The sequence below is a fragment of the Leucopleurus acutus genome (assembly GCF_964270905.1).
Source record: "Leucopleurus acutus genome assembly, chromosome: 10".
Classification (NCBI taxonomy): Eukaryota; Metazoa; Chordata; class Mammalia; order Artiodactyla; family Delphinidae; genus Leucopleurus; species Leucopleurus acutus.
Genome location: NC_139153.1, coordinates 52,813,311 through 52,957,489, shown reverse-complemented (window position 1 = coordinate 52,957,489; position 144,179 = coordinate 52,813,311). Strand labels below are relative to the sequence as shown.

At 40.4% G+C, this 144,179-nt stretch overlaps 2 protein-coding genes across 2 annotated transcripts; both read right to left on the bottom strand.

The window, feature by feature from the left end:
• Positions 1 to 18,032: 18,032 nt before the first annotated feature.
• CMTM6 (CKLF like MARVEL transmembrane domain containing 6) lies at positions 18,033 to 70,159 on the bottom strand. Its single transcript, XM_082848712.1, has 4 exons — positions 69,931 to 70,159; positions 43,697 to 43,873; positions 23,532 to 23,630; positions 18,033 to 20,993 (listed from the first exon to the last, which is right to left on the bottom strand). Exons 1-4 carry the CDS (start codon positions 70,066 to 70,068, stop codon positions 20,862 to 20,864), a joined length of 546 nt encoding a protein of 181 aa, XP_082704838.1. The 5' UTR covers positions 70,069 to 70,159; the 3' UTR covers positions 18,033 to 20,861.
• A 21,727-nt stretch (positions 70,160 to 91,886) lies between these two features.
• On the bottom strand, positions 91,887 to 136,977 carry DYNC1LI1 (dynein cytoplasmic 1 light intermediate chain 1; the record flags this gene model as incomplete). The annotated part of the gene is made up of 13 exons (XM_082848711.1): positions 91,887 to 92,789; positions 94,628 to 94,783; positions 95,719 to 95,839; positions 96,502 to 96,546; positions 96,672 to 96,731; positions 98,453 to 98,564; positions 99,152 to 99,287; positions 101,802 to 101,895; positions 104,183 to 104,352; positions 113,189 to 113,419; positions 114,157 to 114,273; positions 136,565 to 136,638; positions 136,832 to 136,977. The coding sequence occupies 13 exons, from the start codon at positions 136,975 to 136,977 to the stop codon at positions 92,677 to 92,679; spliced, it is 1,575 nt and encodes a 524-aa protein (XP_082704837.1). The 3' UTR covers positions 91,887 to 92,676.
• Positions 136,978 to 144,179: the final 7,202 nt, after the last annotated feature.

Here is a 144,179-nt window from a genome sequence, read left to right as displayed (position 1 = left end):
TTTAATTTCTTTCATCAGTGTCTTATAATTTTCTGCATACAGGTCTTTTGTCTCCTTAGGTAGGTTTATTCCTAGATATTTTATTCTTGTTGCAATGGTAAATGGGAGTGTTTTCTTGATTTCACTTTCAGATTTTTCATCATTAGTGTATAGGAATGCCAGAGATTTCTGTGCATTAATTTTGTATCCTGCTACTTTACCAAATTCATTGATTAGCTCTCATAGTTTTCTGGTAGCATCTTTAGGATTCTCTATGTATAGTATCATGTCATCTGCAAACAGTGACAGCTTTACTTCTTCTTTTCTGATTTGGATTCCTTTTATTTCCTTTTCTTCTCTGATTGCTGTGGCTAAAACTTCCAAAAGTACATTGAATAAGAGTGGTGAGAGTGGGCAACCTTGTCTTGTTCCTGATCTTAGTAGAAATGCTTTCGGTTTTTCACCATTGAGGACGATGTTGGTTGTGGGTTTGTAATACATGGCCTTTATTATGTTGAGGAAAGTTCCCTCTATGCTTACTTTCTGCAGGGTTTTTATCATAAATGGGTGTTGAATTTTGTCGAAAGCTTTCTCTGCATCTATTGAGATGATCATATGTTTTTTCTCCTTCAATTTGTTAATATGGTGTATAATGTTGATTGATTTGCGTATATTGAAGAATCCTTGCATTCCTGGAATAAACCCCACTTGATCATGGTGTATGATCCTTTTAATGTGCTGTTGGATTCTGTTTGCTAGTATTTTGTTGAGGATTTTTGCATCTATGTTCATCAGTGATATTGGCCTATAGTTTTCTTTCTTTGTGACATCCTTGTGGATGTCCTTTGTGACATCCTTGTGGTCATCCTTGTCTGACCTTGGTATCAAGGTCATGGTGGCCTTGTAGAATGTGTTTGGAAGTGTTCCTCCCTCTGCTATATTTTGGAAGAGTTTGAGAAGGATAGGTGTTAGCTCTTCTCTAAATGTTTGATAGAATTCCCCTGTGAAGCCATCTGGTACTGGGCTTTTGTTTGTTGGAAGATTTTTAATCACAGTTTCAATTTCAGTGCTTGTGATTGGTCTGTTCATATTTTCTATTTCTTCCTGATTCAGTCTTGGCAGGTTGTGCATTTCTAAGAATTTGTCCATTTCTTCCAGGTTGTCCATTTTATTGGCATAGAGTTGCTTGTAGTAATCTCTCATGATCCTTTGTATTTCTCCAGTCTCAGTTATTACTTCTCCTTTTTCATTTCTAATTCTATTGATTTGAGTCTTCTCCCTTTTTTTCTTGATGAGTCTGGCTAATGCTTTATCTATTTTGTTTATCTTCTCAAAGAACCAGCTTTTAGTTTTATTGATCTTTGCTATCGTTTCCTTCATTTCTTTTTCATTTATTTCTGATCTGATTTTTAGGATTTCTTTCCTTCTGCTAACTTTGGGGTTTTTTTTGTTCTTCTTTCTCTAATTGCTTTAGGTTCAAGGTTAGCTTGTTTATTCGAGATGTTTCCTGTTTCTTAAGGTAGGATTGTATTGCTATAAACTTCCCTCTTAGAACTGCTTTTGCTACATCCTATAGGTTTTGGGTCATCGTGTCTCCATTTTCATTTGTTTCTAGGTATTTTTTTATTTCCTCTTTGATTTCTTCAGTGATCTACTTCGTTATTAAATAGTGTATTGTTTAGCCTCCATGTGTTTGTATTTTTTACAGATATTTTCCTGTAATTGATATCTAGTCTCATGGCGTTGTGGTTGGAAAAGATACTTGATACAATTTCAGTTTTCTTAAATTTACCGAGGCTTGCTTTGTGACCCAAGATATGATCTATCCTGGAGAATGTTCCATGAGCACTTGAGAAAAATGTGTATTCTGTTGTTTTTGGATGGAATGTCCTAGAAATATCAATTAAGTTCATCTTGTTTAATGTATCATTTAAAGGTTGTGTTTCCTTATTTATTTTCATTTTGGATGATCTGTCCATTGGTGAAAGTGGGGTGTTAAATTCCCCTAATATAGAAAGTGTTACTGTCGATTTCCCCTTTTATGGCTGTTAGTATTTGCCTTATGTATTGAGGTGCTCCTATGTTGGGTGCATAAATATTTACAATTATTATATCTTCTTCTTGGATCGATCCCTTGATCATTATGTAGTGTCCTTCTTTGTCTCTTCTAATAGTCTTTATTTTAAAGTCTATTTTGTCTGATATGAGAATTGCTACTCCAGCTTTCTTTTGGTTTCCCTCTGCATGGAATATCTTTTTCCATCCCCTTACTTTTAGTCTGTATGTGTCTCTAGGTCTGAAGTGGGTCTCTTGTAGACAGCATATATATGGGTCTTGTTTTTGTATCCATTCAGCCAATCTGTGTCTTTCGGTGGGAGCATTTAGTCCATTTACAGTTAAGGTAATTATCGATATGTATGTTCCTATTCCCATTTTCTTAATTGTTTGGGGTTTGTTATTGTAGGTCTTTTCCTTCTCTTGTGTTTCTTGCCTGGAGTAGTTCCTTTAGCATTTGTTGTAAAGCTGGTTTGGTGGTGCTGACCCCTGTCAGCTTTTGTTGTCTGTAAAGCTTTTAATTTCTCCATCAAATCTGAATGAGATCCTTGCTGGGTAGAGTAATTTTGGTTGCAGGTTTTTCTCCTTCATCACTTTCAATATGTTCTGCCAGTCCCTTCTGGCTTGCAGAGTTTCAGCTGAAAGATCAGGTGTTATCCTTATGGGGATTCCCTTGTGTGTTATTTGTTGTTTTTCCCTTGGTGCTTTTAATATGTTTTCTTTGTATTTAATTTTTGACAGTTTGATTAATATGTGTTTTGACATGTTTCTCCTTGAATTTATCCTGTATGGAACTCTCTGTGCTTCCTGGACTTGAGTAACCATATCTTTTCCCATATTAGGGAAGTTTTCAAGTATAATCTCTTCAAATATTTTCTCAGTCCCTTTCTTTTTCTCTTCTTCTTCTGGAACCCCTATAATTCGAATGTTGGTGCATTTAATGTTGTCCCAGAGGTCTCTGAGACTGTCCTCAGTTCTTTTCATTCTTTATTCTGCTCTGCAGTAGTAATTTCCACTATTTTATCTTCTAGGTCACTTATCCGTTCTTCTGCCTCAGTTATTCTGCTATTGATCCCATCTAGAGTATTTTTCATTTCATTTATTGTGTTGTTCATCATTGTTTGTTTCATCTTTAGTTCTTCTAGGTCCTTGTTAAATGTTTCTTGCATTTTGTCTCTTCTATTTCCAAGATTTTGGATCATCTTTACTATCATTATTCTGAATTGTTTTTCAGGTAGACTGCCTATTTCATTTTCATTTGTTAGGTCTGGTGGGTTTTTATCTTGCTCCTTCATCTGCTGTGTGCTTTTCTGTCTTCCCTTTTTGCTTATCTTACTGTGTTTGAGGTCTCCTTTTTGCAGGTTGCAGGTTCGTAGTTCCCATTGTTTTTGGTGTCTGTCCCCAGTGCCTAAGGTTGGTTCAGTGGGTTGTGTAGTCTTCCTGATGGAGGGTACTAGTGCCTGTGTTCTGGTGGACGAGGCTGGATCTTGTCTTTCTGGTGGGCAGGTCCACGTCTGGTGGTGTTTTTTGGTGTGTCTGTGGACTTATTGTGATTTTAGGCAGCCTCTCTGCTAATGGGTGGGGTTGTGTTCCTGTCTTGCTAGTTGTTTGGCATAGGGTGTCCAGCACTCTAGCTTGCTGGTCGTTGAGTGAAGCTGGGTGCTGGTGTTGAGATGGAGATCTCTGGGAGATTTTCACCGTTTGATATTACATGGAGCTGGGAGGTCTCTTGTGGACCAGTGTCCTGAAGTTGGCTCTCCCACCTCAGAGACACAGCACTGACTCCTGGCTACAGCACCAAGAGCCTTTCATCCACATGGCTCAGAATAAAAGGGAGAAAAAGTAGAAAGAAAGAATTAGTAGAAGTAGAAAGAAAGAAGGGAGGGAGAGAGGGAGGAAGGAAGGAAGCAGGGAGGGAAGGAAGGAAAAAAAGAAAGAAGATAAAATAAAATAATATATAATAAAGTTTTAAAATAAAAAATAATTATTAAGAAAAAAACGGATAGAACCCTAGGACAAATGGTGGAAGCAAAGCTATACAGACAAAATCTCACACAGAAGCATACACATACACACTCACGAAAAGAGGAAAAGGGGAAAAATAATAATTCTTGCTCTCAAAGTCCCCCTCCTCAATTTGGGATGATTCGCTGTCTATTCAGGTATTCCACAGATGCAGGGTACATCAAGTTGATTGTGGAGCTTTAATCCACTGCTTCTGAGGCTGCTGGGAGAGATTTCCCTTTCTCTTCTTTGTTACCACAGCTCCCAGGGGCTCAGCTTTGCATTTGGCCCCACCTCTGCGTGTAGGTCGCCGGAGGGCGTCTGTTCTTCTGTCAGACAGGACCGGGTTAAAGGAGCCACTGATTCGGGGGCTCTGGCTCACTCAGGCCAGGGGGAGGGAGCGGCATGGAGTGCGGGGCGCACCTGCGGCGGCAGAGGCTGGCGTGTTGTTGCAGCAGCCTGAGGTGCGCCGTGCGTTCTCCTGGGGAAGTTGTTCCTGGATCCTGGGACCCTGGCAGTGGCGGGCTGCACAGGCTCCCCAGAAGGGTGGTGTGGATAGTGACCTATGCTCGCACACAGGCTTCTTGGTGGCGGCAGCAGCAGCTTTAGCGTCTCATACACGTCTCTGGGGTCCGCGCTTTTAGCCGTGGCTCGCACCCGTCTCTGGAGCTCTTTTTAGCAGCGCTCTTAATCCCCTCTCCTCGCGCACCAGGAAACAAAGAGGGAAGAAAAAGTCTCTGGCCTCTTCGGCAGGTCCAGACTTTTCCCCAGACGCCCTCCCGGCTAGCCGTGGTATACTAACCCCTTGCAGGTGTGTTCATGCCGCCAACCCCAGTCCTCTCCCTGCGCTCTGACGGAAGCCCGAGCCTCAGCTCCCAGCACTGCCCGCCCCGGCGGGTGAGCAGACAAGCCTCTTGGGCTGGTGAGTGCCAGTCAGCACCGATCCTCTGTGCGGGAATCTCTCCGCTTTGCCCTCCGCACCCCTGTTGCTGTGCTCTCCTTCGCGGCCCCGAAGCTCTCCCCCTCCGCCACCCGCAGTCTCCGCCGGCGAAGAGGCTTCCTAGTGTGTGGAAACGTTTCTTCCTTCACAGCTCCCTCCCACAGGTGCAGGTCCTGTCCCTATTCTTTTGTCTCTGTTTATTCTTTTTTCTTTTGCCCTACCCAGGTACGTGGGGACTTTCTTGCCTTTTGGGAGGTCTGAGGTCTTCTGCCAGCGTTCAGTAGGTGTTCTGTAGGAGTTGTTCCACGTGTAGATTTATTTCTGGTGTATCTGTGGGGAGGAAGGTGATCTCCCCGTCTTACTCTTCCGCCATGTTCCCAATCCCCCCTGTTTTTGTGTTTGAGTGAGTTTTAGTTCTGAGTTTAAGTGATAAACATAGTTTGAAATGTTTTATTGAAATATAATAAATACAGCTAGAATGATTGATGAAATAGTAATGAATCATGCTGATGTCTCTAGTTGTAGCGTATCATTAAGGGGAGGTTTAAACTCCCGTCTTTAACTTAAAAGTTTCATGCAGTTTAGCTTCTTAATGAATTTATGATATTGTTGTAGGTTAATTTCTTGAAATACTTTAGTGGAAGTAATTCGAAGATGATAGGTATGAAGGTATGATTTGCTTCACAGATTCCTGAGCACTGTCTGGCTGTGTTGATATAAGGGTTGTTTGGTTTCAGCATCCTGGAGTAGCATCCCTTTTTAGGCCCAATGAAGGGCCAGCTCATGAGTGTAAAACCTCTTTAGAAGAGGTTAATGTTCGCATTGTCACTTCTATGCGTAGAATTACTCGGTTATCTCCTTCTAACAATCGCAGTTCTCCTGGCTTTAGGTCTGAGGCAGGGATTACAGAGGAGTTGGAATTTAAAGCTTCATAATCTGTGTGGTCGTAACTCCAGTCTCATTGGTGCCCTAGAGTTTTTACAGTCAGAGAAGGATGATTGATGTAAAGAAGTCATAAGGATGCGAAGGCAATTAAGATTGTGACGATGGCTGTTAAATTGTTCAGATTGTTTTGACTTCTTGTGCATCTCTTGTGTTTGTATGTGTTAGTTTAGTCGTTAGTATGAGTGAAATAATATAAAGAACCAAAGAGCCAATGAAAATATGATGATTTGGGACTTCCGTGGTGGTCCAGTGGCTAAGACTCAGCACTCCCAATGCTGACGGCCGGGGTTCGATCCCTGGTCAGGGAACTAGATCCCACATGCTACAACCAAGAAGACCGCATGCTGCAACTAATGTCCCGAATGCCGCAAGTAACATCCCGCATGCAACAACTAAGACTCGGTGCAGCCTATGTAAATAAGTAAATTAAAAAAAAAGATGATTCATGTGTGATCATGGAAATGTAGGAAGCTCTTCTATCATGGGTGATGTTGCATCTTGAAAGCCTAGTTGAAAAGGATATGCCATGGAGAGGGATAGGGCTTTCACCTATAATTTAACTTGGACAAAGTTATGTACTTTTTACCAATATCTCATTTATTGAGAAAGACATAATGGTTATGGTATTGGCTTGAAACAGTATAAGAGGGTTTGGTTCCTTCCTTTCCTAGTTTTCTTTTCTTTTCTTTTCTTTCTGGGTGCATTGGGTCTTAGTTGCAGCACACGCGATCTTTGAGGCATGTGAGATCTTTTCATTATGGTGTGCGGTATGCTCAGGTATCTCTCTAGTTGTGGCATGTCGGTTTTCTCTTCTCTAGTTGTGGTGCGCAGGCTCCAGAGCGCATGGGCTCTGTAGTCTGCGGCACACAGGCTCTCTCGTTGAGGCTCGCGAGCTAAATAGCTGTGGCTTAGTTGCCCCAGGGCATGTGGGATCTTAGTTCCCCAACCAGGGATTGAACCCGCGTCCCCTGCACTGGAAGGTGGATTCTTTATCACTGGACCACCAGGGGAGTCCCCTAGTTACTTTATTTATTTATTTGGCCGTGCCATACATCATGTGGGATTTTAGTTTCCCAACCAGGGATCGAACCCGCACCCCCTGCATCGGAAGGGCAGAGTCTTGACCACTGGACTGCCAGGGAAGTCCTTTTCCTACTTATTTTAGACTGACATAAGTGGGTTCTTCAAATGTGTGATATGGTGGAGGGCATCCATGTAATCACTCTAAGTTTGCAGTGGTTACATCTACTGTTGAGACCGCTCTTTGTGATGCAAGTGCTTCTCAGATGATGAAAAGTATTAGTATGACTGCTGTACCTGAAATGCAGGAACCTATTGATGAAATGGTATTTCACGTTGTCTATGTGTCAGGGTAGTCAGTACATCATTGTGGTATTCCAGATAAACCGAGGAAATGTTGTGGGCAGAATGTTATATTTATGCCTACAAATATAAGTACACAATGGATTTTTGCTCCTGCTGAATTGAGTGTATAAGCTGAGAATAGTGGGAATCAGCTGCACAAAGCCTCCTATGGTGGTGAAGACCGCTCCTAATGCACAGTGGAGAAGTGCAACTCCATAGTGTGTTCCAAAAAGGACAGTATCTAGGGATGAGTTGGCTCTAACAATTCCTGTTAAACCACCTGTAAAAGGAAAAGAAATCCTAGGGCTCATAATATAGTGGGGGATCATTTGATGTTACCTCCGTGAAGAGTGGCTAATCAGCTAAATTCTTTTACTCCTGTGGGAATAGCGATAATTGAAGTAGCTGATGTAAAGTATGATCGTGTATCAGCATCTGTACCTACTGGTATAGATGGGCTCATGACCTAAAAGGTCAACAAACATATTAAAAGATGCTCAAGCTCGGGCTTCCCTGGTGGCACAGTGGTTGAGAGTCCGCCTGCCGATGCAGGGGCCACGGGTTCATGCCCCGGTCCAGGAAGATCCCACATGCCGCGGAGCGGCTGGGCCCATGAGCCATGGCCGCTGAGCCTGCGCATCCGGAGCCTGTGCTCCGCAACAGGAGAGACCACAACAGTGAGAGGCCCGCGTACCCCCCCCCACCAAAAAAAAGATGCTCAAGCTCAAATGTACATGTATTTGACTGTGTTAGGGCCTCAGATGCCATAGCTGAGGTGAAGCATCCCCCAAATTTAAAAAATAATGGGGGGACTTCCCTGGTGGTCCAGTGGTTAGGACTCAGCACTTTCACTTTCGTGCCACAGGTTCAGTCCCTGGTCAGCGAACTAAAATCCCACAAGCTGCAAGGTGTGGCCAAAAAAAACTAAAGTGGGAGGGATCCTACTAGTGTGTAGAATAAGAAATAAAGTCCTGCATCAGTCGTTCTGTTGGACTATATAATCGGGTAATGATAATAAGTGTTGCAACTAGTGTTGCTTCAAATAAAATGTAAACTAGGATTCGTTCTATGGCAGTTATTTTTTTTTCTTCTGGGAAACATTTTATATTATTAATTTTCATTGCAGTATAGTTGCTTTACAATGTTGTGTTAGTTTCTACTGTACAGCAAAGTGAATCCGCTATAGGTATACATATATCCCCTCTTTTTTGGATTTCCTTCCCATTTAGGTCACCACAGAGCATTGAGTAGAGAGAGTTCCCTGTGCTATACAGTACATTCTCATTAGTTATCTATTTTATACATAGTATCAGTAGTATATATATGTCAATCCCAATCTCCCAATTCATCCCACCCCTCCTTCCCCCTTGGTATCCATGTTTGTTCTCTACATCTGTGTCTCTATTTCTGCTTTGCAAATAAGACCATCTATACCATTTTTCTAGATTCCACATATATGCATTAATATATATTTGTTTTTCTCTCTCTGACTTACTTCATTCTGTATGACAGTCTATAGGTACATCCACATCTCTACAAATGACCCAATTTCATTCCTTTTTACACTTGAGTAATATTCCATTGTATATATGTACCACACCGTCTTTATCCATTCCTCTGCTGATGGACATTTAGGTTGCTTCCATGTCCTGGCTATTGTAAATAGTGCTGCAGTGAACATCGGGTGCATGTGTCTTTTTGAATTGTTTTTCTCTGGTTATATGCCCAGTAGTGGTATTGGTGGGTCATATGGTAGTTCTGTTTTTAGTTTTTTAAGGAACCTCCATAGTGGCTGTATCAATTTACATTCCCACCAACAGTGCAAAAGGGTTCCCTTTTCTCCACACCTTCTCCAGCATTTATTGCCTGTAGATTTTTTGATGGTGGCCATTTGACCGGTGTGAGGTGATATCTTATAGTTTTGATTTGCATTTCTCTAATAATTAGTGATGTTGAGCATCTTTTCATGTGTTTGTTGGCTATCTGTATGTCTTCTTTGAAGAAATACCTATTTAGGTCTTCCACCCATTTTTTGATTGGATTGTTTGTTTTTTTGATATTGAGCTGCATGAGCTGTTTGTATATATTTGGAGATTAGTCCTTTGTCAGTTGCTTCGTTTGCAAATGTTTTCTCCCATTCTGAGGGTTGTCTTTTCATCTTGTTTATGGTTTCCTTTGCTCTGCAGAAGCTTTTAAGTTTAATTAGGTACCATTTGTTTATTTTTGTTTTTATTTTCATTATTCTAGGAGGTGGGTCAAAAAAGATCTTGCTGTGATTTATGTCAAAGAGTGTTCTATGTTTTCCTCTAAGAGTATTACAGTGTCTGGTCTTATATTTAGGTCGTTAATCCATTTTGAGTTTATTTCTGTGTATGGTGTTAGGGAGTGTTCTAATTTCATTCTTTTACATGTAGCTGTCCAGTTTTCCCAGCACCACTTATTGAAGAGGCTGTCTTTTCTCCATTGTATATTCTTGTCACCTTCGTCATAGATTGGGTGACCATAGGTGTGTGGGTTTATCTCTGGGCTTTCTATCCTGTTCCATTGATCTATGTTTCTGTGCCAGTACCATACTGTCTTGATTACTGTAGCTTTGTAGTATAGTCTGAAGTTGGGCAGCCTTATTCCTCTAGCTCTGTTTTTCTTTCTCAAGATTGCTTTGGCTATTCAGGGTCTTTTGTGTTTCCATATATGGTAGTCAATGTTAAGATTAGAAATATTTGTCATTTTACTAGTATGGTGATGTACAGTTTTTTCTGGGTTAGGGATTCTTTGGACAGGTGGAATTGGCTGGCTAGAAGTATGAGTGGCAAAAGTTGTGTTGGTAAAGCTAATGGTGGTGCTGATAGGGAGTCAGAGAAAAAAACTAGTGAAGAGTTGAGGCTATAATCATTAAATTGGCTGAGTAGGCTTATTCAACTAATCAGAAAGCTATGGGCTATAGGGTTACTTCCTATTCTATTATTCTTTGATAATCCTGTTAGTGGTATTAATATAATTGTAAGGATAATGATTTTTGACATTGGAGAGGTTAAGATTTTGTACCTCGTCAGTGCCATGTATGTGTGATACTATTACTAATAGGGATAGTCCAAGTGCAGCTTTGTAAGCTGCAAATACTAGTAGCACAATGGGTATTCTGCTAGAGTGAAATGTGTTTAGAATTATTAGGGTTGCAAATAATTATTAGGTTGCTATAATGAATAGTGATAATATATTCCTTCTTGGCATAGTATCTAGTGAGGATATTAGGTAATATTGGTACATTAGTAATCCTACAAGAGATACTGAACATGCTATAATAATATATATATTAAAGGCACTTGATAATTATGAACTTAATCATAATCTAATGAGTTTAAGTCCTTTATTGTAGCTTAAACTAATGATCATTTTCAGTTCATTCTAGTGCTTTTTGGGTTCATTCATAGGCCAGCCTTGTTGCTAGTAGTAAGGTTAGAAACAGCTATAATGAGCATTGTTTTTTAGGTTGTTTAGAAGCTCAGGGTAAAGGTAAAAGGAGAGCAATCTCTAAGTCGAAGAGAAGAAATGTCAGAGCCACTAAGAAAACCTTTCTGGAACAGGGTAAGCGTGCCGACCAAATGGGGTCAAATCCACGTTCGTAGAGACTTGTTTTTTCTGTGTAAATATTTAATGGAAGGAGTCAGAATGTGATACATACAAGCAGTGAGGATACTGCTCTATTTGTGATTAATATCAGTATAAGATTTATTATTTTTCAGATTATACCAACAGTAATTGATTGAAAGTCAATTAACGATTTAATACTAAAGAAGAAGATCCTCATCAATAAATAGATACGCCAAGGAATAGTCATACTATGTCTACAAAATGTCAATATCAGGCTGCAAAGTCCAAGTGGTGACTGGATGTAAAGTGAAATTTTAATTGGTGTAAGAAGCAGACGATTAGGAAAGTAGAATCAATCATTCCATGTCGGCCGTGGAATCCTGTAGCCATGAAGAAAGTTGATCCATATACCCCATCTAAATTGTAAAAGACGTTTCGTACTATTCTGAGGCTTGTAGAAGTGTGAAGTAAACACGCAACGCAATTGTCATAGAAAGGGCTTGGGGCGTATGTGTTTGGTTTCCTTCTATGAGGTTGTGGCAGGCTCAGGTGATGGGTACCCCGGAGGCTAATAGGACTGAGGTGTTGAGAAGTGGTCCTTCTAGTGGGTTTAGAGGGCAGATGCCTGGGATGGTCAGCATCCGCCTAGTTCAGGGGTGGGGTGAGGCTCAAGTGATGGAAGGCTCAGAAAAAGCTGGTAAGAAAGAGGGCTTCTGAAATCATGAAAAGAATGAGTTCATATTGAAGTCCTTCTGGAACAATTGGTACAGGATGGCCTTGGAAGGTGCTTTCTTGGACGATGTCTTGTCATCACTGTTATATTGAGTATTAGTAAGCCTGGTGCTAATAATAGTACTGAATTAAACTGAAATCCTATGACAAGGCCGGATGTTATTAGGAGGGCTGGAAGAGCTCCTGTAAGGGGTCAGGGACTAGGATTTACTCTGACATGCAGGGGTTTCGTGGGTCTTTGTGTGTTGTCATATACGTAGAGACTTACTAGTAGGGTGAATACTTAAGTGTGAATTAGGGGGACAGCGAATTCGAAGATTGTGAGTAGGATAAGAATAATGACTGTCAGGACTTCCCTGGTGGTCCAATGGTTAAGAATCCTCCTTTCAATTCAGGGGACGCAGGTTTGATCCCTGGTCAGGGAACTAAGATCTGACATGCCGAGGGGCGACTAAACCTGCGAGCTCTAGAGCCTGCATGCCACAACTAAGACCCGATGCAGCCAAATAAATATTAAAAAAAAAAAAAAAAAAGAATAATGACTGTCATAAGGGCTGTGGTGGTACTAATATGTAGTAGTGCTAGAGTTGCCCCTCCGATTCAATGAATTAATCAGTGACCTGCTCTAATACTGGCTGTTAATCGAATGGCTAAGGCTATTGGTTGACTAGTCTCATAGTTTCAATGATGACTAGCACAGGGATAAGAGACACTGGGGTCCTTGTGGTAGAAAATAGGCCAAGGATGCTTTTATTTTGTGGGAAAAACCAGTCATTGCAGTTCCTGCTCATAGAGGGATTGCTAGACCTGAATGCATTGAGAGTTGTGTGGTGGGTATACATGAAGGTGGTAGGGTCTTAGTAAATTTGTTGACCCAGTAAATAGAATGAGTGATTGAAGTATTCGTATTCAGGTCTGTCCTCTGTGATTATGAATGGCCATTATTTGTTTTGATGTGCATTGGACTCATCACTGTTGAGTAAAAATGATACGGTTGTGGATTCGTGGGCTAGGAGTGGGGAATACAATGCTTGGGACTAGAGCAATGAAGATAGCAATAGGAAGTCCTGTTATTGTTGGGGTAATGAAAGAGGCCAATAAATTTTCATTCATTTTGTTTCTCAAAGGGTGGATTGTTTTTGCATTTGAGTTTTAATTCTGGGTTTAAGTGATAAACGTAGTTTGAAATTTTTCATTGGACTATAATAAGTAGGGCTAGAATGATTGATGAAATAGTAATGAATCTTGTTTATGTCTCTGGTTGTGGCATATCATTAAGGGGAGATTTAAACTCCCATTTTCTTTTTTTTTTTTTAATTTTTGGCTGCATTGGGTCTTCGTTGCTGTGCGTGGGCTTTTCTCTGGTTGTGGCAAGTGGGGCCTACTCTTTGCTGTGGTGCGCGGGCTTCTCATTGCGGTGGCTTCTCTTGTTGCAGAGCGTGGGTTCTAGACATGTGGGCTTCAGTAGTTCTGGCACGCAGGCTCAGTAGTTGTGGCTCGCAGGCTCTAGAGCACAGGCTCAGTAGTTGTGGCGCACGGGCTTAGTGGGAACATATAGTATTTCTCTGTGTCAGACTTATTTCACTTAGCACAATGCCCTCATGGTCCATGCTGTCACAAAAGGCAGGATCTCCTTCTTTTTATGGTTGAATTATATAAATATTCCACATTTTCTTTATCCATTTGTCTTTTAATGGATACTTAGGTTGTTTCCATATCTATCTATTGTGAATAATGCTGCAATGAACATGAGTTGCAGATATCTCTTCAAGACAGTGGTTTCATTTCCTTTGGAGTTATACTCAGAAATGGAATTGTTGGATAATATTATATATTAGTTCTACTTTTAATTTTTTGAGGAAACTCCATACTATTTTCCATAATGGTTGTACCAGTTCACATTCCCATCAACAGTGCACAAGGATTCCCTTTTCTCCACATCTTTACCAACTCTTGTTATCACTTGTCTTTTTGATAGCCATTCTAACCGGTGTGACCCATAGTGGCTCTTTAATGAATAATTTGACCGCGTCCACAATAGGCTGTAATCGGCCATATGGTCCAATGATGTTTGGTCCTTTTCAAAGTTGTATATAACCTAGTACTTTTTGTTCAATTAATATAAGGAATGCTACGGCTAGAAGAATTGCAATGAGTATTAAGATATTAATTATAAACATTGTGTTAGGGAGAGGAGTGGAACCTCTGATTATAAAGGTTTAAGTTTTATGAAGTTACCGGGCTCTGTCACCCTAACAAACCCTTTTCTTGAGTAATTAGGAATTATTATATCATTAATTTTTTTTTTTTTTTTTTTTTTTGGGCTGTGCCACACGGCATGTGGGATCTTAGTTCCCTAACCAGGGATCAAACCCACGCCCCCTGCATTGGAAGCACAGTGTTAACCACTGGACCACCAGGGAAGTCCCTATATCATTAATTATTTTAAGGCATTTTTATAAAGTAGGCTTTATTTCTCTTGCCCTTTCAAACTGGGAAAAATATAGAGTAGATAGAAACCGACCTGGATGGCTCCTGTCTGAACTGGGATCAAGTAGGACTTTAATCGTTGAACAAACAAATCTTTAATAGCGGTTACACAATTGCGGTGTCCTGATCCAACATCGAGGTTGTAAACCCTGTTGTCGATATGAACTCTAGAATAGGGTTGTGCTGTTAGCCCTAGGGTTACTTGTTCTATTGATCAATTTTTTTGGATCAATAAATGATAAATTATTTTGACTAGCAGGTCTAGATTTTAATCACTCGGAGGTTGTTTTGTTCTCTGAGGTCACCCGGACCAAAACTGTTAACCCACATCAAATTTTTGTTGTCCCTTAATCGTTTATATTTTGGGTTAATTAATTAAAGCTCCATAGGGTCGTCTCATCTTATTTTGTCATTGCCACCTCTTCACGGGAAGGTCAATTTCACTGATCGAAAGTAAGTGACAATAAAACCCTCGTGTGGTCATTCATACAAGTCCTCATTTAGAGAACAAATGGTGATGTTACCTTTGCATGGTCAGGATACCTCGGTCGTTTAACAGATGTCACTGGGCAGGCAGTGCCTCTAATACTTCTTATGCTAGAGGTGATGTTTTTGGTAAATAGGTGGGGTTTGTGTTTGCAGAGTTCCTTTTACTTTTTTAAAATCTTCCTTAGGTGCATAACTGTATAAAGGTTAACGGTGTATTTGATAAATAGTTTATCGTTGGTTTTGTTTATTTACTGTTAATTATCAGCATAGCATTGGTCACTGATGTAAGCTTATGCAAGGAGAAATATTTCTTGTTACTCATTAACATTACTGCTTCTATTAGTAAGTCCAGTATTAAACTAGGAGTTAATTCGTTGTTGGTATTAAGATAATTATTTTGTTGGTAATTCCATGGCAGTCCAGTGGTTAGGACTCTGCGCTTCCACTGCAAGGGGGCACGGGTTCAATCCCTGGTCGGGGAACTAAGATCCTGCAAGCCACATGGTGTGGCCAAAAAACAAAACAAAAAAAAAAAGAGAGAAGATAATTATATTGTTGAGCTTGAATGCCTTCTTAATTGGTGGCTGCTTTTAAGCCAACTATGGTATTGTTTATATTTACTCTCTAGATAAGGTTGTATCCTGTTTCTAAAAAGCTGTACCTTTTTAGATGAACATTTAGAAATACATTAAAATTTATAGTTTTTTTGGTAATTTTTAAACTTGAACTAAGTTTCTGGACAACCAGCTATCACCAGGCTCATTAGGCTTATCACCTCTACTTATGAATCTTCTCACTGTTTTGCCACATAGGTGAGTTTATTCTGGTAAACTGTTCGTAAGTAGCTCGTCTGGCTTTGGGATATTTAACTTAAATTCTCTTTGTTAAATATTTACTAGTTAGATCACTATGCAAAAGGTAAAAGGGATAAACTTTGCTTTTTATTACTTTTAATATTTCTTTCATCATTACCTTATGGTACTTTATAATGTCAAAAAATTTGGGGGGACTTCCCTGGTGCTGCAGTGGTTAAGAATCTGCCTGCCAATGCAGGGGACATGGGTTTGAGCCCTGGTCCGGGAAGATTCCACATGCCGCAGAGCAACTAAGGCCGTGCACCACAACTACTGAGCCTGTGCTCTAGAGCCCACAAGCCACAACTGCTGAGCCTGCGTGCCACAACTACTGAAACCTGAGTGCCTCGAGCCCGTGCTCTGCAATGAGAAGTCACCGCAATGAGAAGCCTGCACACCACAACGAAGAGTAGCCCCTGCTCACCGCAACTAGAGAAAGCCTGCGCACAGTAACAAAGACCCAATGCAGCCAAAAATAATTAATAAAATTTAAAAAATACTACTGACTAAAAAAAGCAAACTATACCACGCTGTACATTGTTTATGGATACATCTATATACATGTCAGACAAGAAAAACAGGAAAGATATCCACCAAATTCAAGACAGTGTTTACCTTTGGAAAAGGAAAGAGAATAAGATTAGAGGTGGTGGTACTTTAAAAGTATAACTTCATTTTCTCTTTAAACAAGGGCCCTTAAAGCAAATACAGCAAAATGTTATGATCCACTAAAGCTGGGTGGTATCTACAACAAGCATTATCCTCTGTACTTCCAGTGCTTGACATATTTCAAAAATTTTTAAAGTAGCTAAATGCAAAGATATCAGGGAAAGAACAATACTTCCCACTTTTGTTAAACCAATTTTCTATGGTAGACGTTATTTGCAGAATTATAATTTAGTGTAAGAAATAAAACAAGTTTTTCTATTTTAAATTGTTTTGGGGTAGTCAGGCCTACAGAAATTTTTTGCTTTTAATTTTAACTGAAGTACAGTTGACTTACAATGTTGTAGGAATTTCTTAAACTGGAAATTTTATTTCTCCTAGCTAGGTCACAATCCTTTACATGCTTATGACAGACACTGTTGATCCCTAACCCATGACGCTTTCTCTTGCTAACAGAACCAATTTTGTTCAGGTATCAGAAGGCTATAGGCTTCAAAGGATATTCACAACCTAAGGGGAGGAATCTTGATTACATTAAGCCAATCACAGAAATTCTAGTCTCCATGTTAAAAATTGATTTGGAAACAGGCATTTAATATCTCCTAGTAAGATAAGTAGGTGAAGTCACCAAGGGGCTTCTGTGAAAAAGGAACACCTTGAAAGGACATGGAAGAATCAACAACCTCTTCCGGCCTTTGGACATTGTTGTACAAGCAGATGATGCCTGGAGATGTTGCCACCATCTTGCGAAACCATGAAGGGTCAATCCAGAAGACAAAAACTCTCACAGCAGAAGGTGGATGGGCAAGGACCTCCCTGGTGGCCCAGGGGAAAGACTCCGTGCTGCCAATGCAGGGGGCCTGGGTTTGATCCCCAGTCGGGGAACTAGATCCCACATGCATGCCACAACTATGACCCAGCATGGCCAAAATAAATAATAAATTAAAAAAAAAAAAAAAAGGTGGATGGGCAGAAAAACATGGAAAGAGCCTGGGTCCCTGGTGAGCCACTGAATTTACCAGTTGTGGAACTGCCCTACCCAGACTTCTAGTGAAATAAATTTTCCTTACTGTTTAAGAACCACTTACTTAATTAGGTTTCTGCTCCTTGCAGTTGACTGCACATTGATAAAATCACACTCTTTATCAAAACGAAACACAAAACTCTGAAGAATGTACAAATTCCAGTGAGTTCTTGACGACTATAAAGACCTTGTTATTCTGTATGTCTGGAGGCAGGAATTTTGCAAACTACACAAATAGTTGTAGCTTTACCAGAACCACCACCTCAGTTTTGCTTCACACTTTCCCAATCATTGAACAGCTTGAGAGAGAATGTACCTATTTTGTTTTTAGGATTGTTGGCCACACTGAGAAATGTGATCGAGTCCAAATTTGCTTCTTTGGGAGTATTTAAAGCCATATTTAGTCCATAACATTCCTTTGTAACTTTTTTTTTTTTTTTTTTTTTTTTTGCGGTACGTCGGCCTCTCACTGTTGTGGCCTCTCCCGTTGCGGAGTACAGGCTCCAGACGCACAGGCTCAGCGGCCATGGCTCACGGGCCCAGCTGCTCCGCGGCATGTGGGATCTTCCCAGACCGGGGCACGAACCCGTGTCCCCTGCATCGGCAGGTGGACTCTCAACCACGTGGCGCCACCAGGTAAGCCCATTTCTTTGTAACTCTTCACACAGGGCTCCCTAAAAACGTTGTTTCAATGTGTATTCCAACTTTCCAAGAAGAGGGACAGCCCATGGGTAGGAGTTGGACGTTGTTTCTTTTCTACCCATGCCCCACGCCCAAGCAGATCCAAAGTCCAGTATTCTTACCAAGGTTGTAGAGGCAACTCCTAGAACTCTGGAGAAAGCTTTCATTTAAACACCATGTTTTTATAATAATTAAACAACTGCAAAGGTGTGAACAATAAAGTGGGTTTATTTAAAAAGAAGACTACAAAATTTGACACAGAGAGATATAAAAGACTCAGGATTTAAAATTATTAAATACAAAAATGATTGGCTATAAACAATGTAAAAAATACATTTCCCAGTCCCCAAACAGAAGTATAGCAATTATAAAATTTTTGTACTGTATGTGCATTTATTTCCCTTATCATTTTTAAGAACCATTCTTTCTAAACAGTCTATTTGTGTAAATATAAATTTACCATAAATGTTAATAAAAAATTATTTTACATTTGAATTTACTGAGTGTGCCCTTTTCTGTAAGTAACAGTATCTTTGGTTTCAAGTTCACCTTGAAATTTTTATTTACCACAAAGACCTTTTTACTCCTAACTCCTTCTACAATAGAAGACGTAGGCTAATCAGTCATGGGTCCTGTAAAAAACAATGTGAAGAAAGGTTCTAGAGTGACCCAAAATACCAGTGAAGATATTACCTTTTGGTGGCCAGCTAAGAGGTCCATTCTGCGCCAATGAAACAAATGGAAGTGAAACCTCAGAACAAGCAGAGCTTAAGTTCCACGCCAACATGCTGTGGATGTGAGGCCAGCAGAGGACATTCCATCAAACTCAACTGAGCCCAGTGCATGACTGGGGACCCTGAGGTAGCCCAGATGGTCTGCTCTGAATCCTAGCTGGGTGCAGATGATACTTAAAAGGACAACGGTATAGCTGGATGTGAAATTTGAGAACCTGCCTATCATAAGCTGCTTATCTTTGAACCCAAGACCCAGGCTATTTCTCCTCTCTCAGACAGCACACCTAGTAAAAACAGCATCCAAGATTGGTTTCATTATCTCCCAAGCAGGTAGTGGTGACATCACCACTAGCACTAGCATCCAAGCTCTGATACAAATGGATAAGGTTCTAAGTCAGTAAGAGCAGAAGCTGTGTCCGGCCATCTGCGTCTGAAAACCATCTACAACACACAATTGGCAGATGAGAAATTTAAAAAGGATGAGGTCATTAAACTGTCTCACTGGAAACATGAGTCCACTCTTTCAGACAGAAAACCGACTAGCCCAGGAGACTTTCACCAAAGTACTGAAGGATCTGATGCATGGGCTCATTGCCTGAGCCCTACAGTCTTGAGTCAAAAAAATCTACCAGGAGGACAAGAAAGGTCTAGTCTGTGAACCACTTGGTCAGAAAGGTCCCGTTTAAAAAAAAAAAAAAAAAAAAGGACCCACTTTAAGAAAGGTCTTGCTCAAAGTGCCCTGGCTGGCTGGCTCTAAGACAGACTGCCAGCAACAGACAGTTCTTCCAAATTATCAGAACTGGGTATGAAGTGTCTTCTGAGAATGGTTTGACTACTCCCTTACACCATCAGCAGTATTAAACTGGGCAGGAATCTCTGGATATTCACTTTCTTAAGAAGGTCTCCTGGGCTTCCCTGGTGGCACAGTGGTTGAGAGTCCGCCTGCCGGTGCAGGGGACACGGGTTCGTGCCCCGGTCTGGGAGGATCCCACATGCCATGGAGTGGCTGGACCCGTGAGCCATGGCCGCTGAGCCTGCGCGTCCGGAGCCTGTGCTCTGCAGCGGGAGAGGCCACAACAGTGAGAGGCCCGTGTACCGCAAAAAAAAAAAAAAAAAGAAAAGGTCTCCTTTGAAGAGAAACCAGAGCAATGCCTATGTGGGAACAAGAACCCTAAAGATCCTGCTCTATACTCTATGCAATTAAAAGGGCCCAAGATTCCGGAGAATCTGCCATCAAGGAAGCCAGAGCCAGAGGCCCAGCTATGCCTGATGAAGTAGTACATGGACCATTCTTATAAGGAGACAGAAGAGGGAGGCTCTCAAATCAAAAATCAAAGATTGGGGTTTTAAAAGAATATTGGCTCCAAAGAAAACACTGAACAGAACCTGCAGAGCTGTATTAACTTCAGTAGAAATAATCATATGGCAAAAGGGAGCAAACCATTTTCTGTCTTCTAGTATGAACTCATCTCTTCAGGCATCTGGAAGTGGTTGAGGCCTACTTTTATAACTACTTTCACTGCATTGTGCAAAAGTGTATCTTATCTTTCTTTGGTCCTTAGTCATGATAGCAGTTTCTTCCATTTTTCTATCTTTCTATATAAAGATCTTTTTTTACAAGATATTGACAAGCAAAGTACAGTACGAACATGGGGTTACTGATGCTATTGCTTTTGTAACATGTAAAATATCAACATCTCCCATACATTTTCTATTAGGCTATAAAAGGTCTCAGAAAGAGTCAATTATTATTATCCTAAAATGTTACAGTATAATTTTAAGTCTGAGTGAGATACAGTAAAGACTGGGTTTTACATTTTAAGGAAAAAAACCTAGACCAACATTTAAAATATTGATCTCTTAAATATACATTAAATTTTATCAAGTCATCAAAAAGCAAAGTTATAGTTAAGCAAGTTAATTTAAAAATGAAACCATTTCTAAATGGATAAACTTAATCATGCTGTTTATACAGCTATAAAGCATAATTTGAAAGCTAAGCCTAGTAACAATGACAGAATAATTTATCATCAGTTGAGCTATGTGATTTAAACAAACAATTGCCCTCACCTCCAAACAAAACAAAACTTCATCTGACAGAAGTTTCAACTGTTACCAAAAAATATACATATATTTTTTAAAACAAAAAGCCCTCTGGCCCAATTTGTGGTGACTGACACACAGTCCAATCAATACTGATCAAACTGCCTTTCTGCCTTGCGCTCCAAAAGAAGTGGTTTAATAATGACAGACTCTACAAGAGCTTCTGCCAGGGCTCAGGCACCACGCAGTGGCGACGTAACACCTGTTCCCTAGAGTCCCTGAGCATTAAGTGGTTCATTAACAGTAGCCTCAGGTTTTCTTGGCTGGGGCTCCTTACGTTTTTCATAGACCATAAGGAAAAAGTCAGACAGGAACACAAAACTTGCTAGAAATCCAAACACCTGAGGAGGGAAAAGGGGCAAAGATTATATGAGGAATGCTGCAATATACTCTCACATTTCCTACTTGGCTCTGATCGTGTTTTATACAAGCAAGACAATTCATCAATTTATCTTATACACATCATTCTTAACATCAGTGGTTAAAAATCTTTTAAGATCAAAAAATGGAAAGAAGTTACAAAAAAAGGATTCCAGAATAATGGCCATTAGTCAAGGTCACAATATATTAATGTCCTGTCTTGTGTGTGTGTGTGTGTATGTGTGAGGTGCCAATCTATGAAGCTAAGGTTAATAGATGAAAAACAAAATCCTATAACATGATACAAAACACTGGATTGTTAGCAATGGTTTAGACTGACAGATGAGAAGAGCAGGCAGCCACGCCTAGGTAAAAATGGAAAAGGTTATTTGTATCAAAACAGAAATTCTATTTTGAAGATACTTTTAGGTTAAATGGTTCAATTACCTAAAAAATATTTTCCAGCTCACTGTCACACTGTAATGACACAGCAACATGACGCCACTACCTACTACCTCTTCCTTAAATCACTTCCTCATTATACTCTTCTAACACCTAATCAAACATTCTGAGAATTCTGTCAAGAGACAGAAGCCCATGGTGCAAATTTAGCTTCTTCACTAGAAAAACCCTTAAGGAAGGGGGCCAAAGAAGTGCTCTGTAAAAAGAGAAAATCGATGTAGGTTACGGCTAAAGTCCCAATTCTAAGGCTCCAGCTCCATGAAGTTTAACATTTTGTTGTCATCTGCTGCAGTCTCTTGCCCTTCACACCCCATCCCTCCATTCTGCCTCATTTCACTGTAAAGCAAACGGAGCTCCCTATTCATTAATTCACCTGGATGTCCCCAACACATCCAACCAAAATGTAATTATCAATTCCACCCCTCGAAACCCAAGTCCCTTCTCCACTCTGGAGTCTGTATTTTGGCTTGATGGCATCTGTCCCCTTATTTGACTGGCAAATTTATTTGACACTTTAAAGGCAGATCAGATGTCATCTTGTCTACGAAGACATCTCTGACCACCTTAGAAAGCTCTGGTCCGTACAGGACCCTCTATGCATATAACCCAAATGATCTTCTAGCTCTTCTGCTCACATCACAATTTTTAAAAAAATGGACTCCCTCACCCATTTCAGTCTGTATAACTTTCATAATTTAAATAGTTGCAAAAGGTTAATTTCCAGCAGATTATAAATACTGAGCTTTTAAACCACCAGTCACTCTTAAATATATCTAATGAAATCTGAATACTGTAACATTCTGACATACCACCTAATTAAAACACATAAATAAGCTTCTTTTTAATAGCTGGTAATTTTAGGACATGCTTTCTTTCCCCCCACGAACTCAACATTTCCTCAACTTTATTTTACTTTCTCCACAGGATTTTACAGCAATACATTTTTATACTAGAAAGTATTTTACTGATTCACCCTATCATACTCTTCTGCAACAAAAATATGATTACAAACAAATTAAGCATAAGGCTTTTTTTCTCTTCAACTGGTTCATGTATCCATGACTAAATATTACTTATTGCTAGAATGCATCAAGGTTCGGCATTAATTTTATTGTTTTGTTTTTATACATGTAAGTACTAAGAAACCGTGTTCACATAAATAGGTAGATACGTTATAGCCATCTAATTCTCTGAACTCCTTTTGAGTTGTTCTATCATAAAAAGCAGTTTTAATGATCTATTAGCCGACAGTTCAATTAATTACAACTTCAATTTTCTTATGAACAAAGCATTAATTGGAAATCAGCTGACTAGTAAGAGGACTTGTTAACCAGTTGTTAGTTGTTCATGTTCACAGCACTGGCACCAATTAAGTCCATGATCCTTGATTTGCAATTCTGAAGTCCAAAAAGCAACAAAAACTCGAAGTTTCATGATTTACTTGGCTGAAAATTGACACAAGGTAAAACTCTTTACAGTCTTTATCTATCTCTTTAACTGTGAATATTCAGATGCTTCAGAAAAATTAATATGTTGGATTACAAGGTGCTGCCCAGGCCCTCTGAAGGTGTGTAATACAGTATATGCACAGTATTACCTTTCTAAAGTGCAGAATATTCTGAATTCTAAAAAACATTTGGTCCCTCAAGGATTTCAGATAAAAACATTTACTTATCTATCTCTTATACTAGGCTGAACTTTGGGGTCATTTCTCCTGTCTATTCTCTACACCTAAAACAGCATGTGATATGTAGGTGTGTTTCTGTTGAACCAAAAAGGGGAGAAATATAAGATAATCAAGTCAATTTTACCACTTCCATTAGCAATAAAGTTCATATGTGGCTTCAATGGATTTTTGTTAACAAAACTCAAATTCTAAAGACAGGTTCTAGGTTTTTAAGGCTATCATATTTATTTGCTTTTAGGCCTCTAATCAAATTACACTAAAAAATAAGTTAAAAGACAAACCACTCTCCCTTATTGTATAACCTGTCAAGTACTTTCCAAATTCCATATTTCTAAGCAAATAAAAATAAGCGAAGATAAAAGGTACTTACAATTGCAGCAAGTTCAGCCGGGGTACTGTCATGTGTCAAAGCGAATAAGATGGATGCCACCAAAAACACCAATCCTGTTCCCACAGTAATATAAAAATCCTATACATACACATAAAACATAAGGAATACAGCATGGTTAGGGTAGCTGAAAAAAAATGTTTTAATTTTTAACTTTTAAAAAACTTCAGTGACTTTTTTTCTTGACTCAAACTTACATACTTCAACTTCTAACTTTTCAATAAGCCTGGTATTTGATAAATACCCTGTAAAGGAACACTATGCACACTCTGGACAGGGCATATTCAGAGAGTACATCACAAGATAATGTTTTAATAAAAATAGTTCTCCATTATTACTTATTTGTGGAATCTAAAAAGTAAACAAATGAGTAACAAAGACCCACAGACACAGAGAATAAACTAGTGGTGACCAGTGGGGAAAGGGAAAGGGGAGGGGCAAGATAGGGGAAGGGGATTAAGAAGTACCAACTATCATGTATAAAATAAATAAGCAACAAGGATATATTGTACAGCACAGGAAAATCTAGCCGTTATTTGCTAATGAACTTTAAATGGAGTATAATCTATAAAAATATTGAATTGCTACGTTGTTCACCTGAAACTAATACAATATTGTAAAATCAATTATATTCTACTACAAATAAATAAAAATGAAATAAAATAGAAACAGTTCCCCAAAGGTCATGCATGTGTGTGCTTATCTTTTTCTCTAGGATGTATTAATTTTTAAAAAATATTCATTTATTTATTTAGCTGCGCTGGGTCTTAGTTGCAGCACGTGGGGACTTCGTTGCTGCGTGCAGGATCTTTAGTTGTGGCATGTGGGATCTAGTTCCCTGACCAGGGATCGAACCCAGGTCCCCTGCATTGGGAACACGGAGTCTTAGCCACTGGACCACCAGGGAAGTCCCCTTTCTAGGACATATTAAGATCAAAGCCAAAGGATTTATTAAATCCCACATTACTTCCAGCAAAGAACAGCATTTTTCTTCCCTTTCAACATAATCCATGCTAGGATGGCCTCTCTGAGAGTACTTCAGTGCTTTTAAAGCACTTTGGAAAAGAGAGACTCAAAAGGATCACCCATCATTAACTAAAGACACTTAGGCTTTCTTGGAATAGCATGTTGTTTTTCAATTGTGCCAAGTGGGTAATCAAACATGAGCTTGTATGATGAGATTATCTACTACATAAAAGCATCCACATCTCATCATAGTGCAGCTTACAGCAATGGAATTCTTCATCGTTTCCAAGTGTTCTCTCAGGCATCAACTCATGAGGCTCGCTCTCAAATGCCAAGTGAAAACAGAGCTTGACATATACATACTTGATTCAGAGGAGAAACGGGAAAAATGATAGCCACTCCAAAGTGTTTTAAGTTTGATATTTTTTGAGTTTTCTTAAATGCAATCTCCACTAAACCTACTATCAGTAAAACTACCCAAAACAGAATTAACTATTTTGTTAGTTCACTTAACACTTACAAGAAATTTCAGAGATTTCCTCTTTGCTTCTAAAAGAGGTGTTTTTCTGCAGCACTTTCTCTTTTTTTCTATTCCTTTGAAATGAATATTATTTAAATCTCTTACATACAAATATAAAACTCTATTTACTAATATTTGGAGTACACTCAAGGAGGTATTAAAACAAGACAATCATTTTGAGACAGAACAATGTAGTATTCAATAAACATGGGTTCTAGAGCGAGACTACCTGAGTTCACATTCCAGTAATATTACTTCTTAGCTACATGATTGAATTAGTTACCTAATGTCTGTGTGCCTTTGTTTCTTCATCTGCAAAATGAGAGTAGTAACAATATCGTATTCATAGGTGATTCTATAGATTAGAGTTAATCCATGGAAAGTGCTCAGATCAGTGCCAGAAACACAATAAATGTTCCATAAACATTGGCTATTGTTATTCTTGATACAATGGGACCCGCAAGAGCATGGGATAGAAAAGATTCTCTTTCCAAAAAGATTACTGTTCCTCCCTAGACACTACCACCACCACACACTCAAAACATTTTCTCTAAAACAGAAAACTCCTTACATAAAGATTTTTTTAATTTAAGTATATTAATAAGCAGACAGTAAAAGTAATTTTTAAAACATTCAAACAAACATGACTTCCTTACGATGTTAGGTGAAAAGTAGAACATACATACTCTACAATTACAACTATGTTTAAAACTTTCTATAAGACCCAAAAGGCATACAGTAAAATATTTACAAAAGCTATTTTAGGATGAAATGACTAATTTTTCTTTTTTTCCCCAGTATTTTTTTGTTTTTGTTTTTTTTGCGGTATGCGGGCCTCTCACTGTTGTGGCCTCTCGCGTTGCGGAGCACAGGCTCCGGACGCGCAGGCTCAGCAGGCCATGGCTCACGGGCCAAGCCGCTCAGTGGCATGTGGGATCTTCCCAGACTGGGGCACGAACCCGTGTCCCCTGCATCAGCAGGCGGACTCTCAACCACTGTGCCACCAGGGAAGCCCTCCTCAGTATTTTAATATTAGTATTTACTCTAAAATAACTTTTTAAATGCTCAAGTTTGATGTAATAAGTGCTTTACATTTTGCTTAGTTTGACCATTATACTAAACTGGAAAATATTATATTGTTTCTTGTCAAAAAGATCAATGTTCTTAAACACTACAGATGCAGCACTAAAAAACTATAAACATTTCTAAAAATATTTTTATGGACAGTAGTGCTATTTGCTGTTGAGATAAGAAATGAAAAAAATATTTTCAATATTTAATGTTTAAAATATAAATTTACACATTCAAGCTACAAATCAACCAGCTCAGATGCTAGTGAATTTTTCCCTTGTTCAAATCTTATCACATACTAATCTGTAAAAAGGACTTTTCAAAGATTAAAAATATAATTAACAAAAATTCTAAGATATTCTCTGCATCCTCTTCTTAATACGTATTTCATAAAACAAATGGGTTCTGTTGTCATTGCTATACAAAGACTCTTGTGGTGACGATATTTGCCACGATAGCATCTAAAGTTACTAGGGCAGTGGTTCTAGCAGCATTCTGCCTAGGCCACATGATAGACTGCAGAGTGTGAGAACTTTCCTGGGTTCAAATCTGTTTATTTTCACCCTCACTGTGTAACTTTGGACAAGTTACTTAACCACTCTCAACCTAAGTTTCTTCAACAGAAAAATGGAGCACTGAGGTGTGAAGATTCTAAATCACAGCACATAAAGTGCCTGGCACACAGTAAACACTGACAGCAGCTATTATCGGGTAAGATAACAGGAACTGTCATATATTGGCCATACCAAGAACTGCACGTATGTGTTCATCAAAGGCTTAATGGATTTGATTCAGACTCTACCTGTTTTTCAAAGTTATTTTTTTAGCTGTTTGGTATCAACTTTTTGTTTTTTAATTTTTCAAACTTAAAAGAATCATTATATATATATGTATTTTTTATTAAAGTACAGTTGATTTACAATATTGTGTTAGCTTCAGGTGTACAGCAAAGTGATTCAGTTATATTTTTTCAGATTATATTCATTATAGGTTATTACAAGATATTGAATATTGTTCCCTGTGCTACACAGTAATTCCTTTTTGCTTATCTATTTTATGTATAGTAGTTTGTATCTGTTAATCCCACAACCCTAATTTGTCCCCTCCTCCCTTCCCTCTCCACTTTGGTAACCATAAGTTTGTTTTCTATGTCTGTTAAGTCTGTTTCTGTTTTGTATACAGATTCTTTTTTAAGATTCCACATATAAGTGATATCATATAGTATTTGTCTTTCTCTGACTTACTTCACTAAGTTTAATATTCTCTAGGTCCAGTAACTAACATATTACTGCAAATGGCAATATTTCATGCTTAAAGAATTAAAAGAAGGGAATAGGAGCTCCAGTCAAGACAGCAGAGTAGAAGGATGTGGAACTCACATCCTCCCACAAATACACCAAAAATACCCCTACAAATGGAACAGTTCCCACAGAACACCTACTGAACACCAGCAGAAGACCTCAAACACCTGAAAGGACAGGAAAAATCTCCATGTGACCAGGTAGGACGAAAGGGAAAAAAAAAAGGGAAAGCAGGACGGGATCTGCGGCCATGGGAGGGAGCTGGAAAAAGGAAAGGTTCCCACACCGTGGGATACCCCCTCACTGGTAGGGAGATCAACCAGGACAGAAAGGGAGCTTCAGAGGCACAGAGGAGAGTGCAACAACCGGTCTGTGGCAGGCAGAACAAACAGAGACCTGCACAGACAGCCGTGCCACCGCCCTGCGCATCCCAGCCTGAGATGCACATCTGCTGGTAGGGGAAGGGGCTGGGTACTGAAACTCAGGGTTTAGAGGACAGAACAGGGAGAGGGCTGCTGTTGGCTGTGTGGAAACAGCCTGAAGGGGCTGGAATGTGGTGTGGTCGCAACTGGGGATGTTTGCGGAAGAAGCCCAGGCCCGTCACAGAAGTGAAGCGCCATCGTTAAGTGGCGTATGAGGAGGCAATGGAGGCCGCCATAGCAGCCTCTTTCTCACGTGCCAGCCCCCACCTTGGCAGGCTCCAGGCGAGCGCACCCCAGCCACCGCCTTGGGGGCTCCTGCCTTGACAGGCTCCGGCGAACCAGCCGCTGCCTCGGCGGGCTCCGGGAGCAAACGCCAGTGGGTTGCCCACACACAGAGGCAGAGCTGAAACCACAGCTGGACCCCAGCGGCCACGAGACTTAGGAGGTAGGGCTGAAATCTCTCCCTGCAGCTGTGCAAGCCGCAGACTTACACCTCCACTGCCAGCCGTGTAAGTTCAGCACCTGCAGGACATCCGAGGGACAACGGGTCCTCCCATGGCTTGGACAGATCTGGCCTTAGCAGCTGTGGGCTTTGTGGGCACATGCATGTGGGGACTGGGCTGGGCCAGGGTCTGAGCTGCCTCTATAGCCCCCATAGCGGGTCCAGGTGCACAACTACTATAGTCCTGGAACCTGACTTCAGTGGATCTGCATTGGTGGCCTTGTGAAAACAAGGCCAGGGGGACACCAGGGCTGACTGATGGCATTCCCAAGGTTGAGACAGGGGCAAGGGCAGTGCCAGCAGCAGTGTACTTTGTGAGCCTGCACAACGGGTGACAGGTGAGCACACTCATGTGAACAGATCTAGCAGAGAAATAGTCAGTGGCTCCTCTCCCAATGGGAGCACGCCAATCCCACCTACCTTGCACCATCACTCAGAAATGCATCTGGGGGCTTCTACTCCAACAGCTAGGGAACAAACCCAGCCTCTGATAGAGCAGTGAAAACCACAGAGCAAGGAGGAGGCCGCACTCAATATCCAGTGCAGGTTCTGGTCACCACAACACCAGTCACACCTCCTAGCAAGGGGATAATAACAGCTAGCATACACCGAGGAAAGAGGTGGCAGGCATCCAAGCTAAAAACAGCCCTCACACCAAAGCATATCAAACCCACAAAGGCTACACAGGAACACCCCCACATAAAAACAGCCCTCCAAACCACAGTAGATAATTGTTTGTCCTCAACTCATAAAGAGAAATATAAGTAAAATGAAAAAGCAGAGGAACCATTCCCAATTAAAAGATCAAGAGAATTCCCCTGAAAGAACAAACAACAAATCAGACCTCTTCAGTCTAATAGACATCAAGTTCAAAAAGGAGATAATGAAAACACTGAAGAAGTTAAGGAGTATTGATAGAAATGCAGATTACTATAAAAAGGAACCAAGAAAAATTAGAGAACTCATTCACTGAAAGTTGAGCTAAAGGCAATGAATAGTAGAACGAATAATGCAGAAGAACAAGTGACCTGGAAGATAGAATAATGGAAATCACCCAATCAGAACAGCAGACAGAAAGGCAAATGAAAAAACAAAATGAAAGCAACATAAGAGACCTGTGGGATAATACAAAGCATACCAATCTATGCATAACTGGGATCCTAGAAGGAGAAGAAAGAGAAAAGGGAATTGAAGATGTGATGGCTGAAAACTTCCCAAACCTAAAGAAGATAGCAGATATCCCGGTACAGGAAGCACAGAGAGTCCAGAACAAGATAAACCCAAACAGACCTACACCAAGACATATATCTCTACAGAAATGTTGCAGGCCAGGGACTTCCCTGGTGGTCCAATGGTAAAGAATCTGCCTTCCAATGCAGGAGACACAGGTTCGATCCCTGGTCGGGGAACTAAGATCCCACATGCTGTGGGGCAACTAAGCCTATGCACCACAACTACTGAGCCCATGCACCTCAACTAGAGAGAGAAAACTCGCACACCACAACTAGAGAGAAGCCCATGCACTGCAACGAAGAGCCCACACGCTACAACAAAAGAAGATCCTGCATGCCGCAATGAACATCCCACACGCCACAACGAAGACCCAATGTAGCCTCCCCCGCCCCCCCCCAAAAAAGGTGCCTATGGAAAAAAAACAAAGAAATGTTGCAGGCCAGAAGGAAGTGGCAAGATACATTCAAAGTCCTGAGAGGGAAAAATCTGCAACCTAGGATACTCTACCCAGCAAGATTATCATTTAGAATAGAAGGAGAGATAAAGAATTTCTCAGACAAGCAAAAACTAAAAGAATACAGCAATACCAAACCCATCCTAAGGGAAATATTGAAAGGTCTTCTCTAAATAGAAAAGAAAAATCTATAGAAAAGAGAAAATCCTAATCAGAAAGTAAATCACTTAAGTAAGCTCATATACAGATTTAAAAAAAGACAATCAAAAATTTCTGTGGAAGTGATGATAACCACAATGAACAGCAAAAGGAAGAACATGAAGATGTAAAAGAAGACATCAAAATCATCAAATGTGGGGGAGGAGAGTAAGAAAATGTAATTTCCTAGAATGTGTTCGAACCCATATGATTATCAGTCTAAAGCAAGTGGGAAGGGTTAATATACTTGAAAAACAGGGCAACCACAAATCAAAAACACACAATAGGTTCACAAACACCAAAAAGAAGAGAACATAAGCATAATACCAAAGAAAGTCTTCAAACCACAAAAGGAAAAACAAAAAGGGACAAAGAAGATATATAAAATCAATGGGAAAACAAGGTTTAAAATGGCAATAAATACATATCTATCAATAATTACTTTAAATGTCAATGGACTAAATGCTCCAATCAAAAGACACAGAGTGGCAGACTGGATGAAACGAGCCTACATACACTATGCTACCTACAAGAGACCAACTTTAGGGACTTCCCTGGTGGTGCAGTGGTTAAGAATCCACCTGCCAATGCAGGGGACCCGGGTTCAAGCCCTGGTCCAGGAAGAACCCAGATGCTGCGAAGCAACTAAGCCTGTGTGCCACAACTACTGAGCCTACACTCTAGAGCCTGCAAGCCACAACTACTGAGCCTGTGTGCTACAACAACTGAAGCCCACGTACCTAGAGCCTGTGCTCCGCAACCAAAGAAGCCACTGCAATGAGAAGCCCACGCACCGCAACAAAGAGTAGCCCCTGCTTGCCGCAACTAGAGAAAGCCCATGCACAGCAACGAAGACCTAACACAGCCCCAAAAAATAAATAAATAATTAAAAAAACAAAAAAGACCCACTTTAGGACAAAGGCCACATATAGATTTAGAGTGAGGAGTTGGAAAAAGATGTTTCATGCAAACAAAAATGACAAGTGGGGGTCGCAATACTCCTATCAGACAAAATAGACTTTAAAACAAAGGCTATAAAGAAAGATAAAGAACACTATATAATAACAGGATCAACACAAGGAGAGGATATTACACTTGTCAACATGTATGTACCCAATATAGGAGCACCCAAATACATAAAACAAACACACACATAAAGGGAGAAACTGACAGGAGTACAGTAATAGTAGATTTTAACACCCCACTCACATCAATGGACAGATCTTCTACACAGAAAATCAATAAGGCAACAGAGATCCTAAGTGATACAACAGAACAGACTTAGTTGATATTTTCAGGACATTACACCCCCAAAAAGCAGAATACATATTCTTTTCAAGCGCACATGGAACGTTCTCTAGGATTGACCACATACTAGGGCACAAAACAAGCCTCAACAAATTTAAGGGTATAGGAATTATTTCAAGCATCATTTCTGACCACAACAGCATGAAACCAGAAATCAACAACAGAAAAAGAAACAAGAAAAAAACCAATTACATGGAGACTAAACAACGTGCTCCTAAAATAACCAATGGGTCAATGGTGAAATCAAAGAAGAAATTAAAAAATACCTCGAGGCAAATGACAATGAAAACACAACCATACAAAATCTATGGGGAAATTCCCTGGTGGTCCAGTGATTAGGACTCCATGCTCTCACTGCTGAGGGTCCGGGTTCAATCCCTGATCAGGGAAGTAAGATCCCACAAGTCATGTAGCGCAGCCAAAAGAGATAAACAAAATCTATGGGATGCAACAAAAGCAGTTCTTAGAAGGAAGTTCATAGTGACACAGGCCTTCTTTAGGAAACAAGAAAAATCTCAAGTAACTTAACCCACCACCTAAAATAATCAGAAAAAGAAGAACAAACAAATCCTAAAGTCAGCAGAAGAAAGGAGATAATAATGATCAGAGAGGAAATAAATAAAATAGAGATTTAAAAAATAGGAAAAAAAATCAATAAAACCAAGAGTTGGTTCTTTAAAAGGGTAAACAGAATTGATAAGCCTCTGGCCAGGTGCACCAAGAAGAAAAGAGACAAGACCCAAATAAGCAAAATAAGAAATGAAAGGGGAAAAATCACAACTGATACTGCAGAAATACAAAAAAAAACGTAAGAGAATACTATGAACAATTATATGCCAACATATTTGACAATCTAGAAGAAATGGACAACTTTCTAGAAACATACAGCCCACCAAAATTGAATCAAGAAGGAATAATTTGAACAGACCAATCACCAGAAGTGAAACAGAATCTATAGTAAAAAAAAAAAAAAAAAAAAAACCAAAAAAACTCCCTAGAGGGACTTCCCTGGCTGTCCAGTGGTTAAGACTCCATGCTTCCAATGCAAGGGGCAAGAGCTTGATCCCTGGTCAGGGAACTAAGATCCCATATGCTGCATGGTGTGATCAAAAAAAAGAAACCAAAACTCCCTACAAACAGAAGTCCAGGACCAGATGACTTCACAGGCAAATTCTACCAAACATACAAAGAAGAACTTCTACCAATTCTTCTCAAACTCTTCCAAAAGACTGAAGACGAGGGAACACTCGCAAAGACATTCTATGAAGACACCATCACTCTGATACCAAAATCAAACAAAGATACCACCAAGAAAGAAAATTACAGGCCAATATCTTTGATAAATATAGAGGCAAAAATTATCAACAAAATATTAGCAAACTGAATCCAACAACACATAAAAAAGATCATACACCATGACCAAGTGGGATTCATCCCAAGTTCACAAGGATGGTTCAACATATGCATATCAATGTAATACACATTAACAAAAGTCAAAAACCACATGGTCGGGCTTCCCTGGAGGCGCAGTGGTTAAGAATCCGCCTGCCAACGCAGGGGACACGGGTTCGAGCCCTGGTCCGGGAAGATCCCACATGCCACAGGGCAACTAAGCCCATGTGACACAACTACTGGGCCTGTGCGCTAGAGCCCGTGAGCCACAACTACTGAGCCCTCATGCTACAACTACTGAAGCCCATGCTCCTAGAGCCTGTGCTCCACAACAAGAGAAGCCACCACAATGAGAAGCCCGTGCACCACAACTAAGAGTAGCCTCCACTCACTGCAACTAGAGAAAGCCCGCGTGCAGTAGGCTTTATAATATAGCCAAAGATAAATAAAATAAATCAATTAAAAAAAAGAGAAAAAATAACATGATCATCTCAATAGATGAGAAAAAGCATTTGACAAAATTCAACATCCATTCATGATAAAAACTCTTACCAAAGTGGATATACAGGAACATATCTCATCATAATGAAAGCTGTTTATGACAAACCCACAGCCAATATAATACCCAACAGTGAAAAGCTGAAAGTCTTCCTGCTAACATCTGGAATAAGGATGCCCATTCTCACCACTTCTATTCAACACGGTATTGGGAAGTCCTAGCCACAGCAATCAGACAAGAAAAATAAATAAAAGGTATCCAAATTGGAAGGAAAGAGATAAAATTTTCACTATATGTAGATGACATGATACTAAACATAGAAAACCCTAAGGACTCCACACAAAAACTACTAGATCTAATACATGAATTCAGCAAAGTAGGCAGGATACAAGATTAGTATTTAGAAAACAGTTGCGTTTCTTTACACTAACAATGAAATATCAGACAGGGAATGTAAAAAAACAATACCTTTTAAAATAGCACCACTACCAACAACAACAACAAAAAACCTCTAGGAATAAACCTGACTAAGGAAGTGACACACTTACATGCTGAGAACTATAAAACATTAATAAAGGAAATTAAAGAGGATTCAAGGAAATGGAAAGATATCCCATGCTCTTGGATTGGGAGAATACTGTTAAAATGGCCATGCTACCCAAAGCAATCTACAGATTTAATGCAATCGCTATAAAATTATCCATGACATTTTTCACAGAACTAGGACAAATAATCCTAAAATTTACATGGAACCATAAAAGACCCAGAATTGCCAAAGCAATCCTTAGGAAAAAGAACAAAGCAGGAGGTATAATCCCCCTAGATGTCAGACAATACTACAAAGCTACAATAATCAAAACAGCATGGTTGGGCTTCCCTGGTGGTGCAGTGGTTAAGAGTCCGCCTGCCAATGCAGGGGACACAGGTTCAAGCCCTGGTCTGGGAAGATCCCACATGCCACGGAGCAACTAAGCCTGTGGGCCACAACTACTGAGCCTGTGCTCTAGAGCCCACGAGCCACAACTACTGAGTCCATGTGCCACAACTACTGAAGCCCACGTGCCTAGAGCCCGTGCTCCACAACAAGAGAAGCCACCACAATGAAGAGTAGCTCCCGCTTGCAGCAACCAGAGAAAGCCTGCGCGCAGCAGTTAAGACCCAACAAGAGCCATAAATAAATAAATAAATAATTTTTTTAAAAAATTAAAAAAACAGCATGGTTTTGGCCCCAAAACATGTGGATCAATGGAACAGAGTGGAGAGCCCAGAAATAAACCCAAACACCTATGGACAATTAATCTTCAACAAAGGAGGCAAGAATATACAATGGGGAAAAGACACTCTCTTTAGCAAGTGGTATTGGAAAAGTTGGACAGCCACATGCAAATCAATGAAGTTAGAACACACCATCACACCATACACAAAAATAAATCCAAAATGGCTTAAAGACTTAAATATGAGACATGACACCATAAAACTCCTTGAACATAGACAAAACATTCTCTGACATAAGTTGTACCAATCATACCAGTCACCCAAGGCAATAGAAATAAAAGCAAAAATAAACATATGGGACCTAATCAAACTTATAAGCTTTTGTAAAGCAAAGGAAACCATAAACAAAACGAAAAGACTATACCTATGGACTGGGAGAAAATATCTGCAAATGATGAGACTGACAAGGGCTTAATTTCCAAAATATACAAACAACTCAATAACAAAAAAAGCCCAATTAAAAAATGGTCAGAAGACCTAAATAGACATTTCTGCAAAGAAGATATACAGATGGCCAATAGGCACAAGAAAACATGCTCATCATCGCTAATTATTAGAGAAACGCAAATCGAAACTACAATGAGGTACACCACCTCACAATGGTCAAAATAGCCATCATTAAAAAGTCTACAAATAATAAATGTTGGAGTAGGTGTGAAAAAAAGGGAACCCTCTTACACTGCTGGTGGGAATGTAAATTGGTATAGCCACTATGCAAAACAGTATGGAGGCTCCTCAAAAAACTAAAAATAGAGTCACCATATGATCCAGCAATTCCACTCCTGGGAATATACCCAGACAAAACTGTAATTCAAAAATATACATGCACCCCAGTATTCACAGCAGCACTATTTCCAAAAGCCAAGACATGGAAACTACCTAAATGTCCATCAACAAATGACTGGATAAAGAAAATGTGGTGTATATATATGTGTGTGTGTGTGTGTGTGTGTGTGTGTGTGTGTGTGTGTGTGTGTGTATACACACACACACACAAATACATACACACAATGGAATATTACTCAGCCATAAAAAATGAAATCACACCATTTGCAGCAACATAGTATGATGACCTCTAGGTCCATCTAAGTGAAGTAGGTTAGACAGAGAAAGACAAATACCATATGATATCACTTATATGTGGAATCTAAAATACAACACAAATGAACTTATTTACTAAACAAACAGACTCGTGGACTTAGAGAACAGACTTGTGGTTGCCAAAGGGGAGGGAGGGTGGGAAAGGGAAGGATTGACAGTTTGGGATTAGCGGATGCAAACTAGTATATACAGGATGGATAAACAGCAAGGCCCTACTGTGTAGCACAGGGAACCATACTCAATATCTGTGATAAACCATAGTGAAAAAGGATATATATATGTATAACTGAATCACTTTGCTGTACAGCAGAAATTAACACAACACTGTAAATTAACTATATTTCAATAAAATTTTTTAAATGCAAAAAAATAAATAAGTGAAAGAAGGCAATAGATTCTTATGGTACAAAACTTAAGAGGTACAAAAGAGTATACAGAGAAAAGTAAATCTTAGGTGTATGATCAATATAGGACCCAACGCTTGGTTCTCATTAATTTAAAACAATAAAATCTTACTGCTTTGCATTTATCCAGTTCTCTCTCTATTTTTGTTGCACTGGGTCTTTGTTGCTGCACACGGGCTTTCTCTAGTTGCAGCAAGCAGGGGCTACTCTTCACTGTGGTGCAGAGGCTTCTCATTGCAGTGGCTTCTCTTGTTGTGGAGGATGGGCTCTAGGCGTGCGGGCTTCGTAGTTGTGGCTCATGGGCTCTAGAGCACAGAGCTGAGTAGTTGTGGCACGCGGGCTTAGCTGCTTCGTGGCATGTGGGAATCTTGCCAGACCAGGGATTGAACCCGTGTCCCCTACACTGGTAGGCGGATTGTTTTTTTTTTATATTTTTTTAACATCTTTATTGGAGTATAATTGCTTTACAATGGTGTGTTAGTCTCTGCTTTATAACAAAGTGAATCAGCTATACATATAAATATATCCCCATATCTCCTTCCTGTTGCATCTCCCTCCCACCCTCCCTATCCCACCCCTATAGGTGGTCACAAAGCACCAAGCTGATCTCTCTGTGCTATGAGGCTGCTTCCCACTAGCTATGTATTTTGGTAGTATATATAAGTCCATGCCTCTCTCTCACTTCGTCCCAGCTTACCCTTCCCCCTCCCCATGTCCTCAAGTCCATTCTCTACATCTGCGTCTTTATTCCTTTCCTACCCCTAGGTTCTTCATGACCATCTTTTTTTCTTTAGATTCCATACACATGTGTTAGCATACGGTATTTGTTTTTCTCTTTCTGACTGACTTCACTCTGTATGACACATGCTAGGTCCATCCACCTCACTACAAATAACTCAATTTCATTTCTTTTTATGGCTGAGTAATATTCCATTGTATGTATGTGTCACATCTTCTTTATCCATTCATCTGTTGATGGACACTTAGGTTGCTTCCATGTCCTGGCTATTGTAAATAGAGCTGCATTGAACATTGTGGTACATGACTCTTTTTGAATTATGGTTTTCTCAGGGTATATGCCCAGTAGTGGGATTTGCTGGGTCGTATGGTAGTTCAATTTTTAGTTTTTTAAGGAACCCCCATACTGTTCTCCATAGTGGCTGTATCAATTTATATTCCCACCAACAGTGCAAGGGGGTTCCCTTTTCTCCACACCCTCTCCAGGATTTACTGCTTGTAGATTTTTTTGATGATGGCCATTCAGACTAGTGTGAGGTGAAACCTCATTGTAGTTTTGATTTGCATTTCTCTAATGGTTAGTGATGTTCAGCATACTTTCATGTGTTTGTTGGCAATCTGTATATCTTCTTAGGAGAAATGTCTATTTAGGTCTTCTGCCCATTTTTGGATTGGGTTGTTTTCTTGATATTGAGCTGCATGAACTGCTTGTAAATTTTGGAGATTAATTCTTTGTCAGTTGCTACATTTGCAAGTATTTTCTCCCATTCTGAGGGCTGTCTTTTCATCTTGTTTATGGTTTCCTTTGCCGTGCAAAAGCTTTGAAGTTTCATTAGGTCCCATTTGTTTATTTTTGTTTTTATTTCCATTTCTCTAGGAGGTGGGTCAAAAACGATCTTGCCGTGATTTATGTCAAGGAGTGTTTTTTCTATGTTTTCCTCTAGGAGTTTTATAGTTTCCAGTCTTACATTTAGGTCTCTAATCCATTTTGAGTTTATTTTTGTGTATGGTGTTAGGGAGTGTTCTAATTTCATTCTTTTAAATGTAGCTGTCCAGTTTTCCCAGCAGCACTTACTGAAGAGGCTGTCTTTTCTCCACTGTATAGTCTTGCCTCCTTTATCAAAAATAAGGTGACCATATGTGCATGGGTTTATCTCTGGGCTTTCTATCCTGTTCCATTGATCTGTATTTCTGTTTTTGTGTCAGTACCATACTGTCTTGATTACTGTAGCCTTATAGTATAGCCTGAAGGCAGGGAGCCTGATTCCTCTACCTCCATTTTTCTTTCTGAAGATTGCTTTGGCTACTCAGGGTCTCTTGTGTTGCCATACAAATTGTGAAATTTTCTGTTCTACTTCTGTGAAAAATGCCATTGGTAGTTTGATAGGGATTCCACTGAATCTGTAGATTGCTTGGGGTAGTATAGTCATTTCCACAAAGTTGATTCCTCCAATCCAAGAACACGGTATATCTCTCCATCTGTTTGTATCACCTTTAATTTCTTTCATCAGTGTCTTATAGTTTTCTGCATTACAGGTCTTTTGTCTCCTTAGGTAGGTTTATTCCTAGGTATTTTATTCTTTTTGTTGCAATGGTAAATGGGAGTGTTTCCTTAATTTCTCCTTCTGATCTTTCGTTCTTAGTGTATAGGAATGCAAGAGATTTCTGTGCATTAATTTTGTATCCTGCTAATTTACCAAATTCATTGATTAGCTCTAGCAGTTTTCTGGTAGATACTTTAGGATTCTCTATGGATAGCATCACGTCATCTGCAAAGAGTGACAGCTTTACTTCTTTTCCGATTTGAATTCCTTTTATTTCTTTTTCTTCTCTGACTGCCGTGGCTAAAACTTCCAAAACTATGTTGAATAATAGTGGTGAGGGGCTTCCCTGGTCGCGCAGTGGTTAAGAATCTGCCTGCCAATGCAGGGGACACAGGTTCGAGCCCTGGTCCAGGAAGATCCCACATGCCGTGGAGCTACTAAGCCTGTGAGCCCGTGCGCCACAACTAGTGAGCCTGCGCTCTAGAGCCTGTGAGCCACAACTACTGAGCCCGCGAGCCACAACTACTAAAACCCGCATGCCTAAAGCCCATGCTCTGCAACAAGAGAAGCCACCGCAATGAGAAGCCCGCGCACCGCAACGAAGAGTAGACCCCACTTGCCGCAATTAGAGAAAGCCCGCGTGCAAGAACAAAGACCTAATTCAGCCACAAATAAATAAATAAATTTTAAAAAATAAATAAATAAATAATAGTGGTGAGAGTGCACAACCTTGTCTTGTTCCTGATCTTAGTGGAAATGGTTTCAGTTGTTCACCGTTGAGAATGATGCTGGCTGTGGCTGTCATATATGGCCTTTATTATGTAGAGGTAAGTTCCCTCTATGCCTACTTCTGGAGGGTTTTTATCATAAATGGGGGTTGAATTTTGTCAAAAGCTTTTTCTGCATCTATTGAGATGATAATATGATGGCTCTCCTTTAATTTGGTAACATGGTGTATCACATTGATTGGTTTGCGTATATTGAAGAATCCTCGCGTTCCCACTTGATCATGGTGTATGATCCTTTCAATGTGCTGTTGGATTCTGTTTCCTAGTATTTTGTTGAGTTTTGCATCTACGTTAATCAGTGATATTGGCCTGTAGTTTTCTTTCTTTGTGACATCTTTGTCTGGTTTTGGTATCAGGGTGATGGTGGCCTCGTAGAATAAGTTTGGGAGTGTTCCCCCCTCTGCTATATTTTGGAAGAGTGTGAGAAGGCTAGGTGTTAGCTCTTCTCTAAATGTTTGATAGAATTCGCCTGTGAAGCCATCTGGTCCTGGGCTTTTGTTTGTTGGAAGATTTTTAATCACAGTTTCAATTTCAGTGCTTGTGACTGGTCTGTTTGTATTTTCTATTTTTTCCAGGTTCAGTCTCAGAAGGTTGTGCTTTTCTAAGAATTTGTCCATTTCTTCCAGGTTGTCTGTATTGGCATATAGTTGCTTGTAGTAATCTCTCATGGACCTTTGTGTTTCTGCAGTGTCAGTTGTTACTTCTTTTTCATTTCTAATTCTATTGATTTGAGTCTTCTCCCTTTTTTTCTTGATAAGTCTGGCTAATGGTTCATCAATTTTGTTTATCTTCTCAAAGAACCAGCTTTTAGTTTTATTGATCTTTGCTATCATTTCCTTCATTTCTTTTTCGTTTATTTCTGATCTGTTCTTTATGATTTCTTTCTTTCTGCTACTTTGGGGCTCTTTTGTTCTTCTTTCTCTAATTGCTTTAGGTGTAAGGTTAGGTTGTTTGAGATGTTTCTTGTTTCTTGAGGTAGGATTGTATTGCTATAAAGTTCCCTCTTAGAACTGCTTTTGTTGCATCCCATAGGTTTTGGGGCGTCGTGTTTTCATTGTCATTTGTTTCTAGGTATTTTTTGATTTCCTCTTTGATTTCTTCAGTGATATCTGGGTTATTAAGTAGTGTACTGTTTAGCCTCCACGTGCTTGTATTTTTAACAGAGTTTTTCCTGTAATTGATATCTAATATAGCATTGTGGTCGGAAAAGATACTTGATATGATTTCAATTTTCTTAAATTTATCGAGGCTTGACTGGTGACCCAAGATATGATCTATCCTGGAAAATGTTCCATGAGCACTTGAGAGAAATGTGTATTCTGTTGTTTTTGGATGGAATGTCCTATAAATGTCAATAAAGTCCATCTTGTTTAATGTATCATTTAAAGCTTGTGTTTCCTTATTTATTTTCATTTTGGATGATCTGTCCGTTGGTGAAAGTGGGGTGTTAAAGTCCCCTACTATGATTGTATTACTGTCGATTTCCCCTTTTATGGCTGTTAGCATTTGCCTTATGTTTTGAGGTGCTCCTATGTTGGGTGCATAAATATTTACAATTGTTATATCTTCTTCTTGGATTGATCCCTTGGTGTCCTTCTTTGTCTCCTATAATAGTCTTTATTTTAAAGTCTATTTCGTCTGATATGAGAATTGCTACTCCATCTTTCTTTTGATTTCCATTTGCATGATGTATCTTTTTCCATCCCCTCACTTTCAGTCTGTATGTGTCCCAAGGTCTGAAGTGGGTCTCTTGTAGACAGCATATAGATGGGTCTTGTTTATGTATGAATTCAGCCAGTGTATGTCTTTTCATGGGAGCATTTAATCCTTTACATTTAAGGTAGTTATCAATATGTATGTTCCTATTACCATTTTCTTAATTGTTTAGGGTTTGTTATTGTAGGTCTTTTCCTTCTCTTGTGTTTCCTGCCTAGAGACGTTCCTTTAGAATTTGTTGTAAAGCTGGTTTGGTAGTGCTGAATTCTCTTAGCTTTCGCTTCTCTGTAAAGGTTTTAATTTCTCTGTCTAATCTGAGTGAGATCCTTGCTGGGTAGACTAATCTTGGTTGTAGGTTTTTCCCTTTCATCACTTTAAATATGTCCTGCCATTCCCTTCTGGCTTGCAGAGTTTCTGCCGAAAGATCAGCTGTTAACCTTATGGGGATTCCCTTGTATGTTATTTTTCCCTCGCTGCTTTTAGTATTTTTTCTGTGTATTTAATTTTTGATAGTTTGATTAATATGTGTCTTGGTGTGTTTCTCATTGGATTTATCCTGTATGGGAATCTCTACGCTTCCTGGACTTTATTAACTATTTCCTTTCCCATATTAGGGAAGTTTTCAACTATAATCTCTTCACATATTTTCTCAGTCCCTTTCTTTTTCTCTTCTTCTTCTGGGACCCCTATAATTCCAATGTTGGTGTGTTTACTGTTATCTCGTAGGTCTCTAAGACTGTCCTCAATTCTTTTCATTCTTTTTTCTTTATTCTGCTCTGCAGTAGTTATTTCCAATAATTTATCTTCCAGGTCACTTATCCGTTCTTCTGTCTCAGTCATTCTACTATGGGATTCCTTCTAGAGAAGTTTTAATTTCATTTTTTGTGTTGTTCATCATTGTTTCTTTGCTCTTTAGTTCTACTAGGTCCTTGTTAAACGTTTCTTATATTTTCTCCATTCTAGTTCCAAGATTTGGGATCATCTTCACTATCATTACTCTGAATTCTTTTTCAGGTAGACTGCCTATTTCCTCTTCAATTGTTTGGTCTGCTGGGTTTTTACCTTGCTCCTTCATCTGCTGTGTGTTTCTCTGCTTATCATTTTGCCTAACTTACTGTGTTTGGGGTCTCCTTTTCACAGGCTGCAGGATCCTAGTTCCCGTTGTTTTTGGTGTCTGCCTCCAGTGGCTAAGGTTGGTTCAGTGGGTTGTGTAGGCCTCCTGGTGGAGGGGACTAGTGCCTGTGTTCTGGTGGATGAGGCTGGATCTTGTCTTTCTGGTGGGCAGGACCGCGTCCGGTGGTGTGTTTGGGGGTGTCTGTGACCTTAGTATGATTTTAGGCAGCCTCTCTGCTAATGGGTGGGGTTGTGTTCCTGTCTTCCTAGTTGTTTGACATAGGGTGTCCAGCACTGTAGGTTGCTGGTTGTTGAATGGAGCTGGGTCTTAGCGTTGAGATGGAGATATCTGTGAGAGTTTTCGCCGTTTGATATTACGTGGAGCTGGGAGGTCTCTGGTGGACCAGTGTCCTGAAGTTGGCTCTCCCACCTCAGAGGAACAGGCCTGACACCCGGCCTGAGCACCAAGATCCTGTCAGCCATAGGGCTCCATCTGTTATTTCTCTCTTTTTTCTGTTTTTTTCCTCAAGAAAAAACCCTCTTCCTCCTGTTTTCTGTTTATCTCCTGTCTTCTTTGTACATTTTTTCTTGATTGATCTCCCTTTCACTTTCACCCTGTAGCTCTCTCTGGGCTTCTATTTCTACAGCAACAATGGGACTCTGGATGGTGTGGGCCACTTTTTTTGCCAATTGGCCGAGGAGAAGTGTTTGTAGGCGGATTGTTAACCACTGTGCCACCAGGAAAGTCCCTCTCTTTTTTTAATAGTTAAAATTTACCTTAATTTTGATCTCTTCCCTCAAAACTGTGAATTCTTTCATAAAGCAACCCTGATAGTTACAATTCCTCATAAACCACTCCTGATAACTTGAATGCTATTGAAGAAGTAAACTGCTCAATTCTTTCTTTCTTAAATGCAGTAACTATATAAATTATCTCATCTATTATCTCAAAAATCCATATTATACTCAAATAAAAAGAGGGTCAGCAGACTAAGTCTTTAGAAAGTTATACATCTCTAATTTTGTGAGTATAAAATTCTCACATAGACTTTTATTAAAAGGGAAATTTTTGCACAATGAATTTAACAAATACCTTCTAAATTCACTTATAGAGAACTTTCTTTCATAAAATAAAATCAAAACAAAATAGGTAGAATTACATGCTCTTTTGTTTAGAGGCTTTAGAAATATCAATATATCACATTAGTTCATTACTCCATCTCTTACGTCCGGCATAACACCTGGCCTACAACAGGCACACAGTGAATAACTGTAGAACCAGTGAGTGACAGTCTGAAATGTGAGAAATCAAAAGTGACAAAATCCTAGTTTTTACAAAATACCTCATGTGAATTAGATTAAACCACCAATAACTGTAAATTATCAGCAGTGTCTGTCACTCTCATTCTAATTTCACCTTCCCCCTCTACCATACCATCTGGCAGGGAAAAACTGAGTTGCTTAGAGGCAGAGCTGGAACAATGGATAGAGTCTTTTCCTGTTACTGAGTTATGAAAGCATTACTACTGTGAACAATACAACTACACAAGATCCAAAAATATATAAATTCTTCTTATAGGGATTATATTTTTTCATGCTTACCGATGACTTGACTTTTGCGGGATCAACTTTGTCATAAACTGGAGTGCAGTACACAATCAGCATAAGGAGACTCAGCAGAAAGGCACTGCAGCTTACAAATTCGAAAAAGTAAAGGCCTCCACACAAAGTACATTGTGACACAACTTCCTCACAGATAAAGGCCAACAGAGACAGCACCTACAAAAGAAACAAAACATTTTGCTTAAGTGTTTTTCAGGGAAACCTACAGTATTCAGAAAACACCACCTGTTCACTCAAATATTTATCAAGTGGAGACTCGGCAAACAAGATTACTGAATGAACCTGATCTACACATAATTTACACTCCAGTTGCCTTGAAGGGAATATAGGTACACAGATAATTAACTACCTACTGTGTGCTAAATGCTAGAATACGAGAAATCCGGGGTGTTGTTATAAAAGCACACAGAAAAAGCACTCAATCTGGAGGTTGGGAAAGGCTTCCTGAAGGAAAGCTGAGACCAGAAGGACAGTAGAGTCAGTTGTGGGGTGAAAGATAGGGGAAAAAGTTCCAGGCAGAGAAGCAGTGCACAGAAAGACCTAGAAGTGAGAGAGCTCGGTACCTTCCCACGCCAACCACACACAGATATCCCACAAGCCCCACTCAACTGTGAAAGTGAGTTGAGTCAACATGGCTAACATGTCAGAGGGGAGGGGATGGCAGCACTGAAATCATGAAATGAGACCAGAGAGGTAATAAGCAGAGGCCAGATCTAAATGCCTCCTTTTACTAGTTTAAGGAATCTGGATTTTAAGCGTTTTTAAAGCAAAGAGGTAGGGACTTCCCTGGTGGCGCAGTGGTTAAGAATCCGCCTGCCAATGCAAGAGACATGGGTTTGAGCCCTGGTCTGGGAAGATCCCACATGCCATGGAGCAACTAAGCCTGAGCGCCACAACTACTGAGCCTGTGCTCTGGAGCCCGCGAGCCACAACGAGTGTGCCCACGTGCCACAAGTACTGACGCCCGCGCGCCTAGAGCCCGTGCTCTGCAACAAAGAGAAGTCACTGCAATGAGAAGCCCGCGCACTGCAACGAAGAGTAGCCCCCGCTCGTCGCAACTAGAGAAAGCCTGCATGCAGCAATGAAGACCCAATGCAGCCAAAAATAAATTTTAAAATAATAGTAAATAAATAAGTGTATAAAGCAAAGGAGTAACATGATCAGGTTTATGCTTTTAGTAGTTCTTTATAGCTACAATATAAAGAAGGGACGGGGAGGAGAGCCAGGGTGGGGCTGGAGACGGGGAGGGGGAGACAGTGGGGGAGGGCAAAACTGGGGCTGGACATCCAGTTGGGGAAGCTGATGTCAGAAATCAGAGGAAAGACAGTGAGCAGGGTAGTAGTAACGGACAAGAGTGAAATCACTGGAAGATGCAGTAGAAGCCCTCATCAGACAGGATGAATACAAATGGAATAGGAAAGAAGTTAATACATATATGCTTAAACCATTTTATTTTCATTTAAAACAAAAAGGCACATTTATTTATTCAGTCTTTTGAAGTGGGCCTTTTCTTTGAGAATGCACCTGACTGGAATTCCTCATCATGTTTTCTGCATTAATCACTTCCATCATTTATGACTACCACTTCCAGACTGATGTTATTTGAAGTGGAGCAAGATCTGGGACACCTGAGAAGCAGCGCACAGAATCCTTCTAGAGTCGGACTAGTTTTACTAGCCTTTCACAGTTGCCTTGCTCTTACTTAATTCCCCTGCAAGTATTTTAGTAGCTTTTTTCGTCTTTCCAAAGCATTCAATTTATTTTCATAGAAACAATTCCTTTTCACATTCAATTTTAGTCTTGCAGTTATTTAACTGGCCATAAAAAGTATAATTTTGGGGAGTTCCCTGGTGGTCCAGTGGCTAAGACTGCACTCCCAATGCAGGGGGCCGGGGTTCAATCCCTAGTCAGGGAACTAGATCCCCCATACTGCAACTAAGAGTTTGCATGCTGCAATGAAGATCTCGTACGTGGCAGTGAAGATCCCACGTGCCACAACTACGACGTGGCGCAGCTAAATAATAATTTTTTTAAGTATAATTTTTATGCATTTGTATTTAATGGAGAACAGTTATCTCTGGCTAATTTGGCAACTCAATTAAATGCAGGTGGTTTTAACAGCGGTCCCACTGTTGTGTGATGTGGTATTAACACACTGGTGCCTCACTGAAGAAAGAAGAGTTTTTCTTCTTCTTTTTAAGAGGCAAGGGTGCTGGGAAGAGAATAAATTCCAGAAGAGTTAGGTGGAGCTGGCTAGGAGGCAAAAGGATATATGGGTCTGGAGCTCAGGGGACAGGTCTGAGGTGGAGACTAAGATGTGGGAGATTACCCAGAATGAGGAAAGTCGGCCCTCTGCAGAACTGTGAGGAACCCCAAGATTTAAGGGATGAGCAGAGGGGGAGACAACAGCAAAGGACAATTAGGAGCAGCAGTCCAAGGGGTAGTCGATCAAGAAAAAAGTATTTCTACTCAGAGCAAGTAATCAAGAGTGCTGAATGCTACTCACAGTACTGAAACGCTTACATGAGACTGAGCTACAGGGTTGCTGGTGACATCAACAGGACCATTTCAGTGTGCTCAGGGAGGCAACCTAGATTACTATACTGTACACTGGAAGTGAGGGCTGGACAAGGCAGTGCAATAGAGACAGCCCAGTCACCCAGTGCAGCTTTGAGTGGCCAGATAAAGGGTAGTAGTGGATGAGGTCAAAGGGAAAGGAATTTCAAGACAGGAGAGAACTGAGCATGTTTAAATGCTTAGACAGAAACCTGTAAGATGTCTAAAGACAGAGAAAGAAAAGAGGATCTCTAAAGGCAAGATTCAGGGCTCAAGGTGTGAGGCTAACTCTTCTCTAGAAATAGGAAGGAAGAGAGAGAAGAGATTCACTTGTGCAGTTTGTGTGGGTTTTGTAGAAGCTAAGGGAATTTCCTTCTGGGTATTAAACCATCAAAATGACTGATGACCCAAGTCAAAGCCTTTTGGGAAATGCCGTCTCACACAAGTCAGGCCAGCAGGAGCCACCAGATATATTAATGGCAATAAAACTGCTACCAAAATCAACACATACGTTAAGTAGGCAATCAAAATTTTATCCTACGAAACACTTTCATCAAATCAGAGGTCAATAGTACAGCCACTCTGGAAAACAGTTTAGCAGTTTCTTTAAAAACTAAGCATGCAACTGCCATATGACCCAGCAACTGCATTCCTACATTCTGTATATGACCAAGAGAAATGAAAACTTATGTTCCTGCAAAAACTGATACATGAAAGTTCATAACATTTTACTCATCAGAGACCCAAACTCTAAACACTACAGATGTCCTTCAATGGTTATACAAACTGTGGTAATCCATACCATGGAATACTACTTAGCAATAAAAAGGAACAAACTTGGTATATGCAACAATCTGGATGAGTCTCCAGAGAACTATGCAAAGTGAAAAAAATCCAATCTCCAAAGGTTACATACTGCATGACTCCATTTATGTAATAACAAAGCTTATAGAGATAGAGAACTAATTAGTGGTGGCCACGGGAGAGGGGAGAGGTGTGGCTATAAAGGGGTGGCACGAGGGAACCACATGGTGATGGAACAGTTTTGTTTTTTCTTTTTTAATTTTTATTCATTTATTTATTTATTTTTTGGCTGCAATGGGTCTTCGTTGCCGTGTGTGGGTTTTCTCTAGTGGTGGCGAGCAGGGGTTACTCTTCACTGCGGTGTGCAGGCTTCTCGTTGCGGTGGCTTCTTTTGTTGCGAAGCATGGGCTCTAGGTGCGCGGGCTCACTAGCTGTGGTGCACGGGCTTAGTTGCTCCGCGGCATGTGGGATCTTCCCGGACCAGGAATTGAACCCATGTCCCCTGCACTGGCAGGTGGATTCTTAACCACTGCGCCACCAGGGAAGTCTGATGGAAAAGTTCTGATTCTTGATTGCAGCAGTGATTAAGGAAGCTACACTTGATAAAAGAGCATAGAGGTACACACACACACACACACACACACACACACACACACACACACACACACGAATGCAAAGGACCTCCCTTTACATTTTGTTCTTGCAAGTTCCTGTGATTCTATAATTATTTCAAAATAAAAAGTTAAAAAAGTCAAATCCAAATTGGCATCTAAACCTCTAAGGGATTTCCCCCTTCCTGTTGGCAATACAAAATTCATATATTCCCACAACTGAAAAGAATGCATGTAAGGACGAAAATAGGTCCTATTGCTGTGATTTCCTGTAAGTTAATGAGGCATAAAATGGTCCAGAATATCCCAAACAACTTCCTCACATCAGACAGATGTTAGGCGAGGCGTTCCCAGTCACCGCACCACAGGATAAAGCGACACACCAAGCCAAGTCCCAAAAGGTCATTGTGTAAAAGTACTTCTTCACCTGTAATTATAATTACAAGAGGAGTTTTTATAAGTCTACAGTATAATAAGATACCAAATGTCTTAATATTCCATTTGCTTTATTCTTGACTCTATGTTAAATCTTGTCCAAGTTTTAGGAGTTTCTCTATGAGACATTTGCAAAATACACCTGAGGTGTATGAAAGTCAATTAACTATGAGAAGATATGAGCCTAAAACTCTAATAGGGGTGTGAGAATAGTTGATCTTGAACCATTCTTCTCTACAATAATGAGATTATGAGGAACACTCATCAGTGCAGGCTATAAGACAATAAAATCTTATCTGTAGTAGAGACACAGACTGCTTATCTACTCTCCCTAAGAAAAGGGCAGGATCCAGCTGGGCCAGAAGCAATCAGTGACAAGTCATTACAAGACCTATTCCAAACTTATTAAAGGAGTCATTCTTACTGACCTTAAGCCCTAAAGCAGTATCAAGAGGAGGGTTCTGCATGGACATCTTAGAGAATGAAGGGGTAGTAGATCAAGTTTGGAATTTACTAGTTCCTATTCCCAGATAAAGGCCATGAAATTAACACGAAAAGCTATATTCAGTATGAAAATTTCTCTTGACTCCCCATCTCTGATGCTACTAACCTTCCTTTAAAATCTCCCACAGCACTGTACAGTCTCTAATACCAAATAAAGGGATCATTTCACAATATATACAAATATCACATTATTATGTTGTACATCTGAAACTGTTACATGTCAATTATACCTCAATTTAAAAAATAAGTTAGAGGGAGACCTTCAAGATGGCAGAGGAGTAAGATGTGGAGATCACCATCCTCCCCACAAATACATCAGAAATACATCTACATGTGGAACAACTCCTACAGAACACCTACTGAACGCTGGCAGAAGACCTCAGACCTCCCAAAAGGGTGCGCGAGGAGAGGGGATTCAGAGCACTGCCTAAAGGAGCTCCAGAGATGGGCGTGAGCCATGGCTATCAGCACGGACACCAGAGACGGGCATGAAACGTTAAGGCTGCTGCTGCAGCCACCAAAAAGCCTGTGTGCAAGCACAGGTCACTCTCCACACCTCCCCTCCCGGGAGCCTGTGCAGCCCGCCACTGCCGGGGTCCTGTGATTCAGGGACAACCTCCCTGGGAGAACACACGTGCAACTCAGGGACTGTTGCAATGTCACGCCAGCCTCTTGCTGCTGCAGGCTCACCCCACATTCCACACCCCTCCTTCCCCCCGGCCTAAGATAGCCAAAGCCCCCTAATCAGCTGCTACTTTAACCCCATCTCATCTTGGTAGGGAACAGACGCCCTCAGGCGACCTACACGCAGAGGTGGGGCCAAATCTAAAGCTGAACCCCAGGAGCTGTGCGAACAGAGAAGAGAAAGGGAAACCTCTCCCAGCAGCCTCATGAGCAGCGGATTAAATCTCCACAATCAACTTAATGTACGCTACATCTCTGGAATACCTGAATAGACAACAAATCATCCCAAAATTGAGGCGGTGGACTTTGGGAGCAACTGTAGACTTGAGGTTTGCTTTCTGCATCGGATTTATTTCTGGTTTTATGTTTATCTTAGTTTAGTGTTTAGAGTTTGTTATCATTGGTAGATTTGTTTATTGATTTGGTAGCTCTCTTCCTCCTTTTTTTTTGAGATATATTTTTTTCCTTTTTCTCTTTTTGAGAGTGTGTACGTGTATGCTTCTTTGTGTGATTCTGTCTGAATAGCTTTGCTTTTACCATTTGTCCTACGGATCTGCCAGTCCGTTTTTTGTTTTTGTTTTTTTTTAGTATAGTTTTTAGCACTTGTTATCATTGGTGGATTTGTTTTTTTGGTCTGGTTGCTCTCTTCTTTTTTTTTTTTTTTGTTTTTTTACTACTTTTTAACTTTTTAAATAATTTATTTATTATTATTTTTTTGCAGTATGCGGGCCTCTCACTGTTGTGGCCTCTCCCGTTGCAGAGCACAGGCTCCAGACGCACAGGCTTCAGCGGCCATGGCGCACGGGCCAGCCAGTACGCGGCATGTGGGATCTTCCCGGACAGGGGCACGATCCCATGTCCCCTGCATCGGCAGGCGGACTCTCAACCACTGCGCCACCAGGGAAGCACAATCATTATTTTTAATTTTAGTAACTTTATTTTATTTATTTTTTCTTTCTTCCTTTCTTTTTTTCCTCCCTTTTCTTCTGATCCATGTGGCTGACAGGGTCTTGGTGCTCCGGTCAGGTGTCAGGCCAGTACCTGTGAGGTGGGACAGCCAAGTTCAGGACACTGGTCCACCAGAGACCTCCCGGCTCCATGTAATATCAAACGGCGAAAGCTCTCCCAGAGATCTCCATCTCAACGCTAAGACCCAGCTCCACTCAACAACCAGCAACCTACAGTGCTGGACACCCTATGCCAAACAACTAGCAAGACAGGAACACAACCCCACCCATTAGCAGAGAGGCTGCCTAAAATCATAATAAGGTCACAGACACCCCCAAACACACCACCAGACACGGTCCTGCCCACCAGAAAGACAAGATCCAGCCTCATCCACCAGAACACAGGCACTAGTCCCCTCCACAAGGAAGCCTACACAACCCACTGAACCAACCTTAGCCACTGGAGGCAGACACCAAAAACAACGGGAACTAGGATCCTGCAGCCTGCAAAAAGGAGACCCCATACACAGTAAGATAAGCAAAATGAGAAGACAGAGAAACACACAGCAGATGAAGGAGCAAGGTAAAAACCCAGCAGACCAAACAATTGAAGAGGAAATAGGCAGTCTACCTGAAAAAGAATTCAGAGTAATGATAGTGAAGATGATCCCAAATCTTGGAACTAGAATGGAGAAAATATAAGAAACGTTTAACAAAGACCTAGAACAACTAAAGAGCAAACAAACAATGATGAACAACACAATAAATGAAATTTAAAAGTCTCTAGAAGGAATCCACAGCAGAAAAACTGAGGCAGAGAAACGGAGAAGTGACCTGGAAGACAAAATATTGGAAATAACTACTGCAGAGCAGAATAAAGAAAAAAGAATTGAGGACAGTCTTAGAGACCTCTGGGACAACAGTAAATGCACCAACACTGGAATTACAGGGGTCCCAGAAGAAGAAGAGAAAAAGAAAGGGACTGAGAAAGTATTTGAAGAGATTATAGTTGAAAACTTCCCTAACATGGGAAAGGAAAAGTTAATTCAAGTCCAGGAAGTGCAGAGAGTCCCATACAGTATAAATCCAAAGAGAAACACGCCAAGCCACATATTAATCAAACTATCAAAAATTAAATATAAAGAAAAAACATTAAAAGCACAAGGGAAAAACAACAAATAACATACAAGGGAACCCCGTAACGTTAACAGCTGATCTTTCAGCAGAAACTCTGCAAACCAGAAGAGAGTGGCAGGACATACTTAAAGTGATGAAAGGGAAAAACCTACAACCAAGATTAGTCTACCCAGCAAGGATCTCACTCAGATTAGACAGAGAAATTAAAACCTTTACAGAAAAGCAAAAGCTAAGAGAATTCAGCACTACCAAACCAGCTTTACAACAAATGCTAAAAAAACTTTTCTAGGCAGGAAACACAAGGAAAAGACCTACAATAACAAACCCCAAACAATTAGGAAAATGGTAATAGGAAAATACATATCGATAATTACCTTAAATGTAAATGGATTAAATGCTCCCACCAAAAGACACAGACTGGCTGAATGGATACAAAAACAAGACCCACCAACATGCTGTCTACAAGAGATCCACTTCAGATGTAGGGACACATTCAGACTGAAAGTGAGGGGATGGAAAAAGATACATCATGCTAATGGAAATCAAAAGAAAGCTGGAGTAGCAATTCTCATATCAGACAAAATAGACTTTAAAATAAAGACGATTACAGGAGACAAAAAACGACACTACATAATGATCAAGGGATCAATCCAAGAAAAAGATACAACAATTTTAAATATTTATGCACCCAACAGATGAGCACCTCAATACATAAGGCAAATGCTAACAGCCATAAAAGGGGAAATAGACAGTAACACAATCATAGTAGGGGACTTTAACACCCCACTTTCACCAATGGACAGATCATCCAAAATAAAAATAAATAAGAAAACACAAACTTTAAATGATACATTAAACAAGATGGACTTAATTCATATTTATAGGACATTCCATCCAAAAACAACAGAATACACTTTCTTCCCAAGTGCTCATGGAACATTCTCCAGGATAGATCATATCTTGGGTCACAAATCAAGCCTCAGTAAATTTAAGAAAATTGAAATCGTATCAAGTATCTTTTCCAACCACAATGCTATGAGACTAGATATCAATTACAGGAAAAACTCTAAAAAAAAAAAAAAACACATGGAGGCTAAACAATACACTACCTAATAACCAAGCTATCACTGAAGAAATCAAAGAGGAAATCAAAAAATACCTAGAAACAAATGACAATGAAAACACAATGACCCAAAACCTATGGGATGCAGTAAAAGTAGTTCTAAGAGGGAGTTTACAGCAATACAATCCTACCTCAAGAAACAAGAAATATCTCAAGCAACCAAAAGTTACACCTAAAGCAATTAAAGAAAGAAGAACAAAAAAGCCCAAAATTAGCAGAAAGAAAGAAATCATAAAGATCAGATAAGAAATAAATGAAAAAGAAATGAAGGAAACAATAGCAAAGATCAACAAAACTAAAAGCTGGTTCTTAGAGAAGATAAACAAAATTGATAAACCATTAGCCAGACTCATCAAGAAAAAAGGGAGAAGACCCAAATCAATAGAATTAGAAATGAAAAAGGATAAGCAACAATTGACACTGCAGAAATACAAAGGATCATGAGAGATTACTATAAGCAACTATATGCCAATAAAACGGACAACCTGGAAGAAATGGACAAATTCTTAGAAAAGCACAACCTTCCGAGACTGAACCAGGAAGAAACAGAATATATAAACAGACCAGTCACAAGCACTGAAATTGAAACTGTGATTAAAAATCTTCCAACAAACAAAAGCCCAGGACCAGATGGCTTCACAGGTGAATTCTATCAAACATTTAGAGAAGAGCTAACACCTAGCCTTCTCAAACTCTTCCAAAATATAGCAGAGGGAGGAACACTCCCAAACTCATTCTATGAGGCCACCATCACCCTGACATCAAAACGAGACAAAGACGTCACAAAGAAAACTACAGGCCAGGGACGTCCCTGGTGGCGCAGTGGTTAAGAATCCGCTTGCCAATGCGGCTGACACGGGTTTGAGCCCTGGACTGGGAAGATCCCACATGCCACAGAGCAACTAAGCCCATGCACCACAACTACTGAGCCTGTGCTCTAGAGCCTGTAAGCCACAACTCTTGAGCCCACGAGCCACTACTGAGCTCACATGCTACAACTACTGAAGCCCACGAGCCTAGAGCCCGTGCTCTGCAATAAGAGAATCCACCACAATGAGAAGCCTGAGCACCACAAGGAAGAGTAGCCCCTGCTTCCCATGACTAGAGAAAGCCCACAGGCAGCAACAAAAACCCAATGCGGCCAAAAAAAAAAAAAGAAAAGTACAGGCCAACATCACTGATGAAAACAAAGGCAAAAATCCTCAACAAAATACTAGGAAACAGAACCCAACAGCACATTAAAAAGATCATACACCATGATCAAGTGGGGTTTATCCCAGGAATGCAAGGATTCTTCAATATACGCAAATCAATCAATGTGAAAAACCATATTAACAAACTGAAGGAGAAACACCATATAATAATCTCAACAGATGCAGAAAAAGCTTGTAACATTATTCAACCCCCATTTATGATAAAAACACTACAGAAAGTAGGCATAGAGGGAACTTACCTCAACATAATAAAGGCCATATATGACAAAACTACAGCCAACATCATTCTGAATGGTGAACAACTGAAACCATTTCCACTAAGATCAGCAACAAGACAAGGTTGCCCACTCTCACCACTATTATTCAACATAGTTTTGGAGGTTTCAGCCACGGCAGTCAGAGAAGAAAAAGAAATATAAGGAATCCAAATCGGAACAGAAATAAAGCTGTCACTGTTTGCAGATGACATGATACTACACACAAAGACTCCAAAAGATGCTACCAGAAAACTACTAGAGCTAATCAATGAATTTGGTAAAGTTGCAGGATACAAAATTAATGCACAGAAATCTCTTGCATCCCTATACACTAAGAATGAAAGATCAGAAAGAGAAATTAAGGAAACAACAAAAAGAAAAAAATACCTAGGAATAAACCTACCTAAGGAGACAAAAGACCTGTATGCAGAAAACTGTAAGACACTGATGAAAGAAATTAAAGGTGATACAAACAGATGGAGAGATATAACATGTTCTTGGATTGGAGGAATCAACATTGTGAAAATGACTATACTACCCCAAGCAATCTACAGATTCAGTGGAATCCCTATCAAACTACCAATGGCATTTTTCACAGAAGTAGAACAGAAAATTTCACAATTTGTATGGAAACACAAAAGACCCTGAGTAGCCAAAGCAATCTTCAGAAAGAAAAATGGAGGTAGAGGAATCAGGCTCCCTGCCTTCAGAATATACTACAAGGCTACAGTAATCAACAGTATGGTACTGACACAAAAACAGAAATACAGATCAATGGAACAGGATAGAAAGCCCAGAGATAAACCCACGCACATATGGTCACCTTATTTTGATAAAGGAGGCAAGACTATACAGTGGAGAAAAGACATCCTCTTCAGTAAGTGGTGCTGGGAAAACTGGACAGCTACATGTAAAAAATGAAATTAGAACACTCCCTAACACCATTTACAAAAATAAACTCAAAAAGGATTAAAGACCTAAATGCAAGACTGGAAACTATAAAACTCCTAGAGGAAAACACAGAAAGGACACTCCCTGACATAAATCACAGCAAGATTGTTTTTGACCCACCTCCTAGAGAAATGGAAATAAAAATAAAAATAAACAAATGGGGGCTTTGCTGGTGGCGTAGTGGCTGAGGGTACGCCTGCCGATGCAGGGGACACGGGTTCGTGCCCCAGTCCGGGAAGATCCCACATGCCGCAGAGCAGCTAGGCCTGTGAGCCATGGCCGCTGAGCCTGCGTGTCCAGAGCCTCTGCTCCGCAACGGGAGAGGCCCGCGTACCGCAAAAAACAAACAAACAAAAAACAAATGGGACGTAATGAAACTTCAAAGCTCCTGCACAGCAAAGGAAACCATAAACAAGATGAAAAGACAACCTTCAGAATGGGAGAAAATACTTGCAAATGAAGCAACTGACAAAGGATTAATCTCCAAAATTAACAAGCAGCTCATGCAGATCAATATCAAAAAAACAAACAACCCAAGAATGGGCAGAAGACCTAAATAAACATTTCTCCAAAGAAGATACACAGACAGCCAAGAAACACATGAAAGCATGTTCAACATCACTAATCATTAGAGAAATGCAAATCAAAACTACAATGAGTCACACCAGTTAGAACGGCTATCTTCAAAAAATTTACAAACAAATGCTGGAGAGGGTGTGGAGAAAAGGGAACCCTCTTGCACTGTTGATGGGAATGTAAATTGATGCAGCCACTATGGAGAACAGTATGGAGGTTCCTTAAAAAACTAAAAATAGAAATAACATATGACCCAGCAATCCCACTATTGGGCATATACCCTAAGAAAACCGTAATTCAAAAAGAGTCATGGGGATGAGGGGAAGATGGTGGAAGAGTAAGACGCGGAGATGACCTTCCTCCCCACAGGTACACCAGAAATACATCTACACGTGGAACAACTCCTACAGAACACCTACTGAACGCTGGCAGAAGACCTCAGACGCCCAAAAGGCAAGAAAGTCCCCACGTACCTGGGTAGGGCAAAAGAAAAAAGAATAAACAGAGACAAAAGGAAAGGGATGGGCCCTGCACCAGTGGGAGGGAGCTGTGAAAGAGGAAAGGTTTCCACCCACTAGGAAGCCCCTTCACGGGCAGAGACTGCGAGTGGCGGACGGGGAAAGCTTCGGGGCCGCGAAGGAGAGCACAGCAACAGGGGTGCAGAGGGCAAAGCAGAGAGATTCCCGCACAGAGGATCAGTGCCAACCGGCACTTACCAGCCCGAGAGGATTGTCTGCTCACATGCAGGGGCGGGCGGCGCTGGGAGCTGAGGCTCGGGCTTCGGTCGGAGCGCAGGGAGAGGACTGGGGTTGGTGGCGTGAACACACCTGCAAGGGGTTAGTACACCACGGCTAGCCGGGAGGGCGTTTGGGGAAAAGTCTGGACCTGCCGAAGAGGCAAGAGACTTTCTCTTCCCTCTTTGTTTCCTGGTGTGCGAGGAGAGGGGATTAAGAGCGCTGCTTAAAGGAGCTCCAGAGACGGGCGTGAGCCGCGGCTAAAAGCATGGACCCAAGAGATGGGCATGAGATGCTAAGGCTGCTGCTGCCGCCACCAAGAAGCCTGTGTGTGAGCACAGGTCACTATCCACACCCCCCTTCCGGGGAGCCTGCGCAGCCCACCACTGCCAGGGTCCCAGGATCCAGGGACAACTTCCCCGGGAGAGCGCACGGAGTGCCTCAGGCTAGTGCAATGTCACACTGGCCTCTGCAGCCGCAGGCTCGATCCGCACTCCGTGCCCCTCCCTCCCCACGACCTGAGTGAGCCAGAGTCCCCGACGTGGCTGCTCCTTTAACCCCGTCCTCTCTGAGCAAAGAACAGACGCCCTCCAGGGACCTACACACAGACGCGGGGCGAAATTCAAAGCTGAGCCCCGGGAGATGTGAGAACAAAGAAGAGAAAGGGAAATCTCTCCCAGCAGCCTCAGAAGCAGCGGATTAAAGCTCCACAATCAACTTGATGTACCCTGCATCTGTGGAATACATGAATAGACAATGAATCATCCCAAATTAAGGAGGTGGACTTTGAGAGCAAGATTTATGATTTTTTCCCCTTTTCCTCTTTTTGTGAGTGTGTATGTGTATGCTTCTGTGTGAGATTTTGTCTGTAGAGCTTTGCTTTCACCATTTGTCCTAGGGTTCTATCCGTCTTGTTTTTTTTTTTTTTTTAAATTTTTTTCTTAATAATTATTTTATCTTACTTTACCTTCTTTCTTTCTTTCTTTGTTTCCTTCCCTCCTTCCATCCTCCCTCCCTCCCTCCCTCCCTTTCTTCCTTCCTTCCTTTCTTTCTTTTTCTACTTTTTCTCCCTTTTATTCTGCACTGTGTGGATGAAAGGCTCTTGGTGCTGCAGCCAGGAGTCAGTGCTGTGCCTCTGAGGTGGGAGAGCCAACTTCAGGACACTGGTCCACAAGAGACCTCCCAGCTCCACATAATACCAAACAGCGAAAATCTCCCAGAGATCTCCATCTCAACACCAGCACCCAGCTTCACTCAACGACCAGCAAGCTACAGTGCTGGACACCCTATGCCAAACAACTAGCAAGACAGGAACACAACCCCACCCATTAGCAGAGAGGCTGCCTAAAATCATAATAAGGTCACAGACACCCCAAAACACACCACCAGACGTGGACCTGCCCAACAGAAAGACAAGATCCAGCCTCATCCACCAGAACCAGGCACTAGTCCCCTCCACCAAGAAGCCTACACAACCCACTGAACCACCTTCAGACACTGGGGACAGACACCAAAAACAGCGGGAACTACAAACCTGCAGCCTGCAAAAAGGAGACCCCATACACAGTAAGATAAGCAAAAGGAGAAGACAGAAAAACACACAGCAGATGAAGGAGCAAGATAAAAACCCACCAGACCTAACAGATGAAGAGGAAATAGGCAGTCCACCTGAAAAAGAATTCAGAATAATGATAGTAAAGATGATCCAAAATCTTGGAAATAGACAAAATGCAAGAAACATTTAACAAGGACCGAGAAGAACTAAAGATGAAACAAGCAATGATGAACAACACAATAAATGAAATTAAAAATACTCTAGATGGGATCAATAGCAGAATAACTGAGGCAGAAGAACGGATAAGTGACCTGGAAGATAAAATAGTGGAAATAACTACTGCAGAGCAGAATAAAGAAAAAAGAATGAAAAGAACTGAGGACAGTCTCAGAGACCTTGGGGACAACATTAAACGCACCAACATTCGAATTATAGCGGTTCCAGAAGACGAAGAGAAAAAGAAAGGGACTGAGAAAATATTTGAAGAGATTATAGTTGAAAACTTCCCTAATATGGGGAAGGAAATAGTTAATCAAGTCCAGGAAGCACAGAGAGTCCCATACAGGATAAATCCAAGGAGAAATACGCCAAGACACATATTAATCAAACTATCAAAAATTAAAAACACAGAAAACATATTAAAAGCCACAAGGGAAAAACAACAAATAACACAAGGGAATCCCCATAAGGTTAACAGCTGATCTTTCAGCAGAAACTCTGCAAGCCAGAAGGAACTAGCAGGACATATTTATAGTGATGAAGGAGAAAAACCTGCAACCAAGATTACTCTACCCAGCAAGGATCTCATTCAGATTTGATCGAGAAATTAAAACCTTTACAGACAAGCAAAAGCTGAGAGAGTTCAGCACCACCAAACCAGCTCTACAACAACTGCTAAAGGAACTTCTCTAGGCAAGAAACACAAGAGAAGGAAAAGACCTACAATAACAAACCCAAAACAATTAAGGAAATGGGAGTAGGAACATACATATCGATAATTACCTTAACTGTAAACGGACTAAATGCTCCCACCGAAAGAGACAGACTGGCTGAATGGATACAAAAACAAGACCCATATATATGCTGTCTACAAGAGACCCACTTCAGACCTAGAGACACATACAGACTGAAAGTGAGGGGATGGAAAAAGATATTCCATGCAAACGGAAACCAAAAGAAAGCTGAAGTAGCAATTCTCATATCAGACAAAACAGACTTTAAAATAAGGACTATTACAAGAGACAAAGAAGGACACTACATAATTATCAAGGGATCGATCCAAGAAGAAGATATAACAATTGTAAATATTTATGCACCCAACATAGGAGCACCTCAATACATAAGGCAAATACTAACAGCCATAAAAGGGGATATCAACAGTAACACATTCATAGTAGGGGACTTCAACACCCCACTTTCACCAATGGACAGATCATCCAAAATGAAAATAAATAAGGAAACACAAGCTTTAAATGATACATTAAACAAGATGGACTTAATTGATATTTATAGAACATTCCATCCAAAAACAACAGAATACACATTTTTCTCAAGTGCTCATGGAACATTCTCCAGGATAGATCATCTCTTGGGTCACAAATCAAGCCTTGGTAAATTTAAAAAAATCGAAATTGTATCAAGTATCTTTTCTGACCACAATGCTATGAGACTAGATATCAATTACAGGAAAAGATCTGTAAAAATACAAACATATGGAGGCTAAACAATACACTACTTAATAAAGAAGTGATCACTGAAGAAATCAAAGAGGAAATTAAAAAATACCTAGAAACAAATGACAATGGAGACACGACGACCCAAAATCTATGGATGCAGCAAAAGCAGTTCTAAGAGGGAACTTTATAGCAATACAATCCTACCTTAAGAAACAGGAAGCATCTTGAATAAACAACCTAACCTTGCACCTAAAGCAATTAGAGAAAGAAGAACAAAAAACCCCCAAAATCCTAGGAGAAGGAAAGAAATCATAAAAATCAGATCAGAAATAAATGAAAAAGAAATGAAGGAAACGATAGCAAAGATCAATAACACTAAAAGCTGGTTCTTTGAGAAGATAAACAAAATAGATAAAACATTAGCCAGACTCATCAAGAAAAAAAGGGAGAAGACTCAAATCAATAGAATTAGAAATGAAAAAGGAGAAATAACAACTGACACTGCAGAAATACCAAAGATCATGAGAGATTACTACAAGCAACTCTATGCCAATAAAATGGACAACCTGGAAGAAATGGACAAATTCTTAGAAATGCACAACCTGCCAAGACTGAATCAGGAAGAAACAGAAATATGAACAGACCAATTACAAGCACTGAAATTGAAACTGTGATTAAAAACTTTCCAACAGGACTTCCCTGGTGGCGCAGTGGTTGGGAGTCCGCCTGCCGATGCAGGGGACACAGGTTCGTGCCCCGGTCCAGGAGGATCCCACATGCCACGAAGCGGCTGGGCCCATGAGACATGGCTGCTGGGCCTGCGTGTCCGGAGCCTGTGCTCCCCAATGGGAGAGGCCGCAACAGTGAGAGGCCCGTGTACCACAAAAAAAAAAAAAAAAAAAAAAAATTCTTCCAACAAACAAAAGCCCAGTACCAGATGGTTTCACAGGGGAATTCTATCAAACATTTAGAGAAGAGCTAACACCTAGCCTTCTCAAATTCTTCCAAAATATAGCAGAGGGAGGAACACTCCCAAACTCATTCTACGAGGCCACAATCACCCTGATACCAAAACCAGACAAGGATGTCACAAAGAAAGAAAAATACAGGCCAATATCACTGATGAACACAGATGCAATAATCCTCAACAAAATACTAGCAAACAGAATCCAACAGCACATTAAACGGATCATACACCATGATCAAGTGGGGTTTATTCCAGGAATGCAAGGATTCTTCAATATACGCAAATCAATCAACGTGATACACCATATTAACAAAGTGAAGGAGAAAAACCACATGATCATCTCAATAGATGCAGAGAAAGCTTTCGACAAAATTCAACACCCATTTATGATAAAAACCCTGCAGAAAGTAGGCATAGAGGAAACTTTCCTCAACATAATCAAGGCCATATATGACAAACCCACAGCCAACATCGTCCTCAGTGAAAAACTGAAAGCATTTGCACTAAGATCAGGAACAAGACAAGGTTGCCCACACTCACCACTCCTATTCAACATAGTTTTGGAAGTTTTAGCCACAAAAATCAGAAGAAGAGGAAATAAAGGGAATCCAAATCGGAAAAGAAGAAGTAAAGCTGTCACTGTTTGCAGATGACATGATACTATACATAGCAAATCCTAAAGATGCTACCAGAAAACTGCTAGAGCTAATCGATGAATTTGGTAAAGTAGCAGGATACAAAATTAATGCACAGAAATCTCTGGCATTACCTATACACTAATGATGAAAAATCTGAAAGTGAAATCAAGAAAACACTCCCATTTACCATTGCAACAAAAAGAATAAAATATTTAGGGATAAACCTACCTAAGGAGACAAAAGACCTGTATGCAGAAAATTATAAGCCACTGATGAAAGAAATTAAAGATGATACAAATAGATGGAGAGATATACCATGTTCTTGGATGGGAAGAATCAACATTGTGAAAATGACTCTACTACCAAAAGCAATCTACAGATTCAATGCAATCCCTATCAAACTACCACTGGCATTTTTCACAGAACTAGAACAACAAAAAATTTCACAATTTGTATGGAAACACAAAAGACCCTGAGTAGCAAAGCAATCTTGAGAAAGAAAAACGGAGCTGGAGGAATCAGGCTCCCTGACTTCAGATTATACTACAAAGCTACAGTAATCAAGACAGTATGGTACTGGCACAAAAACAGAAAGATAGATCAATGGAACAGGATAGAAAGCCCAGAGATAAACCCACGCACATATGGTCACCTTATCTTTGATAAAGGAGGCAGGAATGTACAGTGGAGAAAAGACAGCCGCTTCAATAAGTGGTGCTGGGAAAACTGGACAGGTACATGTAAAAGTATGAAATTAGATCACTCCCTAACACCATACACAAAAATAAGCTCAAAATGGATTAAAGACCTAAATGTAAGGCCAGAAACTATCAAACTCTTAGAGGAAAACATAGGCAGGACACTCTATGACATAAATCACAGCAAGATCCTTTTTGACCCACCTCCTAGAGAAATGGAAATAAAAACAAAGATAAACAAATGGGACCTAATGAAACTTCAAAGCTTTTGCACAGCAAAGGAAACCATAAACAAGACCAAAAGACAACCCTCAGAATGGGAGAAAATATTTGCAAATGAAGTAACTGACAAAGAATTAATCTCCAAAATTTATAAGCAGCTCATGCAGCTTAATAACAAAAAAACAAACAACCCAATCCAAAAATGGGCAGAAGACCTAAATAGACATTTCTCCAAAGAAGATATACAGACTACCAACAAACACATGAAAGAATGCTCAACATCACTAATCATTAGAGAAATGCAAATCAAAACTACAATGAGGTTATCACCTCACACCAGTCAGAATGGCCATCATCAAAAAATCTACAAATAATAAATGCTGGAGAGGGTGTGGAGAAAAGGGAACCCTTTTGCACTGTTGGTGGGAATGTAAAGTGATACAGCCACTGTGGAGAACAGTATGGAGGTTCCTTAAAATACTAAAAAAAAAATAGAACTACCATATGACTCAGCAATCCCACTACTGGGCATATACCCTGAGAAAACCATAATTCAAAAAGAGTCATGTACCAAAATGTTCACTGCAGCTCTATTTACAATAGCCCAGAGATGGAAACAACCTAAGTGTCCATCATCAGATGAATGGATAAAGAAGATGTGGCACATATATACAATGGAATATCACTCAGCCATAAAAAGAAACTAAATTGAGCTATTTGTAATGAGGTGGATAGACCTAGAGTCTGTCATACAGAGTGAAGTAAGTCAGAAAGAGAAAGACAAATACCGTATGCTAACACATACATATGGAATTTAAGAAAAAAAAATGTCATGAAGAATCTAGGGGTAAGACAGGAATAAAGACACAGACCTACTAGAGAATGGACTTGAGGATATGGGGAGGGGGAAGGGTAAGCTGTGACAAAGCGAGAGAGTGGCATGGACATATATACACTACCAAAGGTAAAATAGATAGCTAGTGGGAAGCAGCCACATAGCACAGGGAGATCAGCTCGGCGCTTTGTGACCACCTAGAGGGGTGGGATAGGGAGGGTGGAGGGAGGGAGACGCCAGAGGGAAGAGATATGGGATCATATGTATATGTATAACTGATTCACTTTGTTATAAAGCAGAAACTAACACACCATTGTAAAGCAATTATACTCCAATAAACATGTAAAAAAGAGTCATGTACCACAATGTTCACTGCAGCTCTATTTACAATAGCCAGGACATGGAAGCAATGTAAGTGTCCACTGACAGATGAATGGATAAAGAAGATGTGACACATATATACAGTGGAATATTACTCAGCCATAAAAAGAAATGAAATTGAGTTATTTGTAGTGAGGTGGATGGACCTAGATCTGTCATACAGATTGAAGTAAGTCAGAAAGATAAAAACAAATACCATATGCTAACACATGTATGTGGAATTAAAAAAAAAAAAAGTTTCTGAAGAACCTAGGGCCAGCACAGGAATAAAGACGCACAGATAGAGAATGGACTTGAGGACACAGGGAGGGGGAAGGGTAAGCTGGGACGAAGTGAGAGAGTGACGTGGACTTATATATACTACCGAACGTAAAATAGATAGCTAGTGGGAAGCAGCCTCATAGCACAGGGAGATCAGCTCGGTGCTTTGTGACCACCTATAGGGGTGGGATAGGGAGGGTGGGAGGGAGACGCGAGAGGGAGGAGATATGGGGATATATGTATATGTATAGCCGATTCACTTTGTTATGCAGCACAAACTAACACACCACTGTAAAGCAATTATACTCCAATAGGGCTTCCCTGGTGGCGCAATGGCTAAGAATCTGCCTGCCAACGCAGCAGACACGGGTTCGAGCCCTGGTCGGGAAGATCCCACATGCCGTGGGAGCAACTAAGCCCATGCGCCACAACTACTGAGCCTGCGCTCTGGAGCCCATGAGCCACAACTACTGAAGCCCACGCTCCTAGAGCCTGTGCTCCGCAACAAGAGAAGCCACCGCAATGAGAAGCCCGCATGCCGCAACTGGAGAAAAGCCCTCACGCAGCGATGAAAACCCAACATAGCCATAAATAAATAAATAAATAAAAATTAAAAAAAAAATTATACTCCAATAAAGATGCTGGAAAAAAAAAAGTTAAAAAAATACAGTGTATTGAGTATTATGTATCCAACATTGTAATATATATAGGAACATGTAATAACAGAGCAACAAGATCAATGTATAAGAAAACAATAATTTTATATCTCATAATTGAGCATTTGTTATACAGAAATTCAGGAAATATCAGGAAAATGTTCAGATCCACCTGCACTAATAATAGCTGGAGAAGGATGAGTGGGAAAGCAAGACTCAAATCAGGGCCAAGAGACACACAGGATCAGGATAGGCAGAGGGCATTCCAGGTGCAGCACAAAAGGAACAGATTCATGCCAGCAAGGATTTGCACAGTAGCCCAAAAGGGATAATAAGGCAACCAACCTAACTGGATGGGAAATGATGAGGAAAATGGTTAAGGAGTTGAGTGACAGTGATGATCGTGTCAGGGAGTATGGACTTCTAGATGCAGGCACTGCCTGTCTGGTTTAGTTGGTTAGCAGACAGGAGGAGTGGAGGTCCGGATGAGGCCTGAAGGAACATCAACAGTTCAAGGGGAGGAGAGAACAGGGCAACTTGCACCAGACAAGCAAGTCACAGGAAGTTTAACACTTCTTTCCTAAACTCCTTAAGAAGCAAGGACTTCCGGGACTTCCCTGGTGGCGCAGTGGTTAAGAATCCACCTGCCAATGCAGGGAACATGGATTCGATCCCTGGTCCGGGAAGATCCCACATGCCACGGAGCAACTAAGCCCGTGTGCCACAACTACTGAGCTGCGCACCTAGAGCCCGTGCTCCACAATGAGAAGCCCGCGCACCACAACGAAGAGTAGCCCCCGCTCGCCGCAACTAGAGAAAATCCGTATGCAGCAACAAAGACCCAATGCAGCCATAAATAAACAAACAAATAAATTCAAAAAATTTTAAAAGCAAGGACTTCACTGGTGGTCCAACGGTTGGGACTCCGCGTTTCCGATGTAGGGGGCTGCACGGTGCAGCCAAAAAAAAGAAAGGAAGTAAACACACTCCTCCAAATTGTAAATCTAACAATGATGCTGCGGAGTGTGTGAGTGGTGTGAGGGCTGAAATGTGGCTTATTTTATTAATCATATATATGTAAGTAATCGTATATATTTATGTTTATATTTGTAAGCAGACACTTTTTTGTATTAAAAAAGAAAAAAGATGTGAAAGTTAAGGGAAGAAGTTTGAGAAATGTGTGGTCACCAGCATTAAATACCAAAGTGGTTAAAGATTGGAAAAGAGATAAAGTCACTGAATTGCATAAGGAAATAATGGTGAATGCAACCCATAAATTTAGAGGCTCACTGATTACTTTCTGGCAAACAGTTTTGCTCTCAATGGCATGAAGGCATGTACTAAAGATTGCTTACTGGATATTAGGCTAAGTATCTAACAACAGTATGTACACCCAATGCGGCTCCTTCTAATGACGAAATTTTACCCAAACATAATTAAGGGAATTATCAAGCTCTTAGAGTTGGGAGAGCCCTTGGAGAGCACAGTCTCCCAGCCTCATGCTTACAGTTGATGGACTTAATCTCTGACAGACTAAATCCCAAATCAGCCAGGCACAGACAAGAACCCGGGTCTCCTAACTCCTACTCTGTACTTGTTTCCCCCCATAAAGCACTGTTTGTTAAGTTCATTTTACGACTATGTATGTTTGTGTAGGTTTTCCCTGTAAGTTGGGTTTTTGAAGTTACAACCATAGTTTTGTGCATTTCCCCTTTTGCTGGTAAATCATACATTAAAACCAATGTGCTAGGGTCAACACATTTGGGAAGTCTTAGTGACTAAAGATGGTCTTACACTTCTGGTGACTTAAATATTCAGATAATGACTACCCTGTGTCTCCATTTCAGTTTCACTACCTTTTCTGAAACTTCAGTCTTCCCTAAAATTAACAGTCATCATACTACATACTAATTCTCCATCATTTAGCAGTCTACCACCAAAAAACTTCCCATGAAAAGAACTTTTTAACATTTGCTATTGATTATAAGGCTCCATCTACACAATTATATTAGTCTGTGAATTTCTGAATTTGCTATTAAAAACCTTGTAGTGATACATGAGGTTCAAGAACAAATCAGTCAGCCTGAAATCAGGTAAGCCTCCCTTGCCTTTGGCAAACATTTATTCTCCCAAACGTTCGAAGATATAATTTGCTGACATTACAGATCTTCTTCAAGGTAAAAACAGAGCATTTCAATTTAGTACCTAACAGTTTTCACATTTAAATCATGAAAAGAGCACCAACATAATACAAACTGTTTCTAAGTGATCTGTTTCTTGGCACTTACAAAGTAACAATATTTATAATATAATAAATTTAAATGACTGGTGAATTCTAAATCAAACTGCTTGCCTGAAGAGCCATTATGGGGACTTCCCTGGTGTCGCAGTGGTTAAGAATCCACCTGCCAATGCAGGGGACGTGGGTTCAATCCCTGGTCCAGGAATACCCCACATGCCACCAAGCAACTAAGCCCGTGCACTGCAACTACTGAGCCTGCGCTCTACAGCCCACGAGCCACAGCTACTGAGCCCACGTGCCACAAATACCGACGACCGCGCACTCTAGGGCCCACCTGCCGCAACTACTAAGCCAGCATGCCCCAACCACTGAAGCCCGCGTGCCTAGAGCCTGCCCACCGCAATGAGAAGCCCTGGCTCGCCGCAACTAGAGAAAGCTCGTGCTCAGCAACGAAGACCCAACACAGCCAAAAAAAAAAAGAAGTCATTATAATCATAGTACTATGCAACCTTCAGGACATTCAATTGGTACCATAAACACAATGCTGGCTTGTGGCAGAGAGAATATCACACATACTTAGATGACTGCACCAGTTTACTAGCAAGGAATTAGGTTGCCAAAGGTCAGTTCTTCCCTTAAAACAAAAACAAACTCCCTCAAAAATAACAATAACAAAAACGTCACAAAATAAAATATGGGCATAAGGACCAGTCTAAGGGTACAATAAATAAAGTAACTGCATCAATTTAGACCTGCAATGACTCCTTATGGTAAATTCTCAGCTGAGTCTCTATTTTTTCTTCAGCTCTGTAAGGGTGCATGGACAAGCCTTTGAAAAAATTAAGGTCACATCTGAATGGTAGACAGAGCCATGTAACTCCCAGAGTATGTTAACTCAAGAACTGGTTATTCTCTTTTCTCTCTAACCTCCCCTTCTGTTTGCAGGCTCCGTTCTCTGTCTACCCTTTGGTGTTCAGCTCTGTACCAGCAAGCACATCCCACAGAGCCTCAGAGATTTCTAAAAATCTTAAGAGTGGAAAGAACCTCAGAGGAAATCCAATGCAACTTCCTAGGACTCTAAGAATTTCCTAAGTACACAGTGTTTTTTAAGTTTTAGAATAAGATTCATTTCCCTTTTGGGGTCTTTGAGAATCTGATAAGATTTATGGGTCTAGAATAATGTACCCAAACACAGAAATGCACTATATTTTGAATAAAATGTCATAGGGCTTGCAGGTCTCTTATTAAAGTACCTCCTCTTTTTTTTTTTTTTTCGGTACGCGGGCCTCTCACTGCTGTGGCCTCTCCCGTTGCGGAGCACAGGCTCCGGACGCGCAGGCTCAGCGGCCATGGCTCACGGGCCCAGCCGCTCTGTGGCATGTGGGATCTTCCCGGACCGGGGCACGAACCCGTGTCCCCCGCATCGGCAGGCAGACTCTCAACCACTGCACCACCAGGGAAGCCCAAAGTACCTCCTCTTTTGATTATGGGTTTCTCCACTATGGTTGTTTCCTTCTTGGAGCTTTCCAATTCTATTTAATTAAAAAATAAGTTATCTAAAGTAAAACAACTTAAAGGCAGAGTTTGAGTTAAGGCAAAGAAGACTTTGCCTGTTGCCCCTGGCTGGATGACAGTTTTCATTTATTCTATATATAACTTCCTTGGGACTTTCTGGGTAACTCCTATAATATACTGTTGTGAAGAGGCAAGACATTAAAACAGACAAAGCAGGAACAAAAAGAACACCATCAAAATGAAAGGCAATAATGAAATTTTTTTTTTATCTATATTAAAGAAAGTGTTCTTGTAACATTACAAGTTCCCCATAAACAGAGGGAATTCCCTGGCGGTCCAGTGGTTAGGACTCCGAGCTTTCACTGCAGAGGGCACAGGTTTGATCCTGAGTCAGGAAACTAAGATCCCGCAAGCTGTGCAGTGGCAGTTTTTATTCTCTCACTCTTTCTCCTACGGATGATGGAGAACAAGCAGGAATAGTCTAACAACCCTCGAAAGGCAAACTCATCTTCCTCTCCTCTCTACATCCAAGTAAAAAGTCTATCCAAACTTCTGGCTGTATTCTATTCTGAAGATATGGAACTACAGTTTACTAAACTATAAACAAGGTAATGGGAAATTTTACTTTAGATTTGCCAGTTCTGATTAGAAAGGAAACATAAAGGCAACTAAAAGCAGATTTAATGGGCAACAGACCAGAATTGATGATGTCTTTTGAGCAGCAAGAGTGCTTCAGATGAATATTAACCCTTTTCTGTTCTAAAGAGTTCTATTTATGTAGAAACATTTTAGCTCTAAGGCAGAGAAACATAGCTGATATCTAAAAGTCAAGTGAGAGCTGACAAGAGGAAGAGCAGAAGGAAGCCCTTCTGGGTAGAAGGAACCGCCCATGCAAAGGAACAATGGCAGGAGGGAGCTGATGACACCTGGTAAGAACAGAAAGGTTGCTAGTATGGAATTAAAAGGAGACAGAGCCAGACCCTTGGGTTCCACAGGCCACAGTGTCACTTGCTTCCAAATGACTCCCCAATTATTCTCAGAAGTGATCTTTTTGGTGGCTAAAAAGTACTGTTTGTTTTCTGACTACTATTTTTCTATCCAATAAAAGCAGGTCATCTGAGTTCTAAGAATATAAGTTCCGGTTACCTGATTTCTAAGAACTTAAGATTTTTCCAAGGAAACTAACTGGCTATTTTCACTTGGTTGGTTCAAAAAACCAACCCAACCCATAAACACTCTATAAACAGTCTGAGTTTTCCTCTTGCAGAAAATGTTACCCATCATTGGTTAAAACAAAACATAGGAACTTAATATGTGTGTAATCTGAATTAAAATTTAAATCTCAAAGATGTTTTGATATTTTCAGTAGTAGGTTTAAGGTCCTTAACCAATGCCCAAAGTAAACTGAAACTCAGCGACATTGAAAAAGAATGCCCTCGCTCTGCTACCTACACATAACACACACAAAAAGCTGTCCTTTTGACTTCGTATTTGGTACACACATATTGCTCATTCAGAAGTAATTCTTTTCCAGTCAATATAAAACTTTTGGGAGACAATTTATTGGACACACACATCTCTATGCCTCGTGTAGTATCGGAAGACTTTGTCCAACAAATTAAACTGCCCCCTTGGGCTCGCACCAGGAAACCCGCAAGAACCAGAGAAAGATAAACAAAAAGCGTTTCATAGTCTAAATACAGGCACTTTGGGAGATAATGCAGAGTTACAGCTGGGAGAAGAGCCGAAGTCCTACAGAGGAGGAGAGAAAGTCTACGCAGCTGACTTGGGTCTCTGACGCATTTCCTGCGCCCGCCAAACACGCTCGGTGGTCCTAGGTAGCCGTCGGGGACCCAGCGGGGGAGGGAGCCGGGATGAGGGGGCGCCGGCAGGAAGGGGGAGCCCCGAGGGGAACGGACCCTCCCCAGGCGGAGAGGGAAGGAACTGGAGATGTGGAAACGGCCGCTTCTTAACTGCCAGCTGAGAGCCGCTCGACTGTCTCCTCTCGCCCGGGAGCCCCGGCCGCGGACTCACCAGCTGAAGGAGTTTGATGATTAGCCGGGTCCCCTTGAGCCGGCGCAGGTTGAAGTAGGCGACGAGGCCGCTCCGGGCGCCTCTGGCGGGCCCCGGGTGTGCCTCGGTGGTGGATCTGTAGACCGCTCCGTTCTCCATCGCCCACGGTCCGGGAACGCAAGGCCGCAACTAGCGTCGCAGACTTCGCCGACTCCGCTACCAGGACCTTCACTTCCTGGGCCTCCGCCCCACTTCCGGCCGACTCCGCCCCTGCCCCGCCTCCTCCAGAGCCCCGCCCCCTGCCGCGAGGCCTTACCTCTTTTCTAACTTGTAAAGATCTGCGGAGAGACCCAAGGAAAGGGAACAGCAGGTGCAAATGTCCTGAGGATCCAATGAGCTCGGGTCCTTATGAAACGGCTGGTGTGGCTATCTTAAATAAGGGAGAAAGAGAGGCGGTGAAGTTGGAGATGTAGGCAGAGGCCAGATAATGTAGGGGCCTTGCAGAGCAAGGGAAAAAATTGGATTTCATTTTAAGTGCTATGGGTTTTCTTGAAGGACTTTCAGGATTTCTCCCTCCTGCTTCTCTCTGAATTCCTTCTAGGCTTAACTATCAAAATTGTTTCATTTACTTGTCTCTTTTTTGTTCACCAGCTGCTACAGCCCTATATGTTAATTTTGTGTGAACTTAAAGATACTCATCAAGGAAGGTAATTATATTTTAGCAACCGAAGTTGATCAAGTTACATGCTAGGCACACATATTTTCTCCACAACAATATAATGTAGGTACTGTAATTACTTTCATTTTACAGATGAGAAAACTGAGGCTGGAACCCAGTCCTCCCAGGTACAAAAGCCCCTCCATGTCCCCCAGTTCTTGTTTTTAATAAAAGGCTTTAGTCTTCCTAGGCCTTCCCTGAGTTCCCAAGAGCAGATTCAAGCAATTACTAATTATGGAAGTGAGGAATGCAGAAACAAAAGAAAAGCAGTCAAGAAATGACAGCTCAGGGATTAAACAGAGTCCTAGTTCTTCCTCAGGGGATATATACACATAATCTGACCACAGATCTTTGAGTTGTTCTGCAGGAACTAAGACCCCCATGCTGGTGGAGGATAGTGACTACATGCTGACCACAAGCACATAGACCCCAGACTGGTTGGAACCAGAAGGTTGGTGATTAATATTCCTGAAACAGAGCTTCCCTGGTGGCGCAGTGGTTGAGAGTCCGCCTGCCGATGCAGGGGACACGGGTTCGTGCTCCGGTCCAGGAAGATCCCACATGCCGCAGAGCGGCTGGGCCCATGAGCCTGCGTGTCCGGAGCCTGTGCTCCGTAGCGGGAGAGGCCACAACAGTGAGAGGCCCATATACCACAAAAAAAATATATTCCTGAAACACCACCCTGTTACCTCAACACCAACCAATCAGAAGAAAGTCATGCCCTCTGCAACTCTCACCCCAAATGTTGCCTTTAAGACCCTCCCCTGAAAACCATCAAGGAGCTCGGGTCTTTTGAGCATGAGCTGTCCATTCTCCTTGCTGGGCCCTCCGATAAATGCAGTACTTTCCTTTACTACAACCCAGTGTCAGTAAACTGGCTTTGCTGCATGCTGGGCAAGAGGACCCAAGTTCGGTTCAGAAACAAGACCAAGAGGCTGAGTATCACATCCGAGGTCGAACACCCAGGGACAAGTAGAATGTAGGCCTAGGCAGCATGACTCATGGCCTTGCTGCTAACCACTAAGCCAGCAACCTCAGCCTGTAACCCATCTCTCCATTAGGGCCTTGAAACAGTGTTAAAGGGAGGGGTTACTGCTGCCCTCTGCTTCCACATTTATCTTCTGTTCTCCACAGCCCCAAACCTCCCTTTCTTCTCGCAGTAACAAAACAAAAGCTCCCATTCAAATGAATAGAGACAAACAGAAACTACTCTGCTGCAGGGGATGAGGGTGGCAGGCAGGGAGATAATCTACAGTCAGCCCAAACTATCCTTCTGTCTTTGATTAAACACATTCTTAACCTCTTGCTGAGGTCAAGCAGCCACCAATCCTGGCCAATAAAGCCACTGTGCTTTCACAAGGGCTACAAGAATTCATTGCCTTGTTATTCTTCAAGTCAGCATCATCCCAAATTAGATACTACCTGTGTCTGAAATTTACTTTGAAATTCATGAAAAAGAAAAAAAGATGAGTTGATGAATAGAGAGATGGATGAAAGGAGAGATTTGTGATAAAGCAACTGTGATAACATGTTAATGGTGTAGTACATAGGTGTCCACTGCACAATTATTTCAACTTCTGTGTTTGGATATTTTCAAAATAAAATATTAAGGAAAAGTTACAAAGAAGGACACTTAGAGAGAGGAGAAAAAATGGACGACTCTCAACGCTCTTGGTTTGTTTACGGTGCACTTGGGAAAGTCTAAAAAGGTTCTCTGCTTCTCTTTGAACTTAGAAGAGGATAGAATGTAGCCTGTGATTCGCAAACTTCAGGGTGCCGAAGAATCATCTGCGAAGTTAAAAATAAAGCTCCTTGGGGCTTCCCTGGTGGCACAGTGGTTGAGAGTCCGCCTGCCGATGCAGGGGACACGGGTTCGTGCCCCGGTCCGGGAAGATCCCACATGCCGCGGAGCGGCTGGGCCCGTGAGCCATGGCCGCTGAGCCTGTGCGTCCGGAGCCTGTGCTCCACAACGGGAGAGGCCACAACAGTGAGAGGCCCGCGTACCACAAAAAAAATAAAAAATAAAATAAAATAAAGCTCCTTGGAGATCCAGCCCCAAAGTGTCTGGATTTGGGTGGGTCTTGGGAATATAATTTTGTAAGAAGCTCTCCAGATACTACCGGTGAGAAATCCATCCAAATGTGGAGGAACACTGTTTCATAACACGATGGGAATGAAAGCTATTAGGTAGGAGACAGCAGATGTGCCATAACCTCCTTTGCTCTGATTGATTTGGGGGTGCCTAGCATTTGGACACTAATACCCTGCCAGTTTAAAAAAATGTGCATTGCTTATTGTTTCTTAATAAATTAAAAGACCAACTGAAGATTTTAGGTCTTCATGAACAAATACTTGTACAGTTGGCCCTCTGTATCCATGGGTTCTGCATCTGCAGACTCAACCAACCACAGATAGAAAATACTTTTTTAAAATTCCATAAAGTTCCATAAAGCAAAACTTGAATTTACTGTATGTCAGCAACTACTTACATAGCATTTACATTGTATTAGGTATTATAAATTATCTAGAAATGATTTAAAATGTATGGGAGGATGTGCATATGTTATATACAAATACATGTTTTTATATAAAGGACTAGAGCATCTGAGGATCTTGGTATCCAGGGAGGGTCCTGGAACCAGTCCCCCCGCTGGACACCATAGGATGACTGTACTAGGGAGTCTTTTGGATGTGGAAACGGCAGCCACATAGAAAACTTTCACTTCATTAATGAATAAAGAACACTGGATAGTTAAATGCTGGGACTTGCTGCATTGAAATGAGAAATCTTATTTATAGAGAAAAGATACACTAAATAGAAGAAAGGAAGATTCATTTACATTTTGGAGAGTATTCAGTTTTCTCCTTTAATATAGTTAATATTTTTTAAATGAAGGAAAGAAAACATTCACAAAAAGAGATAGTTTGGGAAAATATAATTTGAGGAGATTTTCAACATTAAAAAAATAATTTGGTGCTACCTTTTCAGTTGAAATTTTAAGTTTCCAGCAGCTCCTACTGAAAAAACTTCATGGCTCTCTTATCTATGTTAGCACAGTTAGGCAGTAATGTGGATACAAATTTGGACCACAGACACTGTCCTACAAAGAGGCCACAGAAGGCTTCCCTGGTGGCGCAGTGGTTGAGAGTCTGCCTGTTGATGTAGGGGACACGGGTTCATGCCCCGGTCCGGGAAGATCCACATGCCATGGAGCGGCTGGGCCCGTGAGCCATGGCCGCTGAGCCTGCGCGTCCGGAGCCTGTGCTCCGCAACGGGAGAGGCCACACAGTGAGAGGCCCGCGAATCGCAAAAAAAAAACAACAAAGAGGCCACAGAAACAAGAAACATACATAACAGACCAGGTCACAAAACAAAGTGTATGTGCCATAAAAGAGATACAAAGTAAATGTTTTGGGAACTCAGAGTAGAGGGAAATGACTTTCAGCTAAAAGGATCTGCGTGGTAGAGCTTCAAGCTGGGGGTTAAAGAATACTGAGCTTTGGACATGCAGAAAGAGGACAGAGGGCACTGCAGGCAGAGGGGCAACGGGATGGAAAGCAAAGAGACTGCACATAGAACAGAGGTTGGAAGGACAAAGGGTTGTCAAGGAGGATAAACTGAGGGTCAGATTTTGGAGGGCCTTAGAAATCAGGCTGAGGAACTAGGGCTTTCCTTTACTCTTGAACAATGAGGAACCACCGAAGTAAGGAAGTGAAATGACCAGAGCTCTTGCTTGAGGATATTTTTCTAGCAGCCTTGTGTAGACTGGGCTGGTTACAAACAGTCATGTAGGGGCTGTTGTAGAAGTTCTGGAAGTAGGAAGGAGAGGCTCAAATTCAGACAGTGGTCATGGAAAGAGAGCAGAAGGGGTGGCTTGAAAAGACCCTGTGGGAGGGAAAACCAGAGCGATTTGGCGATTGATGTGTTTGAAGAAAAAGGGAGGAATTGGAACAGGTGCTAAAATTTCAAGCCATATAACAAAGATTGACAGAGACAAGGAACATGGGAGGAATTAACTCTTGTCAGGATCAAAGTATAAACTTCAAAAAGTGAAAAACATGACGGTCCTCCAAGTATGTCAGCATGCTTCAAAGAATTATTTAACTTACTAGCAATCAAAAGAATGCAAAATGGTTCAGAGAATTATATGAAAGATCGTGGTATGTGTGTATATGTCTGTGAGTGTGTCTATGTATGAAAAAAAGCTGGAATAAGATTACTAGGTTAGATCCGAAACTGGCTAATGTTTAGCCATTAGCTAAATGGCTAATTTGTAATAATCACAAATTATTGCCTTTGTGATTAACTCTAGCAGAGAAATCATTTTCAAATCTATCAGAAAAGAGTGAAGTAAGTCAGACAAAGACAAACATCATATCATTTATAGGTAGAATCTAAAAATGGACACAAATGAACTAATTTATAAAACAGAAACAGACTCACAGACAGAAAACAAACTTATGGTTGCCAAAGGCGAAAGGTGGGGGGGAGGGATAAATTAGGAGATTGGGATTAACATAGACACACTAATATATATAAAATAATTAACAGGGATAACTGGATACTGGATAACACAAGGAACTCTACTCAACGCTCTGTAATAACCTATATGGGAAAAGAATCCGAAAAATAATAGATATATGTCTATGTATAACTGAATCAAGTCGCTGAGACTTGAGACTTACACAACACTGTAAATCAACAATACCCCAATATAAAATAAAAATTAAATTTAAATTAAAAAGAAAAAAAAAGAAACACCTACTGTATTCCCCTCAGGCCTTGGCGACCCAAGCTGGTGTCCCATCCCTGGAGCCTGAGTAGGCTTGGGTCTCAAGGCTGGACTACCCTGGGATTCAGGGAGTTAGAAAGGATGTACCATCAAATAAGCCCCCCTTGGCCCTCTAGTGCCTGGTCCCCTCTGGGTGGGACCACAATCTCCAGATTCAGGCGGGCCCTCTTACAGCTAAACCAAGCCCAGTGCACGCAAAGAAGGGTGGACCCTCTGGGCTGGAAGAGTTTTGAAAACTCACCTGGTCTCTACGTCTCCTGGTGGTGGGGTTCTCACCTCCAGCCTCCTTCCTTAGAATCGCCCCACCTCCAGACGAAAGCACCCTCAGTGTAGCGGTTTTCTAGGGGTTGGGGTTTGTCTGGGGAAAGGTGAAAAGTAAAGGGTAAGAAGTAATGAGACACAAGTCCTTGGGCCTTTGTTCTGGCACATTCCACTCTAACTGACAACCCAGGAACACCACTTTCGCTAAGGCTCTGGTTGCCTGAGTAAACAGACCTGGGCATGAAGAAATTCTGCCACCTTGTGGCTATTTCCCACAACAACAACTTTAAAACCTCGACTTACGGGCACTTCCATCTTCACAAGGCCTGAGGGGCTGTATATGACACCTGCCCTCAAGAAATGTCCTGGGGTAGGTCATCAAAAAACAATTCAAGGGACATCCCTTGTGGTCCAGTGGCTAAGACTCCAAGCTCCCAATGCAGGGGACCTGAGTTCGGGCCGTGGTCAGTGAACTAGACCCTACATGCCACAACTAAGAGTTCGCATGCCGTAACTAAAAGATTCTGCATCCTGAAACTAAAAAAAAAATCTCACATACTGCAACTAAAGATCCCGCACCGGCAACAAAGATCCCACGTGCCGCAACTAAGACCCGGCACAGCCAAATAAATAAATAAATAAAAAATAAATAAAATAAATAAATAAATAATAAATAAATAAATTAATTAATTAAAAAAAAGAAAAAAAAATTCAAAACCGGGCACTTTCAAGAGGTAAATTTTACTCACACTGTTTAAAAAGAGAAAACCACACAAAAAGATGCTCAACATCGCTAATTAGAGAAACGCAAATCAAAAATACAACGAGGTATCACCTCGCACCAGTCAGAATGGCCAACCATCAAAAAGTCTACAAACGATAAGTGCAGGAGAGGGCGTGGAGAAAAGGGAACCCTCCTATACCGTTTGGTGGGAATGTAAATTGGTAATGGCCACTATGGAGGACCCTATGGAGGTTCCTTAAAAAACTGAAAATAGAGCTACCACATAATCCAGCAATCCCACTCCTGGGCATATATCAGGATAAACCATAATTCAAAAAGACACATGCACCCCAATGTTCACTGCAGCACTAGTTACAATAGCCAAGACATGGAAGCAACCACAATGTCCATCAACAGATGAATGGATAAAGAAGATGTGGTACATATACACAATGGAATATTACTCAGCCATAAAAAGGAATTAAATAATGCCATTTCCAGCAACACAGATGGACCTAGAGATGATCATACTAAGGGAAGTAAGTCAGACAGAGAAAGACAAATATAATGGTATCACTTATAGGTGGAATCTAAAAACTGATACAAATGAACTAATTTACAAAACAGAAAGAGACTCACAGACTTAGAAAACAAACTTATGGGTGCCAAAGGAGAAAGGTAGGGGTGGAGAGATAAATTAGCAATTGGGATTAACATAGACACACTAATATATATAAAATAGATCAGGGGTCCCCAAGCCCCGGGCCACGGACCCGTGCTGGTCCCGGCCTGTTAGGAACTGGGTCACACAGCAGGAGGTGAGTGGTGGGCAAAAGAGTGAAGCTTCATCTGCCGCTCCCCATCACTCACATTACCACCTGAACCATACCCCCGCGCCCGCCCCGTGGGTCACTGGCGGCAGGGGGGAGGTCAGTGGAAAAATTGTCTTCCATGAACCTGGTCCCTAGTGCCAAAAAGGTTGGGGACCACTGAAATAGGTAATCAACAAGGGCTTACTGGATAGCACAGGGAACTCAACACTGTAATAACCTATATGGGGAAAAGAATCTGAAAAAAATTGATATACGTCTCACTGATCAAGTTGCTGTATACCTGAAACTAACACAATGTAAATCAACTATACCTCAATGTTTAAAATTAAAATAAATAAAGACAAAAAATTATTTGTAGCTTATATATCTTCTATAATTAACACCTAACGTTATAGGCTCTGGGCCCAATTCAATAATAAATAGTAAGTAAAATTATCTTTCCCTAGATCACTGATGACCCTTCAGAGGGTGTGGGGGACAATGCTGTAGTTTAGGGGTTTGTAAACCTTTTTCTGTAAAGGGCCAGATGGTAAATGTCTTAGGCCATGAGGGCAATGCAGTCCCTGTCGTAAGTACTCAATTCTGTTGTTGTAGAGTGAAAGCAGCCATAAATGATACATAAATAAATGCTATATTGCAAACATATCCCCATAAAACTTTATAAAAACAGGCACTGGGCCGGATTGGCCCACAAGCCACAGTCTGACAATCCCACTCTAGTTCAGTAGTTCTTACCTCAGATTCTCAGCAGAATCACCAGGAATGCCTGTTGAATCACAGATTTCTAGGGCTCCACCCCGACAGTTTCTGACTCAGGAGATCTTGAGTGGAACTTGGGTGTTTGTATTTATATCAAGTTCCAACGTGCTGCTGCTGCTGCTAGTCCAGGGCCACCTTTTGAAAAGCACTGCTCTAGTCTGATATATGGCATCGAAAGGGCACTTGGTAATCCTTCGGCCTTATTTTCAGGTTTTGGATCTTTTGTCTAAACAAAGCCAAGGTGAAGAACTCAGACTAGGACACACCAAGGTTTCCGTGCCAGAAGTAAGTTCAAGTGGAGTTCTTAGTACCTAGTTTCAAATATGGATCTGGAGGAGATAAAACATTTGGGAAACTCATCAAACTGACAGAACTGTACAAATGTTCGAGGAAAGGGAGTTCCCTGGTGGCCTAATGGTTAGGATTCCGGGCTCTCATTGCCATGGCCTGGGTTCAATCCCTGGTCAGGGAACTGAGATCCCCCAAGCTGCACGGCCAGAAAAAAAAAAAAGAAAAAAAAATTCAAGGGAAGAACCTACAGAGAGAAGAAGGATTTAGGCTAGGACTTTGGCAGGAGTGCGAGAGAAGGTGAACAGGAGTCACAGAAATAAAGGCATGTTTAGAGAGCAGGAGAACACAGAAGTAGTGTCACAGAGGCAAAGAAAAAGGTCTCAAGTTTTCCTCGTCAACGTTTCCAAACACTTCAGTGTTTGGTGCTGTGTTGTGCCAAGTAAGCAAAGAAAAGTTTGGATCAGAAATCTCCTAGGGATGATAGTTTATCAACAAGATTAGAGGATAAGCAAGTAACTTCGTCAATCTCCACATTTTATGTATACCAGCAGAGGGCTGCAATGGCAAAGGAATGCTAGTGATGCCTTTCGTTCTAGGCTTTCTGCACTCCTGTGTGCGGAGTTAATTCCTCAGAGGTATTTGGGGGAAAAGACTCTAGATAACTTAGCCTCCTTCCTTAATATCAGTTGGGTATTTTAGTTCAGGACAGTCTGATTGCTTGGGTGGGAGATGTGATGGAGCAAGGTGGAATCTTTTGACTGCTTTGGGAAAAGAGGGTGGGGTCCAGTTTGGGATTTAGATTACAGGGTGTCTCTGTCATTAGAAGGCCACTCTTAACACAGGGTGCCTCACACTGAGCGTCATTAAAGATTCCAGAAAACAATCTGTTTTCCCTTCATCATCGATTAAGTATTAGTGTTTGAAAATGTGAAGCATAAACAAAAGTTCCATAAGTAAAAACATACAAAAAGGTACACTTAGGTGTTCAGTCTATCTGTTCTGTCTCATTTTGCTCAATCACCCTCTGCAGGTAACATTTTGTTTGCTTCTGGTTATCTCCCCTGTGTTTCTTTAGTGGAAAGAGACATACACTGTCCTGAAGTTCCTGCATGTCAGTTCATAGAAATCAGCTTCGTTTTTTGGTTTTGTTTTTTTTTGAATAATTACATTGAGTGGCCATACCTCAGTTTATTCACCCATTTCCTATGAATAGGCATTTAGCTTGTTTCCAATATTTTGCAATTACAAATAATGTCACAATGAATAACTGTGTGAATATTATTTTTGTATTGTCAGATATGTATCTTTGGGGTAAATACCTAGGTAGGTGAGTATTAAGTTTGTGTAGTTGTGTTAAATACTGTGAATTGCCCTTGCGAGAGGTTACACTGTTTTGCACTCCCAGGAATAGTGAACACAGCTGTTTCTCCAACATCTCCACATCTCCTACAAAGTGTAGAATCAAGCTTTGAATTTTCTTCGTTCAGATGGGGAGAAATAGTATTTTGGTGTAATTTTAATTTGCACTTCTCCCTGAGGAAAACTGAACATACTTACATATGTTCAAGGGCTATTTTTATGTTTTACTTGTCTGTTCATGTTTTTTGCCTATTTATATTCTATAAGGATTTTAGTTCCCCCACCTCTATTTTAAGAGTTCTTCAAATATTATGTATATCAGCTCTTTATCTGTGATACAACTACTATCTCTCAAACTTTTTGCTTGTCTTTTGGCTCTGCTTATGGTGCTTTTTGCCATCATGCTTTTTTTTCCCCAATTATTTTTAGGTAGGTGAATATAAAATTTTTCTTTCATTGCATGTGCATTGAGTTAAAGTTAGAAAGCCTTTCCCCACTCAGACACAAAACAATTTTATGTCTTCGTTTAGTAATTCTATGGTTTCATATTTTATATTTAGGTCTGATACATTTGGAGTTGATTCCTGTGACTGATGTCAGGTATGGATCTAATTTTATCTTTACAAATAGTTATCAGTTGGTATAATCCCATTTTATACATATATGTATAAATATATACACACATGTATAAATATATATATGTGTATATATATAACTTTTCTTATAGAAACAAGCATACAAGGCAGTAGGTGTTTCAGAAGTGGTCTAATTACACTAATATATTTAGAGCAGATAGCTAAACATACTTGAATAATCATGGGACTAGTATTTAAGGAATTTATGTAAATTAAAACTCCTTCCTGGCGGCTATGAAAATTTTATCTGTGCAACGATTCAGTTTAGAAAGGACCCCACAGCCTCAATTTCATTTACCACGTTTGTAACTCTACACCTAAGCAGGTTGTCCTTGACACCACACAGACGATGGAACTAAGGCTATGGAACAATAAATGACTTACAGAGTCAAGGGATTAATAAATGGAGTAATCCAGCTCTTCTGCCTCTTTCCACGGTCTTCCATAGCATCCTGGCACCGCAGTTCTTGCATATGAAGTTAAAGAGCAGCAAAAGCTTTGGGAGTACAGCAAAAGATGTGGCCATCCCCAGCAATTCCACTCCTGGGTGCATACCCGAAAAAAATAAAAACACTAATTCGGAAAGATACATGCACCCAAATGTTCATAGCAGCATTATTTACAATTGCCAGATATGGAAGCAACCTAAGAATCCATCAACAGATGAATGGATAAAGAAGATGTGGTACATATATACAATGGACTACTACTCAGCCATTAAAAAGAACGAAATTTTGACCTTTGCAGCAATGTGGATGGACTTGGAGGGCATTATGTTAAGTGAAATAAGTCAGACAGAGAAAGACAAATACTAGGGGATTAACCAGGGGGAATTCAAGGAGAGTGGACCAGGGCAGCACACAGACACAGGGAGACAGGCACACAAGGTGCAGGTGGCTGCTCCAGGCTCAGATATGATATCATTTATATGTGGAATCTAAAAACTACAACAAACTAGTGAATATAACCAAAAATGAGGCAGACTCATAAATATAGAGAACTAATGGTTACAGGGGTTGGGGAGTGGGAGGCACAAACTTCTGGGTGTAAGATAAGCTCAAGAATACACTGTACAACATGGGGAATAGAGCCAATATTTTGTAATCACTGTTAATGGAAAGTAACCTTTAAAAATTGTATAAAATTTGGTTATCACCTTTTTTTTTTTTTTTTTTTTTTGCGGTATGAGGGCCTCTCACTATTGTGGCCTCTCTCACTGCAGAGCACAGGCTCCGGACGTGCAGGCTCAGTGGCCATGGTTCACGGGCCCAGCCACTCCGCGACATGTGGGATCCTCCCGGACCGGGGCACGAACCCATGTCCCCTGCATCGGCAGGCGGACTCTCAACCACTGCGCCACCAGGGAAGCCCTCACCTGTCATTTTAATAGTATTTCCCATCTGAGTAGAACTTGAAAAGACCACAGTGCACATGCACAAAACACAGAATAATAGGAGACTAACCCAGGTAACTATTGGCAAAGTTGTAGCATTAAAGACAGAACACACTTTAATAGAAAATGTTTAGAAGAGTCACATCCTACAGGACGTCAACCAAAATTTCTGAACCAAAGCCTTGTTTTAAATTCTAAGGCAACACAGGACAAAATCAAATGACTGACTTTGGCTACTGGGTTATAATGGCAGTTCTGAGTGTGCTCAGAGGACCCCTAGAGGTCTTGAGAACTTTTCTGGGATTCCATAAAGTCAAAACTATTCTCATACAACTACTAAGAGGTCATCTGCCTTTTTCACTGTGTGAACATTTATTTGAACCGCAGGTGGAGTAAAACTGCTAGCACTCTAGCACAAGGTAAGGCAGTGGCACCACACTGAACTTGTAGTCAGCGTATTCTTCACCACTCTACCACTCGGTGGGAAAATATAAAGCCAAGTTCACTTAAGAATTCCCTTGATGAAGTAAAAATTAATTTCACTAAGTCGCAACCATTTAGCACCAGTTCTTCTAAAATTCTGTGTGAGGAAATGGAAGGACACGTGTACCACTTCTGCTGCTTACAGAAGTGTTTTTGTGCTATTGAGTGGTAAGCTGAACTGGCCACTTCTTCCACCAGGCTTACTTGAAAGAACTACTTGCAGCCCAACTGGTTTTTCAGATGTATTTGGCAGACATTTTCTCAGAAATAAGCGAAGTGAGCCTGTCAGTACAAGGAATAAAACTGACAGTATCTGTTACACTGATAAAAGTTGAACTTTCAAAAAATCAGAATCTTGGAAAATTTGTATCCATCACTCAGCCTGACAGTTTCCCACCACTTAATCTTTTCTAATGAGATCTGATAATAACTAAAAATAGGGTTATTTATAATATTTATATATTGGGGAGACATTTTATAATGGGACATGTCAATATTTGGAAGAACCCTGTAGTTCAGTGAACTGATACTTTCTAAACCCAGTGAATAATGTTACAAAATCACATAGGGGTAAAAATCCACTCAAAGGGCAAGAAAGACCAATGGATTCCACACTGCAATTAACCTTTAAAAAACTAACACTTGTCAAGCTTTAGTATCAGAAAAGGAAATTCACAATTATCTGGAAAAGCTATTAAAATACTCCTACTTTTTTCCACCTATGTATTTGTGAGGCTGGATTTTCTTCCTGGAATTCAAATAGCACATCAGATCAGACGGAATACAGCAGATGAGAGAACCCAGTTGTCTTCCATTAAGCCAGGCATCAGAGCTTGTAAAAATGTAAAACAACAGTACCCTTCTACATACTTTTAGTTTTGTAAAGTTGTTTTCTATAAAAAGTTACTTTAACATGTAATGGAATTACTATTTTTATTTATAAATGAATATTTTAAAATTTTCAGCTTTATTATATGGCAAATACAGATAAGTGACCACATTAACAATAATTCTTTGGGGTTCTTAATAAGTACAAATATAAAGGAGTCTTGGGAATTCCCTGGTGGTCCAGTGGTTAGGACTCAGCACTTTCACTGCTGAGGTCCCAGGTTCAATCCCTGGTTGGGGAACTAAGACCCCCCCAAGCCTCACGCAGGGGGTGGGGGAAGGAGTCTTGTGACCAAAAGTTTTAAGAATCACCCATATTTGAATTTTAGAAAAAAATCTTAACCCAACATAAGACAGAAAAGAATTGTCACCAACTAATTCTAAACAGATTTTGGTGATACAATGAGATCAAGGTACTACTCTGCCCCAAACGTGTGTGTCTGTATATATTACTCTCCTCCCTCCCTCTCTCTCTCTATATATATAGTCATATTTTGAGAAATTGGAAGCATCATTATTTTATGATTATTTCTCAAAGTATAACTCTATCCATATATTCTCTAATTATCTGATTGAGAAATACCTTTTAAAAATCCTTGAATTTGGGCTTCCCTGGTGGCGCAGTGGTTGAGAGTCCGCCTGCCGATGCAGGGGACGCGGGTTCGTGCCCCGGTCCAGGAGGATCCCACATGCCACGGAGCGGCTGGGCCCGTGAGCCATGGCCGCTGAGCCTGCGCGCCCAGAGCCTGTGCTCCGCAACAGGAGAGGCCACAGCAGTGAGAGGCCCGCGTAGCACTAAAATAAATAAATAAATCCTTGAATTTCATATACCTCTTCACATTAATTACTTCATGTATTTTTATTGTATGTATGGACTACAATTTTTCCTATAAGTCTCTGAAGTGATCATGATCACAGGATAACTCTTACACATATAGTGAGAATTCCCTGATATCATTGTCTACAATCCTATTTCAGCATGGGGAACCACTATTTGATAAAGACATTAATAAGGTGCTACATGAAAGAGGAATTCCCGTATTCTGGCATTTTACCAGTTTAAAAAGCAAGTACTTTCTCTAAAACGAAAGCCCACATACGAAAACTGTAACAGATATTACCATTTGGGCTACTGTTAAGTTCCACAACAGGCCTTATAAATTGATATCTGATAGTTTTAAAGAAGCAAAACTAACAAGTATTACACCAATCTTACACAAACTGTTTGTTTGTTTTAATATTTATTTATTTATTTGGCTGAGCCGGGTGTTAGCTGTGGCATGTGGGATCTAGTTCCGTGACCAGGGATCGAACCAGTGCATTAGGAGAGCAGAGTCTTTGCCACTGGACCACCAGGGAAGTCCCACAAACTCTTTACAAAGAGGTAATACTTTCCAACTTGATTTATGATTTCAACATAATCTTGATATCAAACACTGACAAAACCATGAAAATTACAGGACAATTTTTCTCAGGAGCATGATGTAAAATCCTAATAAAATATTAGCAAACCAAATCCAGCAATATAATAAAATACATCAAGATCAAGTTAATTTCAGGGATACAAAGTTGGCTTAATATTTCTAAAAGGTAATGTAACTGATACCATTAACAGAAAAATTATCTAATAAAAAAAATTTTATAAAATTCAACACCCATTCATAAAACTTATGATATAAAGTAACTAGGAAAGAAGAGAACTTTCTTTCTGATAGAGTATCTACAAAAAGCATGCAGCAAATATACTCAATAGTGAAATTTAAAGCTTTCATTCTGAGATGGGGAACAAGATAAAGATGCTTCCTCTCTTCGGTTCTATAGAATCCTATACTGGAGCATAGGAGTCACAAAGCAAGGTAACACTAGAAAACACTAAAACTCGTTATTTGCAGATGACATAATTATCTGTAGAAAAGTATAAAATAAATTACAGATGGTGCACCTTTCAATAGCTCAGCTGGGAGAGCAGAGGACTGTAGACAGGACACATGTAAAATAAACTACGGATGAACATTAACAAATGAATCTGAGTAAGGTTGCTGGATAAGATCAATATGAAAAAAGTGTACTTCTACATACTAGCAACAAAGAAAATAACATTTTAAAAGGATGCCATTTAAAACAGCATCAAAAAGGGAGTTCCCTGGTGGTCCAGTGGTTAGAACCCTGAGCTTTCACTGCTGAGAGCCCGGGTTTAATCCCTGGTCAGGGAACCAAGATCCCGGAAGCTGCACGGCGTGGCAAAAAAAATAAATAATAATATAGCCTAAAAAAATTAGCTGGAAAAAAATCTACCAAAAGAAGGTGCAAGATGATACACTGAAAAATACAAACACTGCGAGGAGAGACTGAAGGCCTATCTAAATGGAAGGATATTCCTGTGCATAGCTTGGAAGATACTGTAAATATGATAATTATCCCCAAATTGATCCATAAATTCAATCTCAATCAAAAGGCCACTTCTGGGCTTTCCTGGTGGCACAGTGGTTGAGAGCCCGCCTGCCAATGCAGGGGACATGGGTTCGTGCCCTGGTCCGGGAAGATCCCATATGCCGCGGGGCGGCTGGGCCCCGTGAGCCATGGCCGCTGAGCCTGCACGTCCGGAGCCTGTGCTCCGCAACGGGAGAGGCCACAACAGGGAGAGGCCCGCAAACCGCAAAAAAAAAAAAAAAAAAGGCCACTTCTTTAGTGTGGCAACTGACCACTTGCTTCTAAAGTTTATATGGAAATGCAAAGGGTCAAGAATAGCAAAAACAATCTTAAGGAAAAACAATAGGGGAGGGCTTAGGCTGCCAGATAAAGGCTTTTTTTTTTTAACTACAGAAATTGAGACTGTAGTACTGGTACAGGGTAGAGAAACTGGCAAATAGAAAAGAAAAAAAAGTCCAGAAACAGATGCATGCATAAATGGACAAATTATGACCCAGGTGACACTGCAGTTCAGAAGGATGATACCCCCCCACCAGAGTGGTAATGAATTAATTGAACACCACACTAAAAAAAAAAACAAAAACCTTTATCCCCTATTTCATACCATGCACAGAAATCAATCCCAGATGAATTGATGAATTGTAGAAAAGTAAAACAATAAAGCTTCTAGGAAAAAAAAAAACGTAGACTATCTTCATGACCTTGAGGGCAAGCAAAGACTTCTTCAAACAGGTTAAAAAAAAAAATCAATAACCATAAAGAAAAGCTAGCAAATGGAACATTAAAATCAATTTCTATTCATCAAAAGATAGCAATGAGAGTGAAAAGGCCCAACCACAGAATGAGAGAAGATATTTGCAATACGTATCTGACAAGGACTAGTATTCTGAATACGTAAAGAATGAGATAGTAAGAAAAAGTCAAATATCTCCCTATTTTTCTGAGGGGGATAAAAAAAAGAAGACTCTTAAGATTCTTAAACAGGTACTTTATAAAAGAGGATATCCAAATGGCCAATAAACATGAAACATGCTTAATTGCATTAGTTATTAAGGAAATACAATTAAAACCACAATGAGATCCTATTGTATAAATAAAAAACCTGCCAGAATGATAGACAATAGCAAGTGTATGCAAAGATGCAGGGCAACTGGAACACATATACTACTGGTAGTAATGCGAATTCCTTTAAAAAAATTGATATGTAATTCACCCTTTTGAAGCGATGTCAAGTTTTTAGTATATTCACAAGACTGTGCACTGTATAATTCCAGAACATTTTCATCACCCTCAAAAGAAACCCTATACCTATTAGCAGTCACTCCTCATTGCCCTCTCCTCTTGCAACCACTAATTTATGTCTCAACGCATTTGCCTATTCTGGACATTCCATATAAATGGAATCATACATTCTGACTTTTTGAATGGCTTCTTTCACTTAACATGCTTTCAAAGTACATCCATGTTGTAGCATGTAACAAAACTTCACTCTTTTTTCTTTTTTGACCACGCTGTGTGGCTTGCAGGATTCTAGTTCCCTCGGCAGTGAAGCACAGAGTCCTAACCACTAGACCACCAGGGAACTCCCATTCCTTTTTATAGCTGAAAAAATACTCCATTGTATGGATATGTCACATTCTGTTTACCCATTTGTCTGCTGATGGATGTTTTGTTTCCACCTTTTAGCTATTATACATAATGCTGCTATAAACATTTGTATACAAGTTTCTGTGAGGACATACGTTCTCATTTCTGTTGGGTATATATCCAGGAGTGGAAATGCTAGGTCATGTGGTAACTATATGTTTAACCATACTGTTTTCCAAAGTGGTTGCACCATTTTACATTCCCACCAGCAATGTACAGGAGTTCTAATTTCTTCACATCTTCACCAACACTTATTTTTTATTTCAGCTGTGAAGTGGTATCTCATTGTGGCTTTGACTTGCATTTCACCAATTACTAATGATATCAAGCAACTTCTCATGTGCTTGTCATTCATATCTCTCCTCTGAATTAGTATCTATTCAAATACTTTGTCCATTTCAACACTGGGCTGTCTTCCTATTGTTTTAAGAGTTTTTATATATTCTGAATACTATACTCTTATCAGATATAAAATTTGCAAATATTTTCTCCCAGGAATGGGACCTCTTATAACTTTGGAAAAACTTTTGCTAAACATTTAACACCTGCTAATGCTGAATATACACATAGCCTTTGAATCCAGCAATCCATGTCTACATATACCCCAACAGAGAGGAGAACATGTTTTCCACAAGACACATTCAAGACTGTTCATAACAACACAATTAGTAACAGCAATTGGAAAACTGAAACCACCCAAACATCTTGTGGTAGGTTGACTATTGGCCCCCCAAGGATGTCCACATCCTAATCCCTGGAACCTGTGAATGCTACCTTATTTGGCAAAGGGACTCTGCAGGTGTGATTAGGATTTTGAGAGGGGGAAATTAGACTTTGGGATTCTGGTCCACCAAGTAAGGAGTTTGGAAGTCATCTCTCCATCCTAACAAGTAAAAAGCTGAACTGAAAAATCAACAATTCTTAGATCTGTCAGAGGAGTGAGGTCACAGGGCCAACTGCAGTCCTTCATATTGGAGAGGCAGGCAGGTGGACACAGAGAACCACAACTTACTGAAGCAGAAACTTCCAAGCAGAAACCTCTAAGGGAGACAGTGCTGGGGTAAGAAAGCTGGAACTGTAACTGACAAATTGCTGGAGGCTCAGAGTATACAAGTCTGAGTTAAAAACCTCCAGTTAGAAGGGGATCCCCACTGCTTTGTGAGTTTTACCTCCTGGAGCCCTACCAGGGTCTCAAAGGGAAAATCAGAAAAAAATCCCCTGGTGCTTCCAGTAGGGGAAGGAAGAAAGTAACCATCTTGAAATAAGTCAGAGTATTCTGTTCTTAACAAGGCCTGACCTCAAGAGAAGCCATTTTATCAGAGCCTCCTTAATTGGGGTTTATCAGAGCCTAAACAACCTGGTAGAAGGGAAATACCAGCTCCAGCTCCCTCTAGCCATCCTGTCTCACCTATGGTGTGTAAGGGGGCAGGGGGGATGGAGAAGCACTTATGAAGTTCACAGCCCAGGGACACAGGTTCACTGAGACCTAATTACAGGACTACAGAATGCCTCCCCTCCCCAACACCTCACCACCACAGTGCTAAAAGGTCTATTCACTGGAGTTCCTTTTACCTAGTACGTCATGTCCAGCTATCAACAGAAAGTTACAAGGCATAAGTAAAAGGCAAAAAAACACAGTTTGAAGGACAGAGCAAGCATCAGATTCAGACATGGCAGAGATGTTGGAATTATCAGACCATGAATTTAAAACAACTCTGATTAATATGTTAAGGGCTTTAACAGAAAAAGTAGACACACCAAAACAGATGGCTAATGTAAGCAGAGAGATGGAAATTCTAAGAAATAATTCTTTTTTTTTTTTTTTTGCGGTACGCGGGCCTCTCACTGTTGTGGCCTCTCCCGTTGCGGAGCACAGGCTCTGGACGCGCAGGCTCAGCGGCCATGGCTCACGGGCCCAGCCGCTCCGCGGCATGTGGGATCCTCCCAGACCGGGGCACGAACCCGCGTCCCCTGCATCGGCAGGCGGACTCTCCACCACTGCGCCACCAGGGAAACCCGGAATAATTCTTTCTTAAAGGTAGAGATTAAAAAAAAAACTAACAAATGATGAATGCTTTCCATGGGCTCATTAGTTGATTAGACATGGCTAAGGAAAGCATCTCTGAGCTGGAGGACCTGTCAACAGAAACTTCCAAAACTAAGAAGCAAAGAGAAAAAAGACTGGGGAAGAAAAAGAGGGAACAGAATACCCAACAACTGTGAGACAACTACAAAAGTTGTAACATATACATGAAAATGCCTGAGAGAAGACAGAAAATGACAGAAAAAGTATGTGAAGCAATAATGACCGAGAATTTCCCCCAAGTCAATGTCAGATACTAAACCACAGATCCAGAAGTTCAGAGAACACTAAGGAGGATAACCACCTCCCCAAAAAAACTACACCTAGGCATATCATATTCAAACTGCATAAAATCAAAGACTTAAAAAATCTTAAAAGAAGCCAAAGGGAAAAAACACCTATGGAGGAGCAAAGGTTAAGAATAACATCCAATTTCTTTACAGAAACCATGCAAGCAAGACGAGTGACGTGCTGAGGGAGCTTATACTGGATTACTTACGTGGGCCAAAGTTTAATCCCATGGATCCTGATATGCGGGAAGCAGCAGGGTCAGAGTGAGAAGCAATGTGATGGAAGCAGAGAGTAGAAGATGCTATGCTGTTGGCTTTGAAGATGGAGAGGGGGCCAGGAACCAAGGAATTCAGGCAGCCCCTAGAAGCTGGAAAGGAAGGAAACAGATGCTCCCTGGAGCCTCCAAAAGAAACCAGCCCTGCTGACAGTTTAATTTAACCTAGTACAGCTGATTTTGGACTTCTGACCTCAAGAATGGTATGATAATAAAACTGTATTAAGCTACTAAAATTTGGTAAATTGTTACAGCAGCAATAGGAAACTAATATACACCCATCAATAGCATACTGCAAAAATTACAGTGTATTTGCACAATGAAATACTATGGTGCAATGAGAATGGGTAACTACTGCTATAGGCAACAAAATGGAGGAACCACAGAATACTAAGAAGCCTGACACAAAAGAATACAAATGTTAAGATTCCATTTATATAAAGCTTAAAAATAAGTAAAACTTATCTACAGCTTTGGAAGAAAGGGCAGTAGTTACTTGGTGGGTGGGAGGACTGACAAGGGGCACAAGGGAAGCGCCTGGGGTGCAAATAACGCCGTCTTTCTTGATCCTGATGCTGGTTATATGTGGTCACTTTGTGATATTTCAAACCATACACCTGTAACTTGTACACTTTTCTGTACTGTATACTTCAATAAAAAGTGCTAAAAAAACAAACAAAAAAGATTAAGTAGTTTAAAAACAAATTTCCTTGCAAAAATAGGGACAGGGCTTCCCTGGTGGCACAGTGGTTGAGAGTCCACCTGCTGATGCAGGGGACACGGGTTCGTGCCCCGGTCCGGGAAGATCCCACATGCCGCGGAGCGCCTAGGCCCGTGAGCCATGGCCGCTCAGCCTGTGCGTCCGGAGCCTGTGTTCTGCAACGGGAGAGGCCACAACAGTGAGAGGCCCTCATACTGCAAAAAAAAAAAAAAAAAAAATAGGGACAAAAATAGGTTTAAACACAGTAAACACAACATTTTTGATTAGTTAAAACTGAATCCCATATAAAGTGAACAATTACAATTACTTCAGGTAACAATGTAATTCTGAGGATTTTCTAGTACATCTCCAATGTCACACAGAAAAAAACATGAGTTGGTCTAGACATGCAAACACAGGAGACATACCAAAGTATACCATAATGCACAGTCTGCAATGCTCTTCATTAGTTTCACTTACTTCATCAAGTACTACTAGTTTAGAAAAACTGGTCTTTACAACACCAGGACTGCAGAACCCCTTCCGGGCTGAAGATTTTATCAATGGCATTTTTCATCTCATATTTTATTAAACAAAATGTTTTTGCAAATTAATTTTTCCATGCCCACAAACATCCTAAGTTTTTCCCACGCTGAAACAAATTGTAACCCTCTCATATATTTTTAGTATTTACATTCAACCATTAGGAGCCAAATGCTATTATAAAACCAAAGAGATTTTAAAGTTCTAATGAAAGAATTATGTTTGATAGTAGAGGTACTGTCCTCAAATATTTTGTTGAAAAAAATCATCTTTGGAATATATATTTTAAAGTTATAACAAAGACCAATGCAAATGGTAGTAACCATTGTCCCCCAATTATCTGAAATTACACAATAGGTCAAATGTACATGTGTTCTTTAGTTGAACTTCAGTAGGAAAATCAAACTGTTCTCATGAAGGTTCCAAAACAAGGACTGAAATCTGAGTATTGAAAAGGTGGAACTATTACCAGGTGATCTCACCTGTAAGGGAGTAGCTATGTTTCAGTGCACTTGCCAAACTTTTAAAACAGCTTGTGTCCATTAAATAATGATATAAGGCTCTATTTTTACTACTAGGAATGCTGATGTAAGATTCTGTAGTTCAAGACATGTTTATGGGGAAGATGTACTGATCAAGGTAAATTCCTTTGACAAGGCAGTGAATCTCATGTACTCATCTCTTAGAAAGAAGATCAGAAAGCTTAATAATCCTATTAAGCCAAACACTTTAAAATACTAACAAATCTTATTCATTATATGATAAATACAAATTTAAATATGAGAATGCAACAAGTTATTTGAACCTGAATGCAGAGAATAAATACTTTATTAACTGATTATAGTTGAAAGTCACAAACAAAAAAGGGGTATATTAAGGCAGAGCCATATATATATATATCAATATATATATAGATATATAGATATATATATATATGTAGATATATATATATATAGACAAATCCAAAGACTGTTACCTCTTTACATTTTAACAACCTCTGCATTTTTCTTTTACACATTTAGGCAGTGTGCTTTCTTTTCTTCTCAGTTAAAGAAACAAATCTTGACCAATATCTAAATCATATTTTGATGACAACTTACAGGATCATGGATTGAGACAATGACTAGTGTATGAAATGCTATCTGATCATTTTCTCAGCATATTCCATGTGTGGTGGTATATTTACGTTGGTGTGGAAAATCTGACAACTGATCTTCTTTTCCAGCAAAACTAACACATAATTTTTTTAAATGATTTTTTAATAGTCTTAACTAAAATAAGCTTGGACTTCCTTCCAAGTAAGTCGAATGCCCAAAGCATATTATTTTCTGCCCTTCTCAAACCCTCCTATATGTTTTAAGTAGCCTTTAGAATATGATCACATGGCTGTATTTCAGATCTATAAATTTGAGTTTTTCAAAATCCAAAATTACTTCCTTACGCAAAGTGGCAATGCAAATAGCAATCCTACATAGTGTAGGATAATTTTTCTTCTGTATACTTCCCTTTTATAAAATGGGCAACCACATACACAAAAAAGACATGAATTTATTAGTCCATCTGAAAAAGCACTCCAGCTCCCTAATTCCACTTTTGAAGGAGAAGGCAGAGGCAAGTTTACATTATCCCAGAAAACTGAATAAATGGCTTTATTTGGTATCTTCAAGAAGCTTCTCCTTCCGTAGGAGATGCGGGTGTTGCAGGAGAAGCTGTAACTGGTTTTCGTGCAATTCTGTCTAGTTCCGCGTGAACATCTGATAGGACAGGCTTCTGGCCTATTTAAAGGAAAAGAAACCAAGATTTAGACATAAGTCAAAATATCCTTAACACCAATGTGTCTTCATTTAACAATTGCCAACAGTTTCATTAACTTTATCTAAAACACAGTTATATAAACATCCTTAATTTAAAAATAAATTCCCTTTTTTTTTTTCTTTTTTGGCCTCACCACGCAACATGCAGGATCCTAGTTCCCTGACTAGGGAGCGAACCTGCACCCCCTGCAGTGGAAGCACAGTCTTAACCACTGGACCGCCAGGGAAGCCCCTAAATTCCCTCATTTTAAATTGTGGGGTCTGTTATCAAATAGAAGTAAAACTAGCACCTTCCATTTAATCTCATAAAGGTATACTTTTTTAAAGGCATAGAATAAGAACAGTAAAAGAGAAAAATAGCAACAAAATTTCGGAATTTGGAAAGATGAGTGAGTGGTAATTAAATCAGCAGTACTGAGAAAGGCAATCTTCAATACTGAGAGTGTGAGAAGCCAGAAAATAATTCAATTTATACCCAGAAACCTGTAAAATGTTCAAAAATGGTAGCTGCAGGTACTTGTGAAAAAGGTGGCAAGAAGGTGTGATTAAAAAAGGAGAATGGGTTAAAAAGTCTGCTTGAAGAGCAATTATAAAAACAACAAAAGGAAAAGACTTCATCAAAATTCAAAACTTTTGTGCTTCATAGGACACTCAAGAAAGTGAAGGGATAACCAACACAGGGGGAGAAAACATTTGCAAATTCTATATCTGATAAGGGTCTAGTAAAGAGAATATATAAAAAACACTTAGAACTCAACAATAAGAGAAATAACCCGATTTTAAAATGGGCAAAGGATTTGAATAGACATTTCACCAAAGAAGATATACAAATGGTTATTAAACACATGAAAAGATTCTCAACATAATTAACTATCAGGGAAATGCAAATCAAAACCACAATGAGATACAACTTCACAGCCAAAATGATGGCTCTAACCAAAAAGATGGACAAGTGGTGATCATTTTATAATGTATAAAAATATCAAATCACTATGTTGTACACCAGAAACTAATATATTGTAAATCAATTATATTTCAATTAAAACACACACACACACACACACACACACACACACACACACAGAGAGACATTTTTGACTTGGTTAAGCAAAACCAAAAAAAACAAAACAACTAAAACACAAAGATGAACAATAACAACTGTTGGAAGGGATGGAGAAAAACTGGGGCCCTCATAAACTGCTGGTAGGAATGTAGAATGGTATAGCATTTTGGAAAACACTTTGGCGGTTCTTTAAAAATTTAAACATAGAGTTACCACATGACCCAGCAATTCCACTCCTAGATATATACCCAGGAGAAATGAAAGCATATGTCCATCAACTGATAAATGGATAAATAAAGTATGTATGCATATCTATACAATGGAATTTTTTCAGCAGTAAAAAAAACAAAATATTGATACATATGCTACAACATGGATGAACCTCGGAAACATTATTTTAAAGAAGGCATATACTATATGACTCCATTTATATGAAATCTCCAGATAGGCAAATACAAAGAGACAGAAAACATTGTTTGTTGCCTAGGAGGACTTCAGGGGAGGGAAGAATAACTGCTAATAGGCTGGACGTTAGGCAAGGATAACTGCTAATAGGTTGGATGTTTCTTTTTAGTGAGAAGAAAATGTTCTAAAATTAGATTATGGTAATGGTTTACGTATGTCTGTAAATATACTAAAACTTTGAATTGTACACTTTAAATGAGCAAAGTTCATGGTATGTAAATTATATCTCAATAAAGCTGTTTTAAAAAAAAAAAGCTCCAGTTAACTATACCTGACTTTTTGGCAGATGGTGGTAAACCACTGCTTCCACCTCCAGCCCCACCTCCAGGGCTACCACCACCAACACCAGGGCCTCCTGGGGAACCAGTCTTTTTACTCAGCAAACTATTGAAGAAATTTGCCAGGACACCTTCACTTGTAGCTCCAGCTACAAAAAAAAAAGGTTAAGATAAAAAACTTGTACTCAAAGCATTCAACTTTTCTATAAATTATTATTGTAGAATTATACACAGAAAATGTTCCAAATTCAAGTTTAATCTTTTGAGGCTGGGTAACTTCTCTAACCTACTCATATATAAAACAAAATATGAGTGTTAAGAGCGTAAGATAATTATTAAAAAATTAGAGAGTTATTTTTAAAAGGCAAAAGGCATTTAAAACAGATTGTTAGATGCAAATATATCTCTCTTTTGAAAGGCGTTCTTCAAAAATATAACTGTTGAGAAATATTTGCTTCAAGTATTACAAAAAGTTACCCAATGCTATATGAAAACCAGTAGGAGTTCTAAGATATTAATGGGCAAAGGATAGCAATAAACAATTCACAGAAGAAAAATACAAACAGAAAGGAAATACTAGGGGGGAAAGCTCTTATTAGTTAGTACTTAGAGAATGCTGATTAGGTTGTGGGCAAACTGCAACACTCAGTGTTGATGACATGTAAATTGAAAAATCCATTTGAGAAACATCACCAAAAGGCATAAAAAGGTACAAACTCTCACCTACTAATCCCACTTACGGCAATTATTCCTATAGAAATAACTATAATATAGTTTTTTCCTTTATGTTAACTGCAGATAACCCATTATAGGAAAAACATGAATTTCTTCAATGACCTACCATAGCAGAATGATTAAATATAACACAAAGCTTTCATAAAGCTCACAGCAGAGATGATATGTTAAGACTACACCGTAAAATGGTTCACAGTCTGATTAACTATGAGATTGTATTGACAGACACAAAGATTAGAAGCTATTGAATAAAAATGAAAATAGCTAAAGCAAAATGTGGAATGACTCTAGGTAGATTTCTATTGTTAAATGTATTGTGTTGCTTTCTCTAAGAAAGAGAGAAATGTACCTTTCATGTTTGGATCAATTTTTTTTGACCCAGCAGGGATCGGTGACACACTGGCAACATTGGACGACACAGATCTATTTGGTGTTCGAGGGGAGCCTCCTGGGACTCTTGGCGAGGCATCCTAAGTAAAAATAGGAAAGCCATAATTACAGAACCCTGAAACTTTCAACTTCACAGAAATTATCACAAAAAGAAACTACTTTGCAACTGTCCCCCATATCTTCTACTGGTCCCTTTACGCTGCAAGCCCTGGGCAGAAGTGTTTAGCAATTGTGCCCTCATTATTAGAATACCAGAGACCCACTGCATTTTAGAATACTAACTTTCCCTTCAACGGGAAAAGAAGAACATATTGAATATGAGGTGTGGTTATGAGTATAAGCTTGGGAGTCAGATCTGGACTCCAATCTGGACTTGCATCCCATCCCACCAGCTGTAAAACCTCAGGCAAGCCATGATGTCCTCCAAAGCCTCCATTTCCCCACCAGCAAAATGGGGGACCTGCCTCATCTGGCTGTTGTGAGGATTTATAAAATAGCACATATAAATGGTTTCGCACAGTAACTCATGTGGGACAAATGTTGCAAAATAGATATTTATGATTTCAATATTCTAAAAGGGAGTGAAGTTTTATCTTTTAAAATCTCACAAATTCCAGGAGAATCCTTAATTCAAGTTTATATCAAAGCATACCCATTTGAGACAGGTATATAATTAAGAAAAAAAGAACTAAAACAATATGCACTGCATTTTAATAATTTTGTCAAAATCTGTAATACTGACCACAGGCCTTCCAGCTGCAGTTGGTGGTTGCTTTGCTAAAAGGGACTGAAAACACACAAAAACTCTAGGTTAGATATTCAGGCATGTATTGCTGTATTTTTAAAGAAAATATGTACAAGAATAGTTTAACCATTAATCATACTAAGTCTGTTTCTGATGTAATTTCATACCTGTAGCTTCATAAGAAACACTTGGTCATCTTCTGCCACAATTTCCTTCTCATGCACAAACTGAAATGAGCAACGCATAAATGAGCAAGTCTCATATATTATGTTAATGTCACTCACAACTTACTCTCTAGATTAGAATAATTTTTTTAAAAAACACCAAGAATATGAACATTACCTAAACCATATTTACATGGGTGAGCTGCCCTCCCCAAGGCCCTACAGCAGAGTTGTCCGATACCTATCTGCAATAATATAAATATCCTATATCTGTGCTGTGCAATACGTTAGCCTGTAGCTACTGAGCAGCTGAAATGTGGCTACTGTAACTGAGAAACTGAATTTTTAATTTTATTTAGTTTTACTTAATTTATATTTAAAAGCTGTATGTGACTAGTAGCTACTGTATTAGGCAGCACAACCTGAGAGCCACAGGCATATCAGTCATGCTTATAAAATCTGCTAAGCAACAGTTAGGTGTTTTAAAAGGGCCAATAATATCCCAGCTGAGTAAAAATCAACTTGTCCCTGGTTTCCCTGAAATAAAAACATAATGCCTCTTCTACCGGCTGAATAATAAGAAAAAAAAAGGAGTTGCAAATGTCTCCTGCTCCTCCTATTTCTGTACAAGGCACGCCACAGTCTATTTTCCACCCAGTAGCCAGAGCGATCCTTTGAAAGGTTAGGTCAGATTATATCACTCCTGTGCTCAAACTCGCCCCCCCACCCCCATCACTTTCCATCCCACTCAGCATGAAATCCAAAGTCCTGACTGCGGCCTAATGATGAGGCCTTTCTCTCCTACGACTCTGGCCCTCTGGGGCTCTTTTCCAGCCTCTCTGGCCCCCTCACACACTCCTGCCTCAGGGCATGTGCACTTCCTGCTCCCTGTGCCTTCAACATTCTCCCATCTCATCAGAGACATGCCCTCATCATTTCTAAAACTGCAGCCCTCCCCACCTCGGGCCTCTCATTCACCCTTCCCTCACTCGGCTTCATTTCCATAGCACTGATCACCACTTGAGAGGTGGCACATATACTGATTCACTACTGCATCACCCTCCTATTCAGCACCTAGTGCCTAAACAGCAGCTCAATAAATATTTGCAAAATGAATAAAAGACAACTTAGAGCACAATTTTGCTGGTAAAAGAGAAAATGGGAAAAATTGGGTTTTTTTTTTGATGTGTGCATTTCTTTTAACAGACATCCAAACCAAGTAACACACGAACTGATTTTTCATTTTGACATTACTTTTCTTATTTCTAACTACTTAATGTAAATATTTGGGTTCTTGTTAAATCAAAATTACTTTTTCCCGAAACACGTTCAAATTAGCCAGTGAGAAGTACTACATGCAAACACTCATTTTTATACAACTTTTCATAAGCATCTATACTATCTAACCATAAAACACCATATACTGCTTAGCAAAATCAAGATATATAAAAGAAGAATACCTTCTGAAACGAGATTTAATAGTTATAAGAATGACATGTAACAGTAAAGACTAAAATTAAATCTAGGAACCTGGCAGCCCCTGGACAGCTGTGGGCTAGTATGAATAACTAATGACCATGAACATGCAAGATCTGCCTAGACAGACAGAAGCCAATACAATTATTCTAACAAGGTATTCTCGGCTTTTGGTTGAGCTCTAGGTTGTAAAGTACACAACTTGATAGAAAAGGACCCCCTTACCTTTCTACCTACAATCTTAAAATTATGGACTTCCCTCTCAGTTTAAAAGCCTAAATATTAAGACTATATACTAAAACTGTTACCTTTCGGACAGGTGGTTTAGTTATGATGTCTTCAAAATTATCTTCTGCTTTTAACATTTGAAAATTTTCATGTAATATTCCTATCTTCTTATCATTATCCCACCCTGCTGGACTAGAAAGAAATGCACATGACAAATTCTCAAGCGTTTATATAGTCATTCTTTCATTCAATCCATGATCATATTAAGGGGAATATTTTTATGAAGTTAAATTTGACAAATTATGGAAAATTAATCAGTTTTATTATAATACTCAAGTTTACTAATTTCTACTTAAAATTATTATCAATCTTCCTGATTTTAAAACTGTCATTACAGGTTTCTTGGGGAGAAGGTGGTAATTATTTCTACCTCCCAATTTATTCAGATAACTTTTCAAAGCATGTCTAGATTATACATTGGGTCCTTTATGTATCATAACCAATTAGTGAGTAGATACATTGATATATGCACCCAATAGATAGTTTAGTTATAATAGCAAGCCTTTCAAAAGTGTTCAGGCCAGCAGTAAAACTAAAAGGCAAAGATAAATAAATCAAGGCAGGTTATAAATAAAACAATCTAGGAACAGATTCTCACCTACTCATCATGGAAAAGTCTACTGGTCTCACTTCAAATGAAAATGAGATGATGATGATGATACACCATCGAACTGGAGCAACAACACATGATAAAACAATACATTTAAGAGTATACTTACATAAATACTGCATCTTTTTCCACAACAATAGCAGGAATCTTATAGGGAAATCCATAGAGTTTCTGAACAATGTATTTATATACTAAATCTATATTTTTGTTTTCTTTTACTGAAGTGTAAATAAGTGCTGCACCATCTGAATGAACACCGTTAAAGAAATTTTTGGACAAACTCCATCAACAGGTACCATAAAATTTTGTGTTCTCAGCTTAGCATTTATACATATTGGTTTCAAAAATAATTTCCAAAGGTATAATTACATGGTAGTCAAGACTTGCAAAACTATAAAATACTTATATACAGGCTAAGATGCAAATAAAACTATCTCTACATAATTGATTTAACTTAGGAGGGCAAAAATCTCATTAGCCAAGAAAGTAAAGGTAAATTTAATAACTGACACCACTACTACCTCTACATTTAAAGCATATGAAGAGGCAATGTATTTTTGTCTTTAACCTTCCTAAGCTTCATGAAGGAGGGATATTATTTATCAAAAACTGTTTTGCCTTTTCAACAAAAGTGGTTTGCACTAGTGTCTCTTATAGTTTTTACTAGTCCAGGAATTAGGACTTTGGGGAGAAAGCTCAGGAGATCCACTGAACAGATAAGATGAACCATCAAGAACCATCAGGAAGCTTTCAGGAACAATCCAAGGCAAAAGTAGACTTCATGACCAAAATGCTAGCACTAGCCATTGGGTCTCAAGAGAGATGGTGACTCAGGCCAAGAGGAAATGATGAGAATAGTCTAACTTCTGAATTAGGATACTCGTATTTTCTAGGACACAAACCAAGGCTTATGAACCTTAAACTGGTATTGGCTAAATACTACTTGTCGTAATACTTAATTTGGTAGAAACAAACATCATAATCTTAAGTAAATGCTTAATTGTGTGAACTTTTCATGAATGATCTTTCTCACGAGAGCCAATTTATAATTTGGAAGATTTACACAGCTGGAAATTTTACAATGCAATTAAAATTTTTTAATTTTTAAAATACAGATGATTTTGAATTGTTGTCCTCACACACACACACCTCTCACTATCTTTTTTTTTTTTTAACTTATTTATTTATTTTTGGCTGTGTTGGGTCTTTGTTGTTGCATACAGGCTTTCTCTAGTTGTGGTGAGCTGGGGGCTACTCTTCGTTGCAGTGCACAGGCTTCTCACTGCAGTGGCCTCTCTTGTTGCAGAACATGGGCTCTATGCGCATGGGCTTCAGTAGTTGTGGCTCACAGGCTCTAGAGTGCAGGCTCAGTAGTTGTGGCGCATGGGCTTAGTTGCTCCACGGCATGTGGGATCTTCCTGGCAGGGCTTGAACCCATGTCCCCTGCATTGGCAGGCGGATTCTTAACCACTGCGCCACCAGGGCAGCCCCCCTCTCACTATCGTGAAGTGATTTCTTGTTTTGTATTCTTTTAAAATCAACCAGCTCTACTAAAGGTCTGTAATTATTGTAGTGGACAGTCTCCTTCCTGATTACATCTCTATATGTACATTTCCAAGTGTAGCTTTAAATAAATGTTTAAAGAGACTGTTTGTTCTCAAATTTTCTAATCTGCAAAGATAACAAAAAAGGCTATCAACACCTACTTCAATTACTTCTTTTTGTTTTCTTTTGCAGACAAATGCCCTTTAATTCAATCCAACTAACCATTATGTGACATGAGAAGAGAAAGTGCCATGGAGGACAAAGTACTGAAGGAAAAAGGGAAAAGGGAAACTCCCAGTGTCAAGTGATCTTATTCATTATTCAACGAGGCTCTTGCCAAGTGGTCCTTAAATTAAACGTCCATTAATGACGATGAAAAACTACAGATACTATAAACATGTGTACATTACTTATTCCTGTCTACTCCTACTATCTATCATTTCTTCACTTTTCAGACCATTTCTTCACTTTGCATTCAGTTGGTGAATGCAACTGCAAAACATCTGATCCAAGGGGGCAAGTGAGAACACCTCTCTTTGGTGCTCTCAAGCTGTCTGAAGTTTTCAACACGAAATTCTCTTAAAAGCATTCACTCATTTTATCCTTTGTTTAGTTGTAAATGTTATTCACTGGCTCATATAATCCTTGCATCCTAGACTACACAAGATTCCTTATGCTAGGTTTTTTAACCTTGTGATCATCAGAATTACCCAGAAAGCTTTTTTAAAATTCAGCATAGATTCTCCAGCCTCCCCTTGGAATGTTCCAATTCAGTAAGTCTTAGATGGGCACAGCCAGATTTAAAAACCATTGCATTAGACTATAGTGGAGATAACAGTAAACAAATTAAAAACAAGAACACACAAACCCAAGTATTGATCTTTCCCTACCACCCACCCCCAAGAAATGAATACCAGTTTTCTGCGAGAATGTTTTCAATGCCAACTCATTAGAATTTTCTACATAAGTCTGATCATTATTTTTCTTAATCACAGTAGTTTAAAAACAGCAAATCAAAGTTACATATTTCAATACTTGCTTTTATATCTCAAAATACCTAGATATAAATGATTTGGGAATTGAAATTTCCAACCAGAGGCAGGAGGAAAAAAGTTTATGGAATTTCTGAAGTCATCGATTTATTCCTTTACTTAAACAAACAAACAAGCAAACAGCTAAGGAACACTGCACCAATCAATGTATTAAAAGGATACACTGTAAACAAAACTTCCGGATATGAGACTGAATAAAATCGAAATGCTCATCTCTGTAGTCATGTTCTTTCTCCAACACACTAATGGCATCACACTAATGGGTTAAAATAATTTAAAAAACAATATTAACTTTAAATAATAATATAGTGATTTAAACAGTTCAATGTTGGGTGAGGGAATATCACAAAACTACCACTCTGATACAGTGACTCATCAGTAGAACCTAGAATATTAATTACTCCTATATGTCTAGAGACTTTTAGTTGGAGTCGTAAGACTAATGAATACTTTTATTTCTTTAAAAAGCTCTGATTTCTATGATATATTGAATGCGATGAGAACACCAAAGAGAAAGTTTTAGTACATAAAGGAATGAAGAATAACAGGACAAGCTTATAATGGGCGGTCATACTTGCTAACTCAACGACTTATGTCCTAGAACAAAATTTTTAAGATCTAAAATCTATTCTAGTTCTATAAAACACTCTGTATATCCAGGGAGTCTGCACCTCTCACTATTTCCCCTTTGTTCCTCTGCTTATTTGATAGCTCTTAATTGACCTTTATTTCTTTTCTGGTGCTTTTATTCACTCTCACTTCAATTTCACCAACAGCAAAAAAGGGGAATTACAGGCTATTTCTGAAATGTCACCTGTACAATCAATGAAACAATTCTGAATTCTGCTTGCTACAAAAAAAATGTTAGGAAAAAAATTAAGGCATGTTCAAACATCATGATATCCAAATAACTTCATCAAAACTTTTGTGAATTGAAGGTTATGAAATTTAAAAATAAACAATGTCCATCATACCTAATATTAGTTTGGGGGCAAATTTGATGTCATTTTTTTTGATATGTAATTTTTTTGTTATGCATATATATAACATAGGACAGTCTCCTTAAATAAACATGATATAGCATACTGTCTATGTTATAGAACACTGAGTAATTATTTCAAAGTATTAAAGATACTTATATTATTATATTGTTGACTTATGACATTTTTGGTGAAGCATGATAGTTTAGTAAACTTTTTAAAACATTTTTAACTGAAATATGAGGATCTGGCAAGAAACCTAGTCTCTCTGTCTCAATTTCAAGCGTCTTTAAACTGAGTTGAACTACCATTCTTCATCTATCCTGAGACACACATTCCCCCACCCCCCCACACACTTTAAAAGCTCTTAAACTGAAGCAGAACTGAAGGTGTCTTTGATTCTGTGAAATACTGTAGATGATCTCTTTTGGCTTGAAAATTTTATGAATCTATGACTCATCTGATACTGATTCAGGTCCCCTGAAAGCTTGACATTTTTTCTTTGAAAAATAAAGGGCTTTTTATAAGGCAGGTTGTGGTGTAAAAACAGGAAAATATCTGCCAATAAACAGCTCTTTGCCAAACAAAATAAAACCCAAACAAACCACAGACAAAAGGATTCTATTGTAAGAGTTTAAGCACAATTTTATGCAAAAGATATAAGTAACAATTAACTACACCTGAATCACCATTTGAAAAGCAGACAATAGACTTTGACTTAATTATTTTAAATGCTCCCCCCACATTCCTTTGTTATTGATAATTTTTGTAGTGTTTAAAGTAAAACTTAAGCTATATTTAAAATTTTTTATATTTTTATTCCAAAGGTGAACAAATTCCACACCCTCCTTCACTCAGATGTGAAAATTTTACATTACAAAAAACACAATAATTTTAGATCTCAAAAGCGTTTATATGTTCTGTAATTATCTTAACTATTCCATGGCTTACAAAGTAAAGACATACTACTTAGGACCAAATGGGGAGAAGATGAACTTTAAATTATTTTTTAAAGGAAATTTGATTGTACTATAAAGTGTATACAGTGACAGAACTAAATTAACAGAATTTTTATAATAGTAATCCTACCAGAATCTCTTAAATAAAGGCCTTTGATAACTGCATATCAACTTTACATAATGAGTATTGATACATCTTTAAAATTAAGTCTATTTTAAGTACATTTTCTAATATCAAGATATTAGTATATAAAACTTACTGTGGAAAAACATTTTATTTTATGAAGTTGATAGTTTTCATCTTACCTGTAACTATCTCCACTAAACTGACTATACAATTTGAAGTCTAACTGGAATTAGGAAAATGAAATTTGATCACAAATTTTAGAATATCTGAAGTAACATTTTCTTTCAAAGAAAACTATGATTAAGTTCACAAAACAAACATGTGAATATCATTCAATATTTTAAACTATTATATCTACTTATTAAGAAAAGTTACCTAGGAAAACTAATGTGTCAACTCCAAAAGGAGCCTAGAAAATAAAACAGTTGTTCATCCTTGGTTAGTATCAGTAGTAGAATCTGTAGGAAGCAAACTAACCTTTGTGCAAACTACTAGTACTGGAATGCCCAAGTTCTGTGTAAGTGTATCTGCACCCAGAGGTAAAACCACACTGTCGTCTTTGTCTTCCTGTGATGCGGTAGTTCTTCTCTGAGGAGAAGCTGGGAAATCTTCTCCTGGCTCTACATATTCTTGAAAGTCTCTAATCACTGAAAATCAAAGTAAATAATTTAATACATAGTTTAGAAATGGCTTTTTATTTCAGCCGGTAGCTTTCCTGCCGTCTAAATACATATGTTACTAGAGTTCACACTTAGTCTTGTGTAAGAAAAAAAAGGTTTTGAGAAATCCAATTCAAAGACAGTACAGAAACTCTGGACCCACATTAATTATCAGGAGGCAGAATAAAACACTGAGTGGCTCCAAACAGTGGGGTTCAATGCAGGCCTGGTTCAATCTGTGCAAATTACTGTGGGCAAGTCACAACTGAGCTCTGTCCCTCTACCCTCTCTAATTCACAAACAGCACTGAAAGGATAGAAGAAAAAATAAATACGTGGGGGGGGGAAGGTTTCCACAATCTAAAAGACAGTTCCAGATGGCTTTCTAATATTAACTTCCTTTCTCAAAACCCTTTATTCAGGTCTCCTCCTCTTTACCTAGGTGCAATCTTGAGCCATGTTTACCCTATAACCCCCATAAAAACTAGGGAGATATTATCAATACTAGTAAGTTTTTAGAAATCGTTTGCAAAATTGTCAAAACCTTCACTTAAAAAAAGTTAATGTGGGGGAGGAACCAAGATGGCAGAGTAGAAGGACGTGCTCTCATTCCCTCTTGCAAGAACACCAGAATCACGACTAGATGCTAGACAATCATCGACAGGAAGGCACTGGAACTCACCGAAAAAGATACCCCACATCCAAAGAAAAAGGAGAAGCCACAATGAGATGGTAGGAGGGGCGCAATCACAGTAAAATCAAACCCCATAACTGCTGGGTGGGTGACTCACAGACTGGAGAACACATACCACAGAAGTCCACCCACTGGAGTGAAGGTTCTGAGCCCCACATCAGGCTTCCCAACCTGGGGGTCCGGCAATGGGAGGAGGAATTCCTAGAGAATCAGACTTTGAAGCCTAGTGGGAATTGATGGCAGGACTTCGAAGGACTGGGGGAAACAGAGACTCCACTCTTGGAGGGCACACACAAAGTAGTGTGCGCATCAGGACCCAGGGGAAGGAGCAGTGACCCCAGGGGAGACTGAACCAGACCTACCTGCTAGTGTTGGAGGGTCTCCTGCAGAGGTGGGGGGTGGCTGTGGCTCACTGTGGGGACAAGGACACTGGCAGCAGAAGTTCTAGGAAGTACTCCTTGGCGTGAGCCCTCCCAGAGTCTGGCATTAGCCCCACCAAAGAGCCCAGGTAGGCTCCAGTGTTTGGTTGCCTCGGGCCAAACAACCAACAGGGAGGGAACCCAGCCCGACCTATCAACACTCAAGTGGATTAAAGTTTTACTGAGCTCTGCCCACCAGAGCAAGAGTCAGCTCTACACACCACCAGTCCCTCCCATCAAGCCTCTTAGATAGCCTCATCCACCAGAGGGCAGACAGCAGAAGTAAGAAGAACTACAATCCTTCAGCCTGTGGAACAAAAACCACATTCACAGAAAGATAGACAAGATGAAAAGGCAGAGGGCTATGTACCAGATGAAGGAACAAGATAAAACCCCATAAAAACAACTAAATGAAGTGGAGATAGGCAACCTTCCAGAAAAAAAATTCCGAATACTGATAGTGAAGATGATCCAGGAACTTGGAAAAAGAATGGAGGCAAAGATCGAGAAGATGCAAGAAATGTTTAACAAAGATCTAGAAGAATTAAAGAACAAACAGAGATTAACAATACAATAACTGAAATGAAAACTACACTAGAAGGAACCAACAGCAGGATAACTGAGGCAGAAGAACGGATAAGTGACCTGGAAGACAGAATAGTGGAATTCACTGCTGCGCAACAGAATAAAGAAAAAGCATGAAAAGAAATGAAGACAGCCTAAGAGACCTCTGGGACAACATTAAACGCAACAACATTCGCATTATAGGGTTCCCAGAAGGAGAAGAGAGACAGAAAGGAGCAGAGAAAATATCTGAAGAGATTATAGTCAACAACTTCCCTAACATGGGAAAAGAAATAGCCACCCAAGTCCAGGAAGCACAGCAAGTCCCATACAGGATAAACCCAAGGAGAAAAATGCCAAGACACATAGTAATCAAATTGGCAAAAATTAAAGACAAAGAAAATTATTGAAAGCAGCAAGGGAAAAATGAAAAATAACATACAAGGGAACTCCCATAAGGTTAACAGCTGATTTCTCAGCAGAAACTCTACAAGCCAGAAGGGAGCGGCATGATATACTTAAAGTGATGAAAGGCAAGAACCTACAACCAAGATTACTCTACCTGGCAAGGATCTCATTCAGATTTGATGGAGAAATCAAAAGCTTTACAGCCAACCAAAAGCTAAGAGAATTCAGCACCACCAAACCAGCTCTACAAGAAATGCTAAAGGAACTTCTCTAAGTGGGAAACACAAGAGAAGAAAAGGATCTACAAAAACAAACCCAAAATAATTAAGAAAATGGTCATAGGAACATACATATCAATAACTATGTTAAACGTGAATGGATTAAATGCCCCAACCAAAAGACACAGGCTCACTGAATGGATACAAAAACAAGAGCCATCTATATACTGTCTACAAGAGACCCACTTCAGACCTAGGGACACATACAGACTGAAAGTGACGGGATGGCAAAAGATATTCCATGCAAATGGAAATCAAAAGAAAGCTGGACTAGCAACACTCATATCAGATATAATAAACTTTAAAATAAAGAATGTTACAAGAGACAAGGAAGGACACTACATAATGATCAAGGGATAAATCCAAGAAGAAGATATAACAATTATAAATATATATGCACCCAACATAGGAGCACCTCAATACATAAGGCAACTGCTAACAGCTATAAAAGAGGAAATAGACAGTAGCACAATAATAGTGGGGGACTTTAACACCTCACTTACACCATATCATCCAAAATGAAAATAAATAAGGAAACACAAGCTTTAAATGACACAAGAGACCAGACAGATTTAATTGACATTTATAGGACATTCCATCCAAAAACAGCAGATTACACTTTCTTCTCAAGTGCGCACGGAACATTCTCCAGGATAGATCACATCTTGGGTCACAAATCAAGCCTCAGTAAATTTAAGAGAATTGAAATCATATCAAGCATCTTTTCTGACCACAACGCTATGAGATGAGAAATGAATTACAAGGAAAAAAACGTAAACAACACAAACACATGGAGGCTAAACAATACATTACTCAATAACCAAGAGATCACTGAAGAAATCAAACAGGAAATCAAAAAATACCTAGAGACAAATGACACTGAAAACACGATGATCCAAAACCTATGGGATGCAGCAAAAGCAGTTCTAAGAGGGAAGTTTATAGCTATACAAGCCTACCTCAAGAAACAAGAAAAATCTCAAATAAACAATCTAACCTTACACCTAAAGGAACTAGAGAAAGAAGAATAAACAAAACCCAAAGTTGGCAGAAGGAAAGAAATCATAAAGATCAGAGCAGAAATAAATGAAATAGAAACAAAGAAAACAATAGCAAAGATTAACAAAACTAAAAGCTGGTTCTTTGAGAAGATAAACAAAATTGATAAACAATTAGCCAGACTCATCAAGAAAAAGAGGGAGAGGACTCAAATCAATAAAATTAGAAATGAAAAAGGAGAAGTTACAACAGACACCGCAGAACTAAAAAGCATCCTAAGAGACTACTAAAAGCAACTCTATGCCAATAAAATGGACAACCTGGAAGAAATGGACAAATTCTTAGAAAGGTATAACCTTCCAAGACTGAACCAGGAAGAAACAGAAAATATGACAGACCAATCACAAGGAATGAAATTGAAACTGTGATTAAAAATCTTCCAAAAAATAAAAGTCCAGGACCAGATGGCTTCACAGGTGAATTCTATCAAACATTTAGAGAAGAGCTAACACCCGTCCTTCTCAAACTCTTCCAAAAAATTGCAGAGGAAGGAACACTCCCAAACTCATTCTTTGAGGCCACAATCACCCTGATACCAAAACCAGACAAACATACTACAAAAAAAGAAAATTACAGACCAATATCACTGATGAATATAGAGGCAAAAATCCTTCACAAAATACTAGCAAACAGAATCCAACAACACATTAAAAGGATCATACACCATGATCAAGTGGGATTTATCCCAGGGATGCAAGGATTCTTCAATATACGCAAATCAATCAATGTGATACACCATATTAACAAACTGAAGAATAAAAACCATATGATCATCTCAACAGATGCAGAAAAAGCTTTTGAAAAAATTCAACACCCATTTATGATAAAAACTCTGCAGGAAGTGGGCATAGAGGGAACCTACCTCAACACAATAAAGGCCATATACAACAAAGCCACAGCCAACATCATTCTCAATAGTGAAAAACTGAAAGCATTTCCTCTAATATCAGGAACGAGACAAGGATGTCCACTCTCACCACTATTATTCAACATAGTTTTGGAAGTCCTAGCCATGGCAATCAGAGAAGAAAATGAAATAAAAGGAATATAAATTGGAAAGGAAGAAGGAAAACTGTCACTGTTTGTAGATGACATGATACTACACATAGAGAATCCTAAGAATGCCACCAGAAAACTACTAGAGGTAATCAATGAATTTGGTAAAGATGCAGAACACAAAATTAATGAACAGAAATCTCTTGCGTTCCTATACACTAATGATGAAAAATCTGAAAGAGAAATTATGGGAACACTCCCATTTACCACTGCAACAAAAAGAATAAAATACCTAGCAATAAACCTACCTAGGGGAGCAAAAGACCTGTATGCAGAAAACTATAAGACACTCATGAAAGAAAGTAATGATGATACCAATAGTTGGAGAGATATACCATGTTCTTGGATTGGAAGGATCAATATTGTGAAAATGACTATACTACCCAAAGCAATCTACAGATTCAATGCAATCCCTATCAAATTAACAATGGCATATTTTAGAGAACTAGAACAAATCATGTTAAAATTTGTATGGAGACACAAAAGACCCCGAATAGCCAAAGCAGTCTTGAGGGAAAAAAATAGAGCTGGAGGAATCAGACTCCCTGACTTCAGACTATACTACAAAGCTACAGTAATCAAGACAATATGGTACTGGCACAAAAACAGAAACACAGATCAATGGAACAAGATAGAAAGTCCAGAGATTAACCCACTCACCTATGGTCAACTAATCTATGACAAAGAAGGCAAAGATATACAATGGAGAAAAGACAGTCTCTTCAATAAGTGGTGCTGGGAAAACTGGACAGCTACATGTAAAAGAATGAAATTACAACACTCCCTAACACCACACACAAAAATAAACTCAAGAGATGGATTTGAGACCTAAATGTAAGACCGGACACTATAAAACTCTTAGAGGAAAACATAGGAAGAACACTCTTTGACAAAAATCACAGCAAGATCTTTTTTGATCCACCTCCTAGAGTAATGGAAATAAAAACAAAAATAAACAAATGGGACCTAATGAAACTTCAAAGCTTTTGCACAGCAAAGGAAACCATAAACAAGACCAAAAGACAACCCTCAGAATGGGAGAAAATATTCGCAACGAATCAACGGACAAAGGATTAATCTCCAAAATATATAAACAGCTCATGCAGCTCAATATTAAAGAAACAAACTACCCAATCCAAAAATGGGCAGAAGACCTAAATAGACATTTCTCCTAAGAAGACATACAGATGGCCAAGAAACACATGAAAAGTTGCTCAACATCACTAATAATTAGAGAAATGCAAATCAAAACTACAATGAGGTATCACCTCACACCAGTTAGAATGGGCATCATCAGAAAATCTACAAACAACAAATGCTGGAGAGGGTGTGGAGAAAAGGGAACCCTCTTGCACTGTTGGTGGGAATGTAATTGATACAGCCACTATGGAGAACAGTATGGAGGTTCCTTAAAAAACTAAAAATAAGGCTTCCCTGGTGGCGCAGTGGTTGAGAGTTCACCTGCCGATGCAGGGGACACGGGTTCATGCCCCGGTCCGGGAAGATCCCACATGCTGCGGAGCGGCTGGGCCCGTGAGCCATGGCCGCTGAGCCTGCGTATCCAAAGCCTGTGCTCCGCAGTGGGAGAGGCCACAACAGTGAGAGGCCCGTGTACCGCCAAAAAAAAAAAAAAAAAACTAAAAATAGAATTACCATATGATCCAGCAATCCCACTACTGGGCATATACCCAGAGAAAACCATAATTCAAAAAGACACATGCACCCCAATGTTCATTGCAGCACTATTTACAACAGCCAGGTCATGGAAGCAACCTAAATACCCACTGACAGACAAATGGATAAAGAAGATGTGGTACATATATACAATGGAATATTACTCAGCCATAAAAAAGAACGAAATTGAGTCATTTGTTGAGACGTGGATGGATCTAGAGACTGTCATACAGAGTGAAGTAAGTCAGAAAGAGAAAAACAAATATCGTATATTAACGCATGTATGTGGAACCTAGAAAGACGGTACAGATGAACCGGTTTGCAGGGCAGAAGTTGAGACACAGATGTAGAGAACAAACGTATGGACACCAAGGGGGGAAAACTGTGGTGGGGTGGGGATGGTGGTGTGATGAATTGGGCGATTGGGATTGACATGTATACACTGATGTGTATAAAATTGATGACTAATAAGAACCTGCAGTATAAAAAACCAAAAACAAACAAAAAAAATAACACTAAACTTTCTTTGGGTTATTTGTATGGAAATATGTTAATATAAATGTTTCAGACACTACATGAAATTTCTAAAAATCTTATATGTTCTGGTATAATGTTATAAGTCATAATTCTAGTTATTTAAAATGTATATCTCAGAAATAACTGAATTTCCTTGTCAATTGCATTATTATGAACTTTCATCAAATCTTTTTTTTTCTTTTTAAGGATCCTCCAGTAGGAGCTGGGGCCTCAAGGATGCCTGCCTCTTTGAGAGTTTTGTTGTCTAGGGGATTGTCAGCCTCATGACTGCTCCTTCTTTTTTTTTTTTTTGGCAGTATGCGGGCCTCTCACTGCTGTGGCCTCTCCCGTTGCGGAGCACAGGCTCCGGATGCACAGGCTTAGCGGCCATGGCTCACGGGCCCAGCCACTCCGTGGCATGTGGGATCTTCCCGGACCGGGGCACGAACCCACATCCCCTGCATCGGCAGGCGGACTCTCAACCACTACGCCACCAGGGAAGCCCTCATCAAATCTTTAACCGTGGTCATTTTTAAGTCTTTTGTCATTTACAGAGAGTTCCGGGTGTACTCTGATGCTTTTGCAAAAATGTTCTTATAAAAGGGTTTCATCTTCAAGGAATTCATAGAAAAGACTCTGACAATACAGGTTTCTGGTAACTGACTATACTGCTGAACTGAATGAATGAGCATTTTCAGAACTCTAATGGAAAACTGATGGATTCATAAAAGTGCTAACAAAAGATCAAGATGAAAAAAAATTAATTACATGGGACTGAGTGAACTGATGAGGATGATTATAATTTTTGTGATTTTCTGTTTGAATAAAAAAAAGTTAATGTGAATACACCAAGAGCGTTAACAATGTATACTTTGATTTAGTAATTACTCTTCAAGGAATTCTTAAGGGACCAGTGACAGATACACACACACAGCGATTTCCATACAACTGATTTTCATGTTTAAAGGCAAAACAACCAATTTGGAAACAAATTATCCACAGCACAGGATTAAAACAGTATATGGGGGAATATTATACAGAGCCACAAAGAAGGAAAACTGTCCTGAACTTACATGGGGTCAGGAGGAGGGAGTCTTGAACAGTTGAGCATGATTCCACCAGGAACAGAGGGGCATGCGTATACCTTTAGCAGCTCTGGTAGCTATTACCCTTCAAATCAGAGGCTGAAATCTAATTGGTTCTCAAGTTACAGCATGCACCAGATTTCAGCAGTTTCTGATTCAGCAGTCTGGGAAAGGGCCTGAGAATGTGTATTTCTCACAAGCTCTCAACTGTACTGATACTGATGCTGCTGGTCTTAGGACCACACGCTGAAAACCACTGACTGCTATAGAATAAATTTTGAGAGGGGGGAGAAAAGCCCCAGAGGTAATGGCCAACAAGGAAAAAAAGGTATAGATTAAAAGCAGTTAGACATCCTTTTCAATAATTTAGGACATACATTCTCTTAAGTTTTTACTGTTTCCGTGCATATAAATTCCAGTAAGCTGTCAAATTTCCCCTAAAAGTTATCGGCTAACAATAGCAAAGAACAGCAGCATACCATCTATATATTTTCTTAAGCAAAGTGCAACACTGACATATGAAGAGCTCTCAGTGAAATTAAGAACTGTGACAAGTGGCTTACAACTTGTTAGAAATGACCCGTATCATTTTCATAATTTCCATGAAAATTTCCAACTTACATGGGCACGTACAAAATATATTATGTACTTTGTAAATCATAAAACCAGCTTAACATCTTTATATTTATGTTGTTACTCAACATTTTTATGGACATACTTCATTTTGACAAGGTTAATAAAGATTGCTCTACTTATCAAGAAACGAGACTACTGAAAATGAGCAGCTGAAGAAAGATTCAGATTTTTTTATCCTGAAAACCCGCTTTTCAAAATGAACACATACGGCCTTTTGGCAAAGAAGAAAAGGCGCCTCTACTAAAGAGTCTGCCGTTATGTGTATGTTTCCAATGTAAAACTATATTAAAACAGCACATCATTCAAACTGAATTTCAAAAGCAGTACTCTCACTGAGTTTCCTTCATTAAACCTTATTCAAAGTCAAAAGTTCCTGACAATTCTGATAGTCAGCTAGGATATTTTGTCTTTGAAATCTATTTTCTAGACTACTCACACTTTTGTTCCATTTCTTTCATTTCTTCAGGAGGAATTTTCAATTTGTCAATATGTTCTCTAACAACACTTGCCCATTTCTGTAAAGAATCCAAAGCAGTCCAAGGCTTTGACATATCAACAACCAACGTAACTAGAGTGTCCTTCAGAGAAATGGCATCCAGTGAAAATTTAAGGAGGCCTTTGTGATACGGGTCTCCATCCAAGATCCATACATTACATCTTGTTTGATCTACAACAGACAAAAGAAAGTTACCAAGGCAACAGGATAAAGTCATTTCATCATCCAACTAACAATACTACTTGGTATTTTAAGGCATCTCCACAGGAGATGTCTCCTTTGGCAAGGTTCACCTACTTGGGTTACATCTACCAATTCAGTAAAGTCCTAATGAATACTCAAGAAAATGATTTAACTGCCAACACAGAAAATCAGCATCCTCTACTTCATATTTCTCAATCCCAAACCACAGACTGAATAACATGTTTCTATTCTTACCATCAGCAGATAGAGCCATGCATATTCAAGATATTATATACGAAAATGAGAAGGCAAGTGATCTATAGAAGAAAAAAATGGCTGATCAGATAAGAAAAGCTGGGGAGTAAATGACACTTTCATGTCGAAAAATGAGACGACGGTAAAAAGAGGGCAAAACAATCATAGGATACTATTATTTCACTATCGGAGGGAAAATGAACTGAAAATTTGAGATTCTTCAAGGTTAGCAAGAAAGCTAAAGTCTGCACACCAATACCTTAAGACGTTTAAAAATACCACTATATGAATCCCAATCTCAAACCAATAAAAGTATGCCCTAACATAACTATTTACTGACCGGCATGACACAGTAGGTCTCCTAGTAAAAAATGACACACTAAGAAAAGTCAAAGACTAATATTAATATGGACAGCAGTGCAACTTGGAAAGACTTCAGTAAACTTACATTACAAATAAACGACACTCACCATCCCTGTCTTCATCATGAACATTTAAGTACAAATATTCCAATCCTCTTCCTTTCTTGTACTCCTCTATTCCCTGAATTTTTCTTATTAAGCTTGTTTTTCCAGCTCCATCTTCACCTGTAAAAAAGGACAAATCTTTAAAATTATAATATGGATTATTAAAGAATGCTTTCTAGTGTGCCAAGAGAAAACCCAACTGGAACGAGCTTCAACCAAAAGGGTAATTTGATGGAAAATAACTAGGTAATTATACAGGTGAAGATGCAGACTTCACCTCCAGGATTCTCTCTCTCTTGGTATCTCTGCTCCTCTTGTTAAGTCTCATTTTATCCTATGACAAATGGCTTCCTCTATGGGTATTTTTCAGGAGGCTCAACTCTTATGCCATCCTCATTTAATCTACAAGGAACAAAAGACTCTCTGGCAGTTTTCAGTCTGAAGACTCTCAGGTAAAGACTCTTAGTTGGCCCAGCTGGGGTTATGTGCATACCTAAGGGCCACTCATGGAGGAAGGATAATACATAAAAACTGACCTGGGCAGGGAACTGTGACTGTAGCCTCACCAAAACCATGAAGCCATAAGAAATATGCGCAAAGGAGAGGAGTGAGGATTGGGGATAGTGAGTTGGGCAAAGACAAGGGCAGAGAAAATGTAGAATAGACAAAAATAAAATGTAGACTTAAAAAATATTAATAGCAAGAAATCATGTGATTTAAACTTGGCACAAATTTTAAAAGTTTAAAACTAGGCTAGCTAGTCAATGTTTTGGTGAGTTTCTTTTATATTGTGAATTTATTTAAATACTACATGTTACTATTTCATGGACTTATTTTGTTATTGGCAATATTGTGTTATTGGTACTTAATAAAGGTGAGTTTCTTGGATCTAAGGACTTATTTCTGAAGACTCATGAGTTCTCTGAGAATTTAAAAGTTATTTTCATTTTCACGTTAAGCACTTAAAAAATTCTATATGTCCTGGATCTTCTGAATAACTATCTTTATATCTAAACGCTGTCAGAAAATTGCAGTACCCACCTCTGCAATGGTGTTTATCAACCTTCTGGTACCAAGCTGAGGCCAAGTGATGCAGACGGAACAGAGAAGAGAGTGGCCACATAGGTATGCCAAACTCAAAAGAAAGTGTCCCAGAGCAGTCAGTGCTATTTTCAACTGTACTGGTCAGAATGGTTCTGAACCATTTCCAACATTTCACAGCAATAAGTATAGACTTAACTAAGCAATAAAGAACTTGCCATTAAATGAGTATTTACTTTTCAGTACTATTTTTGCAGTGAACCATTAAAATGGTCCATCAAAATACAGACTGGGTTGAAAACAGGAATATCTATGATAATGACATGAGTTCCATTATGATCATGCTTAAAATGGACATCATAAGGTTAACCAGTGAAAAATAAAATACATAAATACTTTTTTTTAAATTCATTTTATTTATTCATTTAGGCTGCGTTGGGTCTTCGTTGCTGCGCACAGGCTTTCTCTAGTTGTGGCAAGTGGGGGCTACTCTTTGATGCGGTGCGCGGGCTTTTCACCGTGGTGGAAACTCCTCCCCAGTGAATGCTGACCATCATTCATTTCACTGGAGTAATGGTTCTCAAAAATGCATCAGGAGGGCTTCCCTGGTGGCGCAGTGGTTGAGAGTCTGCCTGCCGATGCAGGGGACACGGGTTCGTGCCCCAGTCTGGGAAGATCCCACATGCCGCGGAGCGGCTGGGCCCGTGAGCCATGGCCAGTGAGCCTGCGTGTCCGGAGCCTGTGCTCTGCAACCGGAGAGGCCACAACAGTGAGAGGCCTGCGTATCGCAAAAAAAAAAAAAAAAAAAAAAAAAAGCATCAGGATAACCTGGGGGGCTTGTTAAAACACACTGCTGGGCCTCACCTCCTGGCTTTCTGAGTCAGTAAGTCTGGGGTGGGGCCCATGCACCTGCATTTCTAACAAGTTTCCGGTGTTGCTGATGCAGCTGGTCCAAGGACCACACTTTGAGAACTCAGACGTTTAGATGTCACTTAGACGTTTACTACACTAAGCCAAGCGCTAGGATTACAAAGACCCATGGGTCAAAGTTGCTGTCCTAGGAGCTCATAAATTGGAGAGGGAAAACAAACAGAAGACAATTTCAAGATACTGTCATTAGGACTGCACTAGAGATGTGCAACAAGCAGGAAACCAGACCAAAGGGAAGATCCTGGATTTGCCTGGAAGTCAAAAAGGGCTTTGCACAGAAAGTAACACTTCAGCCAGATCTTGTAGTGTTAATGAAGCACAGAGAGTTAGTCATTCCAGGAAGTAGGAGAGCATATACAGAGGCCTGGAGACAAAGAAGTGTCCTTCTAGAAGGGACAAATAATTTGAATGCATGAAATTTAGAATGTAAGGGGGAAAAGGAGCCAGAAAGTGAGAATAAAAAGGGAATGCCAGATCACAAAGGGCATCCTATGCCAGGCTGAGATGGTTAGGCTTTATCCTGAAGAGTCACTGGCAGTATTTAGGTATTTTAGGAAGATTGCTATCACAGAGGTGTGGAAGAGTGACTGACAAGGGTAGGTTTGGGAGTAAGGAGACTAGATAATAGACAATTACTGGAGTCCTAGCAAGAAATGAGGTAGGCCTTAACTAAAGTATTAGTGGTGTGGTGCGACAGCTGAACTCAAAGGCTGATTTGGCTGGGAGCTGGCAGAGAGGTTAAGGGAAACACAGAGGGCAGAGAAGACCCTCCCTTGCCACAGCTACAGTCGCGCCACCCCTCCTGTTCTACCACTTACCTTTAGGTGGTTGGTCCTAAGTCTTCCTTGCAAGCTTCCACCCCCACCCCCAACATTTGTGTCTCCCAGGGTTCCTTCTTCAGACCTCTATTCTTCTCGCTCTACATATAATTCTAGGGGAATCTCCACACAAGACTTCAATACCACCTATAATCTGGTGACTCACAGACTTCTTTCCAGCCTCAGTCTCTCCTGAACTACTTATTAGTCGTCATTATTTGGATGTCCCATAAATAACTCACATTTCAATATGCACAGAAGTATTAATATCATTATCTTGCATTTTCCCCCCAAACATTCACTTACATAATTATTAATAAAAGAGTCCCACATCAAGGCCCTTATCCATTGTTCCCTCTATTTAGAACATACTCTTCTATGTGTTACCTAAGCTTCTTCGTAACTTCCCTCAAATATCACTTCCTCAGGTAGGCTGTTGTCCCTAACCACCTCATTTAAAATCACAACCTCAATCAATCAATCAATAAAATCACAACCTCCCAACACCCCTACTGCTTCTTGTTTTTTCTCCATTGAACTTACTAACATAATACGGCTTTTTCTTTTTTTTGCTTAGTCACTCCCTACCCCCCAAAACTCCAGAGGAACAGGCATTTTTGTGTTTTGATACTGCTGCATCTCCAGTGCCTATTAACTCTTCATAGTGAAAAGTATATTCCTAATCCTCCTACACAGTAGCCACTGATAGATGTCTCAAACAACAAAAAAATATGCCAAGATATTAATACAAGTTTCACAAATCCCTGAATGAACAAATACAAATTCTGTCCCCTTACCCACTTAGGGAGGGTTCTTTTTTTTTTTTTGGCCGTGCCCTGCGGCATACGGGATCTTAGTTCCCCGATCAGGGGTTAAACCCATGCCCCCTGCAGTGGAAGCACAGAGTCTTTTTTTTTTTTTTTTAAATAAATTTTATTTATTTATTTATTTTTGGCTGCGTTGGTCCTTTGTTGCTGCACGTGGGCTTTCTCTAGTTGCAGCGAGCAGGGGCCACTCTTCGTTGCAGCGCACGGGCTTCTCTTGTGGAGCATGGGTTCTAGGCGCACATGCTTCAGTAGTTGTGGCATGTGGGCTCAGTAGTTGTGGCTCGTGGGCTCTAGAGTGCAGCCTCAGCAGCTGTGGCACACGGGTTTAGCTGCTCCATGGCATGTGGGATCTTTCCAGACCAGGGCTAGAACCCGTGTCCCCTGCACTGGCAGGCGGGTTCTTAACCACTATGCCATCAGGGAAGTCCCAGCACGGAGTCTTAAGCACTGGACTGCTAGGGAAGTCCTGGGAGGGTTTTTAAACTTTAGTGTGCATTAATGCAAAAGCCTCAGAAGTCAGGACAGAAAAGGGATGAAATTTCAAGTCCATCAATGTGCTTCTATATAAGAAAAATTAAAGGACTGTAGTTTACCTCCCTTTGCCCACAGCCTAGTCAAACAGAACCATCATTGGCTTCTGCTTCCATCTCTATGAAAGCAGCAGGAGCAGCAAACACACAGTGCCTACCGTATGCATCTAACCAGCAGTAATTCCAACACAACCACAACTCTAGCGGAATGATGATTACCTCCCATTTGAGGATACCTGGGGCTCAGAATTGTTAAAGTATCTTATCCAAAGTCTCAAACAGGTAGGAAATGACAAGGCCAGAATCTGAATTCATATGAATTGAACTCCAAAGCACCCTCTTTCCAATATACAACAAATAAACAATAATTAAATCTTTAGAAGACTATTAAACATACTGCTTATTATTTTTGTATTATGACAAAAGAATAAGACATTCCTGCTTCCAGGGGTCACTTATTTTCAGAAGAAAAAGAAAAATGATTTAATGCATTCCTCTCTGGGGGCAGCCTCTGAGTGATGGATGGTTATGTTCCCATTCTCCTGATTCTACCTCTAAGGATTGGGAAAGAAGTTTGTTTTACTATACTAATTTCTTCTCTCCTGGAATTTTAAACCTTGGGGACCCTTTTTGTTTTTTTTGCAGTACGTGGGCCTCTCACTGTTGTGGCCTCTCCCGTTGCGGAGCACAGGCTCCGGACGCGCAGGCTCAGTGGCCATGGCTCACGGGCCCAGCCGCTCCACGGCATGTGGGATCTTCCCGGACTGGGGCACGAACCCATGTCCCCTGCATCGGCAGGCGGTCTCTCAACCACTGCACCACCAGGGAAGCCCTTGGGGACCCATTTTAAGAAAAATTTTACAACATTAAATTTGGAAAAAAAGAGTATACTGTCAAATAAATGGAATACGGTAAATATGGTAGTTAGAGATTTTTATATGGTAAATATGGTAGTTAGAGATTTTTTCCTCCCATTCTGTGATTTGAAATTTCTCATTTCTGGTAACAAATTACAAGTGTTCACAATGAGAATAAAGAACATTTCATAAACACACACAGGTTATAAGGAACTCTAACGACATCCTCACTACTTAGAGATGAGGAAACTGAGGCCAGGCCACAGTCACAAAGACTGTGGGACATGGTGACAGCAATCCAAACCTCCCAAGAGAATCCAAGTCAACCTTCTCAAGAGTGCAACTCCCCTTTGTCCTCAGAAGAAAATACAACGAGGGAAGAAAAACAGAAGAATATCTTATTCTCAAGAATATTCTAAACCTAACTAACAAAGAAGATTCTCAAGATGCTTGAAGACGCACTTTGCTTGCCAAAACAAAGTCTTTCTGGGAACAAAATTTCTCCCGTCTTCAACTTTAATGACATTTGGAAGTTACAGATGGTTGAAAATTAAACATTCATATTCTACACATTTTAAAATAAGTCTTAAGCCTCAATTATAATGACCATTTTCTGTTGCTGTCACCTTTTTTTTTTTTTTTTTTACACCTAAATGAACTCTGACATGATTTGTCTTGATGGCAAATGCAGACATCTGAAAACAGATTTCCTGAAAGGTCTACAGAGGCCAATGAAGACATACTCTGTAAACAAAATCTCATTTGTTACCTACTATTTCCAGAAATCTCATCTGAGGTATTTGCAAAGATATAGTCTTGTTCTAGGGTTATACACATCTTCCAACCACATTATTTGTTAGACTGCTTTTTCTCTCTGTCTTAACCCATCGGCCTCCCAGTTCTCTTCTCTCACTATATAAACATACCACTCAAAAGTGAACATTCACCAAGTTCATACCACGCTCTAATCCATTCCGTACCCTGCAGCTGAGTGATCTTCCTGAATCATGCCACTCTCCCTCTTAAGACCCTGAAAGGGATTCTAGTTAATGATATTCATGCTGAAGTATTTAAAGGGAAATACACCAACATCTGCAATTTACTTTGAAATGCACTTTTTTCATAGTTGCATGGTGGGACACATATGATAAGGCAAAAATAGTTAAATGTTAATGGAAGAATCTGTGTTTGGGTATATGAATATTAACTGTAAAATTCCTTCAACTTTTCCATATGTTGGGAATTTTCATAAAATGTCAGAAAAAAAACCCTACGGGTCTTCCTGCTGTTCTTGCAGTAAAGGGCAAACTGTAAAGGCCAATGTCCCTTGCAAAGGCTCCCTCACCTTTCCTGCCCATCTCTCACCATGTCCCACCACCTGCACGCTAGGCTCCAGCCACTCACAACCTCTTCCAGTGCAGCAGAGAGGCCTTGCTCTCTCAACTCTAAATCTTCACACATGCTTTCACTTCTTTCTGGAACATTCTTCCCCTCCCCTCACTGCACGTGGGAGAACCCTACCTTATCCTTCCTGTCTCAGTTTAGTCTCCTCTAAGAAGCTTTCTCTTATTCCAGAAGTCTGGTTAAGCACCCTCCTTTGTACTTCCACAACATACCACACACTTCATATACTTCACTGTAGTGTGTCAGCTTATTTGTGTGTTTCCTTCAGTGTGTCACGTCTGTCCCCTTCTTTCAACAAATATTCTCTGGGCAAGTAATCTTAACAGTAAGCAAGATATAAAGTCCTTGCTTTTAAGATGCTTACAGGAAAGAAATTATCCCATTCTTAACGGGTACTTGCTTGCTTGCTCGCCAAAACCAGAAACCGTATCTTAGTCTCTCTGGGCTGCTATAACAAAAACACCATAGGCTGGGTGGCTTTTAACAACAGACATGTATTTCTAACAGTTCTGGAGGCTGGGAAGTCCAAGATCAAAGTGCTGGCAGGTTTGGTGTCTAGTAAGGGCTGGCTTCCTGGGTCAGGGACAGTTTTCTCACTGTGTCCTCACATGGCAGAAAGGGTGAGAGAGCTCTCTGGAATCTCTTTTGTAAGGGTCCTAACCCCATTCATGAGGGTTCCACCTTCATGGCCTAATCATCTGCCAAAGACCCCACCTCCTAATGCCATCATATTGGGGGTTAGAATTTTAACATGAATTTGAGGGGACTCATTCACTCTATAGCACCTGTCCTATACACAGAAGATCCTTTACCAACATTCTTATCTCTTAATCACAACCACATGGAGTCTCTGTTTTCATAACTATACCTCATCTGTCATTGCTTATCCTAGGCCTTTACCACAATCTACTATAATAATTCATCACTCATACCTATAAAATTCAAGCGGCTCCCTCTCATCAATAACAGATCATAAAACATACCTCCTTCACTAAACTTAGGAAAACTTTCTAGTCACTGTACCGAGTTGTCGGTATTCAGCTGCCTTGCCACAGCCAAGCTGAACTAAGTTTGAAGATACTAAAAAGTCTGTCATGAACCTTCTCTTTATTCTACTATACAATTAGAAGGATCAAAAAATGTTAAAATTCAGGATGCCTATGTTTTGAATTGATGGACATTTAAAAATCATCTTTAATGGCCTAACCATTCAATAAACAAAAGCCATTAAATTCCAAGTCATTTTTGGAAAACACAACACAGAGCCTAATAGTATGAGTAAAATAAAGTAAAAATTACATACATACTTCATTCTATCCAATTAATATACCTTTAGAGTGGCAAGTAGGACAATGGGGCCTGTGTGGCTTCAAACAATGCTGAAAGAATGCACCTACGTAACATCTATGAACTTTAAGAAAGTTTTATCTTCAATTCCTCAGCCTTCAGCTGGCAGCGAAACAGACACACCAGCATTAAGGGTGCCAGCCAAATAGTTAATGATCTGTAAACATATACCTGTACAAGCAGAGAGTTCCTGTTTAAACAGACTAAGATGAAAGCCCTTCTACAAAGCACTCTTTAGTGATGATGTTAAAATTATTCTCTAAATAGTTCATCTAAATGTGCATTTCTATATTAGGTTTTCTTAAAGAGGGCATATTTTAAAGGTGTTTTAAAAACAAATCAGGGAACTTCCTGGTGGTGCAGCAGTTAGCATCCCATGCTTTCACTGCTGATGGCCAAGGTTCAATCCCTGGTCGAGGAACTAGGATCCCACAAGCCATGGGGCACAGCAAAAAAATAAATAAATAAAACCTATAACTAGAGCTTCCAAGACAAGATGGCAGAGTAGAAAAATGTGAGCTCACCTTTTCTTACAAAAACACCAAAATCACAACTAACTGCTGAACAATCATCAACAAAAAAACTCTGGAACCTACCAAAAAAGATATCCCACATCCAAAGACAAAGAATAAGTCACAATGAGACAGTAAGAGGGGGCACAATCACGATAAAATCAAATCCCATACCCACCGGATGGGCGACCCACAAACTGAAAAATAATTATACCACAGAAGTTCTCCTACAGGAGTGAAAGTTCTGAGCCCCACATCAGGCTCCCCAGCCTGCAGGTCTGGCAATGGGAGGAAAAGTTCCCAGAGAATCTGGCTTTGAAGGCCATCAGGGTTTGTTTGTTTGTTTGTTTTTCAGTACGTGGGCCTCTCACTGTTGTGGCCTCTCCCGTTGCGGAGCACAGGCTCCGGACGCGCAGACCCAGCGGCCATGGCTCACAGGCCCAGCCGCTTCGCGGCACGTGGGATCTTCCCGGACCCGGGCACGAACCCGTGTCCCCTGCATCGGCAGGCAGACTCTCAACCACTGCATCACCAGGGAAGCCCGGCCATCAGGGTTTGATTGCAGCAATTCCACAGGGCTGGGGGAAACAGAAACTCCACTCTTGGAGGGCGCACACAAGGTTTCATGCACATCAGGACCCAGGGAAAAGAGCAGTAGCCTCATAAGAACCCGGACCAGACCTACCTGCTGGTATTACAGGGTCTCCTGCAGAGGCGGGGGGCAGCTGTGGCTCATTGCGGGGACAAAGACACTGGCAGCAGTAGTTCTGGGGAGTACTCAGGGGCGTGAGCCCTCCTGGAGGCGGCCATTTTCTCACCAAGACATGGCCCCTCCCCACAGCCTGTAGGCTCCAGTGTTGGGATGCTTCACGCCAAACAACCAACAGGGTGGGAACACAGCCCCACCCATCAGCAGACAGACTAATACTTAAAAGTTTTCCTGAGCACACAGCTCCCCACTAAACACACTCCCTGACACAACCCTGCACACCAGAGGGACAACACCCACCTCCACCCACCAGGGCAGCAGCCAGTCCCTCTGACCAGGAAGCCTCCACAAGCCTCTTAGACAGCTTCATCCACCAGGAGGCAAGACAGCAGAAGCAAGAAGAACTACAACCCTGCAGGCTGCAGAATGGAAACCACAATCACAGTAAGGTAGAGAAAATGAGATGGCAGAGGGAAATGTTCCAGATGAAGGAACAAGATAACACCCCAAAAGAACTAAGTGAAGTGGAGATAGGCCATCTACCTGAAAAAGAATTCAGAGTAATAATAGTAAAGATGAGCCAAGATCTTGGAAAAAGAATGGAGGGAAAGATCGAGAAGATACAAGAAATGTTTAACAAAGACCTAGAAGAACTAACGAACAAACAGAAATAAACGGTAAATAACTGAAATAAAAAACACACTAGAAAGAAACAATAGTAGAATAAATGAGACAGAAGAACAGATAAGAAGACAGAATGGTGGAAATCACTGCCGCAGAACAGAATAAAGAAAAAAAGAATGAAAAAAAATGAAGACAGTCTAAGAGACCTCTGGGACAACACTAAACACACCAACATTCACATTATAGGGGTCCCAGAAGGAGAAGAGAGAGAGAAAGGACCTGAGAAAACATTTGAAGAGATAATAGCTGAAAATTTTCCTAACATGGGAAAGAAAGGAAACAGTCACCCAAGTCCAGGAAGCACAGAGAGTCCCAGGCAGGATAAACCCAAGGTGGAACATGCTGAGACACATAGCAATCAAACTGACAAAAATTAAAGAAAAAATATTAAAAATAATAAATAATATACAAGGCAATTCCCATAAGGTTATCAGCTGATTTCTCAACAGAAACTCCACAGGCCAGAAGGGGGTGGCATAATATATCGAAAGTGATGAAAGGAAAGAACCTACAACCAAGAATACTCAGCAAGGGGCTTCCCTGGTGGTGCAGTGGTTGAGAGTCCGCCTGCCGATGCAGGGGACACGGGTTCGTGCCCCAGTCTGGGAGGACCCCACATGCCGCAGAGCAGCTGGGCCCGTGAGCCATGGCTGCTGGGCCTGTGCGTCCAGAGCCTGTGCTCCACAATGGGAGAGGCCACAGCAGTGGGAGGCCCACGTACCGCAAAAAAAAAAAAAAAAAAAAAAAGAACACTCAGCAAGGTTCTCATTCAGATTTGACAAGCAAAAGCTAAGAAAATTCAGCATTTCCTCTAAGATCAGGAACAAGACAAGGATGTCCACTCCCGCCACTTTTATACAACACAGTTTTTAAGTCCTAGCCACAGCAATCAGAGAAGAAAAAGAAATAAAAGGAATCCAAATTGGAAAAGAAGTGAAACTGTCACTGTTTGCAGATGACACGATACTATACATATAAAATCCTAAAGATGTTACCAGAAAACTACTAGAGCTCATCAATGAATTCAGTAAATTTGCAGGATACAAAATAAATACGCAGAAATCTATTATGTTTCTATACACTAACAACAAAAGACCAGAAAGAGAAATTAAAGAAACAATCCTATTTACCACTGCATCAAATAGAATAAAACACCTGGGAATAAACCTACGTAAGGAGGCAAAAGACCTGTACTCGGAAAACTAAGACACTGATGAAAGAAATCAAAGATGACACAAACAGATGCAAAGATATGATATACCATGCTCTTGTATTGAAAGAATCAATACTGTCAAAATGACTATACTACCCAAGGCAATCTACAGATTCAGTGCAATCCCTATCAAATTACCAAAGGCATTTTTCACAGAACTAGAACAAAAAAAATTTTAATTTGTATGGAGACACAAAAGGCCCCAAACAGCCAAAGCAATCTTGATAAAGAAAAACAGAGCTGGATGAATCAGCCTCCCTGACTTAGACTATACTACAAAGCTACAGTCATCAAAACAGTTTGATACTGGCACAAAAACAGAAATATAGATCAATGGAACAGGATAGACAGCCCAGAAATAAACCCACACACCCATGGTCAATTAATCTACAACAAAGGAGGCAAGACTATACAGTGGAGAAAAGACAGTCCCTTGAGTAAGTGGTGCTGAGAAAACTGGACAGCTATCTGTAAAAGAATGAAATTAGAATATCCTTTAACACCATACACACAAAAAAACCCAAAATGGATTAAAGAGCTAAATGTAAGAGCTGACACTATAAAACTCTTAGAGGAAAACATAGGAAAAGCACTCTGACATAAATGGCAGCAATATCTTTTTTGATCCATTTCCTAGAGTAATAGAAATAAAAACAAATGGGACCTAATTAAACTCAAAAGCTTTTGCACAGCAAAGGAAACCATAAACAAAATGAAAAGACAACCCATAGAATGGGAGTAAATATTTGCAAATGATGCAAGGGATTAATCTCCAAAATCTACAAACAGCTCATGCAGCTCAAAGAAGCAACCCAATCAAAAAATGGGCAGAAAACCTAAATAGACATTTCTCCAAAGAAAACATACAGATGGCCAAGAGGCACATGGAAAGATGTTCAACATAGCTAATTATTAGAGAAACGCAAATCGAACCTACAACGAGGGACTTCCCTGGTGGCACAGTGGTTAAGAATCCGCCTGCCAATGCAAGGGACATGGGTTCGAGCCCTGGCCCAGGAAGATCCCACATGCCGTGGAGCAACTAAGTCCATGTGCCACAACTACTGAGCCTGTGCTCTGGAGCCTATGAGCCACAACTACTGAAGCCCGCACACCTAGAACCTGTGCTCTGCAATAAGAAAAGCCACCACAATGAGAAGCCCACGCACTACAACAAAGCGTAGCCCCCGCTTGCCACAACTAGAGTAAAGCCCACGCGCAGCAACGAAGACCCAATGCAGCCAAAGGGGAAAAAAAAATGCAATGAGATATCACTTTACACCACTCAGAATGGCCATCATCAAAAAGTCTACAAACAATAAATGCTGGAGAGGGTGTGCAGAAAAAGGAACCCTCCTACGTTGGTGGGAATATAAATTGGTACAGTCACTATGGAGAACAGTACGGAGGTTCCTTAAAAAACTAAGAATAGAGCCACCATATGATCCAGCAATCCCACTCCTGGGTATATATCCAGAGAAGACCAAGGTTCAAAAGGATACATGCACCCCAGTGTTCATTGCAGCGCTGTTTACAATACCCAGGAAATGGAAGCAACCTAAATGTCCATCAACAGAGGAATGGATAAAAAGGATGTAGTACATATATACAATGGAATATTACTCAGCCATTAAAAAGAATGAAATAGTGCCATTTGCAGCAACATGGACGGAGCTGGAGATGATCATACTAAGTAAAGTAAGTCAAACAGATAAAGACAAATATCATATGATACCACTTATATGCGGAATCTATAAAAATGATACAGTGGGGCTTCCCTGGTGGCGCAGTGGTTAAGAATCTGCCTGCCAATGCAGGGGACACAGGTTTGAGCCCTGGTCCAGGAAGATCCCACATGCTGCAGAGCAACTAAGCCCACGTGCTACAACTACTGAGCCTGTGCTCTAGAGCCCGCAAGCCACAACTACTGAAGCCCGCACACCTACAGCCCGTGCTCCACAACAAGAGAAGCCACTACAATGAGAAGCCCGCACACCGCAAAGAAGAGTGGCCCCTGCTCGCCACAACTAGAGAGAGCCTGCGCGCAGCAACGAAGACCCAATGCAGCCATAAATAAATAAATAAATTTTAAAAAATGATACAAATGAACTTATTTACAAAACAGAAACAGACTCACAGAATGAAACAAACTTATGGTTACCAAAGGGGAAAGGCAGGCGGTGGCGGGGGTGGGGGGTGGAGATAAATTGGGAGTTTGGGATTGACATGTACAAACAATTATTTTTAAAATAACCAACAAGGACCTACTGTACAGCACAGGGAACTCTGCTCAATATTCTATAATAACCTAAATGGGAAAAGTATTTGGAAAAGAATAGATACATGTATATGCATAACTGATTCATTTTGCTGTACACCTGAAACTAACACAACATTGTTAATCAACTATACCCCAACATAAAATAAAAATTTAAAAAAACTGTAACTTCTCATTAGATCAAATTCTATTATAATAAAGTTATTTTCATGTCCTCATCCAGGCACTGGGCAACTTTTTCTGTAAGGGACTAGATAGCAATATTGTAGGCTTTGCAGGTCACATAAGGTCTCTGTCACATATTTACCTTTAGTTCCCCCCCTCCAACTCTTTAAAAATGTAAAAAACAAACGAACCCCATTCTTAGCTTGCTGGCCATACTAAAACAGTCTATAGGCCAAACCCTGTCCTAGTGGATGGACCAAAAGGAGGAAAGATTTGTTGATCCAATTACAATGAAATTCTCCATAGCAAATAAGCCTGTATTTCAAATTACTTGTCTGAACCCTATTCAAATAAGTCATTCTCTGTGAGTGAACCAAGTAGAGGTTCCAAGCACTTAAAAGAACTTCGGTTTTACCATAAAGCAGTAACAGCCATCAACTCTCACTTCTCAGCTCAAATTTGAAAACCAAATTGATTACAAAAGAAAAACTCCACACAAAGTCACCAAAACAGTATAGAGGTAAAGGTGTGCTCATGATATTGTTTTACGTCCTCAAAAGATCTAATTCAACAATACAATGTACTGTCCGTAAACTTTATAATGATAATTTAATTAATGAATTAAATATGTGAAGATCTAGGAGATGTGATTTCCAACTATAACACTGTCACCATAAGATGTGTGAACCCGGACAAGTCAGGTATTTCCATTTGCTCCCTGTCTTCTAAACAGAGGGGGAGGTAAATCCAGACAAATCTCTGAAGTGATGGATTTAAAATTCTTTGACTATTACAATTCATACCTCCTTGATCAGTGATACACTAGAAAAAATTTTTTTATAAGACCTCAACAGTGTTTTAAAAAGATAACATAAAAACATGAATCATGAAAATGAGCAGTCAGAACACTAAGTACACACAACACGTTAGCAACAGCTATCTTGAACACTTCCCATGTATGCCACTGATTGAAGTGTTTTACAAACATTACCTCATACAATCCTCAGGATAATCCTAAAAGGCAAACAGTATAATCTGAAAGATTAAGCAATTTGCTAAAGAAGGGTCGGTCAGGATTTAAATCCAGCAATGCTCCTCCACACTATTATCACTGTCACTGATCAGGAGCAGCTTCCAGTCTTCTCCCCCACAGCTCAAGACAGACAGGGATGACAAAAGGTAAAATTAAGCAGCACTCTGCCTCCCTTTCCTCCCAGTTTCCTTTCCTGCTACTGTGGAAAGCTGAAGCACTGTACTCTTCTTGCTCAGCACAGGTTTGTGTGCCTGATGCCTGCTTTCTATGCAGACCTTTGATTCACACTTCCACACTTCTGTAGGAAACTTTATGGTCCACAGCATCATGACAGAGAGAATTCTAACCTGCCATATTCCTTCTTTACCCAAGTAAGATACCAACATTGTAAAATTAACATTTTTGATTTGGCTTTGTATGATATAAAATAAATCATCCTATTTTACCTGAAAGCTCTGGTGACAAGAGCCATGAGGAGTCATCACTGGAGGTACTTTTGGGCTTGGACCCTCTGCATGGCCTTCCATAAATTATCTCATGACCCAGATAGGGTGGGGGGTTTTGATCTGCTGTCCATCTCACAATGAGCATCTCCTCCCTTTCCTCAGCCGGCAAGAGCAGGGAGAAACTTAACCAGCTGTAGCATCTGCACCCGGTGACTCAAGACTACCTCCCTCCAATACGTCAAGGAGTGCACATACAGTGGAAAGTTAGACAAACCCAACCCTGAATCCTAGCTCAGCTGTGTAACCTGGGTTTCAAAGCCCTCTTCTCCAAAACAGTGAACATGCTACACAGTAAAGCACCTAGCAGAACACTCAAGTAACAAGCATAATATATGATACTCCCACCCCATCAGTTCCCTACCTTTGAATATCATCATTCAGCAATCCACATCACATTAAAATCATTTCTCTCACTCGTGCAGCCTGACTAGACATGAACTGAAAACCACTGAGTTTAATTCAATAAACATTCACCAAAGCCAACAAGTGCTGATCCAATGGTTATTAACAGTTCCCATGCTCCAGAAGGTCAAAGTCACACTAATGCAATAGTTCTTAATTAACAAACATGATATATATTGTACAATAAAACTGCCTTTAAATTAACATGCCAATTTTTAACCTACCTACTAGATAGGCAAAAATTAAAATGAATAATCCTTGATGTCAGCAATAGTGCTAGACAAACAAGTACTTTCACATACTGATGGTGGGAATGTAGAATGGTACAGCTTTCCAAAAATACTGTTTAGTAATATACAAAAAGACTTAAAATATATATACTTTTGACCCAGCAATTCAACTTAAAAGAATTTATCCCAAAGATAATATCTGGCAAGTGGAAAATGGGGTATAACAATAATAATCTGTTTACCAATCTTATAATTATGATAGAGCCATATATTTTATTCAGTCATTAAAAGGGAAGAAATCCATATCTACTGCCACACAAAAAAACCCCTCTGATACATAAAGAAAAAAAATCTGACTTCAAAACACAAGGTATGAGCCTATTTTGTTTAAAAAACAAATATACACATAGAAAAAATGAACATTTCTATCCTCATAAATTTTTTTCTCTCTCTCTCTGGCAAGAAACACTAATTTTAAGAGGAAGGTATGTTACACATAATTTCTTTCAGTTCTTTTAATCCCAGGAACTATGAAAGAATCTCAGTTAGGAGGCTGTAATTTGCCCCACAATCCCACAGCTTCGAATGGTAGGAAGGGCTGACTCCCACACCTGGGGGCCTCTAGTTAAGGACTCTTCCACACCTGAGCGCCCCGGGTCTTTTCACCAGGTTTTTAGCTACAGCAACACGTTCCCTTAGTCCTGCAGTGTCCTCCTCCCCACCCTACTTAGCAAAATTTTACTCAGATACCACCTTTTCCATAATAACTTATGTAAGCTATTTAGCAATTATTTCAGACTGACATTTGATTTTTTTTACTATATACTTTGAGTCTTTCCCCACAGAAGGTTATAAGCTCCTGGAGGGCAGGGACCTAGTGAGCCCCGTTTCCTCCTGATGACCCAGCAGAGCATTTTATGCACAGCACGTTCTAATAAATGCTTGATGAACAAATAAATAAAGAGGTTACCTGTGCAGTCTAACAGCCACTGCCCTGACTTTACAAATAAGGCCCCAAAATGTTAGTCCATGGTCACTAAATAGTAACAGTCCCATGCTGAACTTGGGTCTTTTCTTTTTCCTAACTCAAAGCTCCTGTGTGTTTTGCATTTTCAAAGTACTTTTGCTGACCTTCTCTCACATGGACTTCACACCAGCTGACTTACCACTGTATTGGCCGACATCTGTAGTTCTTCCAGCTCTGTTTTCTGTTTTTGACAGCAGCACTAAGGGGAAATATATGAACCACTCTTGACATTTCTTAAACCTGCATTGAAACTATACCTCTAGCTGGAATAAAGTAAAAGCTGGTCATCAATCACCCAATGTTTATTTACTGAGCACCTATTAGGGGCCAAACATCATATTCCATTAACCAGAAACCTCTATTAACTGGCACCTGTGCTTACTGATAAAATTGATGCCCGTAATAGCCTAAAGCAAGGGTCTACAAAGAGCCCACAGGCTAAATCTGGTCTGCTGCCTGTTTTTGCAAATAAAATTTTACTAAATACTGCCACACCCATCCACTTATGGATTATCTATGGCTCTTTGGGGGCTACAAGGGCAGAGTTGAGTAGTTACAACAGGGACCATTATGGCTCACAGAGCCTGGATTATTTACTATGTGGCCTTAATCGACTGCTGACCATCATAAAATATCAATATGCCACTGGACTCTCAAAAACATATTTATTAGCAGTAGTGACACATAACAGGCAATAGTTTCCTTAATCCTTTGAAAATTACCAGTCCAGTATCATATATGTGGTAACACTATTCCTTGCATCACATGCCCATAACCAATCATGCCAGAAAACAGCATCAACTGATAAAAATCTGTGTTTCCCACAAGTCATATAACCTTGGGGATCTTTAATCCCAGCTTCTCCCAAAATTAAGTTTCTGACTGAACAATCTCATTATTTTTAGAGTAAGTCCTCACACAGAAAACCATTCACTTACTTGACAAGTTACTTCTCTTAACAACATCTCTAGTCCAGTGTATATCTTGAGGTTTCCTACTTGCAATAATTCAAACATAATAGAAACCAGTTTTACTCCTGATGATGCTCAGTATTTTGTGGGGGTTTTTTTGGCTGCACACTATCCTGAACTATCATCTTCGGGGAAAAATGCAGACTCGAGATTTCTTCCCTGAGTGGAATCAAACAGCCCACATATACAAAGAAATACTTTACTAATTTAAATCCAATTGCAATATGTTCTCAAAACATTTCTTTAAAAATATACAACTCACAAGCTTTACAATTAGAAATAATTACAGAATGTCAGAAGAGATAAGACTTAAGAGATGACTAAATCCATATATCTTAATTTACAGATGAGAAAAATGAGGCTTACATGATTTACCGGAAGGGCCAACTAGTTTTCATTAATTCATGCTGGCCTTAAATCAGGAAGTTATACTGATGTCTTATCTGTAAGCCAGGCACTGTGCTGGGGTCCAGGGCTACATACGTATCTTCACCGACAATGAATTCAATTAATCTTTTATCAGTGAGATTTTTTTGCAGTGAGACAGATTACATCACGGAGAATCAGATAAAATTCCTTAATAACTGCTAGACATCTTTTTGCTTTTCCTACAAAGAAAGCTCTCTTCCTGCAGAGACAGTCCAGTGGAGCCAGGCTGCACAATTCAGAATCTTGATGTTGCCCCTTTCTGGCTATGTAACCTCACAGCAATTTACTTAACAGCTCTGTGTTTGTTTCCTGATCTTTAAGGGGATAATCACGGTATATAAACAATCCTTATGTGGCTGGTACAGGTAAGTGCTCTATAAATTTTAAGTACCGTTGTTGTTATTTTCCTTAGGTAGTTTTCTTATCAAAACATGGTTAAGTAACCAAGGTATGGAGAAAGTGCCCTCAAAAACAGCTATTGAAATACATGTAATTACAATCACTGTAGTAAAGTTTCATTAAATATAAAGGGTAAAGAGGAAAAAACACTTCTTAAAAGGTCCATTTATAAGTTAAATCCTACTTAAAATACATGCACAAGAAATTTTGCCTTTTAGGGACTTCCCTGGTGGTCCAGTGGTTACAAATCCACCTTCCAATGCAGGGGACACAGGTTTGATCCCTGGTCAGAACTAAGATCCCACATGCAGTGGGGCAACTAAGCCAGCGCACCACAACTACTGAGCCCGTGTGCTCCAGAGCCCACAAGCCCTCGCGCCACAGAGAAAGACCCTACGTGCCACAACTAAGACCCAATGCAGCCAAATGAATAAATAAATATTAAAAAAAAGATTTTCCTTTTAATATTACGAACAAACAAGCTCATTCGCAAAATCTTTCATGAAACAATGGTTAAATGCTAATGCCATAGTGTTTCTGGGTTTCACTAGGGGTCAGGCCCGGGTAGAGTAAATGACTGCTTCAACACAAATGCCATGGCAACAGACGTGTCCCTCATTAAGCTACATCCTAGAATCCCACAAATATTTGGATTTTACTTTAAAATAATCATTAGTATTTTTACTCAAAGATGGCCTTTTAAAAAAAGTTATGCAGTAGGAAGAGTACGTGGCACTTCCTCCCTCGAAGGGACTTCTATCAAGTTGGAAAACCTGGCCAGAGTCACAGAAGGCAGGGTCTTTACAGCTGTGTGACCTCGGAAAACTCACTGAACAGGTCTCCAAGATTCAGTACCTCATCTATAATTGGTGTTAACATCTATCTCCCAGGTTTTGGGGGGGGATGGGGAAAGGGGGACAGAGGAGGCAAACTAAGATTCATATGAAAATGCTTTGAGGATGGCTAACACACATGCACACATTGCTAGTTCTGACCCCTTTCACCCACAGGCAGTGGGAGGGGAGGCCGTGTAGCAAGGTAAAGTTAAACTGCAATTTGTGTTTGGGGTACTTAAGTCTTGATCAATGTTCCTATTCTATACAGTTGCTGGAAATGTAAAACCTTGTTATAGTCTCAGATTTGGTTTTTTAAATATGAGACTCCAGAGATCACCGTAATTCATGAAAGACATATTAGGGCCAAGCATCCTCCTGCCTAGCACCTTCAAACTCATAACAAAGAAAACCACAATCCCTATTTCTCTATTTCTCCCCTCTACCAGCATAAACTGAATGCGGCCGTAATATGGGATGGTAAAATGTCTTTAAGAAATCTTTAGAGGTATTCTAGAAAATTAATCCTATTTATGTAATCAGTATAAAAATCTGTTATCAGCTTTTTCCAAAGCTGAAAAGGACTTTGATGAAAATCCCAATAGTAACAATACTCAAAAATTTTTTTTAATTTTAAGCTTGTATAACTTGATACTAGATGGAGCTTTATGAACTATTAAGCTCATATAATGGACTTCCCTAGTGGTCCAGTGGTTAAGACTCTGCACTTTCACTGCAAGGGGCACATGTCTGATCCCCGGTTGGGGAATTAAGATCCTGCGTGCCTCATGGTGTGGCCAAAAAATAAAATAAATTTAAAAAAAAAAAAAGCTTATATAAAAGGAAATTTAGGGCTTCCCTGGTGGCGCAGTGGTTGAGAGTCCGCCTGCCGATGCAGGGGACACGGGTTCGTGCCCCGGTCTGGGAAGATCCCACATGCCGCGGAGCGGCTGGGCCCGTGAGCCATGGCCACTGAGCCTGCGCTCCACAACGGGAGAGGGCACAACAGTGAGAGGCCCGCATACCGCAAAAAAAAAAAAAAAAAAAAAAAAGCATGGTGCAACCTCAGTGCAAATTAGGAACGTTAAGAAATGAACATCTATTAAAAAAAAAAAAAAGAACAAAACTGTCACTTTTGTTTCACTAAAAACAGAACCATGTAACTAACATCTAATGCACAGGAATAATTGGGAGGAACTTATAAAATGAAAACAAAATTCAGGAATCTTATCTTTACAATGGCAGTATTTGATTTCTTTTTGTTTTTTTTTTTGCAGTACGCGGGCCTCTCACTGTTGTGGCCTCTCCCGTTGCGCAGCACAGGCTCCGGACGCGCAGGCTCAGCGGCCGTGGCTCACGGGCCCAGCCGCTCCGTGGCATGTGGGATCTTCCCGGACAGGGGCATGAAGCCGTGTCCCCTGCATCGGCAGGCGGCCTCTCAACCACTACGCCACCAGGGAAGCCCTACAATGGCAGTATTTGAAAAGAAGTCTTATTTAACTTAGAGTATTTGAAATATAACTCACTTCAATGAGGTCACTTTGTGTTAGGTCCATTTTAGTTTAGCACTTAATAGTAATTTGTTTAAACTAGTAATCTGAAAACATTTTCTGAATTTTTTTTTTGCTCTTGGATCCTAACCTATATCTGCCCTATAAATATCAGTTACATAGGCACTAACTCAATTTTTAAAGAGTTCTGATAAAATATTTTCTAATCCAGTTAAGAGACTCATTACAAAAAGTCACTGTGCTGTTATCACTTCATAAACATTATCTCATTCAGTTCTCCCCATAACACTAGGAAGTAGGCATTATTATTTCTGTAACATCCATTTTAAGGAAGAAGAAATTGAGGGTCATATAAGTCAAAGAACTTGCTTAAGATCATAGGACTAGTATGTGATAGGGTCATGAATGAACCCAGGTGAATCCGCAGTAGGTACTTTCAATCACATTAAAAACAAAGGTAGGGACTTCCCTGGTGGCACAATGGTAAAGGATCCGCCTGCCAATGCAGGGGACCCGGGTTCGAGCCCTGGTCCGGGAAGATCCCACATGCCGTGGAGCAACTAAGCCCGTGTGTCACAACTACTGAGTCCACGTGCCACAACTACTGAGGCCCGCACGCCTAGAGCCCGTGCTCCGCAACAAGAGAAGCCACCGCAATGAGAAGCCCACGCTCGCCGTAACTAGAGAAAGCCGGAGCGCAGCACCGAAGACCCAACACGGCCAAAAATAAAAATAAATAAATAAAGTGATATATATTTAAAAAAAAAGGTAACACTAATTTTTCAACTAGCTCCAGTAACTTTAAATAACGCCAAGAATCATATACTGTAGACTGTCAAGAGTTCATGAAAAATGATTTGTTTCTATCTAAACATTCCCATTAAAAGCGGACCCTGACAAGTATCATTTGACTTCTTTGTTTCCCTTCCTGTTTTTAAATGAACATTAAAAAGTCTTGAAACATCAAAACCAAAGTTTTAAAATTCAACGATCATCCTATAAGTTACTTTGGAGCTAAGCCTGCAAAAATGTGAACCTGTGAATTGTTCTCCACGTCCACCCCCAGAGTCAGTAAAGAAACAAAATACATAACTTCCAGAGAGCAGAGGGAATATAGATCAGGAGATTTGAGACGTTAGACCATTTCTCATTATTACACCCATCAGGCCGAAGGGACTGAACGAGAAAGGTAAACGTTTTCTGCACTTTACAAATTTCAGAATTATAAGTGACAGTGAAAAAGACAGCTGCAACACGAGCCCACTGTACCCGTAAAAGCTGAATCAAATAATTACATTTATCACGACTACACCAGGCCTCATTTCTAGCTTCTGTAAATTATACAAAGAGCCGGCTATTAAATATTGATGGCATGCCATTTGCACTGGAGCTGTCGCGAAGAGCCTCCTGCTACCAATTTTTGTCATGAAAGAAAAAACGTCCTTATTTTCTAGGTAAACCCCAAGCCACCAGAATCTCTCAGATGGGGCTACCGCATTGTCCTTCCCGGAGGAAGCTGTCAGGGCCAACCCCACACACCCAGGGGAGGAGAAACTTTCAGGGGAGGGCGGGTCCCTGCAGGTCCCGGGGCAGGGGTCCCTGTTCTCCTTCTCCCCCAGCTGTCAGCCACAGGTCGGGCGGCGGGGCGGGGCCAGCCCCGGCTGTCCGCACAAAGCGAGCCAGAGAGCGGCTGGCGGACCCAGACCCAGGCCACGCTGGGGGGCCGCGCAGGGGGGAGCAGGTGGGGGCACTTACCCAGCAGCAGCACGTTCTTCCCCGCGGGGAGCTTGGAGCGCGAGCGGGTGGAGACCTCGCTGAGGATGCAGGACCTGGCGGGGAACAAGGCGCACGCTCAGGCTGGAGCCCCGCGCGGGAGGAACGGCACCGGCCTCGCGCGCCCAGGCGGGGGCGGCCGAGAACGCGGCGGCCTGGGCAGGGCGCCGAGCTCCGGCGGGCACGCGACCCCGGGGCGTCCCCGGCCCGGGGGTGCCGGCGGGGACCGGGTAAGGGTGCGGTCCTTACCAAAGGTTCTGCCCGTCCTCGTCGTCCCCTGCCGCGGCGCCGCCGTTGCCCGAGGTTAGCTCGTTGGCCAAGGGACCGCCCGTGTAAGTCGAGGTTAATCCCGCCGGAGAGGAACCGAAAGAGCCGACTCGCCCCACAGCCGCCATCTTAGTCGGGAACACACCGGTCCCAGCAAAGCTGAATGAGCCAGGCGGAGGCGGCGGCGGCGGCGGCGGCGGAGGCGGAGGCGAGAACCCGGATATGCAGCGTTCGGCGCACGGCAGCGGGGCGGGGCCTGCGGGGGTGGGGCCCAGGCACTGCAGGGACTGACGGAGCGAGAGACGGCGAGCTGCGCGTGCGCAGCAGGCCGCCGGCCGGCGAAGGGGGAAATGCGCGTGCGCAGGTGGCTCGGCGGGACGCCGTCCTGCAGCCCCAGTCTTCCTGAGCTCAGCGGGCTGAAGCGCTTCTGGCCACCGCCTCCGCAGCCCTAGGCTGCAGCTGGGCGCGCTGGGGTGTGTCAGGTGAACAGTGCTCCCTCCCACTCTTCAGTCGGGTCCACAAACCCCGCAGCGGGTGTGGAATTCCTGCACTGTCACTGCTGCAATTGGAATCGGTGGTTCTTTGTACGTAATACAAAAGAGATTCCTAATTTCATCCTGAAATCTCCTTTCACCATTGTTCTGCAGATTCTCTTTGCCTCATTCCTGTGTCGTCTTCTTTCTTATCTTAGTGGAGAACTTTCTCCATTAGTTTTCTGAGAAAAAAGTGTATGGCTACATTTTTGGAGACCTGTGTATTCAATCAAGGCCCAGATGAAAGCTTAATGAAGGAACTATTTACAAAGGTGTGACTGATCCGAGGAGATGCGGCTAGCAACAGCAGGAAGATTTAGGGCTGAAGGGGAAAAACGAAGGGATGTTTGCTAGAATCCAGAGAGCTGCAGCTATAGGAAAAGCGTTGATCAGCAAGATCTTTGGCTTTGAGTAAAGGAACACAGCAGTAACCGCTCTTTCTGCCCTGCGGTATCCTGCCAGTGTCTCACATTTGCAACCCTACCAGAAGCCAGAGGGCAATCAGTGATAGTTTGCCTGGGTGTAGAATTCTTAAGTGGCAAATTATCTTCCCTTAGGTTTTTCAAGGCCTTGACCCCTTTCTGCTAGATTTTAGTGTTGTCCCTGAGAAATCCAAAGTCATTCTGACTGCTAATCCTTTGTTACGTGTTCTTTTTTTTTTCCCCCTACTTGGAGACTTTTAGAACTTCCACAGATTTCCACTAACCCATATACCCCCTACCTGTGCCTGCACTGTCATAATAATTATCCTGCCAGTTATCATAGACAAATAATCCATACCCTTACACTAAAGCAATCTCTCCACTTGTGCAGTAGATTTCATTTCCTCTCCTCCACTCAAGGACATTGCTCCAACAATTCTCCCCCCTCTTTCGCTATATAATCATTTATTGATTTCAACTGGATCATTTTCTCTTAACCCTGCTCCTTCACCAGCTACTGCTATATTTCTTTCCTCCCTTTTACAGCAAAACTCTTTAAAATATTTGTCTTTATATGCTGTCTTCGATTCCTCTTCCCCTTTGCCCTTAGAACCCACTTCAATCAGACTTTTACCCCATGACTCCACAGAAACTGCTCTTATTCTTCTTATCAATGATCTCCTTGTTGCTAAATCCAATGGTAAATTTGCCTTCCTCATCTTTCTTGACCTTTCAGCAGCATATGGTACAGCTGATCACCCCTTCTAAATATCCTTCTTCACATAGCTTCCGAGTCACAATGTTCTCTTGGTTTTTTTTCCTGCCTCACTAGCTCAGTCTCCTCCACCATTTCCTCATTTTCCCGACCACTTAATGTTACAGGACTCCTGGGCTCAGCCTTTGTTCCTCTTATCTATACTCACTCCTTTGGTGATCTCATGCAGTCTTGTTGCTTTAAGTTCCATCTGTATGATAAAAACTCCCAGGTTTATCTCTGCAGCCCAGAGCTCCATCTAGAACTCCAGATTAATACATCCAACTGCTTTTTTTTTTTTTTTGGCTGCATTGGGTCTTCGTTGCTGTACACAGGCTTTCTCTAGTTACTCTTCGTTGAGCAGGGGCCACTCTTTGTTGCACCGCGTGGGCTTCTCATTGTGGTGGCTTCTCTTGTTGCGAAGCACAGGCTCTAGGTGCACAGGCTTCAGTAGTTGTGGCACGCAGGCTCAGTAGTTGTGGTACATGGGCTTACTTGCTCCGCGGTTGCTCCGCAGCATGTGGGATCTTCCCAGACCGGGGATCAAACCCATGTCCCCTGCACTGGCAGGTGGATTCTTAACCACTGAGCCACCAGGGAAGTCCCCCAACTGCTTCTTCCACGTCTCCATTTGGATGTCTAACAGCACGTTTCAAACTCAACATGCTCCACATTGAGCTGCTGACCTCTCCCTTCAAATCCCACTTCACCCATCACCTTCTCCACTAGGTAGCAGCTCCTTGTTGCCTGAGCTATTCTTGACTCCTCCATTCCTTTCACACTCCACAATTGAATCCATTAGGAATCCTGGAGTCTCTAACTTCACAATATACCCACAATCCAACTTCTTATCACTCATTCTCTGACACCACTTTGAGCTATCATCTCTTGCCTGAATTGCTGTAAAAGGCTCTTCAACATGATAGCTGGAGAGATCCTTTAAAAAGGAGTTCCCTGGGGGACCAGAAGGGAGTTCACTGGTGGTCCAGTGTTTAGGACTTGGTGCTTTCACTGCCGAGGCCTGAGTTCAATCCCTAGTTGGAGATCTAAGAGCCCATAAGCCAGCGTCACCCCCACACACCAGAAAAAAAAATCAGATCATGTTACTCCTCTACTCAAAACCCCACAGTCACTGCTCATTTCAATCAGAGTAAATGCCAAAGTCCTTACAATGACCCACAAGGCTCTACAGAATCTGGCCTCCACTGCCTCTCTGGACTTTTCTGCTCCACCCTGTCCCTCAGTTTCTCCCATCCAGCAACACTGGCTCCACTGCTGTTCCTTAAACATATTGTGTATCCTTTTGTATGTTTCTTTTTTTTTTTTTTCTTTTGCGGTACGCGGGCCTCTCACTGTTGTGGCCTCTCCCGTTTTGGAGCACAGGCTCCGGACACGCAGGCTCGGCGGCCATGGCTCATGGGCCCAGCCGCTCCGCGGCATGTGGGATCTTCCCGGACCGGAGCATGAACCCGTGTCCCCTGCATCGGCAGGCGGACTCTCAACCACTGCGCCACCACGGAAGCCCTGTGTATCCTTTTGATTTAGCTGTTCCTTCTGGCTTGAAGGAGATAAGGAGCTGCCCAAACCAGTATCTTCCCCCAGATAGCTACTTGGCTAACTCCCTCTCCTCCTCCAACGTCTTTGCTCAGTTCTCAGCCTCTCAATGAGGTCTACCCTTACCACCTCATTCAACGCTGCAACTTAAATCTTCACCCCTGCAATTCCAGGTTCTTCTTACCTTGCTTGCCTTTTTGTTTCCCATAACATTTACTACCTTCTAACATAGTATAAAATGTACTGATTATTACCTCCTAACATAGTACCGTCATCCCTGATATCTGCAGGGGATTGGTTCAGGACCCACCCACAGATACCAAAATCCATGGATGCTCAACTGTATATAATGGGGTAGTATTTGCATTTAACCTATGCACATCCTCTCATTTACTTTAAATCATCTCTAGATTTCTTATAATACCTAATACAATGTAAATACTGTGAAAATAGTTGTAAATACAATGTAAATGCTATATAACTAGTTGCCTGCACATGGCAAATTCAAGTTTTGCTTTTTGGAACTTTCTGGAATTTTTTTCAAATATTTTTAATCTGAGGCTAGCTGAATCTGTGGGCGTGGAACCCACAGATACAGAGGGCTGACCGTAGAATTTACTTATTTATTGGAACTTAAGCTCTTGAGAGCTTCACTAACGTACCCCAAGCACTTTGTGCCTAGAACATAGCAGACGTTCAGTGAAGATTTGTTGAAGGTATGAATAAAGGAACAGATTTACTGCTTGTCACCAGGTTTCTAAAATTTCAGAATGATGATGATGATGATGATGATGATGATGATGATGATGATGACGATGTGTGTGTGTGTTTCAAGAGGAGAAGGGGATACCAAAAAATTCTTCAACACCGGAAAACAGGAGCTCTCTTTTACAATATTTTAACCACTTTTTGATATAAAAGTATTCCACGTCCTCTTGCTACTTTAACAGGTTGCCTGAGTACTGATTTACCTATTCTTGAAGGCTCTGGGCCTCTTTAGGTTTCTCAATAATATCCAATAGTATCCTGCTGTTGTATGGGGAAGTCTTAGATCCTGCTGGGATACCCCAGGGTGTACCCCAGATATCCTTTTTGGTTTCGTTTCAGCTGAGCCTGGGCGCCTGGAAGTGGGAAATGGAACACTAGTCAGAGAAGGGACAGCTCCTCTCTCCATCTTACCATCGCTCGGGAGCTACGTCTCTCCTCTCTGTCTGTCAACCATCATCCTCTGCTTACTCATCAGCTTCCTCAAGGCCACAGTTAGGTATTTCTGTATCTCAAGAAAAGCAATCATTTGTCAGGCACAAGAGCTCTGCAGAAAACTGCTTAGGGAGGGGAACCTTCTGGAGGGCTGAGGTGGGGGATGCAGGCCACTTCCTCTTTCTGCCAGGGATGCCTCCCTCTGAGTTTGAGAACTGAGACAAAGCAGCCACCCCTCAAGCTGCTTCCTGACGTACCAACTTCCACAGGCCGCCTCTGGCAGATTTTCAAACAAGACTTGCTTCACCCACTGCGCCAAATGCTGGCAATCACAGTTGATAGAAATGCCAGCTGAAAAGCCAAAACCAAAAGAAAAAGGAAATAAACAAGGCGATGAGTGGCCCCTTAAAATTTGAGTTTGTGAACAACTTGAAAAATAAAAGTGTCAGAACGAACTTCAGAGTTTAAAGAGTGCCCTCCCCTACATGGTATGAATTTTTTGTTGTTGTTGTTAACATCCCTGACATTTGAGACAAAACGGTAATGCTAGAATTGGCAGAGTCCTTGCTTACAAGTAAGTAAGAGTAAGTCCTTTCTTACTCTCCAGCAGGAGATCCAGGGATCCAATTAGAGGGAAAAGAGACACCGAATCTTGGTTTCTTTGCTTTCCTTTGAGTCGTTTTTATCTCACTCTAAGTACCTCCTTAGCATGAATACAATGATGGGTATTTAATTCACTTTTCAGTCACCAGTCCCTCTAAATTACAGATCTAACCTCTCTCCTACCACTCACCTAGGATTTTTATCAGGTGAGCCCTGACAGAACTTCATATCTTAGACAAAGAAAGAGATGGGGAAATACGTGACAGGAGAAGATGGAAATAGACATTTTTAGGGGCTTTTTTTTTTCCCCCTTCATAGGAAACAGCAGAAGAGAATCTCCTCTATTTCTGGGTCTAAAATGAAATCCATGCCCCTCCTTTTTAAAAAAACAAATGCTTGTGTATGCATTTGTGTGTGTTTGTGTACAAGCATATTTGAGGATTACAGTTTACAAAGAAAAAATGTTTCATTTGCTTATAAATGTATCACTGAAAAATAATATGCCCTGAATGGTTTTTAAAATTCCAGAATAAGACAATAATTAGAATTGTCTTTTCATTTTTGACTGAGCTCCTCACCACGATATCCATGTTCATTCCTGGAAAATGGGTGATGAATAAAAGGGTAACAACCTGTAAATCAATCCACATTCATATGGAGTAGATGCTCTGTGAGACACAGGGAAAACAAAGAGACTTATCTTTTAGGCTAGAAGAATGTTTCTTCATTTTTAATACAGAACAATTAGGATTTTTAGAATGCTTAGTTGTCATTGTTGTTTTAATCTGTTCTTTCCCACTACAAAGAAGAAAGAAAAAGCTTCACTGATTAATATATTCTTAGCTGGATACTTCTTACATATGTTTTTGGAGGATCTCATTTCCTTGTAATCAGATACTCTGAAGTTCAAGTCCATTACCTTTTCAAAAGAATAGTGATTTTAATGCCGCTTACTTCTTAGATTTCCAGAATTACACTCTGCCAGCCTCTTTACTTCCTAAAGGAGAAGATATCTAATAACTGACTTTATAGATTGAGATCTGCCAACACTAGATCATCAAGGTCATTAAGTTTTTCTGCTCTGGGGGCTCTACATGAGGCAAAAAATATGAAATTCCATGGCATTTTTAGAAATGCACTGTCTTTTGGAGCTGCAGGTGATTTCATGTTCATAACAATTTAGTCTACTTTAGTCTAGAGCTAATTATGGTCTCTTATTGCTTTTACTAAAAGTAAGCCTAGAATATAACCTATTATATTCTGCACCAACAAAAACATTACATTTTCCCCACATGGGAAAGAGGATGAATGGATTGCCCAGTGGGAAGTTTCTTATAAGCAAAATGAATCAGTTATTTTACATCATGTAAGATTAAAGAGTTGTTTATTCGAAGGTGTTTAAGGAGATTCTAATGATCTTCAACTTTTTACTATAAGAAAACAGAAAGTTAGAGTTGCCAAGTACTGTAAAGGTGAAATCGGGAAAGAGAATGTCCTATCTGATTCTTCCTCAGAAAATCTCAGGATTGTGTTGAAGAATCAACCTCATCTTTTATTTCAGTTCATTGGTAAATGATGACAGGTAACCTAATAGAATTTTCACCCTAGTACATATATATATTTTTAATATACCGGCTCTAGCCTAAGGAGTATATTGTCATGTGACCTCATGGTTTAAAATTTTGCTTTTATTTTATTTTATTTATTTATTTTTTGCTTTTATTTTTTAATTTAATTTTATTTTTTTGCAGTACGCGGGCCTCTCACTGTTGTGGCCTCTCCCGTTGCGGAGCACAGGCTCCGGACGTGCAGGCCCAGCAGCCATGGCTTACGGGCCCAGCCGCTCCACGGCATGTGGGATCTTCCCGGACCGGGGCACGAACCCATGTCCCCTGCATCGGCAGGCGGACTCTCAACCACTGCGCCACCAGGGAAGCCCTAAAATTTTACTTTTAAATAGCAGCAATATTATATTGAGTCTGACATTTTAGACTCTGTCCACACCATCAAATCTAAGTATTGGATTAAACAATGTTAATGATAAATCAAGAGATAAAACAGCTGATTTGCAGGGACTTCCCTGGTGGCACAGTGGTTAAGAATCTGCCTGCTAATGCAGGGGACATGGGTTTGATCCCTGGTCCAGGAAGATTCCACATGCTGTGGAGCTACTGAGCCCATACTCAGCAACTACTGAAGCCCTATATAGCTCTAGGGCCCATGTGCTGCAACTACTGAGCCTGCATGCTGCAACTACTGAAGCC

What these genes read in the sequence shown, in the direction of transcription:
- CMTM6 (XM_082848712.1), bottom strand. Translation starts at nt 70,068, where the DNA reads ATGGAGAACGGAGCGGTCTACAGATCCACCACCGAGGCACACCCGGGG. An exon ending in TCATCAAACTCCTTCAGCTG is followed by an intron (nt 43,874 to 69,930) that starts GTGAGTCCGCGG and finishes TTTCTTTTGTAG; the next exon opens with GTGCTGTCTCTGTTGGCCTT. An exon ending in CGGCTGAACTTGCTGCAATT is followed by an intron (nt 20,994 to 23,531) that starts GTAAGTACCTTT and finishes TTCCCTCCTCAG; the next exon opens with GTGTTTGGATTTCTAGCAAG.